At 39.4% G+C, this 144179-nt stretch overlaps 4 protein-coding genes across 6 annotated transcripts; 3 read left to right on the top strand and 1 right to left on the bottom strand.

Annotated features, from left to right (window-relative positions):
- The first annotated feature begins 3631 nt into the window (after window positions 1-3631).
- Window positions 3632-5449, top strand: LOC100490987 (gamma-crystallin-4). Its single transcript, XM_002933976.5, has 3 exons — window positions 3632-3682; window positions 4541-4783; window positions 5110-5449. The coding sequence occupies exons 1-3, from the start codon at window positions 3674-3676 to the stop codon at window positions 5383-5385; spliced, it is 528 nt and encodes a 175-aa protein (XP_002934022.1). The 5' UTR covers window positions 3632-3673; the 3' UTR covers window positions 5386-5449.
- A 3259-nt stretch (window positions 5450-8708) lies between these two features.
- Window positions 8709-11098, bottom strand: LOC101731166 (gamma-crystallin-4). Its single transcript, XM_004910831.4, has 3 exons — window positions 11042-11098; window positions 10349-10591; window positions 8709-9038 (listed from the first exon to the last, which is right to left on the bottom strand). The coding sequence occupies exons 1-3, from the start codon at window positions 11048-11050 to the stop codon at window positions 8763-8765; spliced, it is 528 nt and encodes a 175-aa protein (XP_004910888.1). The 5' UTR covers window positions 11051-11098; the 3' UTR covers window positions 8709-8762.
- A 1107-nt stretch (window positions 11099-12205) lies between these two features.
- Window positions 12206-61658, top strand: c9orf72 (chromosome 9 open reading frame 72). 2 transcript variants are annotated; one of them, NM_001016262.3, is given in 9 exon segments: window positions 12206-12394; window positions 45594-45689; window positions 48764-48828; window positions 51321-51393; window positions 54314-54430; window positions 54554-54789; window positions 56898-56955; window positions 58792-58901; window positions 60081-61658. In NM_001016262.3, coding segments are annotated over 8 exon segments (924 nt in total). In that variant the 5' UTR covers window positions 12206-12394; window positions 45594-45611; the 3' UTR covers window positions 60268-61658.
- Window positions 61659-78395: 16737 nt separating this feature from the next.
- On the top strand, window positions 78396-138278 carry mob3b (MOB kinase activator 3B). 2 transcript variants are annotated; one of them, NM_001016616.2, is given in 5 exon segments: window positions 78614-78632; window positions 99732-100263; window positions 118081-118111; window positions 118217-118283; window positions 136490-137860. In NM_001016616.2, coding segments are annotated over 4 exon segments (546 nt in total). In that variant the 5' UTR covers window positions 78614-78632; window positions 99732-99845; the 3' UTR covers window positions 136520-137860.
- Window positions 138279-144179: the final 5901 nt, after the last annotated feature.

Here is a 144179-nt window from a genome sequence, read left to right as displayed (position 1 = left end):
TGAAACGTCTTGTCTTTTCTCTTGTCACTAACTTCCTCTACACCCATAATCTGCTGGACCCTATGCAGTCTGGTTTTCGGCCAGCGCACTCCACTGAGACGGCCTTATGTAGAGTGGCAAATGATCTCCAGACTGCCAAGGCCAAAGGACGCTACTTGGTCCTCATTCTCCTAGACTTTTCCTCTGCTTTTGATACTGTCGACCATTCTATTCTTATGCAAATTCTCTATTCTCTGGGTATCTGGGATCAGGCTGCATCCTGGTTCTCTTCCTATTTCTCTAACCGCTCCTTCTCTGTTGCTCTTGCTAACAAATCCTCTACCCCGGTTCCGCTTAGTGTGGGGGTGCCTCAGGGCTCTGTGCTTGGTCCTTTGCTGTTCTCCCTGTACACTCTCTCTTTAGGTGACCTTAATTCTTCTTTTGGTCTTAAATACCACTTATATGCAGATGACATCCAGATATATTTAGACACCCCTGCACTAACTGCTGATGTTCAAACCCAGATTGGTCACTGCCTCCTGGCTGTCTCCTCCTGGATGAACCGACGCCACCTCAAACTTAACCTAGCTAAAACAGAGCTCATGGTCTTCCCACCAAAACCGGACCCTCCTGCTCCTTTCACCATTACTATTGATGGCACGACCATCAACCCTGTTAATTCTGCACGCTGCCTTGGGGTTATCTTTGACCAGTCACTCTCCTTCTCTAACCATATTAATAACACTGCCAAAACCTGCCGTTTTTTTCCTCCGCAATATTGCTAAGATATGCCCCTTTCTTTCACAGCCAACAGCTAAAACACTAATCCATGCCCTTATCCTTTCACGCTTTGATTACTGCAATCTCCTACTAACCAGCCTCCCACCTCTATCCTCCTCTTGCCTGTATAGCTTACAAAATCCTTCTGCTAACGTTCAAAGCCCTTCACTCCTTTGCTCCTCACTACATTTCTTCACTGGTCTCCCTGCACGTTCCTGGTCATCTCCTCCACTCCTCTCAGAGCCTCCATCTTTTTACACCATCCACATCCACTGCGCTCTCTCCGCTTAAACCTTTCTATCTCGCTGCTCCTTATCTCTGGAACTCTATCCCTGAATCCCTTCGTAGGGAACACTCACCCACTCTCTTTAAGAAAAAGCTCAGCTGTTACCTTCTGGAGCACTAAAACATTATTTTGCCGCTTAAGGGCCAATGCCCATACCTGGTGCACTCTTACCTTCCAATTTGTGCCTGTATGTTACCCAACCACTTAGATTGTAAGCTCTATGGGGCAGGGACCTCCTTCCTACTGTATCTCATACCTCATGGCACTGTGCATTTATATATATTTATTGTATTTATTTATTATATCACTTGTCCTCCCTGTGTGTAATTTTGTATTTTTGTAAGCTTGTACAGCGCTGTGTACCCTTGTGGCGCTTTATAAATAAAGTTATACATACATACATACATACATACATACAACAGGTGAAAGCTGCTATTTGTTTTAGGAAAATGTAATGGTGCTGGCAAATGGAGGGGATATATACAGTACAAATTATGGCATTTTTTTAGGGAAGACATGTCCAACTGATATACATTGTACAAAAGATTAGGCTTTACATGTCCTTTAATTGGTATGTAACCTAGATAATAACTGGTATATCTGAAACCAATCAATATATGTTTACAAGGGCTAACCCAAGAATGTATAATGTGCATTTTCATGTTGAGTATCAGTATTTCCTTATTGTTAATATCAAATGATTGCTCTATATGGAATCAATTGTGTCAATTTTATACTGATGGTGGCTACAAATGCCAAGATATGGGAATTTATAAACATACTGCAAACTGCCTTGGCACCTAGGACAGGTCATGTCAGACCAATTTAATTGCTTTTTATGATGTGGTAAGTAAGAAGCTGGACAGTGGGGATGCAGTAGATATCATCTATTTGGATTTTGCCAAAGCATTTGATACCGTTCCCCACAAATGACTGCTTTCTAAGCTAAGGTCTATTGGTCTTAGTGAAGTCGTTTGCACATGGATAGAAAACTGGCTACAGGATCGGGTACAGAGGGTGGTTGTTAATGGTACATTCTCTACTTGGAATAAGGTCCTCAGTGGGGTTCCTCAGGGTTCTGTACTGGGTCCACTTTTGTTTAATTTGTTCATAAATGACTTAGGGGAGGGTATTATAAGTAATGTATCAGTGTTTGCAGATGACACAAAACTCTGCAGACCAGTCAATTCTATCCAGGATGTGACATCCCTGCAGCAGGATCTTGACCAACTGGCAATCTGGGCAGCTAAGTGGCAGATGAGATTTAATGTGGATAAATGTAAGGTCATGCACCTGGGATGTAAAAATATGCAAGCCCCGTATACCCTTAATGGGACTGCACTAGGTAAATCCATAATGGAGAAGGACCTTGGAGTCCTTGTAGATAATAAACTTGGCTGTAGCAAGCAATGCCAGGCAGCAGCTGCAAGGGGAAACAAGGTTTTGAGCTGTATTAAAAGGGGTATAGATTCACGGGAGGAGGGGGTTATTCTTCCCCTTTACAGAGCGCTGGTAAGGCCCCATCTAGAATATGCTGTTCAGTTTTGGTCTCCAGTGCTCAAACGGGACATTACTGAGTTAGAGAGGGTCCAGAGAAGGGCAACTAAGCTGGTAAAGGGTATGGAAAGTCTCAGTTATGAAGAAAGACTGGCCAAGTTGGGTCTGTTTACACTGGAGAAGAGGCGCTTAAGAGGTGACATGATAACTATGTATAAATATATAAAGGGATCATATAATAACCTTTCTAATGTTTTATTTACCAGTAGGTCCTTCCAACGGACACGAGGGCACCCACTCCGTTTAGAAGAAGGGAGGTTCCATTTAAATATTAGGAAAGGATTTTTTACAGTGAGAGCTGTGAGGTTCTGGAATTCCCTCCCCGAATCAGTCGTGCTGGCTGATACATTATATAACTTTAAGAAGGGGCTGGATGGATTCTTAGCAAGTGAGGGAATACAGGGTTATGGGAGATAGCTCTTAGTACTAGTTGATCCAGGGACTGGTCCGATTGCCATCTTGGAGTCAGGAAGGAATTTTTTCCCCTCTGTGGCAAATTAGAGAGGCTTCAGATGGGGTTTTTTGCCTTCCTCTGGATCAACTAGTAGTTAGGCAGGTTATATATAGGCATTATGGTTGAACTTGATGGACGTATGTCTTTTTTCAACCCAACTTACTATGTTACTATGTTACCTAGGGTGAAGCAGTTTTGAAAAACTGTCCTTCCCAAAATTCTTCTAACAATTCCCAGCATGTGCTAGGGCAGCAGCAAATGTAGAAGTGAAAATAGATGTGGTTTCCCTTTGATTCCATTCAGATCTTTATGTTCAAAATATTTGCCTGCTTGGACTGCTAAATTACACAGTATTAGACTGTTTGGAGAGCCTATGCAAAGCAATGTTACAATAGAAAATTAACTGCTGTTCATAGAAAGTAGTGGAACGTAGGTGCAGTAAGCACAGAGAAACAACAGTCACAGAACAGCAAGAGAAAAACAATAAATGACAAAAGGGCTTTACATTTCCCTTACTGGACAAAAACTGTATGTATACAGGCAGCAGCAATCCAGGACATATATAAAGGCTTCCTCTTCTCACTCTACAACTGAGCTGAAACTTCCATCCATTCAAAATGGGAAAGGTAAGTGTATAACAAAATGTTGTTAACTAAATTTAATTCAAACCTTTGCCTTTTATTTACATCATTGAAACAATAGAAACAATAAATTGAAAACATAGAAACAATAAAGTGGGGTGAAAGATTTAATTGTTGTGTAATCTTTCAACCCCAACAAGATTAAACCATATTTTAATATCAAAAGAATATATACCTCTAACTAATCATATTTTATTATTCATTCCATTTCAAGGGGAATAACAGTGAGATCTATGAGTCATTACAGTAGTCTACAGTGCTTTGAATACTTTATTAAAAACACATTTATGTATTCATAATGATTTAATGGGGATCTATGTAACTTTGAAATTGATTAATATTTATGGTTCTTGCATAATTTTTAATCTGGTGCATCAGAAGGTATCATACTCTGTTTTGTCTTTTCCAATTTACATTACTCTTAACCAGGAAACAAGTGCAAGAGCACTCAACAGGGGCAATTCTGCCTTAGGTGGCCTACCCAATAAGGAGGAGCTGCATCTCCTTAATGTTACAAGGAGTACAACACCTAAAACATAAAAACATAATAATTCAGGACACTGAAATCCCTTTTTTTAGTTGGAATTTTATAAATGTTAAGCGCATCAGTATACAGAAACTTTGCATTGTTAAAAACATTATTTTACATAACAATGCCTTTATCAACATATTAATCAAAATTTCACTGATTAGTTTTAATTTTTTTAATTTACATTAATGAATTAAGGAAACGAAAATGTACACTGCATTTTGCTTTATGCCTATGGTGTAGAGTTAACTACGGGCATATGTTTCCCCACTTCATTTTTTTTATTATTAAGCAATATATTCCTTCTTATTCAGATCTTCTTCTACGAGGACAGGAATTTCCAAGGCCGCTGCTATGAGTGCAGCTCAGAGTGTTCTGACCTGTCCTCTTACTTCAGTCGCTGCAACTCTATCAGGGTGGACAGTGGGAACTGGATCCTGTATGAGAACCCCAGTTACAGGGGACACCAGTATTATCTCTGGAAAGGAGAATACCCAGACTTTCAGAGATGGATGGGCTTCAATGACTACATCAGGTCCTGCCGCTTTATTCCCCATGTAAGTGTTTTCAAATATTTCCTCAAACCACCCTAGGGTTGCAGTAGTTAAAATACATATTGCCTTTGTACTGCTACTGTTGCTATATTAGTATCATTAGTAATAATTAAATACTAGCTACTACAATTTAAGGTAGCAAAACCATCATGAACATGATATCTTCAAATATGTTATATTATATTTTGATTGCAAACACTGTTGGATCTAATTATTTTGACATTAATATTAAGGACAGATCATGTAAAAAGCACAGTGTAACGAAAATTTTTAGTTTACTTGTCCCACTACAAATATATCTGTAATTACACTTATGTTCATATTTAAAGTACCAGGGTCAATATAAAATGAGAATCTATGAAAGAGGAGACTTCCAAGGGCAGATGATGGAGTTCTTTGATGACTGCCCCAATACTTATGATCGATTCCGTTTCCGTGACATTCACTCCTGCAATGTGTCTGATGGCCACTGGATGTTCTACGAGGAACCCAACTACAGGGGGCGTCAGTACTACCTGAGACCTGGAGAATACAGGAGATTCAGTGACTGGGGAGCCTCAAGCGCCAGAATTGGATCTTTTAGAAGAGTTCATCATATGTTTTAACTAATTTGTGAAATATAAGAATGAAACTACATACATTTTAAATAAAAATACAGATAAAATGAAATTATTTCTGGTTTATGTGCTGTTACTGCTATTATACGTAGTTTGTTTCAAGTTTTCTTTAGGTTCAATCCTAAAACATTTTCATGTTTCCTAAACTTACAGTTTGGGCATGTACAGTTCATGCTGCACACAGGAAAGCCCCACAACTCTTTAAGTTAATTTTGAAGAGCAAACAGAGTTGCAGATATGACTTCAAGATCTTAATTATGCTGATTAATCTTTGAAGATATTAATGTCATAGGAAATGGGGCAAATACATTTTGTTTCTGTTTATTTTGGCATCTTTACCCATAATTATAAGTGAACCCTGTGGTGTTGTGTGTGCAATCTATTGGTTTAGGCATGCTATGAATAAGATGCATGCCACAGGCAGTACTGACTAACACCAACCATGTTGTAGAAATGTGAAAATGACCTACAGTAGTTTACAAAAGGTGCAGCACAATGCAAGTCTTGAATTTCTATTCTGTTTTACAAACTGGAAATTAAGATACAAAAAATAAACATATTGGTACCAACAAAACACGCAGCATAGTAACATTTTAGATCAGAAGGTCAGAAAAACTTGGACAAGTCCTTATACTAAGCTGGTACTAAAGGAGAAGGAGAAGGAAAGGCATTTTGGCATTTTACTACCAATAGATTAACCACATTAGTGCAAGCTAGAATGCTATATTAATTCTGCAGAAAGCTTTACCATACCCCAGTAAACAGCCCTAGAAGAGCTCCCCATTTGTTTAAGATAGCAGCTGCCATTTCAGCTTGGTCTCAGTAGCTTCAATGCTGCAGCTCTAGCTGCTGCTGTTTCCACAAAAGGAGACAAGAATCCTGTATTTCTTTTGAAAGAAGACACAGAGTGCTTATGGCTTTATTTACATAGACCTTTCTGATAAAGTTTACTTAGCTTTCCTTTTCCTTTAATTCCAGTAACCCTGCATTGCCTTACTGTATAAAAAGGCATACAACCCTTTCTTGACTAGTTTACTATACAATGTTTGGAGGTGTGAGGTTAGTAGGGATGCACCACATCCATTTGGTTTGGGATTTGGTCTTTTTCAGGAGGATTTGGACCAAATTCAAATCCTTAAGATCACGTGACTTTTCGTCCTTTATACACAGAACTTGAAATTCATAACCACATGTGCAGCTCTAATGCCTAAGCCTAATTTGTATAGAATTTGAATTTGGTTCGGTATTTGGTCAAATATTTTACAAAGGATTCAGGGTTTGGCCAAATCCCAAAATAGTGGATTTGGCGCATTTCTAAAGGTTTGTACTACTCACAATAACACAGGAGATAATCTTGCTGCTAGAGATCAGTATTAGTTAGTTTAGGACTCTCCAAGAAGGCTGGAGAAGCTCCAGCACCAACAAGTTTCACTTTACATGTACTGTATATAGCATTATTCTGTTGTAGTGATACCTAGGGGCCCAATCATTAAACCACAATTTTTTTGTGGTTAAAATCACGATAATTTCTGATGGTTGTATGAAAATATCGTGGTTGCGTTCCGAAAATCACAAATTTTTCAGATCCAAGCGTTCGTAAATGGGGGGGAAACCTTTCTGGCTTTGAAACCTTCAATGCAAGATGTTGGAAGCCTTCCATAGGACTCAAAGGCACTCTACAGATCCAGCCTGGCCAGAAGCTTAAATGAATTCTGAAATGGTTGTAGTCTTCGTGAAAAATACGACTTTTTCGTGGTAGTTAACAAAAACCACAAAAAAGTTGTGGAATTTTCGTGGACATTACAAAAAGTTTTCTAAAAAAAAATTGTGGTTTAATGAATGGGCCCCCTAGTATCCGCCACATAATATTACAAGGATTAAACTTTGAATATAAAGTTATTGGTTCCTCATTTCACATTTTTGACATTTTAATTGTAGTATTTATAGGTCTTGAAACCAATTTCTGTTTCCTTTAACTTGTAATTTGTTTTCCTCTTCATTCCTGTTTATTCCTCTTCATTCCTGTTTATGTTGTTACATTTAAGATAAGCCACATTGGAGAGCCATTACTTTTTTCATATTTTATAACAGTAATGTATTGTTATAAAATTTTAAATGATATTCTGTGTCTTTAGTTGAAAACCTGATATCGTAATCTACTTGTTGAAATAGTGATTTTTCAGGTACTAATATTTGTCTTCCTGGTCAAAATAAAGTAGATATATAGACAGAGTACCACACACTGGGATTTAATATACAAACATTTTTATTAGAAACATTTTTGTAATAAAACTTTTTTCTGTATATGAAGTCCCAGCTTGTGCGGTATTCTGTCTCTCTCTCTCTCAACTTTTTTGTCTTCCCAAAATTTTTGTCTCTGTTCATTTTTTAGCGCAACATTTTTGCTGCAGTTATGCGAACAAATTTGAAGATGCCTAAATGCGGAATTTCGCTGTGAATCCATGCTTGCCAAAAAAATTTGCTCATCACCAGGTATTATGATGTAGATGTTTATCATTCATTGGACTTTTACTACATAGGACCTAGGTTTGGGCCTTAAAATTAAGAACAAATAAGGGACAGTACAAAGATAAACAAAGCAAAATACTTTTTTGCATGTATTTTTTCATCCAAATAAATAATAAATAAATGTGACAGAAGATACTATTTTTAGAATTGAGGAGTTTCGTTAACTTTTTTTTCTCCTTTATTGATATGTATTTGCAATGTATTTTCTTTTTTAGGTACATAAACCTGTGGGATAAGCACCAAATTAGGTAATCTTTTAACTGGGCTGGACAAAGATATGTGAGTGGCTAACTGGTTCTATACATTGCCATATATATTCTAATAGACTCAAAATAAATACAATGATAATTATATTGAAGGCAGAACTAAATATATGAAGGTGAGGCAATGCTGACAGTACAAGTACGGGATTCAATTTTTTCAGTAAATAAATATTGACATTTACGGGAAGAAACCAATTAATGTCTATTAAAGGACACCTTGGTATGCATCCCTGGAGTACAGTGTATAATGTATCATCAAGGGCCAGGCTCAAACTAAAAGTTGCATTATATCCTGACCAGCAATTCTGACATCAGACACTTGTTAGGTGTTACTATCAGAGAGTTAGATTATTAGGAAATTTTCTGTGTGAGTCTAAATGTAGACCCTGTACAGGAGCCAGTGTTAAGCCAGGAATTCACAACTAAATGAACATTACATAATTTCCTTTAGCCTTGAAGAATCGCCAGAAAAAGTCTATTAATACACAAAATTAGTAAATACTCTGCACATCAGTATCATATGATTTGCAACTTTTATTGTAACATATTTAATTTGTTATACTCTTGAATTAGTTAAAACATATGATGAACTCTTCTAAAAGATCCAATTATGGCGCTTGAGGCTCCCCAGTCACTGAATCTCCTGTATTCTCCAGGTCTCAGGTAGTACTGATGCCCCCTGTAGTTGGGTTCCTCGTAGAACATCCAGTGGCCATCAAACACATTGCAGGAGTGAATGTCACGGAAACGGAATCGATCATAAGTATTGGGGCAGTCATCAAAGAACTCCATCATCTGCCCTTGGTAGTCTCCTCTTTCATAGATTCTCATTTTATATTGACCATTGTGCTTTAAAAATTAAAATAAGTGTAATTACTAATAATGCTATAACCGAATAGATATGCAAACTTAGCAATGTTTGCAAATACTGTATTATTAAATATTTAAGGAACATGTTTCATATAAATTACATTAGGAAAGCACCAAGCAGCTACAGTTAAGCCATCTTAAGCCATCTCTATTTATGTTAATAATTTAAGGGGCTACAAAACTGCATCCATTAAATTAGGAACATTTGATAAATAGATGGTATGTGTAACTCCAACATGCAGTAGAAAAATATTGTAATTATTTGGTTATTTAAGGCATCAAGACTTAAGGTAAAATAAAAGAACTAATCAGCTCTAGATCCCTACATTAGGGGGCCCATTTACTTACTCACGAACGGGCCGAATGCGTCCGATTGCGTTTTTTTCGTAATGATCTGTATTTTGCGATTTTTTCGGAAAATTATCGCGACTTTTTCGTTACCAATGCGATTTTTGCGGAAAAACGCGAGTTTTTCGTAGCCATTCCGAAAGTTGCGATTTTTTCGTAGTGTTAAAACTTGCGCAAAACATCGCGCCTTTTAAGTTTTAACGCTACGAAAAAAGCGCAACTTATCGCGCAAGTTTTAACGCTACGAAAAAAACGCAACTTTCGGAATGGCTACGAAAAACTCACGTTTTTTCGCGCAAAACGTATTGGTAACGAAAAAGTCGCGATAATTTCCGAAAAGTCGTAAAGGCGCCGAAAAAATCGCAAAATGTTCGTTTTCCAATCGGAATTTTTCCAATTCGGTCGGAATTCGTGTCTTAGTAAATCAGCCCCTAAGTGTATTATTAAGTTGTGAAAGTATTATTTATTAATAAATGTAATATATTAGCTTAAGTTTTTTAAATATAGCGGGCTATCGGGCACCCACAGATTCTAATTTGAGACACTTTAAATGACCATAATATATGAAAAATAAATGTAAATAATACTACTAAAGGTATGGGATCTGTTACTTGGAAACCCGTTATCCAGAAAGTTCCAAATGGCAGAAAGGCCATCTCCCATAGACTACATTATAAGCAAATAATTCTAATTTTTAAAAATTATTTCCCTTACTCTGTAATATTAAAACAATACCTTGTACTTGATCCCAATTAAGGTATTAATAATCCTTACTGGAGGCATAACAATCCTACTGGGTGTAATTAATGTTTAAATGATTTATTCGTAGACTTAATAGAGATCCAAATTATGGAACAATCCCTTAACCAGAAAACCCCAGGTCCCCATGCCTGGATAACAGATCCCATACCTGTATTGCAATTCAAGATGAAAACACTTACATGGGGAATAAAGCGACAGGATCTGACATAGTCATTGAAGCCCATCCATCTCTGAAAGTCTGGGTATTCTCCTTTCCAGAGATAATACTGGTGTCCCCTGTAACTGGGGTTCTCATACAGGATCCAGTTCCCACTATCCACCCTGATAGAGTTGCAGCGACTGAAGTAAGAGGACAAGTCAGAACACTCTGAGCTGCACTCATAGCAGCGGCCTTGGAAGTTCCTGTCCTCGTAGAAGAAGATCTAAAGAAATATAGTATAACCTTAATTTAGTCTAAATTCTTTATTGTACTAATTGTTTGTTGATATGATGGCTCTATCCATTAATTAATTTTATTCTCCATGCTTGTCATCTGGCCAGTAGTGATATGTGGGTCGAGAAATCCTCGACTCGCACCCGACCCTAACCCGCCCACTACTCAATGATGTCACAAAAGGGCAGGTTGTGTCAGGCGTGCGCCTATGAATTAGAGAGCTGGAAGAGGAAGACGGCAATTTTAGGGTGAGCGGAAGAGTTCAACCCGAAACCGCCTGTGACCCACAATTGATGTGCTGAGGAAGTCCTGAGCCTGTCCCACACATCACTACTGGCCAGGGCTTTGAAGAGACAGTAACAGAGCATATTTTGACATGCATAACCTCCAGGTTTTTATTATTGGAAAGAATACAAATAATTGAATGGTTCTGACTTACCTTTCCCATTTTTAATGAATGGAAGTTGCAGTGCAAATGAAGGGTGCAAAGAGGCAGCCTTTATATATGTCCTGTATTGCTGCTGTCTGCATACATTGAGTCAACAGCTTTTTTTTTTGCTTATTGGGGAAAATGTAAATATCTTTTGTTTTATGTATGTGGGGTTTTGTTCTGTTTGTTTTGTTGTGCTTTTTGCTTACATTTTTGTGACATTGTTTTCTTTGCGTCCCATAGCTTTACTTTTTCTAAAGAGCAACTAAAAGCAGCCGATAATAGACTTCAATGTAAATTACCTGACAAACACTAGTAGCTACAACAGTAGCCAGAAAAAGCAAAGTAATTTACATCCAAGGTTATGAGCGGGCCTGATTAGCAAAAAAGGAGATAATGGGGCACAAGTGGAAGATTCCTAATTTTTACAAATCATTTCCTTTTTCTCTGTAATTATAAAGCAGTACCTTGTACTTGATCCTAACTAGGATATAATTAATCCTTATTGGAGGTGAAACAATCCTATTGGTTTTATTCAATATTTAAATGTTTTTTAGCAGACTTAAGTTATGGAGATCCAAATTACGGAAAGATCCCTTATCTGGAAAACCCCAGGTCCCGAACATACTGTATAATAGGTCCTATACCTGTTCCTTCCAACCAGTATACAATAGTTTATTAAGGGCAATAGCACACAGGGTTACTTTGGTCTCTTTAAAGGAAAATATGTCTATGAAGATTTTTATTCATCCAGGTCATACAAAACATACAATGCCGCTTTGACATCCTTACCCCGGCGGTTTCGCAACAGTTTACACATCCAGTCATGTACTTTGAAGGATTAACACCTGCATCAATGAGAATCATGGTACCATTGTGACTGGATCATACCACCTTACACCTGTCAGTTTCAGCTAACACCTAACTGAATAAGTTCAATGGAACCATTGTGATTGGATGTGACTGTACTACCCTCAAGGGTTTAAATGCCGGGAATTCCATACCAGTCATTTGAACTGAAGAAGCCACTCAGATGAAAGATGGTGAAAGTTTCTTTAAAGGAAACTATACCCCCAGAATGAATACTTAACCAACAGATATATATATATATATCAGTAAATATTGCCCTTTTACATCCCTTGATTCACCATTTAGTGATCTGTGAGTTTCAGCCAATACCTAACTGAATACGTTCAATGGAACCATTATGATTGGATGTGACTGTACTACCCTCAAGGGTTTAAATGCCAGGGAATTCCCTACCAGTCATTTGAACTGAAAAAGCCACTCAGACGAAAGATGGTGAAAGTTTCTTTAAAGGAAACTATACCCCCAGAATGAATACTTAAAGGACAACTAAAGGTAAAAAAAAGTACTTCTCAAATTAATGGCAATTAAGAGAACATATACTTACTCATAGAGATTCTTTATACTGTTCAGTGCTTTCTTCACAGTGCTCCTTTGTTTCCCATAAAAGTTTCTTCTTGTAGTCCAAGGCATAGACAGGCTTTCTTGCTTGTCAAAGATAATTTAGGGCGCACGCCTGCACATTGCTTTCCTACTGCGCCCCATGTATGCGCAGTAGCCAGCCTTGTGTAGTCTCCTGGATTGATGACGCTCGGGGCACATGACAATCCCGAGCGTTATCATTGACCTCTCTGCCCCTCCTGTCAGCACATTGCCAATCACAGACACACTTCTGCTCAGGGCGTTACTATAGCAACGCCCTGGACAGAAGCGCCGCTGGTTTTTCCTCTGAGTTGACATGGAGTTGGGGTGGATTTTAGCAGGAGCAGCAAGCAGCGTTGTGCTCTGTCTGACTGAGGTCTGTACTTCTCCTGCCTAACTAGTTACATGAAGAATAAGTTTTCCTGGCAACATGTGCAGTACCGGGCATGAGATTAGAGAAGTGAAATGATGAACGCAATATGCCGGCCGCAAAGTGTGAATAGGAGGCGATATTCTTTACCTTGCTGCACTAATTTAGTAAGTGTATTTCGAAAAATAAAGCAGCGTTTCAGGAGGGGGCGGGGTAGGGAACATTTTACTGTAAAGTTTAACAAATGGCTTTCATTCTTCTTTAGCCAACAGATATATATATATATCAGTAAATATTGCCCTTTTACATCCCTTGATTCACCATTTAGTGATGGGCTGTGCGCTCTCTCAGAGATCACATGACCAGAAATAATGCAGATCTAACTGTAACAGGAAAAAGTGTGGAAGCAAAAGGCAGAACTCTGTCCATTAATTGGCTGATGGGGCCTAGCAAGTATGTGTGCCTTGGCTTGTTTGTGTGCACTGGGGATCCTATTATGCCAGGAGGCGGCCCTTAATTCTTAAAATGGCAATTTAATTTTACCCAATAGCACATACTACCAAAAAAGTGTATTTTTATGAAAATGTTCTATTAAGATGAAGCAGGGTTTTACGTAAGGGCTTGTTTATGCAATATATTTTTATAGAGACCTACATTGTTTGGGGATATAGTTTTCCTTTAAGCAATATAGTTTAGCCAATTAAAATGAAACAAAATACACACCTGTGATTACAAGTGGAATTATGCATACTTTGGTACCTCAGTGTCTGTCTTAACCATCAATTAAAATGGAGGCTCAAAGTCATTCCCACTCTAATTAGAAATAAAGAAAATACAATTATTTTGTTCTGTAAAATTAATCAGACCTTCACAGTATAAATGCCAGGCTCACCGGATGATATAATAGGCTCAGGTGTTTAAACCCCAAGCCTGTCACTTGTGTATCACAATCACCAACATGGTGGTTCCTAAGATCCGTATATTTTCACGAATTAAAATCTTCAAATTAAAATCTCCACTCACCACTTCCTGCAGTTCAGTTTTAGAGAGGGAGTTGCTAGAAACCAATTGGAAACACTGATGAGTGAATCTGAAACAATAATCATAGGTATCACTGAAGCCTATGTAGATAAAAAAAGAGAAATCAGATTTATCTGGTATATTTTAGAGGGAGTGCTGTTGAAGTATTTCAGGAAGCAAGAGAATTGGAGCTCACATACTAGCTCTTAAAGTAAATAGAGCATTCAATTGTGCCGATATTCTATCACCTCCCAAAGTTACATAAAGGGCAATTTCCACCGAAAGGGAGACCAATTGTTTCTGGTTTGAACTCACTTAATGAGAAATTATCAGAACTAATTGATCTATACTTACAACTTCTGGTACTTACAACTTCTGGTACATAGACTTACTTCTTACTTAAGGGACACAAAACATGTTATACAACTTTCTGAAAATTTTGAATGGAAATCTGGCTACATCTGGGCTACCGCTGATGTGACCAGCCTCTATTCATGTATACCTCACAAAAAAGGGTTGCATGCTATAGCATATCACTTAGATAAATATAGTGACTATAATAGTGACACTAAGAAATTTGTTTTGGAAGCAATTGAGTTTTTATTGAATCACAACTTTTTCTTATTTGATGGCACATACTACCTTCAGAGATGTGGCACCTCAATGGGGGCGAAGCTTGCGCCCACATACGCCAACCTATATATGGGTTGGTGGGAAGAAAACCACATCTGTGAAGATAATAGTGCTAACACTGGGGCAATAATTGTTTATAAACACTATATAGATGATTTCATATTTGTATGGAAATGTGAAGGGTTATTATTTAATAGCTTTTTAGAAAGTCTTAACTGTAATGATTATAATCTTAAATTTACTGGGCACTTTAATGCGGAACATATTTTGTTTTTAGATTTGACACTTTCACGGTTAAAATCAAAAGTTGTAACTACAGTCTACCACAGGGGTAGGGAACCTTGGCTCTCCAGCTGTGATAAAACTACAAATCCCAGCAAGCATTTTCCTTAATTAACCATGACTGTGGCTGTCAGACTCCTGCAATGCATTGTGGGACTGGTAGTTCCATAACAGCTGGAGAGCCAAGGTTCCCTACCTCTGGTCTACCATAAAGAATGAGAAGGAAATACATTGCTACATGCAACCTCCTGCCATCCAAAACATGTATTCAGAGTTATTCCTACAAGACAATGCTATAGGTTAAAAAGAAATAGTAGTATAGAGTCCAATTTTGGATAAAGCGTCTGAACTTAGGGATCATTTTGTAGAGAGAGGGTATACACACAATGATATGAGAAATGCTTTAAATAAAACATTGGATAGGAGAAGGGAAGATCTTTTACAAAACCAAACGAAGAGCCATGTGTAACCCTTAGATTAAATGTTCTGCTGACCTAAATAAATTGGTAAACTATTTGACACCTTACCAGTAGTGTCACTGTATCTTTAGTTCATCCTATCTGTAAATAGTTTGAGAGACCAACATCCCCTGTCTCTGGGGAAAGAATGGTTTCTTCCAGATTTCAAGAGGAAGAGGATTTTTACTTCCTGTTTTTTTTTTTGGTCTTGGTAGCTACAGGGACTGCTACAGACAGCCATTGGGAAATAGTCAATTGTTTACCTTCATAGAGGGTAAGACCCCCAAGGAATCATCTCTTAGTTTTTAGTAAGAATTAGCCAGCTTGTGTTATAGGAGTGGGTCAGAACCCATTTAGTGCCAGTCAGGGTAGCTGAGCAGCCCAAAGCTCCAACACAAGGTCAGTGGGTTAGTTCCCTGGTTGTGCACAGGTTGATGCATGGCAACCCAGAATAGGGCCTTAGTGATAAGCAGGGTGTTTTTTTTATAGATAGGATTCCCATTCTACAGGCAGTGTCCCTCAGCAGATCTAGATGGGTGAGACCATAGAGCATTAATCATATTTCTTTGTTAAAGTTATATTGCATTATTTCCTACTATTATATAATTTTGCCTGATTGCTTTTGTTATTACATTCACTGTCACCACTGTAAGGGCTCTGGCACACGGGGAGATTAGCCGCCCGCGGCAAAACTCCCTGTTTGAAGGCGACTAATCTCCCCGAGTTGCCTACCCCTGCCATCCCACCGGCGAACATGTAAGTCGCCGGCGGGATGGCAGACGTGGCGGGCGATTTCAGGAAATCGCCGGAAAAGACTCGTGAGTCTTTTTCGGCGATTTGCGCGAAATCGCGCCGCCGCGTCTGCCATCCCGCCGCCACATACAGTCCTTACACTGTTAACATAGGAGAAAGAAAATTATTTCTTTTGCCACAATATCTAGATTACAGTGACCCCATCTGTTTTGGAAAATGATTACAGACTGCAATAGAAAGGGAAGTTTGAGAACAAACTTCATGTTGGTTTGAAGTCAGTGAATGAAATCTGATCTGTTGTTGGCTCTGTCCACTTTTTCTAACCTTGGACCACAGTTATATAGTAAAAACCACTGTGCACAGTTTGGGGACCCTAGTTTTAATAGTGTCTGAATGGCAGCAATTTAAATTTCCCCACTGAAAGTCAATGAGTGACATATAATTGGCGGTTGGTGGCTCCACCTACTTTTTCTAAAGTGGAACTGCAGTTACCCAGTGACTAACTCTGCAAAGTTTAGGGAACCTAGAATTAATAGTTAAAGAACAGCAGCAGCTTTAATTTAAACCAATAAAAGTCAATAGGTAAATTGTGATTGGCTGTTAGTGGCCCAACCCACTTTTCCTATTTTTGAACTGCAGTCCCCCAGTGACCAACTTTACAAAGTTTGGGGACTCAGGTATAAAAATTGTGGGACTGACAGCATTTTACACTTCACCATTGAAAGTAAATAGGTGAAATGTTATTGGCTGTTGGTGGCTTTGCCCACTTTTTCTAACTTTGAATGGCAAATACCCAGTGACTAACTTTGCAAAGTTTAACAACCCTAGAATTAATACTTAAATAATGACATCAGTTAAAATAAATACCAATGAAATTTAATGGGTGAAAATTGATGGACTGTTAATGGTTCTGCCCACTTTTTCTAACCCTAATTAAGTAGCCAACCAATGACTGACTGTGCAAAGTTTGGGAAACCTGACATAAATAGTGTGAGAAAGGCAGCATTTTAAATTTAAACCCCAACAATTCAATAGGTGAAGTCTGATTGGCTGTTGGTGGCTCCACCCACTTTTTAAACCCTAAAAATGCAGTCCTCTAGTGACCCTGGTGTTAATGCTGTGAGAATGGCAGCAGGTTGAATTTCCCCATTGAAAATCAATAGGTAAAATCTGATAGGCTGTTGGTAGCTCCACCCACTTTTGGGCATCCAACAATCATCATAATTTCATTTAGGCTGATCCCATGACTATGTGATTCAAGTTTGGGGAGTGTAGCCTCAAAGCTAGCTGTAAGATTGGCAGCAGTTTCAATTTCCCCATTAAAGTCAATGGGTGAAATTTGATTTGATGTTGTTGGCCCCTCCCACTTTGGGTCATCAAACAGATGTTGCTGTTTCATTCAGGGTGACCCCATGATCATGTTATTCAATTTTGGGGGGTGTAGCTACAAAGCTGTAAGCGTGGCAGCAGTTTGAAAATCTTCCCTGTCAAAGTCAAAGGTAAATTTGGGGTGTTCAGAGCAGCGCCAAAAAAAGACAGGTAGCGGGATCGCTTAGAAAAGAACAAGCAACCTGTTCCGCTATAGGGCGAAGAAGTGTGGAAGTGTGGAGGCCCCAACACAATTACATTAAGGAGAAGATTTGTCATAAAATGTATTTATCAAATGGTGATCTGTAACTCTCACCCATTGATAAATGCACTTCTAGAAATCCCATATGAATGAATAGAAAGTGGGTGAATTTTTCTGTGATGACCCCAAATCTCACTTTTTAATAAATCTGTATAGCTAGAAATATTTTTGCTCAAAAGCAAAACTCTGCAATTATCAGCTTTAAACTCATTGCAGAACATTTCTCTGATTTACTAAAATTTTGCTACAAAGCAGCAACATCCTATATGGAACTTACAGTTTTAGTATCATGAGCAAAAATAAAGTACGTACTATGCCAACTGTCATAGCCTTGTTTGATGTTCTTAGTTATCCTGTTACAGTAAGACTTTATTTCATGTGAGTGATTTGGTGTCATGTGTTAAAGGGTTAAATTATTTTGAAATTTGGACAGTAATATTGTTATAGGCCTTAGAGGCACTGGTGCTAAACACCTATAAATGTGAGAGCTCCATCCTCTACTGTGTTTCCTGTCCATACCTTGTCTACTTCTTTACACCTACCTAACCCAGAGAAGTTATCAGGGATGAAAGAGCACCCTCTTTCTGGGGGGGGGGGGAATGTCAATAGATAAGTTTGGAGGCATTATGCAAGGGGGTTAGTGAGAGACTGAGTAGATTCTTTGGAAGAATAATTCACAAAGCCCCATGGAGATTTCAAACCCCCAAACTCTTTTGAACTTAAAACAGCACCAGCATCTTAGTTAATTACTGATTAAAATTACTTTAAAATCCTATCCCTTACCTCCAAGTTATCCTGCCTGATAATTATACTCTGTTATAGGTTATGGGTCAAGAAGGCTTGTTAAACCAACCACAAGGTTATTTTAGAACAAAGTAAAAATCAAAGACCCCTGAGGTACTGTATACTCAGATCTTCACTACTCTTTGTAATCTAACCTAGTCAGTTCCCTATCCATGTAAGCATTTTATATTCAAGGCCAATATTCCTTGATTTAATAATAGCTATTTAATAATAGCTTCTATTTGGTACTGCATCAAAAACCTAAGCAAAATCTAAAAATATTACATCCACTGCACCTCTAAGGTCTAGGTTTCTGCTTACCTCTTTTTAATAAACAATTGCATTTGACTGGCAAAATCTAATGCACACAAAACTATGCTGCTTTAAACTCATTGTGGTGTGATTTGCAATGTATTCTATTGTCTTATTCATCATCAACCCCTACAAAAGCTTTCCCACTGCAAATTTTCAAAGTAAAAGTTTTTAATAATCAACAGAAGAAGAGCAGGCTGCCTTTTTGAATAATGGCACCACAGTTTCTTTAATGTTTTGGGGGCTAAAGTTCCCACTGCCTCTCACCGTATTTAATGTATTTAGGGATAAAGATCCCACTGCCTCTCACTGAATTTAATATTTTTTTGGTATCACTACCCTCTGTCTCTCACTGTATAATGTATTTAGAATTTAAAGTCATTGTTCTTGGAAGTCACTGTACCATTATTTACAAGTGCATACTGTATACATAATGTACAAGCTAATTTGGCTTATGGGCCAGTTTTTCCACTGTGTTTTTAGCTGCCAGAGAAATGCCTAAGCAAAAATGCCTATGCAAAAGATTTTTCAGAAGATTTTTTGTCTGTGGGTAGTACAGATGTCCCATGTGCCATCATCCTAAATTAAATGGGAGGCGGTATTGGAGTTTTGCCCATTTCCACATGGAATAGTTTTTCTATCAGCAGTGCTATTAGCCCAAAACAGAGCAGTAGTAGCAGCATAGAAACATGTCAGTTCACCCAGCTGACTGCAGAGGTGTCAGAGAGCTGTTTTCTTGTGTACAGTTTTCTAAGCCTAGCCATAAAGATTTGATGGGGTGACGCTGAATTGCCATCACACTAAGGACTGTGGCACACGAGGAGATTAGTCGCCTCACAACAAAACTCAACCCTTGTCGCGGGTGACTAATCTCCCCGAAATGCCATCCTACCGGTGGGATGGCATACGTGGCGCCGCAAGGCAACTTCGGCGATTTCGGCAAATTGCCGCACCGAGTATTGCCATCCCATTGGGGATTTACAATTTAGCCGGTGGGATGGCATTTCGGGATCTCCCCATGTGCTACAGCCCTTACACGTAGTTGGTGATAAAACTGCTATCTAGATCGTTGACTGTGGGTCGCTTCCTGTATATCCCTTTAAAATTGAACAAGCATGTAATGCTGTACTGAATATGGCTTTACAAAGGGCACACAACTACACTTGTGTGTGTGTGTGTGTATATATATATATATATACTACTAAAATTGTGCACTTCAATCATTTTATTTCTGAATGCAAATGGCTGTATATAATTTCTAGCAGGTGAACCCCAGAATGTAGGCTAGGCTGATTACTGGGATATGGGTGCTTCTAGAAGCTGGTCAGCACTACAGCATAGGTTAGTACCAGTTAGTTATACTTTTCACACTTACATTAATTACCTATATTAGGGTGTAACTGAATACAGTTTTTTGCTCATTCCTTTTTATTATAATTTATTATTTATCTGTAGTACATGTATAAGATATATGCGTCCTGTAACCCATTATCCAGAAAGCTCCAAATTATGGAAAGGCCATCTCCCTTAGACTCAATTTTAATCAAATAAATGAAATTTTTTACAATGATTTCCCTTTTCTCTGTAATAATAAAACAGTACCTTGTACTTGATCCCAACTAATATATAATTAATCCTTTCTGGGGGCAAAATAATCCTATTGGGTTGATTTCGTGTTCTCATGATTTTTTAGCTTGTGCTCAGTACTGGAAAACAAGCATGGAGAACCTCACATCTCACCTTTACATAGAACACCATATCTGCATAATAAAATATGTAATTGTAACTTTCCAATTTACAATCATTACAAAGTTGTCTGTGGTTTTATAGCTATTTTAACTATATCTGCAGTTAAAGTCAGTGTTTGTTTATCCATTTCTGTTCTCTGGATCAAAACTTTTTAATAGGATGAAACTGAGGGGTCTGCCATTGGCCATGAACAAAGTCTCATTTTTTTAATTACAGTGACCTTGTCTGCTACATTGCTCCATTCCAGCTGCATCCAAAAAATGACATTTCCTCAACTAAACTTCAAACAAAAGAAGGTCATGTGTCACACAGGAAAGGAGTTGTCAAGTTATGCACCAGGAATATATACACTAGGAATAACTAATAGAACACTGTAAGCTGACAATATCATAAAATGCTTAATTACAATTAAGTCTTAATTAAAACTTATTTCACAAAATGTTTTAACCTGTTCATTTAGTTTTGTAGTCAGTGCATGGTTAATGGCATACTTTACTATATTAAAGAAATACAATCTTGATTATCTGAGCTCTGCTACAACTAAAACTCAGTTAACTTTAACACTATGGTTTCTTATAAGCTTTATGAAATCCTATCATGCAGAATTTTGGCAGTTAGTTATAATTTAAGCTTACAGAAAGTAACCACAAAGCCAAACTCTTCTCTGCACTATGATTCTTTCTGAGGGAAACACTGCCAACACAAGCTGGACAATAATGCCTGTGAATAAATCTCCATAGAAAAACTCAGAATGGGAATATTTGTTTCACCATTTTTTTGGAGAAACAAATATTTTAACAATAGATAGGGATGAGAATCAGAAATGATCTTTTGTAGATTTCTAGGTATACTAAAAACATGCGAGAATTCCTAAATTCATTTGAATACCTCGACTTCCTGCCAATTGGTGTTTTTTCCCCCCAGAAGTGTTTTTCATAAAAAAAAAGCTTGGCAGGTTTTAGGTACCAAATTTTTTATTTTTTTAAAAAGCATGCAGGGTAAAAAAAAAAACCTGATCAGCAGGAAGCCAAGGTATTCGAAAGAAGAAACAACGCAAGAGTTTAGCAACTCTTGCGTGGTTTTAGTAGCATTCTTAAAACAGCCTCTAAGTACCTTAAGCAATGAGTGATTTGAGTGGTGAATATATGAATATAATGTATGTTATAATAAGGATGGGCAATACAGGAAAAAATTTGTCAGCTATATTGGCAGCAATATGGCGCAATTACAGGTACAATTACAGGTGCAATTACAGGTTATTTCTACATAGAACAGGTCAACTTACCAACATATTGAGGCCCTAAATTAAATATGCTGTGGGGCCCAGTAACATCTAATTATGCCACTGGGTAAAATCTAACCAATTTTCACCCCCTAATGTGATAATGTGTCCACTGTAACTGGGGTGCTCCTTGCCACTCTCCACCCTGATAGAGTTGCAGTGCAACTGCATACTCATGGCCCCTTGGCTCCAATGTCCCACTCTGAAATTACAAGGTGAATACTTTAAATTTATAATGATTAATAAAGCAAAGACAGCATATAATAGGTCATCTCACTTATCTCCCCATGCACTCTGTTATTATTTCTACTCATGTGTGTGTCACTTTTTCTTATTTTCCTTTCACAAACAGCAAGAGAATTTTGTACAAGAAAAGAGGTAACTTATTTAATAAAAAAAGCATCCAGTTACATAGTTTTATTATGTATTTGCTATACCACTAACTTTATGAAGAGAATAACAAAACTGTCCCAGCCCCTTATAATAAACAAAACTTAAAGCCCAGTTCTAAAGTGTTAATGTCCCAGGGTTCCTCACCAAATCATGTCAGTCTATTAGCTTAGAGCACAAAATTACTCCTGATGCTAGCAGGATTAAAGAGGTTAATTCCACTAATTACAGTATCTGACACCACAGAAAGTGGTATACAAAGCATACACAAGCCTCATTTAGTTTGGAAAAAAAAATTTCCAACTTTTAGAAATGTTTAGAAATATCAACCCAGACATAATTGATTTATCCTTATAATTTATTAGAATAACAAATGATTACAAGATGTTCATAAACTTGTTTTCCTGCTTTGCTGACTAATTTGTATTACCCATGTGTCAGAACTGAAATGCCTATAAAAGGCTTTAACAAGCCAAAAAAATATCATGAGCAGACTGGCCCTGAATGTATTACATGGCTGGGGAGGTTGAAAAAAGATAAAAAGACATAAGGCAATCAAGCTCAACATCTGCTCGACTGGCCCTAACAAAAGCAATCAAATATGTGTTACAGTCGCTAAATTTAGGCTGGGGAGCTCATCTTAATTACTTTCATTATGTGTTTGTAAGTGCCATCCCTTATAAAAGTTAGTGTGATCTGAATAACAGCTTATTGCTTCATACATGGCATAAGTCCATATCATAAGTCCCTTTATGCATGGTACTTTGATTGTAAGGGCATAACTATGCTGATCAAATGGGATTGCCTAATTTTAAATCGGGTCTTCATTACCTGTATAATGTAGTAACTGAACCATTGAAAGAATGTGATGAACTTTATACTTTGATGTATGTATCTACTAAAACTGCAGTAATCTATAGTCATCGTCATCATCATTTATTTATATAGCACCAGCAAATTACACAGCACTTAACATTAATTTATAACAAACAGGGATACAATAATTGATGAACATGGATTAACAGAGTAAGAATAGGATCAGAGGGGCCTACTCACAAGAGCTTACAACCTAAAAGGTGTGAGAGATGCAATGGAAAACGTCATTATTTGGTGTATTCCCACCAGTGTTTAAGGTGGGATACAAATGGCACTAGATAAAATACCTGGTTTTACAGCAGGTGATGCTGTGTTGGAGTAAATCTCCCTTTAAGGTTTTGATTTGGCCAGCTGTAGGGAGCTGCCTGGTTAGGCTGCAGGTGAGCAGCCAATAAAAGGGCTGTATGATTTACAGAGAGGGTTGGAGTTGGAATTGAACCTTGACTGTGTGAAGGCCACTCTCACAGCAGGGTACAGAGCAGGAGGGCTGCCTGTGTTAGGAACTCCCAGAGGAGCTGGGGGTGCCACCTGCCACTGCAGGGAGCAGAGGAAGTTATGACACGATGGATGAGAGCTGAGAGGAGTCAGCAAGGCTTAATGTGACGCCTGAGTGTTCCAGAGTATGGAACTAACCCTGGAAGGTGATAACCCTGAAGAAGGGACAAATCCCAACCCTGAACTGTATGTTGATGAACTGTCTTATGTTTCTGTTGGGAAGAATTGGCTCTAAATAAACCTGAGTTTTGTCTGAAGATGTGGTGTCCCTGTCTCTATGCTACAGATCCTCTGCATGCCTGCCTGCCTACCATTGCTAATTCCCCCAAAATTGCGTGTACAGGCAGTCAGCATGTCACAAAGGGTTAAGGGTACATTTTAAACCAAAGGAATATAGAAACAGATTTGAGATTATGATACATTAATCAAGTTACATTGAGTATGCTTCCCTAAATAAATGGATCTTTGGGAGTTTGAAAGTTTGGAAGGAAGGGTATTGTCTGATGGCTCGAAACAGAGAGTTCCAGAGACATGCAGAAGCCAGAGGGAAGTCTTGCAATCAGGAATGTGATGAATTGATATAAGGAGAAGAGAAGCCTAATTAGATTTTTCCTGGGTTGGTATTTTCTTCTGTGATTCTTAACACATTTTCAATATGGAAAATCTTCATAAAGTAAATGGTAATCGCACACCAGACTAAAAGACCACAAATGCAGGAGTAAGGATAAAATAAATAACTTTATAAAGGTTAGGTAATATAGCCCATGAGCCATATGTTTGTTTCCATGTAAGTTTTTTTCATTTTATTTTTGCATTTTACAATTCATTTTCATGCAAGCTGATATAAAATCACAGAAAAGAAACTTTGTATTATTATTAACTTGCTTAAATTCTGGCAAAAACACAAAAAAAAAATACAAAAAGGAATGGGGAACACCATGGATACTCAATTTCAAAAAAAGACACAGAGCTCCATTTGTGAATTGCACACAATCCTGGGGCATTAGCCAGCATAACAGTTCATCCAAAATGCTGTATAGTAGTAGGCCATGGTAAAACTGTACAGGGAGACACGCCACATAACTATTTCTTAAAGCTACAAAATACTGCATAAAGTCATGAATGATATGTCTGCGTATGTTCTTATTATTTTTTTTTTTTTTTAACAATTCTTTTTATTGAACATTTCAGGGCATTACATACAGTTGTATTACATGCATTGCAAAGTAGTAATATTATACATGCCTTGTTTAATATTGAAAATAAAGGATAATATACAATAGAGAGTAAAATAAAAATTAAAAATAAAGTTTAAACCAAATTTAAACCTTGATGGTGTTTTTATTCCTTACTGTTACTCTTTGATGTCTATACCTGGAGGGAGGTACCATTCAGTGTATGTTTGTTTCCTTCTGTTTGGTTATATCATGTAGGGGTTTAATCTGCCGCTGGATCTGTATCTAGCCAGGGTTCCCATACTTTATAAAATTTGTCTGGGCAACCTCTTCTCATATAGGTGAGTTTGTAGAGTGGAATGGCCTTTTCTATTAGCTGTTTCCAGGAGTGGATAGGTGGGGTTCCACTGGACTTCCAGTGGGTTGCTATAACTTTTTTTGCGTACATACATAATATTGACAATAAGGTTCTTTGTGCCCTTTTCGGTGTTATTTCTTCTACTAGGTTAAGTAGTGTAACTTTGGGATCCATTGGAAGTGTTATGTCTGTTTTTTCTTTTATACACTGTATTACCTTTCCCCAGAAACGTTTGATTTTAGGACATTCCCATGTCATATGGATAAAGCTTGCTGGGGCATGTTGGCATCTAGGGCAGTTCTGGGATAGTGTAGGGTTCATGTTGTGTAACCTCTGTGGGGTGAGATAGGTTCTGTGTAGGTAGTTTAGTTGAGCCATTTTGTCTTTACTACTAATGACCCCTTCGAAGGCAGAGTCTAAGGTGTCTTCCCATTGCTCTGTTGTGAACTGAGGAATATCATTTTGCCATTTCGTATACAGGCTATTTAGAGATGTGCTACCAACTTCCATTAAATGTGCATAGAAACTCGATAACGGTTTCTTAAGGATTTCCGCATGTGTTCTTATTTCTGTTTGTTTTGGAGTTATGTCAATTGGCGTGTGGACGAATTGGGCCTCCGCAGCATGCCTGAGTTGTAGGTATCTAAAGAGCATTTTGTTAGGGAGTGAGAATTTCTGTTTAAGTTGTTGATAAGTAAGTATCTTGCCATTCTCCACGATATCTACCATATACTTTATGTTATATTGTGCCCATAGCTGCGGGTCTGGGATTGATCTGAAGTGTTTTAGGTGAGGGTTGTGCCATATCGGCATATATAGGGAGTAATGTTGTTGGGGCTTGGGGTAAAAGCTATTTGCGGTTTGCCATGCTCTCACAGTTGCTTTCATTAGCGGAGAAGCTCTTTTTGTATATTTAGTGCCTCTGTATAAGAGGTTTTTTAATTCTTCCAGTGAGCCTATTACTTGGGCTTCCAGGATAGTTGCAGCATTGGTTAGGGTGGGTACTGTCCAGTTTCTCGCTGTTGTGAGCTGCGCTGCAAGATAATATAAAAATAGGTTTGGTGCTGCTAAGCCTCCTTTATTTATAGGGAGTTGCAGGGTTGTGAGGGCTATTCTTGGGGGTGAGTGGTTCCAGTATAGTGTGGTCGTTAAGCTTTTTAGTTTGGCAAAAATGGATTTGTGGAGGACAGTTGGGGCTTGTCTAAAGATATAGGTCAATTTAGGGAGAATTACCATCTTGAACAGGTTTATTCGACCTATTAATGATAGGGGTAGTTTTGCCCATTGTTCCGTTTTTTTTTCTATTAGCTTAAGAACTGGGTTTATGTTGAGTTCTTCAAATTTATTCAGGTTAGCGTGTATCCAAATTCCCAGGTATTTAAAGGACTCTACCCATTGCAGACCTTTAATCTGAGTGGGGGCATCTGGTGGTCGAGGGTCTATTGAGAATAGCACTGATTTTTCCCAGTTGATTTTAAGGCCAGAGTAGGTAGTGTGGGAGTTAATTACCTGCAGTACCGTTTCTAGTGCTTGTTCTGAATTGGGTAAGTAAATGAGGGTGTCGTCTGCATACATCAAAATAATTTCTTTATTGGACCCCAATTTTAGACCTTCAATGTTGTTTTGAGCTTTTATGCGACAGGCCATGGGTTCCATTGCAAGTGCGAATAAAAGCGGTGAGAGGGGGCATCCCTGTCTGGTGCCCCTGCTTATATTGAGGGGTGTGGATATTTTAGTGTTAGTTCTAACCTTGGCTACTGGTAGGTTGTATAGTGCTTTTACCCAGTTGATGTATATAGGATGTATTCGGACCCGATTCATCGTAGCCCATAAATATTCCCATTCCACTGAGTCGAAAGCCTTCATATTGTCTAAGGAGGCAACCAGTCTGCTACCTGGGTTGTCATGGTTTGCCGAAATGTTTGTGAATAGCCTTCTAATGTTGATATCTGTTGTGCGCCCGGGCATAAAGCCTGTTTGGTCTGGGGAAATTACCTTGGAGAGATTTTGAGCTATTCTGGTGGCTAGAATCTTTGCTAGGATTTTTGCATCTGCGTTGATAAGCGATATTGGCCTGTAGGAGGAACAGTCTAGGGGATCTTTGCCTGGTTTTAGAATTAAGATAATAAGAGTCTCCTTCATTGATTTAGGTAGGGCTTTCCCTTCATTTACTCCATTATATAGCTTTACTAGTAGTGGTGCCAGGAGTTTGGAGTGTTGTTTGTACCACTCCATTGGTATACCGTCTGTACCTGGTGTTTTACCGATCGGGGAGGCTCTTATGGCTTCCTCTACTTCGGCTGTCGTTATTTCTGTAGCTAGGTATTGGGAAGTTTGTATGTCTAGTTTAGGGATATCAATATCTCTTAGAAAGCTTTGTATCTCTGCAGGTGAGACTTGCAATTTAGATGTGTATAGTTCTGAGTAAAATTCCGTAAACCTTTTATTTATTTCCTCTGGGGAGGAGGTTATTTCCCCGTTAGGCAACCTAATCGCCGGGATAAGCATAGTAGTGGAGTTGTCTTTGGAGAGGAGGGCTAATAGTTTACCATTTTTGTCTCCATGTTCAAATACTCCTGCTTTTTGGTATAGCATGTGTTTCTTTGTGAGTTCTAGTTGGGCTAGGTTAAGGTCTCTTTGGCTTTCTGTCCATACTTGCTGGGTTTGTGCGTCTGGGTGTGCTATATAGGCTGCTTCTGTTTCATACACCTTTTGGGTTTTCATTGTTATTTCAGTTCTTAGGTTGTTTTCCAATACTTTAATATTGGAGATAAAGACCCCTCTAATATATGCTTTGAAAGCATCCCAGGTGACCTCTGGAGGTACTTCTTCTGTATTTGTTTCAAGAAATGTTTCTATGTTATTGTGGATAGTTTCATTCATTTGGGTATGGTATGGGCTGAGTCTCCATATCCGGTCTGCTGGGATTGGGGAGATAAGTATAGTGGTTACTATGGGAGAGTGGTCTGATATCCCTCTGGGGAGTATCTCAACCTTTTGTATTTTTTTGTTCATGTCATCGCAGCCCAAGGCTAAGTCAATTCTGGACATATTGTTGGACCCAGGTGAGTAGCAAGTATATTGCTTGACACCTGGGTTACGTACCCTCCAGAGGTCTGTTAATTGGAAACTAGACAACCATTTATTGAATACTGGTGTATTGACCCTGGGGGGGTTAAGTTTATCAATTTTTGCGTCTATCACGGCATTAAAGTCTCCCATTAGCAATATAGGTGCCATTGGGAGAGTGAAAATTTTGTTCATCACTTCCCTTAAGGTCCCTTCTGCAAATGGGGGTGGAATATATACATTTACTATAGTAACCTTTTTTCCTTGTATTGTGCCATGTAGTATAATATATTTTCCGTTTCTATCAGAGATAATTGTCTCTGTCACAAATTGACAGGTTTTGCATATTAATATGGAGTAACCTCTAGAGTAGCTTGAGTACAAAGAATGGTAGGTCGAACCTATCCATGGTCTTTTTAGTGCTAAAATTTTGCTTCTCATTAAGTGCGTTTCTTGTAGCATTACAATTTGTGGATTGGTTCTACGAATAAAGTCTAGGCCCAGTCTCCTTTTTATTGCATTACCCAGGCCTCTTACGTTCCATGATAGGACTTTAAGTGTGGCCATGACTTTTGTAGCTATGTAGTTTGTAGGGTAGAGTACTAATGACCAGTGGGAGTATGTGGTTCTCCCGTTTTACCGTAAGTATATTATCTTTAGTAGTTGCACCATCTAAACTTAAAACAAACAAGAATAACATTGTAAACCCTTCCCTTTCCCACCCCACCCACTCTATGAACTGCCGTAGAGTGGGTTTGCACCCGTAACTTGTATACTTAGCAAACTTGTTGGGGGTTGGTGTCTTCATTGAGTCCGAGTATGGATTGTCCAGTTCGTTCTCTTCTTGAGTCTCCTTGCTTCTAGAGGGGAGTTGGTTTCTTTGCCGTCCTCTGCTGCGGTTCGTCTGTCAGTTTGGTTGTTTTTGTTTCTCTTTTTGCTGTCATCTTTGGATGTGGAAGTGCTAGGACAGTTTGTAAAGTCGGGTATCTTGGTCTGTCATTTGTCCGTTGTGCTTCTGTTGTTGTTGCGGAGTAAGAATGTGGTGAGGTTGGTCATTCCTGTCGGGGTGAGTTGAGAGGTCTTTCCTCCATCCATCGTATTACCTCTTCTGGTGAGGTGAAGAAATGTGCTCTGCCGTTAACTGTAATTCTTAGTCTTGCAGGGAAAAGCATTGCGTATGGGATTTGTTTCATTTTCAGTTGTCTTTTTGCTTCTGTGTACTTAGCTCTTTGCTTTCGTACTTCTGTTGAAAAGTCTGGATATATTGATATTCTTTGATTTTCATATATGAGTTCGCCCGCTTTCCTCGCTTCCGACAGTGCTGTGTCTCTGTCTCTGTAATTTAGCAGACGTGCAATGAGGGGTCTTGGAGGGGCGCCCGGGGGAGGTGGTCTGCCCGGGACCCTGTGTGCTCTCTCTACTGTAAAGGCAGGTGAGAAAACTGCTTGCCCAAAGGATGCTGTGAGCCAGTGTTCTATGAATTTTTCTGCTGTATTGCCTTCAGCTCTTTCTGGTAATCCTAGTATACGGATATTGTTTCTCCGTAGTCTATTCTCCAGATCATCAGCTTTGGCTTCTAGTATGGCAATTTGTTTCTCTGTTGCTGTGAGTCTGCCTGGTAGAGGTGCTGTATTGTCTTCCAGGTCACTAATTCTCCTTTCAGTTTCTCCAGTTCTTTCTCTAAGGTTTTGCACATCATGCTTTAGTATAGCAAAGTCAGTTTTTAGCTCATCAATTTTTCCCACCAAAGCTGTGTGGTTTGTTGTTATGGCACTCAACACTTCTGTTAGTGTTGGTTCAGTTGGTGATTCTGTGCTTGTTGTCATTATGGAGGGACTGCAGCTTGCAGTGTCTTGTCTCTTTTTAGTGGCTGTGTGGGGTGTAGGAGACATACCTCTTGTGGAGTGCTGAGGTAGGGGGTCCCTCACATATTGTGCTAACTTTTTAGCAGCTTTCCCCCTCATATCCGTGGGGTCTGGGGAGTCCGCGCCGTCAGCGCTGGATTCGGCGCCATTTTGTGACGACATGGTGCGCCGGGAAGTTTGTCCTGTAGCGTGGCCGCGGCGGCTCTTTCTTACCATTTAGGGTTGCGGTTCAGTTCGGACGCTGCTTGGGGTCCCGGGTGTGCAGGCAGAGGCCGGTACGTGGTATGTGTCTGCTATTTTATTCTCCCCCCTTACGGAGCTCTACTAACGTGCGCCCTACTCCGATCCCATGCAGGCCACGCCCCCTTTATTATTTTGTTTAGTCTTTCACTAAATATGGTTGCTTTTCATTATGCACAGGATTGGAAACATCAAAACAGTGTACTGCCCTTGATTTTTTTCAGCGCATCAATTACCAAAGAAACAGTCGTGGCTACATGTGCTATCAACTGTAATGCTAATTTCGTATCAATTGCAAATTTAGAAATCTTAGCATATTTGAAGTCCTTGAGGACATGTGCATCACAGAGCAGTCATTTCATGAAAGAAATTGGATAAAGCATTTGGTTACCATAGAGACATTAAAAGTATAAAAAATCTTTAAAACTACTTAAGCTTGTCTGATTCGATTAGCAATTTAGTCAGTCACCTGTATTTAACCTATTAAGCATTCTTGTTCTTTTAGCACACTTTGATCTTAGGAGAGATGCTCCATTTAAATCCAAATGCATCTCAAACTGATGTTTGAGCTGACACTTTATATTAAATGTGCAACCCTGCCTCCCTAGAGTGGAATGGTATCTGCCTGATTTTCATGGTTCAGCATTGTTTTAATGATCCAGCAATAGCTTTCTGCTCTTAATCGCTGTTCTTTTAGCAACTTTGGTTTAACAGTCTGATTTGGGCATGTCAGTATTATTGCATTTACACAGAAAAAAAGAAAGCCATGGGTCACTAATTCTTGAAAAGAAAAAGAAGAAATTAAGAGAGAAAGAAAAAGAAAGAAAGAATGATTTTCTGTACTATGGCTACCACCAGAGGTCACTGTAATTTATAGGAAGATGGAGTTGCTGATATCTTTTACGGCCGACCTCCCAGAAAAAAACAGATATCCCACTGTACTACAGTGCCCAAAACTACAGGGCAGTGCTGTCCAACTTCTGTGGTACCGAAAGACAGGTAGCATAGGGCAGGCAGAGTATGGCACACACAGGCAGTATAGGGCAGGCAGTACATACAGTGACACAATGTTGGCACTGCTCCTACAGTCTGAGGTGTGGACAGATGAATAGGAATTAGACCCCACCCTAGCTGCAGCCTATGTCTCAAGCAGAATAACATTGTGCACAAACTTACAGAATATTAGAGGGTACACGCAATCTTGGAAATTCCATCTGATTCCATACAATGGACAATGTGAGTCAGTGTCCAATGTGGAATGTTGTTTAAGCCAGTCAACTATAATCCAAAAGCTTCAGTCGGAACCCATACATGAATCAGTGATCATAACGTATGGTTAGAAACAACAGAAAATATGAAGCTGGCTTTGTGATGACTTTAACACAGCTTTTCCGACTCATAACTATGTGTCCTGGGAAAACTTTTTCCACACAGGCTAGGCAAACACAGTAAACAGGCTTTAGCAAGGTCCATGAAAGAGCCAAGTTTGGGCAAACAGCAAGGCCTGGAGGAGGGTATTAGTAGAACAAATGCCAAATAGCAGATGCCTCCAACAATGCAACATAAGCTTGCAGATGTGCATACCCATTTTAAATAATAGGATACATAAATTTTAAATATAAAATACAGGATGCACAACAGAGTTCCTTACAAAGAAAAATATTCTGTTAAAATCCTTGGCAATGGCAATGCTGCAAAGGGTTCAGACAATAATGAAAGCAATCATGTCAACATTCTTACAGCTCCCTTCTAGATAACCAACAATACCTTCAAGCAGATTTCATCTGTTTTTAAGCTTATAACATTTGTTTTCTCCACAGCAGCATGTTTATTCATGAACATTCAGCCTGTCACAATGGACTTCAGCCTGACGCAAAATCCACTATTAAAGTAAATCAATAGACAACTACAGTCAGGAGCTTTTGCAATGACTGGAAAACAATGGCATAGAATAGAGAATGGTCCTTGTGCCATAGGCCTAAAGGTGGCCACACACGTGGCGATCTGACGATGTTTCGTGCGACCATCGGTCGAACGAAACATCGTCAGATCCGCCACACACCGTTCAGGGCTGAAACAGCAGATAAGGAGGTAGAAACAATAGGATTTCTACCTCCTTCTGCCGATTCAGCCCTGACAACAGATTTTGGTCAGGCGCCTTCTATGGCGCCCGATCAAAATTTTCTAACCTGGCCGATCGGCGAGTCGACATGCCATACACGCACCGAATATTGTACAAAACGAGGTTTCATACGATATTATCAGTGCGTGTATGGCCAGCTTAAATGTTGCAGCATGATCTGAAGGACTCTAGGACAGATGTGAGAGACCTATCTGCTGTGCTTAGAGAGAGCTGGGCTACAGCTTAATCAAGTCCACCGTCTTTCAAGAATTAAAATTACAATAAGGCTGAAGGCACACAGTCATATTTTTTTTAATTACTTTATTTTTATTTGGTTTTGAACCAAAAGATTAGAAAAAAAGTTTCTACAACAAGAGAGAAGAAAAACAGGAGAATTGTGCACAGTTAAGTTTCTTCAGAGTTCCAGCTGTACTCAGTAGTGTTGACGAAATATATAAAGTCAGAGGCAGTGTCAAAGTAGAAATCCTAGATTGTCCCAAGTACCAGGTTTGGAATTTTAGTTTTGTTTTGTACTGATATTGATTCTGATTTGTATATAAAAAACTGTATAGAACAAAAGCTGACCTTGTCATTTCAGACTTTAAAAATATATATTGAAAATTTCACTGTGAATTTGTCCTTCAGGATGTCATTCTATAAATTGAAATTGTTTGCCACTTGACGATTTTAAATCCCTTTATAGTTCTCCACTTGGTGCTGTCCTTTTAATCTAAAGGTAAAATGCATCCCCTATGTGAAAAGCTCAGGTACTAAATATCTGATATTATCCCCCTAAATATAACTGAGAGCACACACTGACTGAAATGAGAAACATACAGTCTTTATATTAGTGGAAAGATAGCTGTACAGTATGATTCAGCATATACAAACAGTAGTCATATATTTGTTTAAGAGTACATAATTCATTTTATTTGCTGATTTAACACAAATCCAAATAACTAAATGAAGTGGTGTATTAATATTATAGGTTGTTTCATTTCAATCACAGGACTTGGAGTGTGAATTATAGGATTTATTGGTGAATTACAGGATTTAGGAGCTGTATTATGGGATTTGAAAGGAGAATAACTGGGTTTCTGTATCACAGACCCCTAATCAATTACACCAGGGACTCTAATGTTGCTTAAAACTAAGGCTAGGTAGGTGTATACTACAGAATGTTAAAAAAAAAATATTCTAAGGTTTAGGACAAAGTCACTCTGACCTTAAGGACTGATTATTCTCGCCATTCAATTATCCAGGCTTTTTCTGCAATTTACACATTCTAAATGTCAGTTTCTGAATATAAAATAAATATGATCCGATTATAATGCATTTATTGTTGCAGCTTTTTAGCAAAGCAAAAAAAATACAGTAAAAATTAAATCAATTCTATTGTCATTACAAATAAATGACAATATCAATGAAGTGTTGAAATTGCATGATTTTACAGAATATGTGATTCACCTGCATGAATACATTTTGACCACTTTCAATCAACGAATTTGCATTTGCAGATATAAATTAAAATTGTGTTATTAATATACATATTTAGAAACACACTAGAATAAATCAAAACAAATGAGTAGTATTTATGTATCATTATTGCTCAGCTGGCAAGTGTGCAGCAGTGGGGAAAAACAAGATAGTGCCAGGAAATCAAAAGTATCAATGATATGGAGAGAAACACATGCTAGCATTATTGCTTACAGTGCCCTATTGCAAAGATATTTCAAAACATAAACATTACCTATGTTTGGGTATCCTATTCTAGAATGCTGGGTAAAGAACAAGGGTATGGATATTGCAAGCCTTAAAGTAACAGTAACACCAATATTTCACATTATATATAACCCTTCTAACAAATTTTATTAAGATATGAATCATACACAAAATTAAATATTATATTCATTCAGGTATAACATAAAGCAGTGATCCCCAACCAGTGTCTGGTGAGCAGTATGTTTCTCCCCATCCCCTTGGATATTGCTCTCAGTGCCCCCAAACCAGGTAGTTATTTTTAAATTCCTGACTTGGTGGCAAGTTTTGGTTGAATAAAAACAAGATTTACCAAGTAAAGCCTCCTGTAAGCTGATAGTGTGCATAGAGGCTGCCTAATAGCCAATCGTAGCCCTTATTTGGCACCTCCATGAACTTTTATGATGCTTGAGTTGCTCTCCAAGTCTTTTTACATTTGACTGTGGCTCACGAGTAAGAAAGGTTGGGGACCCCTGGCAGAAAGGTGATGTGGCAATTGCTTGACTTTCGGTTTAATGTAGAAGTTTCCTGCATTTCTCTTCACTTGTGAGTGATTAATATTTTTTTTTTTTTTTGTGCAAGATCAGGAAGAGGGATGAGGGATTTGTGTCTGCAAGCCTGTGTGATCGAGCAAGCTGGCTAAGCTTGCATAACGAGGAGGGTAACAGGGGGAGCTGCCCAGAAAGATGTCATATTTGTTAGGCGAGCTCTCCAGCCTAAACTCTATAAATCTAGTAGTATTGTTAAATTTTAAAAAATGTTGCTCTCCTTTCAGCTGGATCTTTTAAAACGCCTTTTTCACTATTGTTTCAAAATCATCATTTTAAGAAATGATGGGGTGCTAACAGATAAAAAGGACAAACCTCCAGACAAAAGGAAAATTGGTTTTTAAAGGAGAAGGAAAGGCTAATAAAGAGTTAATCCCAAGCTGCAGGCATACCTTCAGTTGTCTCAATAGTGCCCTTAAGTCTCCCCATATTTCACCTGTTCAGATGATCAGAAGCCAAACAGGAAGAAAAAACGCTGAGCTGTGCAAAGAAAGTTCCCATAATGCCTCTCTCCTGCACAGACACCCAGACCAAGTGAACATACTCAGTTAGACTATGAGTCAGCTTCCTGCTGATTGGCTCAGATCCACATTCCTAAGGGGGAAAGTGAGTTCTTAGCATTTTTGAGGGAGGGGGGCGCAGGAGAGAGGAGAAAGCAGAGAGTTGTGTGTCTCTGGCACGTGAATTACAGACACAAGAATCTTTCGTCAGAGAAGTCAGTGCAGCATTTCTGTGAGTGCTTATGGCTGTATTTACATTTCTTTTCTGATAAAGCTTACTTAGGTTTTACCTCTCTTTCTACTTTAAGGATTCTTTAGATGGCTTAAATTGTTAATGCTTTACCTTTCTTTCTAAGAGTTTAGAAAAATTTGGATAACACACAATCCAAGTGAGTTATAAACTGGCCAATCATTTATGTAAGGTGGGACTGAACTGTTTGGTCATAAGTCAGTGGAGCAATTGAACAAGTGTTAATTACCCCCAAAAAATATGCTGGAGAATGACGGTTGGTGTGAGCATGGAGTTATTGACAAACTTGTCATTTGATGGGCCCACTCAAGCACCGTGATCTGGCCAATCAATTTTTATGTCCATAACATTTTTACCACAGTATTAAATTTCTAGGGATAACCCGATTCCAGGATTCTGTTCAGGATTTGTCCGAACTCCTGCACTTTTGCAGGATTTAGTTAAATTACAGTAATGCATAGCCAAACTGAATCATAACCCTTACTGTCATGTGAATTTAAATGGGAACTACATGTTCTGAACATGTAGATATAAAAAATCCATCTAAAAACACAAGTCACTGTTAAATCAAGCAGTGTAATGGAATTCCCACTGCTGTGTTTTGTGCTAAAAAACAGCAGGTGAATAACTTAAATCAGCGCTGTCCAACTTCTGTGGTACCGAGGGCCGGAATTTTTCTGGCCAACGCGGTAGAGGGCCGATAAAGGAAGCCAGTTTGACCACTCCCCCTTTTTAAACCACACCCATTTAAAACCACACCCATGTTATCACAAGAGCTTTTAAGACTATACCCACATTAATGGTGGTAGCGCAGCAAAACCCAAAATGGTTGGTGCTTACTGTAGGGATAGCAACCTTCATTCATATGTGAAAGAATTATATTATGTCATATTAAGACACAACCTTAAATCCATATGCCTCCTCCTCCACTGTGGATAGCACAGCAACACCCAGCACATAATTACACACCTTAGGGGCCATATAATGACCATTTTCAAATGCTAACAAACTCCCAGAACAAACCCCTGGCAGGTTCTACTCCCACAGGCAGCAAAATGCAGACAGGGCATGGCACACACAGGCAGCATAGGGCAGGCAGAGTATGGCACACACAGGCAGCATAGGGCAGGCAGAGTATGGCACACACAGGCAGCATAGGGCAGGCAGAGTATGGCACACACAGGCAGCATAGGGCAAGTAGATTATGGAACACACAGGCAGGGTAGGGCAGGCAGAGTATGGCACACACAAGCAGCATAGGGCAGGCAGAGTATGGCACACACAGGCAGCATAGAGCAGGCAGAGTATGGCACTGAATATGAGGTGAGAACCATGCAGGGGACAGCTAATCTCAGTACTGATACCATTTACAGCTTCCACAAAGGTAAGCCATCAAAGCAGCCAGACAGGTGGGGGGCCACACAGAGGGGGGTTGCGGGCCACCAGTTGGACAGCCCTGCCTTAAATCATTGTTAGCCCTATTGCCTTAATAGTAAGAGAATAGTTACGGTCCCCATACACGGGCCAATTCTAGCTGCCAATATCGGTCGAGATTTTTAGAAGCATATTTATCAAATGGTGAACGCTACCTTTTACCAACTGATAAAAACACTTCTAAAAATTCTACAGGAATTAGAAAGTGGGTGAATTTGAGGTGAGCTCCAATTTCACAAAATCTGCCCCTATGTGTCAGTACACAACAAAATGCTGGATGTATAGCAAGTAAATAAGAAAACATACAATGTGTCTGACTGCCTGCTATGTGTTTTGCAATCTGACATGTATTACTGGCACGATTAGAGTATATGCAGCACCTGTGTCATCTAGTGAATTTTCTCTCTCTCCTAATCTGGGATGAAATTTCCAGCAGTCCTGCAGTCCTTGCATAAGGAGAGAAAGTGGACAGTATAGTTTATCATGGCCATTTTATTGTGGCTCCCATTACATCTTGCCCCACTTAACATCTCTCTTCTGCCTGCCAAACTTTCTGTTCACCCAATGACAAATATACACATAAAAACCATACACAAGTAAACAGAAAGCTTGAGTGTCCCCTGGTCAAATGTGGCTAGCTGTAATATCACCCTTTGGTAAATATGTCCCAATAAATCAAAATTATTCACAACATTCTGTTTATTCTTTATTAGATATTATCTTAAGCATCCATTGTGCTCTTTAACCCATACAAACTCTATATAAATCAAACAAAGTCAGCACTTTTGGTCACATTTTGTGGAATAACCTTGTAATCATTTTGACACCCCCCAGTGACTTAGCTTTTTCTACCCTTTTAAGTTACCAGTAGAGGCTTTTTGACACCCCTGGTTACTTGCTGGCCGCCGCCACCTAAGGTGAGTTTCTCAACTCGACCCATGGCAGCAGCAACCCTGCTAAGAATCAATGTATTTTTTAAAAATAACATGACTTAACATCCTCTTTAAAATTGATTTTATGGGGGATCGCCATCCTGTAATTTAGCATGTTCTGGATGGGTTTTAACAGTGTTCACAATTTTTTCAGTTTTCAATTAAACTGACTGGCAAGTGTTTATGAATGAAATGAGATTTGAGTTTCCACTTCCATGTGATGACAGGATATGGTGACATTATTATTTACTTAATAACTTTTTTATTTTTATTATTTACTTATATAACAGCAATTTAATCAACTGATAAAAGTAATACATCCAGGACGCAGCAACACAGTATTTGAAGGTGACACAGTATCATAGTCAATTAAAAGTAAGAGGTATAATCATTACACCCCTAACCCCACCATCCTTTTATAGTTAATTTCCCTGCCGAGACGCAATGCGATGACGCCATTCGCGGCGCGTCATACAACAGCGACGGGGCCGGAGGTCTCACGGAAGTAACCCAGCGGGTTATATATATATATATATATATTTATTCTGCTTCTATTGATATCGTTCTGTACCTGTTTTGTGTTTTTTGAAATGCAGACATGGCCAACCTCTGCCCTCCCCCATCTCCCGCAGTCGCCAAAACGTTAATCAGTATCGATGGCTACTCTCCTCTATTAGCTGCCACTTTTGCGTACTGGGACAACATTCTGGGACCGAGAGTAAGGCACATATGGTCCCCAAAGTCTGATCATGTATTACTTAGTGACGGGGAGATCACCTTCCTTGCTAACCATACGCTGAACGGCGAGATCTTACGCAATGCTGAAAGCGGTGCCATTGATGTCAAGTTCTTTGTGCTGTCTGAGAAAGGCGTTATCATTGTATCGCTTATCTTTGATGGGAACTGGAATGGTGACAGGAGCACATATGGACTGTCCATAATCCTTCCACAGTCTGAACTGGCATTTTACCTTCCTCTGCACAAGGTCTGCGTGGCTCGTCTCACACACATCATCAGGAAAGGGCGCATATGGATGCACAAAGTATGACAGTGCCTCCGTTTTTTTTTAGTAATGGGCTACAATTATATTTATTTCTATAGCATCTGAACTGAGTATTGGAAGATCCTCTTTATTTTTTAATTATATGCTTTGCATGCTATAAATTAATTTAGACCAGTTATGCAGTGTTTCTGCTCACAGTGGTAAGCAGTGGTAATCTTGGCATCTGTGATAACCTTGCTTTGATCAAAACATTTCTTATGGCCAAACATCACACAGAGATACTCTGTTTCTGCTGGTGCTACACATTAGATTAGGGGTCCTCAAACTTTTTAAACAGGGGGCCAGTGCATGGTCCCTCACAGACTGTTGGGGTCCAGACTATAGTTCCCCACCCCCCGCTGCAGGGTCAAACTATGGTCTGCTCCCTGCTTTGTCCTCTCTCTCCTAGCTCCCCTGCTCTGTCCTCTCTCTCTTTCTCTCCTAGCTCCCCTGCTCCATCCTCTCTCTTTCTCTCCTAGCTCCCCTGCTCCATCCTCTCTCTCTCTCCTAGCTCCCCTGCTCTGTCCTCTCTCTCTCTTTCTCTCCTAGCTCCCCTGCTCCATCCTATCTCTCTCTCCTAGCTCCCCTGCTCTGTCCTCTCTCTCTCTCTCTTTCTCTCCTAGCTCCCCTGCTCCATCCTCTCTCTCTCTCCTAGCTCCCCTGCTCTGTCCTCTCTCTCTCTCTCTCTCTCTCTCTCTCTTTCTCTCCTAGCTCCCCTGCTCCATCCTCTCTCTCTCCTAGCTCCCCTGCTCTGTCCTCTCTCTCTCTCTCTTTCTCTCCTAGCTCCCCTGCTCCATCCTCTCTCTCTCTCTCTCTCCTAGCTCCCCTGCTCCATCCTCTCTCTCTCTCTCTCTCTCTCTCTCCTAGCTCCCCTGCTCCATCCTCTCTCTCTCTCCTAGCTCCCCTGCTCTGTCCTCTCTCTCTCTCTCTCTCTTTCTCTCCTAGCTCCCCTGCTCCATTCTCTCTCTCTTTCTCTCCTAGCTCCCCTGCTCCATTCTCTCTCTCTTTCTCTCCTAGCTCCCCTGCTCCATTCTCTCTCTCTTGCTCTCCTAGCTCCCCTGCTCCATTCTCTCTCTCTCTCTCTCCTAGCTCCCCTGCTCCATCCTCTCTCTCTCTCCTAGCTCCCCTGCTCCATCCTCTCTCTCTCTCCTAGCTCCCCTGCTCCATCCTCTCTCTCTCTCCTAGCTCCCCTGCTCCATCCTCTCTCTCTCTCCTAGCTCCCCTGCTCTGTCCTCTCTCTCTCTCTCTTTCTCTCCTAGCTCCCCTGCTCCATCCTCTCTCTCTCTCCTAGCTCCCCTGCTCCATCCTCTCTCTCTCTCCTAGCTCCCCTGCTCCATCCTCTCTCTCTCTCCTAGCTCCCCTGCTCCATCCTCTCTCTCTCTCCTAGCTCCCCTGCTCCGTCCTCTCTCTCTCTCCTAGCTCCCCTGCTCTGTCCTCTCTCTCTCTCTCTTTCTCTCCTAGCTCCCCTGCTCCATTCTCTCTCTCTTTCTCTCCTAGCTCCCCTGCTCCGTCCTCCCAACTCCTCGCTCCTGCCAGGGGTAAGGACGCAGCGGGGGCCTGATAAATTACCTAGGGGGCCAGATCTGGCTCACAGGCTGTAGTTTGAGGATCCCTGCATTAGATCCTAAAGTTGCAGAGTATACCCTGTTGTTTAACATAAGTTCAATGTACAGGACTTTTGTGATTAAGCAAAAGTATGCCAAGACCTATTCATTAAAGGGTACCTGTCACCCACACACAAAAAGCTGTGTAATAAAAGTCCTTTAAAATAGAAACATGAAACCCAAATTCTTTTTTTAATTAAATCACCCATACCAGTTAGAAATTTATTTAAAAAATCTGAGCTGTCAATCATATATTGCCTGCCCTGCCTCTATGCCTCAGGCGTTGAGGCGGGGCAGGCAATATATGATTGACAGCTCAGATTTTTAACTACAATTACTTTAATTTTCCATTCAGCAATTCCTAGATATCAAATAGAAGACAAGTGTATAAGATTTAGGGGTGAAAGAAAGCTTGCCTTAATAACAATGTTCATAAAATGGCACTGACCTGCTTTCTGTAAATTCCAAGACTGAAGAAAAAAAAATCAATAATTTATATAGCGTAAGTAAAGTTTATTTTGCTCAACTAACATGATACAAAAGGATTTGGAATTATTTCTTAGGGTGACAGATCCCCTTTAAACTCATGTTAAAAAAGGGGTATACTTCTCCTTTATATTCACATAAAAAACAGGTCATTGTAGGTCTGTAAACAAAAGTATCATAACCAAAGCAAATGATAAAAAAAAACTTAAAAGTTAAGGAAGTTAGTGTAAAGGCGAACTTCCAATATAACAGTATTGATATATAGTTTTGAAGAAAAAATGTTAAGAATTGCTTTCCATTTCAGTGGTATAACTTCTAATTAACCTTGATTTTCATTGATTTTAAAATGACAGTAGTAGCAGATTGTGCCTATATGTTCTTTAAACCATTTTCCTCAATTCAACCTCTTTCTCTTTAAATTGGACAAAGACTCTGACGTGCTCTCATGGCACCTTGGGGCTTGTCAATCAGAGCTTGCAAGGCATAACGTAATGTTTGACAGTAGGAATCTCACATGACCGTGCATAGTCAGATTAGACAGATTTCTTATCATGTTACTGGCTCCATCTTTCATATTTAGGTATGTGTCTATACCAGTGATCCCCAACCAGTGGTTCGTGAGCAACATGTTGCTCCCCAACCTATTGGATGTTGCTCCCAGGGGCCTCAAAGTAGGTTCCCATTTTTGAATTTCTGACTTGGGGGCAAGTTTTGGTTGCATAAAACCCAGTGTAAAGCCAAACAGAGCCTTCAATAGGCTGCCAGTCCACATACCAAATAGCCAATTATAGCTCTTATTTGCACCCCCAGGAACTTTTTCCATGCTTGTGTTGCTCCCCAACACTTTTTCCATTTGAGTGTGGCTCTGCAGTATAAAAGGTTGGGGATTCCTGGTCTATACAATAACCATCCTCCACCATGCTACAAAACTTTTCTCCTGCACTCCTCTGTGTCCTCGTTTTGTTTTTAATGATGTTTCATTCCCCCTTACTGGATTATTTGTGTGTGTCCCTTGCATCCCTTGCAAATAATTTGTGTTAGAACTGCTTTTAAGATTAACCTTTCAACCCCCCGTTGGAGTAGATATTTTGTGCAGGAAGGCAAGCAGGCAGGCAAGGGACACACACACACATAAATAAATAAATAAAGAGGGATAAAAATGACGTACAGCCCGCACATCCCACATGCCCAGTGAGCATGACTGATCAGAGAGCCTTTGCATTTCCTAGCGAAGGATTCAGGATAAACCAATGGGGATAAACTCATAACACTGCAGCCAATGTTGGAAAAGTAACATAGTAACATAGTAACATAGTAAGTTGGGTTGAAAAAAGACATACGTCCATCAAGTTCAACCATAATGCCTATACCTAACCTGCCTAACTACAAGTTGATCCAGAGGAAGGCAAAAAACCCCATCTGAAGCCTCTCTAATTTGCCTCAGAGGGGAAAAAATTCCTTCCTGACTCCAAGATGGCAATCGGACCAGTCCCTGTATCAACTTGTACTAAGAGCTATCTCCCATAACCCTGTATTCCCTCACTTGCTAAGAATCCATCCAGCCCCTTCTTAAAGCTATATAATGTATCAGCCAGTACGACTGATTCGGGGAGGGAATTCCACAACTTCACAGCTCTCACTGTAAAAAATCCTTTCCGAATATTTAAATGGAACCTCCCTTCTTCTAAACGGAGTGGGTGCCCTCGTGTCCGTTGGAAGGACCTACTGGTAAATAAAACATTAGAGAGGTTATTATATGATCCCCTTATATATTTATACATAGTTATCATGTCACCTCTTAAGCGCCTCTTCTCCAGTGTAAACAGACCCAACTTGGCCAGTCTTTCTTCATAACCGAGACTTTCCATACCCTTTACCAGCTTAGTTGCCCTTCTCTGGACCCTCTCTAGCTCAATAATGTCCCGTTTGAGCACTGGAGACCAAAACTGAACAGCATATTCTAGATGGGGCCTTACCAGTGCTCTGTAAAGGGGAAGAATAACCCCCTCCTCCCGTGAATCTATACCCCTTTTAATACAGCTCAGAACCTTGTTTGCCCTTGCAGCTGCTGCCTGGCATTGCTTGCTACAGCCAAGTTTATTATCTACAAGGACTCCAAGATCCTTCTCCATTATGGATTTACCTAGTGCAGTCCCATTAAGGTTATACGGGGCTTGCATATTTTTACATCCCAGGTGCATGACCTTACATTTATCCACATTAAATCTCATCTGCCACTTAGCTGCCCAGATTGCCAGTTGGTCAAGATCCTGCTGCAGGGATGTCACATCCTGGATAGAATTGACTGGTCTGCAGAGTTTTGTGTCATCTGCAAACACTGATACATTACTCATAATACCCTCCCCTAAGTCATTTATGAACAAATTAAACAAAAGTGGACCCAGTACAGAACCCTGAGGGACCCCACTGAGAACCTTACTCCAAGTAGAGAATGTGCCATTAACAACCACCCTCTGTACCCGATCCTGTAGCCAGTTTTCTATCCATGTGCAAACGACTTCACTAAGACCAATAGACCTTAGCTTAGAAAGCAGTCGTTTGTGGGGAACGGTATCAAATGCTTTGGCAAAATCCAAATAGATTATATCTACTGCATCCCCACTGTCCAGCTTCTTACTTACCTCATCATAAAAAGCAATTAAATTGGTCTGACATGACCTGTCCTTCATAAAGCCATGCTGATTACTGCTCATAATGCCATTCTCCACTACATAATTTTGAATGTGATCCCTTAACAAGCCTTCAAATAACTTGCCCACCACGGATGTCAAACTTACAGGCCTATAATTGCCAGGCTGAGATCTTATTCCCTTTTTAAATATGGGAGTGACATTCGCCTTCTTCCAATCACTAGGTACCATACCTGATGAAAGAGAGTCTGAGAATATCAGAAACAAGGGCCACTGCAATTCTGCCCCTAGCTCTCTCAGTACCCGAGGGTGTATTCCATCTGGCCCAGGTGCCTTGTTTACATTTATCGTGTGTAACCCTTTAAGCACCATATCCTGTACCAACCACTGTGTAGTTGGAGCTGAGGCAACAGTGAAGCTATTGGGTGAGACTTGGCCCACTGGCTCCTCTACTGTATACACAGAAGAAAAGAACTGGTTAAGCACATCTGCCTTTTCTGTATCCGCTGTAACCATATTGTTATTATAACTCAATGGGGCCACACCCTCAACCTGCATCTTTTTACTATTAATATACTTAAAAAACTTTTTGGGGTTAGTCTTGGCCTCGGCCGCGATGCGCTCCTCATTTTCTATCTTTGCCTTCCGGATTGCTGTTTTACAACACTTGTTATAGTGTTTATATTCATTAAACGCAGCTACTGTCCCCTCTGACTTATATTTCTTAAAAGCTTTCCTTTTTTTCCCTATTAACTTCTTTACCTCAGAGTTAAGCCACATGGGGTGATTCTTAACACTTCTACTTTTTCTTATTAATGGAATGAATTGAGAACAGTAATGATTTAATATCATTTTAAATGACAACCATTTCTGCTCTGTATTTTTATCAGAAAACATAATGCCCCAATCTATGCCCTGAAGCGCTGCCCTTAAGGAGCTAAAATTTGCCTTCCTAAAATTCAGTGTCTTTGTTGCCCCCGTGTAAATTTGTTTCCTGCACCAAACATCAAATGAAATAACATTATGGTCACTATTACCCAGGGGTTCAACCACTTGCACATTTGCTATACGTTCTGGGTCATTAGAGATCACTAGATCTAGTATAGCATGGTTCCTGGTTGGCTCCTCAACAACCTGTGACATAAAGTTGTCGTGCAGCAAGTTTATAAACTTGTTCCCATTTACTGTCCTGGCAGTACTATTGCCCCAGTCAATATCAGGGTAATTAAAATCCCCCATTATTATCACTTGCCCCAAACTAGCAGCCTTTTCTATTTGCAACAGGAGCTGGGCCTCCTCCTCTTCGCTTACATTAGGGGGTCTATAGCATACCCCTACAATTAGCTTGGTAGATTCTTTACTATCTGTGAGAAGCTCAACCCATAAGGATTCAGCTCCCTCTGTTACCCCCATCACTTCCTCCTTAATATTTGCTTTTAAGTCGTGCTTAATGAAGGAGGAAGGCTATAAACCTGTAACTAAGTAACAGGATGGGTTGTAGGGAGTTATCACTATTTTGAAGGAATGTGTGCAGTTGTGCTTGGGTCAAAGTTTTTCATTGTGGATTTCACCTGTTACAAATCAACTCTCATTGGTATGCATTAATTCTCTTTAGAGAATATTGATCTGCAACAGCATCAGAGAACACTAAAGATATATTATAATCATCAGTGTGTTCCGATGATGTTGCAGATCAGAACCCTTCATTGAGGGTTACTGTACATGTGTGCCACGATTATGTTCATGCATGTTTTAATAAGTGTAAGGATAAGGAGGGATATGTTTCATTACAGAATTTGCATTTTATTTAAATAAAAAACTGTCACACAATGGGCCTTTCTTTGCTGTAACTAAAATAGGATTGAAAAGCTGTTAGTACACTTAGTTTACTGGTAGGAAAACTGTTATAAACAGTTTGCACTACTATACAGCTTCCTTTTGTTTTGTATTTGCTTGCCTGAGATTCTGGAAGGCTTTTACAAAAAATATGATTGACATTTGCCATTTTCAGAGTCAGTAACTACTTTATGCTTTCCTCTAAACAGGGCCAGAGTATTACTCATATGTTGACTGGAGAAGTTATCCCCATAATGGAACTTCTTTCTTCTATAAAGTCGCATGGTGTCCCAGAAGAGATCGATGTAAGCTTTAAAACATACATATTTGAAGTAGCAGTCTAAAATTCTGTTTGCCTGTAACCTGCCAGCAGTAAGCCTCAAGTAGTCAGGTGTCTTCTATGACTTCTTTTATCTGCTTTAGGCCTGTCATTTTTATAAAGTACTGTAAGTGCTTTCTTTTTCTCCCACCTTCTGTTCTGCTTATGTCTGCTCTTGTGAGCTTATTGCATGTGAAAGGCATTACAAAGTCAAATTGCTGCATATGATTCTATTCACTGTGTATTTAATCTCAAAATATGTTTTTAAAGATGCAGAACACCATTTTTAATTTAATTCTAGTTTTTTGACTAAACATTTGATGGTTTTTATAGTAAGGATGCAGCTCCTTAAAAAAGAAAAAAAACAAAACTGTTCAGGAACAGTTTGCACCTTGACATGATCCCAGTAAAATAATTCCCATATTACAAGGAACCAGTAATGCTTATGGGGGCACAAATCAGACTGTTAACCTCTGCAGTGTCAAACTGTTAGGGAATGGTCACACGGTAGACAGAACTGGCAAAATGAAAAATCAAAAAAGCACACAGTAGGATACCAAGAATACATAAAAATGTTTTTGTTTAAAGAGTTCATGAGTTAAGACAAACATGGCCTGCAGTTATTATACAGCCCTGAAGTGTTTGTAGAATTCCTAGTAGTTTGATATACTTAGGTTATTAGAAATGCTTAGGTTATTAAAACTTTTTGACTGTCAGGAAAATGGGAGCAGTCAAAGTCCATTATGGGCTGAGGGATGGCTGAGTGCCCAATAACAGCACTGACCTCTAATTAAGTTGCAAAAATGAATGAATCATAGTTGATTTAATACTGCCAGTCAGCGGTAGCTTAACAATTTGGAAAAGTTCTTTGTTCGCTGTAACAAATTGTTCTATCATTAAAAAAAATTGCAAATTTTTACCTTTTATTGTACATTTTGTCTATCCACAGCAATATAAATACACCTCCTATTGCAACTAAAACAATGACATTTAGCGTAAATAGGCTTACTCAGTCTGTTAAATGGCATTCCAAATCTCTATGCAAATGTTTCAGTTGACTGCTATTTTGCTACTGGTTTTATGTAACAAAACCTCCTGGGTTGAACAATTGCTAAGTGCACCTGTTACCTGAGCTGTTCTTTGGATATCATCATATGAAGATAAAAAAAAATTTGCTAGGTGAGCTCAGGATGTAACATATTGTTTTTATCGTTGATTACACAACTTAGTGTTTAAAAATCAAAACCTGTCTTCTGACTAAGTAGCCCCTTGTAACTAAAATAACCTACTCCCTGCTAGAATAGCCATCATATTTTATGCTATTCTGTAATATGTGCCTTCATATTAACCTGTACATTTGTGCTTTGCACAGGATAATTATGCTGGCATCTCTCAGTGGGAAAAATATAAATGGGAAAAAAATTTAATCTCTTAATATTTTAATTGGGCAGGTAAACTGTACACATCTTTCCATAAAATCTCTAAACTAGATGCTCCTACTCAGATCCAACAATAGCTCTGATGCATTTTACATAGTTAGTTGCCGGCTTACAAGCTTATAGTATTATTTATATTGCATCATACACAGGCAGATTAAAGGAGCCATTTTATATAACATTCGTATTCAGTTATGTTATCCATCTTTAAAATATGTAATGATGCAGAAAAAAAAAACATTTTGAATGTATTTTACCTCCTAAAACTGTCATTATATCAGAGCTGCAGAGACAACCTCTCTGGTCAAAAGCTAGGCTGAAAGGAGGGGTGGGAGTGTGACCCCTCCCACAGGAAGTGTTCACAGCACTGACTGATAGACTGAACTCTGAAGTAACAGGGAATCCACTCCCACCTTCCTGCCTGTGTTTTTCTCTGATGGCTGATTAATGAACTATAACAATATATTTTAAATGCTCAGCATATGCCGATAGATGTAAATTTTAATAAAAACTGTAAGAAATATAATAGTAATATTTTCCTTTATTTATATGTTCCATAGAAAATATGTATCATTCACAAATGTACGTGCCCAAATGGACATATTCTATAGTATGTACAGTTATCTAATTACAGGTTGACAACTGTGGCTTTGGTTTCTCTGAAACCCCCTGCACTGGATTATATACTGTTTCTGCACATTGATATATAATCAGGTGCAGGGAGTTACATGAAAAACACAGCTGCAGCTGTTCTGGAACAGATTATGATCAGGTGCAGGGAGTTGCAAGGGAGTAAATGCAGCTGTTCTGCTTCAGTATATGATTAGATGCAGGGAGTTGCAAGAGAAAAATGCAACTGTTCTCGAACAGTTTATAATCAGACGCAGGGAGTTGCAAAAAAACACCACACCTGTTATTCTGGAGTTGGATAAAATGTAATAATAGATGCAGGGCCTTACATAAGAAAACCTAAAAAAAATGATTTGTATACACTGAAGACTCCTAGATCGGAAAGGGACCGGTCCAGCACTGTTATCAAGCTGATACAGATGTATTTGACCCGAAAGGTATTGAAATAAACAAGCTTCTTTCTATATCACATTATTTTACATGGTTTACTACATTGTGAAAATGTATGTCCCCTTTAAAGCTGCCAACTCAGTCCTTCCAGACCAGGCTTGCAGTTTATTCACCTGTGTATGGAACCCTTGCAAGGGCCTGTCAAACTGATATCTGGCTGGCTTGAGAATCCTTCAGGGTGAGAACGGCAAGGCCTACACTTCAATCCAGTTGTTGGCCACCTAGCCAAAGGTGAAATCAGCCTGAGTTTGCTTCTCTGCTCTCTTTCCATAAATGAGCAAATCTTTAGATTTGGGATCAGCTTGAAGATACAAACATGAGATGCAACAATTAACGACTACAAACATTGATATCTTACTAAAGCAGATACACATTGTAGTATTGTAGGAGGTGAGTCCTAATATATTGTAGTGTTCTCCCTAAATGTATCTATTAATAGACAGAGACATTTTTGTCACACATTAAACATAGATGTATATAGCTTATTTAAACAAATATTGTTTTAAATATGATAACTTTATGTGCTTTCCATTGAACTCTTCAGATTACTTCAACTGTACTTAATGATGATGACATTGGTGACAGCTGTCATGGTGATTTCCTCATCAAGTAAGTAAATTATGTAGTGCTACAAAAAAATGTTTTTAAAGGTCTATAAGAGATAATACACTCCACACCCTCCACTGCTCTATATTTACCAATACAAATATCATTCATGTGTTGGTATAGTTTATCCTGTTTCCCTGATTTATACAGTACAATCTGCAATCTGTTAAAAAATGTTGTTTGCAGGATGGTGGGTTGGCGCAACATTGAATTATGTATCATAATTTGCTGTGTGCAGAAGTGGCATCATTTTTGCTGCACACATAAGCATACACCTTAAAGCGGTCATTAGGTAGGTGGTGAAGCTCTGTGTCCTCTTCGTTGTATAGTTGTGCTGCTGGTGGTGCCCACTGGAGATTTGCTTGTTTTACTTAAGATCTTTAGGTAAATTCACAACAGCAGAATAGCCAGTAACATTACATGTTACTGATATGATGTATGCCAGTCTCAATCATGACTCCACAGTAGTTATGCCCTTCCATGAGCAGCACCAAATTTCCAGGTCTCTTTCCTCTGAAAATCATAGAAGGCTTTTTGTTGCTTTTTGACATTCTGTTATGTATAAATCTGTATGCTGCCTGCTGTGTCTATTTCCCAGTATCAAATCAAGCACTGCAGTTTTTTTATATATTACCTAAATAAATTTTAAAATAATTGTTTTATCAGCAGATTAATGCAATCATAACATGTAGTAAACAGCTGAAATAAGCATAAAAATATTGTTTTAAAAAGCATATGATGACATTATTTTGCTGTCATGATTACACTTATATTCTCACTTAAGACTGTTTTGGGCTCCTGCAGTTTCCTTGATGGCCCTCAGTATTGTAAGGAAGCAGCCTCAGCTTGAGAGCTTCTCTTCACAGCATGGTCCCTTGTCTCAGTCTGCAATCCTTGATATCTAAATCACATTGAATATATTTATTGTTCATGGTTGCCAACAACAGTTTGCTAAGCAAATTCTCATTTATCAGATATCCTTCCTGTTTGTTTTACTTAAACTTAGTAAAAAGTCCACTGCAGTAAGGAAGATGTCAACTGTTAGGGCTCCAGCAGTTCATAAACCACATTAACCATTATTTGGGATTGGATTGTCTTTCCTTATGGTTTAATGGCTATACTTAAAACAACTTTCTATTTTTTCTGACAATACTAAATTGTGCAAAACTATAAGTGTCATGCAGGATGCTGCCACCGGGCAGCAAAATAGTCAGCCGACTAAAAGACTTGAATCAGCATCTTTAATCTGCTCATATATGGTTAGCTTTAGAAAATTAAATAAAAGATCTGTTTGGTTGCTATAAGTTAAGGTCCCCATACACCTTAAGATCGCCAAGCGAGCGTACTACAAAAAGAACATATACTGAGGTGGTACTGCAATTAAAAAGTTTTTTAATATATAGTTATTGTGCAGACTGTAGGAGCAGTGCCAGCATTGTGTCACTGTAGGCTGCCTGTGTGTGCCATACACACAGGCAGCATAGGGCAAGCAGAGTATGGCACACACAGGCAGAGTAGGGCAGGCAGAGTATGGCACACACAGGCCAAGTTTGGCACAAACCAGCCAAGAATGGCACACACAGTGAAAGTATGGCACACGCAGGCAGGGTAGGGAAGGCAGAGTATGGCACACACAGGCAGAGTAGGACAAGCAGAGTATGGCACACACAGGCCAAGTTTGGCACAAACCAGCCAAGAATGGCACACACAGTGAAAGTATGGCACACGCAGGCAAGGTAGGGAAGGCAGAGTATGGCACACACAGGCAGGGTAGGGCAGGCAGAGTATGGCACACACAGGCCAAGTATGGCACAAACCAGCCAAGAATGGCACACACAGTGAAAGTATGGCACGCAGGCAGGGTAGGGCAGGCAGAGTATGGCACACACAGGCAGGGTAGGGAAGGCAGAGTATGGAACACACAAAGGCAGGGTAGGGCAGGCAGAGTATGGCACACAGGCAGGGTAGGGCAGGCAGAGTATGGCAGGTTTTTGCTGTACTACAACCATTAATATGGGTATGGTCATGTGATAACATGGGTGTGGTTTCAAGTGGGTGCGGTTTCAAAAGGGGGAGTGGTCAAACCTGGCTTCCATTATTGGCCCTCCACCACGTAGGTCGGAAAAATTCCGTCCCTCAGTACAACAGAAGTTGGACAGCACTGCTCTAAGGGACCAATATCGGCAGCTAGAATTGGCCCATGTATGAGGAGCTTAAGTACTCTAGTGGTATTGTTTAGCACCCCTTTTAAAAAAAAAAAAAAAAAAAAAATCTGTACTCAGGATGTGTGGGACTGTCCTGCCACAAGTATAAAGACTTCATACCTCTCACCCCTACTGGACTAAGCAGATCGGTACTAATTCCAGAAAAAAATGTGTTGGCATGGCTTTAGGCTTTATCATGTCCTTTTACAAACATTTGAATAAGAATGCTGTGTAATTATGGAAATACTATTCAATAGAAATTTAATTTTTGTCCTTTTATTCCTTTCATAGCGCTATCAGTTCACACATGCAGACCTGTGGCTGCTCTGTGGTGGTAGGCAGCAGTGCAGAGAAAGTAAACAAGGTAATTAGAATTATTTCTGGCTAAACTACATGTGCAGGTATGGGACCTAAAAACCTGTTATCCAGAAACCCAGAATTACAACATCATAGAGCCATATTTAAGCAAATAATTATTTTTTAATCATTTTTGCCTGTAAATAGTACCTTTGGTAACCATACTTTAAAAATGTCATATTGGGGGTCAAGCAATCTTATTGGATTTATTAAATGTTTGTTTAAATGGTGTTAGTACAGAACATTTTTTTTATTATTTGGTGATCCAAACTACAGAAAAAAAGCCCCGTGTATTATTATTAGTCCCATACCTGTAAAATATCTATGCACTTAAATATTTATGGGAAAGGAAATAATTGCCATGGGGACACCACACTTCACAGTATGATTAAATCCTCAATTGTGCCCAATTTTGGATTGTATCTTTCCCTCATCTGGATCATTTTTTTTAAGGTTTTACTCTCCAGGCCCACTTTTGGATCAAATTAGAGAGTCATGGCATCAGTATTAGAGTGAAAGAGTTACTTACTCTCATGGTTACCAAAAGCTGAGGTGAGAAGGAAACAAGAAAAAAATGTAACCTTACTGAAAAGATGCTCTTTTACTTGCTTTTTATATTAGCTAACACGCAATATCAAATGCCAGGTTTGGCTCTGCTCTGGTACACAGAATTCAGACTGGAAAATATCAGAACCCTCAGGCTTTCCTTTCTGTCTATGACCAGCTATGTACTTTGACAACACTTTGCCCTGAGCAATGGCAGACAGTCAGAGCCATAGGGGAACTGCGTTCAGACTGCCTTGGTTCATGTGGTGCACAGATCAGTCAAGGCGAATAAAGATTGCAAAATCTGCTGCCTTTCCCTTTGATCCAGAAGTGTTGTCTTCCTTATCTTTCTTATTTATATTGCTTTTTCACTTTGTTCTTTTGTTGGATGGGAAAAAACTCTACAATGCACCTAAATCCATCTTTCATCAATCAGTAATTTAGTGTTACATTTTGATATGAGCACAGTATGAGGATTTTATTTTTTGTTTGGAGCTTTAGTCATTTGTTGCTTGATTGGATGGGTATTTCTTTCCTAGCACCACACTTTGGTTTATCATAAAGCCTTTGTTTTAAATAATAATAAGCTCTGTTTTTTTATACCAAACACAGAATTACCAGTCTTCCTTTACTTGTTGTTATGCCCAGTTCTGCTGTATATACCTTTGCAAAGGTTCCTTAGTATTTATAACTACACGTTGCATAAATCCTCCACAGAGGGATGGATAACCATTTAGTTTATTTACTAGTGTGGGGTTCACCAAGTGCTATATAATGGGCTCATATTCCCACTAGATGGTTCATTTATCATGTTTGGCAAGAGACATGGTAAGTTTAAGGCAGAGTTTGGGAAAGATAACTTATTAGTCCATATTACTATTTTTCCATTGCTTAGTCATGCAGGATTTGTACAACTTTAGGTGGACAACAGTTCCTCCATAAATTCTAGCTTTGATGTACAGTTTTTGTTGAGACTGGATCACAGAGCTGCTACTCCACCTCCTTGTAATAGTGTTTGTCAGTTGTCCTGTTCACTGTCTGTTGTTCCAGACACATTAAATAATTTTGCTAAGTTTGTGCACTGACTTTTCAACCTCTTTAAAGATTTCAACAGATTCCAACATTAGAAAGTTATCTTTTACATTGTTATATTATGTATGAATATACATAATATAAATGCACCATAGATGGAAAACTGTAGGCCTGATTTTAAACTGTGTAACACTTGAGGAGTCCTTTGGGGTAATTTTTGATCATTCACAATTTATATAAGCAATTGTATTATAGCATACAGCATTTACAAAGTGTTCATTGATATTTTTTAATCTGGGTCTTGTGATGCATTTTTAAATGGCTTGCTTCATAATAATTTGATTTAATATTGTATAAATATACTTACAATGGCACGGAAAGTAAAAACATAAACACTGCTGTAGAGTGTATACTCCAAGGTAGGGCTGTCTAACTGGAGGTCTGTGTGCTGGATGTGACTCTCCAAAGTATTTTTATAGCCTTTAGTCTTCTCAAAAGATCCATAAACTTTACTGTATGACATTATCATTTAAATTGAATCTGGCCCTCCAACATGCTGTATGAAAAACCAATTGGCCCACTACATGTAATAAGTTGGACAGTCCTGCTGCCAGGCATAAAGATACTACACAAATACTGGCCAATGCAAGATCGTTGTTGGATATTATACTGTAGTTGAGAGGGCTATTCCTTAACATAGAGCTGATGATCTAGAAGAAGATAGTTTACCATTTTAGAATTCACTAAGCAAGAGAGAGATTTAAAAGACAAGGAAAGGCTAAGTCACTTGGGGGTGCCAAAATGTTAGGCACCCCCAAGTGACTTTAATCGCTTACCTTGTACCCGGGCTGGTGCCCCTGTTAGGAGAAAATTGCACCAGCCCGGGGTACCTGTAGCGAGCGAATCCTCCCTCCGTATTCACGCTTTATAGTTTAAGTTTGGCTTTTTCACTCTACTGCGCATGCGCGTGCGCGCGCGAGCGAAGCTGGAAGGAGGAAGCGCTCACAGCTACCCCGGGCTGGTGCTGTTCTCTCAGAACAGGGCCACCAGCCCGGGGTAAAAGGCAGCTGATTTAAGTCACTTGGGGGTGCCTAACATTTTGGCACCCCCAAGTGACTTAGCCTTTCCTTCTCCTTTAAAACAGTGTTGGAAATAAAGAACACTAGATTTTGGGGGGGGGGGGGGTTTGGTAGCTGTGACGTTAAGATTGCGTTTCTTAAATTGTAGTTTCTGAGGACTGCAGCCAATTCTCAAATGTTTATAATTCACACAGTCACTTATTCACTTATGATTAAGGAAAATCTGTACTGGTAATGCATGCTGATAATTTTCCTTCTCTAATCTTTTAGATGGTGAGGACACTGTGTCTCTTTCTGTCTCCAACAGAAAGGAAATGTTCCAGATTATGTCGCTCTGAATCTTCTTTCCAGTATGAATCTGGCCTCTTTGTGCAAGGACTATTGAAGGTAACTATTAAGGACAATCTGTTTGGAGCATATTTGTTGTATGAAGATACTCTTCTATTCTCTTGTTTGTATTTACCCTTCCAACAGTAGTTGACTACAAAATAGCACAATTCCTCTTTACAGGATGCAACAGGAAGTTTTGTGCTGCCATTTCGCCAGGTTATGTATGCACCTTACCCAACCACTCACATTGATGTGGATATATTCACCGTGAAGCAGATGCCTCCATGTCATGAGCACACTTATAATCAGAGGCGCTACATGAGGGCAGAGCTGGGTGCTCTTTGGAAAGCCACTTCAGATGAGGAGATTGGGATGGATTCAGTCATTCACAGTGATGAGACCTTCACTCCTAATCTGTAAGAAGATCAAGCTCTTTTCAAGCCAAATTAAAAAAATACACGTGTTGGTTTATCTACATTTTCTATATTCTATGAATTTTGCATGACTAAAAGGGGAGGAAAAGCCATTTTAAAGACAATAAACAGTGGATATAAAATGTCAGGTTCCTGTGCTGTACAAAAATGAGACAAAGATAAATCATTTCAGAACTTTTTCCACCTTCAATGTGACCTATAAACTGTACCACTCAATTGTAAAACAGACTGAAATCTTTTAGAAAACCAAAAAAACTTAAATAATGTGGTTGTATAAGTGTGCACACCCTTAAACTAATACTTTGTTGAAGCACCTTTTGATTTTATTACAGCACTCAGTCTTTTTGGGTATGAGTCTATCAGCATGGCACATTTTGACTTTGCAGAATTTGCCCACTCTTCTTCGCAGGAACACTCAAAATCTCAAAGTCAGATTGCGAGGGCATCTCCTGTGCACAGCCCTCTTCAGATCACCCCACAGATTTTCAATTGGATTCAGGTCTGGGCTCTGGCTGAGCCATTCCAAGACTTTAATCTTCTTACGGTGAAGTCATTCCTTTGTTGATTTGGATGTATGCTTTGGGTCGTTGTCATGCTGAAAGATGAAGTTCCTCCTCATGTTCAGCTTTCTAGCAAAAGCCTGAAGGTTTTGTGGCAATATTGACTGGTATTTGGAACTGTTCATAATTCCCTCTATCTTAACTAAGGCCCCAGTTCCAGCTGAAGAAAAACAGCCCCAAAGCATGATGCTGCCACCACCATGCTTCACTGTGGGTATGGTGTTCTTTTGGTGATGTGCAGTATTGTTTTTGCACCAAACATATTTTTTGGATTTATGGCCAAAAAGTTCAACCTTGGTTTCATCAGACCATAACACCTTTTCCTACATCCTTTTGGGAGATGTATTTTTGCAAAATGTAGCCTGGCTTGGATGTTTTTCTTCGGAAGAAAAGGTTTTTGTCTTGCCACTGTACCCCATACCCCAGACATATGAAGAATACGGGAGATTGTTGTCACATGTACCACACATCCAGTACTTGCCAGATATTCCTGCAGCTCCTTTAATGTTGCTGTAGGCCTCTTGGTAGCCTCCCTGACCAGTTTTCTTCTCGTCTTTTCATCAATTTTGGAGGGACATCCAGTTCTTGGTAATGTCACTGTTGTGCCATAATTCTTCACTGTGTTCCATGGTATATCTAATGCCTTGGAAATTCTTTTGTACCCTTCTCCTGACTGATATCTTTGGAAGCTCTCTGTGGACCATGACTTTTGCTGTGGGATGCGACTAAAAAAATGTCAGGAAAGACCAACTAGAGCAGCTGAACTTTATTTGGGGTTACTCAGAGGCACTTTAGATGATGGCAGGTGTATGCTGAATTCTATTGAACATGATTTTGAATGTGATTGCTTAATTCTGAACACAGCTACATCCCCAGTTAGAAGAGGGTGTGCACACTTTTTTTTTTTTTAGTCTTTTTGGTTTTCTTTCCTCCACCTAAAAGATTTTAGTTTGTTTTTCAATTGAGTGGTACAGTTTATAGGTCACATTAAAGGTGGAAAAAGTTCTGAAATGATTTATCTTTGTCTCATTTTTGTACAGCACAGGAACCTGACATTTTATCAGGGGTGTTTAGACTTTTTATATCCACGGTAGTCTTCATACTGAACATCAAGTGATAAGCTCCCTTTATAATGAACTGATCTTTATTCCCATGCGTAACAAAGACTGCACCTTAAAAAAAAAAGGGTGTGGTTTGTTTTTACAGAGCTCAAAATCACCATTTCAGTTCATTACCCTGTTTACAGTGGGAAGAGAGGTAAGAGTGGGAACTTCAAGGAAAAACAGTACAATGTTTTATTAGTTCTCAATAATGAAAAAAAACTAAATTTTTCTATATATATTCAAAACAAGTAATTTAGGTAAATACCCCTTTAAATTTCAGTTCAGAATAGTGACCCCCTGATCTTGAATGAATTTATATGTATGTGTCTCAGTAAAGACAGGATCATTTGTGATTCACCATTATGACTGTCTAACACCTAAAGTTGTATTCCGTTTAAAGCACAATGTTTTCTTGTGTCCTTTTTAGCAACATATTTCAAGATATCCTGCACAGAGATACATTTGTGAAAAACTTTTTAGACCAGGTTTGTATCATTCTTTTTATTGCTTCTGCAGCTGTAGCAATTTCATGTTATATTGTATAACTTTAACACGAACATGTCACTCACTCACTCACCCTCATTCAAATGGGAAAAGCAAGACTTAAAATTTAGTATGTTTAAAAGGTTTATTCTTTATATTGCTGCCTCACTTAGTGTGCATAAGAGAGACAATAGTTCATTAAAAGAGCAGTTTTTTATGGCATAGCTTGTAGGATTGCAGGGAATCCTGAGTAGCAATGTATTCAAAAAAATATTTTCTTAATTGTTGCCACTGGCAATTTATTTATGATGACATTGCTTGTCATACACTAAGTGGCAGAAAAGCTAGTGCTCAAGGGAAAAAAATGCAATTGTGTATCAAAAATTAGTAAATGGGTCCTGGCTTATGGTACACAGGATGTTTCAACAGCTGCTGTCATAAGGTAAAAAACAGAAGCTGTCCAAATTCCCTTGAAACCTGTCGTCACTCAAAATGTTATTTAATGGGAAGCACACTGGCTGATGTACAGAGAGCAGTAAGAGTCATACTTCCGTGCAGAAATATCACTTTGTGTGGTGACAGACTGCAGGATCCTTTGTCCCATTAGATTTCAGGACATGGTATTAAACCTTTATGCACCAAGTCTCATTGCTTATCTTGCAATTAGCAAACAAAATAATGATAGACACTGCTATTTGTCTCCATTTGGTAAATACTAGCCCTTTCAATTTTAGCATAATATTGTACTAAAAAGTATTTGCCCAAATTAACCTATAATAGTCTGTCCGGTTGCATTTATTTGTCTTCCTTCACCTGACTGAACAAATATAATTGGTTGCTTTGCAATACTATTATATTACTACATCTGGCCATCACACAGTTAAATGAATATTATGTAAAGCTACACAGTGCCATATTTACAATATAAATGCACTATTCTTGTCAGCTGTGTATTGGTAATAGTAAATGTGGGGTATGTTTTGTCAGACATAAAACAGTTAATGGAGTACAGACAATCACATTTCCCCTTGTCACTGCAGACAAATATTTCAAGGCTCTGAGTAACCAATGGCACTTATGCCATTACACCCAGGTATGAAAGGGCAATAATACCACAATAGCAAACCATCCCCATTCACATTAAAATCCTGTCCATAACTCAAACAATATAACACAATGAAGGAGTATATTTAATCTTGTAGATTGTAAGCTCTTTTGGGCAGGGCTCTCTTCACCTCTTGTATCGGTTATTTATTGCTTTATGTTACTCTGTATGTCCAGTGTATGAAACCCACTTATTGTACAGCGCTGCGGAATATGTTGGCGCTTTATAAATAAATGTTGATAATAATAATACATTAGTATCATGGCTAAGTGCTTTTACAGGAGAGAGCATAAGAGAAATCAAGCATTCACACCAAAAGCATTCTCATAGACAGCCCCTCTCCCACCTAATCTTCAAAAGTAGAACTGCACAGTGGCAATTCTGGCTTGCCGAACAGAACATGTGCAGCATAAGCCTGGTTTCTAGGAACCTTTTCAAGAAGTGTGAAAAGTCTTCCACCAGCCTTGTTGCATTGCTCTGCTTTTCAGGGGCAGTGGTCTAGTAAAAGTGGTGGGAATTTAGTTTTTTGGAAAAGGCTTTAGTTCTCTTTTAATAATTGACTTCTGTTACCACTTGAAATCTTGAGCACCATTAAAGTAACTTATTTTTAAGTCCATAAAAATGTAAACAAACAACCTTGCATTTTACAGGTCTATTTCCTAAAAAGCCGTTAGTTACTGGAGAAATGTGTATAAAAGGCAACTTTCATGTTTTTTTTTTTTTTACTTTTCAGGTTTTCCAGTTGAAACCAAACTTATCCTTGCGAAGCACATTTCTGGCACAGTTTCTGCTCGTGCTTCATAGAAAGGCTCTAACCTTGATCAAATACATTGAGGATGACACGTAGGTTCAAAGCTTTTAATAGATTGTTTCTGGCAAGTGCAGCAATGTGCCTGGAATTCTGAATGTTATTCAAAACAACCTTTCTTTGGCTTCTGCTTTTATTTAAGTTTTGGGAAGTTATATAAGCTAGCAGTATTATTTCATCTGAAATTATCATAAGGGGAGATTTGTCAAAGGATAAAAAGTCAGTATTTCTGCTCAGACATTTATCATTGGAGAAAATGCCTGGGTGCAAAAAATAATATAGAATGTCGTATACTCCAAGGCACACAAAGGGCTTTAAATTATGGTGAAAAAAATGTTATTAAAAGTTATATAAGTTTCAAAGTTTTGGTATTCCTTAAGACCTAGGTAAACAGTTAGGACCACCATATGGGGTTTACCATGACATGGTATATAGCAGCTTGCCAATTTAAAACTAAATCCCTATTTTTGAAAATACATGCAATTGCACAAATACTAAATTAGTAGTGGACCAGAGAATTGCATTGATCAAGTCTTTTTGTGTTTTGTTTTTTTTTTTTTTTTGCTTGTAGCTTTTATATTTACTCAGTTCAGACATATTAATGGATAAAATGCAAGAAATGATCTTGTGTGTGATTGCCTTTAGCTTCATTTCTCCATAATATATGTTCTGAAAGTCGCTGGTACTCTCAAGGTTTAGACATAATGCATGTGCTTCAGTGTCTGTCTGCATTTCTTACAATGTGTACAATTAGAAAGCTGCAAGCAAGGACCTTCAAACACCTCCATAGTTATGTAGCAATAAGGGAATGCTTAATTTAGGGGAGAGATGTGTTGGCAGGGAAAATTAGACTTAACAAACTGCATGTAGAGGAATTAAATATACTTGCTTTCAGTTCAACTCCCACATAGGCAAATTGTACTCTCATTGCCTCAGGCACCTATCCTTAGTGGCTTCTGTGACCTCAGGATATGCATGAAGGGCATCTAAGTGTTCATGCGAACAGTAGGACAGAAGAGGCAAGCATAAACAATGCAAGTACAATCTGACTAAATCTTCAGAGCTGGCCTGAGTACTAGATTAGGCTGCTAAAAAAATTGTCAGTGTGTAAGCACAAGATAAAATGAAAGATAAGGAGATTACACTTTTCTTTATCAGATTTCAATGGTTTTGCATACTTCAACTTACTTATTTATTTAATATTTTTTTTTCAGACAAAAAGGCAAGAAACCTTTCAAATCTCTGCGTAGTCTGAAAACAGACCTGGACCTAGCAGCAGAGGGCGATCTCTACATAATCATGGCCTTGGCTGAAAAGATCAAGCCAGGGCTTCATTCATTTATATTTGGCAGTTCGTTTCACACAAGCATGCAAGAGAGGGATGTACTGATGACATTTTAATCCCTAAATGACAACATTTTTATGTTCAGCCTCACCATTACCACTCTGTTCATTTAGATTCAGAATCTCTTTTGTCTCTTACGTGTTTCTATGTGAAGCATTCCCTCTATAACAATATGTTACATGGGAATACATGGGGGCTGTAATTCTGCTTTTCTGTGTATTAATGCTGAATACGTGGGCAGATTTTGGTAATATCAAATCAGAATGACAGATCAGGTCTCTGCCCGAAGGCCCTCCAAGTGATCATTCTGTATGTATCTGTTATAATGGACAAAGGGAGCTTTTTACAGTATCTACACTGGATCAGATGTGATCCCCCAAAACTGAACATGTAAATACCAAGCAACCAATCTGTGTGTGAAGTCATCTTCATTTTACAAGTCGATCTGTACAAATGATGCAGCTTAAAGTAATGACTGGCCAAGCCAGCAAGCAGCAGTATAAAAATAAAAACATGCTTGGTCAGCCAGCCAAATGCACATATGCTGTATAATTATGATATGCTATTTATAAATTGTAAAGTAATTTCATAAAAATAAGTAACATACTGTTATGGTGTGCTGTAAACTTTGTATCATTATATTTGTTATGAAACAAATGTGTGATTGTGTATTCATTTTAATTAATAATACTGTTAAAAAAAAAAAAAAAAGAATAGGAAACTAATGGCTAGAACACACAAGGCTATTTCCGGTGCTTTGCTATCAGTGGGGTAACATGTATAAAGCAGACCCCGTGGTCGCAGGGGGGCCTGGACAGTGGGGTCTGCTGTACCATAGTTGTCCTCCCCTGCCCTTCTCCTACCTTTAAAAAAAGTTGCACAAGAGGACTGGGAGGAAGGGGGGGACTGGTAATGCTGGGCCCCCTTAGAGGATTTTTCTGCAGGGGGCCCGGAGCAGCCAAGTTACGCCACTGCTTGCTATTAAGTGCCCCATTCATGCTACTTAGGTACCCAAAACTCTGACTTCTATAAGAGATGCCTGCAAACCCTGTGCCAGTGCCTGTGTTCTGAGGAAACTATTTCCGACTAGTGCCTGCACAAGCACCTTCAGAGGATGTGCTTAGAAATCAATGCAAGCACTTTAGTGCTGTGTGCACTTGATACTTAAAAGAAGTCATTCAGATTGCAGAAAATTGCCACATGAGCAGTTGCTCTTGGTGTTATAAAGCTATCAGAAATGAGCAAACAGTCTGTAGTTGTCAGAGATGCTGGGAGATGTTGTACAGTTATTGCTTAATACCACAAGACATCATGATACATAAAGCACCTTTGAATCATGTTACTTAACAACAGGCACTTGCTCGTATTGCTAATGTATCCTGTGCTTAGCTTGACCAAATATACCGTTAATGTATTATGAGCAATAAAAAGTATTCTCGAAGCTTCATTCCGTTATCTTTATAATATGAGCTATATATATGTGGAGTGTGCATTGTCCCTTGTAAAACTCCATAGTACAGTTCCATGGCAGAAATTCCCATTTACAATGTCTACATGTGTTAAGTAAAGCTTTTTTATAAGCCCATTTCAGTGAACTGTATCTGAACAGCTTGTATAGAGGATAGTATATTTTCTTTTTTGGGTAATGACAGGTGGGGTGTTTGGCATCCCCTTTAAATCACATCTTTCAAAATGCTGTGTAATTTTCCCACTATTGAAATTGTCCTGGGTAAATCACTCATATCTTGCAAAATTGCCCAAGGAAGTATTTTTACATTATTTTATTAATTTACCCACAGTAATTTCCATTGGAGGCAATATTGGGTCCAGTGGGGTGGGCCTGGACTGCCAGGAGATCTCAAATTGGGCCCTGTTCCTTATTGGTTCTAGCATTGATAATTACATAGGGCTTTGTAAAACCTATAATATTTTTGACTGTCTAATATCTAATTGTAATGGGATTGGGCCCTGAATGTCAAATTTTCTGGTTGACCCACAGATCACTTAGGTGCGTAATTGATCATGACTGCTAAAGCTTTCTGGTCAACTATACCACAGTGTATGTCAGTTGTCTGTCAAGTAGTGATCATTGGAAGAATACTCCAGATATCATCATTTATGCACAAATAGCCTTATGTAAATGGCCATATATTACCAGGCAGGTGGTTTCACAAATTTTTTGAGGAAACAGATTTACTCATCGATATTGTTATGCATCTCACGTTCACGTTTAGAAGCAGTTATGTGATCCACACTATTCCACAATAATGCTGCTTTGGGCAACAGTTGTTTACTAAAAACACAAAAAAAAGGACAGGGACCTACATAAGCTAACACACACACACACACACAGTAATGTGTGACCTAATTGTTACTCAAAATCTGACTTCAGCATATAAAGAGAAGGATTGCAGAGTACTATTGCCGACTAGTGCCTGCACAAGCACCTTGAAGATTAGATGGTGAAGATTAACCTGACAATTATTATTAACAGGTATTTATAAGACGCCAACCAATTCCACAGTGCTGTATAAGAGATTATTTTAGAAATGGTACACAATTTTTATCTATTTTTTCCATGTAATGACCATCATTTTCATTTTCATGAGTTTAGAATTAGAAATTGTGCATGGTTTACAACCCCCCTACATAATAATAATATCCATTATTTATCTAGCACCTGCATATTCCACAGCACATTACAAAGATTAGATATCAGTCCTTGCCCTGTTTTTGCCCTGTCCCATACACAGTGGTCAGTTTTATTACAAGTCATTTAACCTTTTTGAATGCTCTTTTTTTTTTTCGTATTATGGCCATATGTTAATTCATTATACGGAATACTCACTAATAAAAATGTAACTTAATGACATAATACCACTAAATAAGTATCCTGTAGAAGCTTGGCTTGGTGCAGATTTCCACTTGTCCCCTGTAATGTTTACCTGTTTAATAATCTTTAAATTTACAGCATTCTGCTATTTTTCCATAAAAGATTATTTATGTTTGCGAAGCACTCCCTTGCCTGTCTGACCTGCATGAGCAATCTGTGCTAGGACTGAATATGCAGCAAGGAGATTAACCTTTGATCCTCTTGTCTTTGTCCAGCCTTAGTACAGATCATTCATGCAGATCAGACAGGCCTTGGGAGCTCTCTGCAAACATAAATATTCTGGCAAGGAGAAGCAGCAGAAAGAGCTTTAAGACTAACAAAACAATAAAAGCACAACCAGACTCAGCAGACAGCATGTAGTGAACTAAAGAGTGCCAGTTTTATAACTGGAGCTTTCCTAGGCACGCCCACTTGTGCACCTCCTCTCCTACATGTGCCAATGAGGTAGGAGAAGGGTAACCACCCTTAGCTAGTTTACTGGAATTTCCACTGTGTCCAGGAGCAAGCTGGGTATTTTTAAAAAATGGGGAACATTATTTTTTCTGTATAGACACTTGTGGCCCACCTACTGCAAAGATAGGGCCTCTTAATGCTTAAATAGAAATTATGGCTATGAACTGGAGGGAAGGCAGCATTAGGGTAATAGTTCCTTGGGCCCACCTGGATCTTGAACAGCTAGAGCCCAAAGTGAATGAAAAGACATACAATCCAACTTATAGGTGGGTCATACTCAGTTTGAGCCTATTCTGGAGACACTGTTGGCAACAGTTCTTGTGAAAACTTTATGCTTTTCTCTTTATGCCTACCACTTGCCTAGAGAAAGCAACTCTGAGTATCCTTGACTAGGCAGTAAGTGCAGGGCTGTGGCTGAGCTTTGAATCTCTTGATCTTCCTTGGATCAGGTTAATGCAAAGTAGGGATGTGTTATGGGATATCTATGCGCTGCCCCTAGCGGGTACAACTTGCTAATGTGGCATTCACAGTCAGATGCAACTTTTTGCAATTCATACCAAAGAGTTTTACCTAACAGCGATGGGTGTAAATGGGGAACAGGGTACATTGCTCTTTGGCCGCCATTTGTAAATGACTTCTTGTAGGTTTCTGAGATTTTAAAACTTGTTTTGGTACATTCTAAATTTAAAAGGACAACTAACCACCCTCTCCAATGCATTAGTATTCACTATGTAGGCCCTGCTCAGCAATCAGCAACAGGGAGTCAGAGATCCCAAAGTGACAACAGTGGCTGGGTCCTGAGTTCAGCTCTAGTCTGGGCTCTGTCTGCAAGGAGTTTGTATCCTGTGCACATCTCTGCATGGGTTTTGTCTAGGTAGTATTGATTCTTCTCTCACTTAGGAAAACTTACAGGCACGTTAAATGGCTCGTGATCAAATTCAGACTAGCGCAGGTTGGGTGAAACTTTGATTGTGGCAGGGATCAATCTAAATAATGAGCAGTCTTCATAGTCCTGTGGTTGGTCACTTGGTCTGGAGTGGCAAAATAGTCATGTGTATGACATGATTTAAGTTCTGCTGTATTTTACAGAACCAGAATAAAAAAAAAAAAAAATTTGCCTTCAGCATTCAGTGAGCCAAATTTGGGTAATCCTTGGTGCGGTGCTTGCAACTGCAAGCCATCATAATAACATTACACATCTCAAATAAAAACTTTCTCTGTGTTGTCATGTGATGTAATATCTTCTTAAATCATCTTAAACAGTCACTGGTACATAGAATATAAACACTCAGGGACCTTAAATAATATGTTATACATACTGTACAAATTGCACTGGCCTGTAAGGACCATATTAATGGTTAGGCTCGGAATTCTTGGAGTTTAACGGGAGAATGAGCAAAAGCCAGCCAGTATAAATGCACCATTGCTGTGCAAGCCATAATTAACCCTGAAAACAGCAGTGAGTAGAAAGCTGCCTTTCCAAATTACTGAAGCAGATAATAGGTTTTGGTTAGGATCAACATCATGTAAAAGCCGAGACAACAAAGCCACTTTATCCCCTGAGCAGTCAGAGCAGCTGGGTGCCTGCATTATTTAGGAAACATGTTCAAAATGTATTTTTACTCTGATTTGTAGTTTGTCTTCTTAAGAGACAGGCTGTCAGCAAACACATTCACTGTAATGAAGCAGACTATGTCAAGTAATAGAATGAAAGTAGTGCTCTGTGTCATTAGCTATGGCCGTGTATCCTCACTGAAGCAGAAGCAAGCAATGCAGTTTATGCTCAACCAATAATCATTGCATATACAATGAGCCCCACCATCTCTTCCTTTACCCTAAATATATAATCAAATATTTTATTTTATTTTATTTTGGACCCACCAGTCAATCCTTGGTTCCTTAGTGGAATTTTATACTCATTTCAATTGGCTGCTGACTCGGTTCTGCCAGACAACTGTATGTTCTTGTTTAATATATTTCTGCTAAAGCTTATTTCGTAGTTGTCCTGGATGTGCAAGAAAAATGCTCCCCCTTTGACTTTACTTTTATGTCGACTTTATTCATGTAATTATTTTAAAGATGAAATGGTCAAACAGGTAAAAGGTTTCCTCACCATAATATATGTGTACATGTATGTGAGAAAGCAATAACCCTGAGGCCCTGCATGCTACCTTGGCAATTGATAGTGTGCTTCTCCAAATCTACATGGATACAAAACACATCTTCTTCTTCTCTCACAACATCCCACTTTACCTAAAAATAGAAGAAATGCATCCAACCTGTGAGCATTTGCCTACCATCAGCTATTTCTATGCTTCTTTCCAAGGAAGTAGCAAAAGAACTGGGTTACATGTTGTGTGGAAACCTAAGAATGGGCACAATGGCCACACCTCATAGGTTTTAGGCCATTGCCAGTGGCTTAACTAATGTTACTGGGCCCCTGTGGTGTATTTACCATATAGGCACTGAAGGGCTTGTGCCTAGGGCAGCAGCTTAGGGGCAGCCCTCCGATGCCTCTATGGTAGATAAAAACCTCTGCACTGCCGCCAGATATATTCCTTTTAAATCCAGTGGCAGAGATGTGAGGTAGGGGATGCCTATGCAACGCTGCAGATGAAAAACATGCATTGTGTCATGACGTAACCTCAGCACACAGATGTCCGGTGCCTAATGCACAGCCCTACTGGGCCCCATAGTAAATTCAGTTTAGGGCCCCAAACTATTGGCAAGTTGACATTTTCTACTATAATGTATTGAAATTGCTTGTTAATTAGGGCCCTCTACACTGCTGGGTCCCCCTGCAACCACGGGGTCTGCTTTCTCTTTAGTTACGTACCTGACCATTGCCATATTAAATATATGTCAGTATTTCTAGCAAACATAAATAGACTGCTAAAAAGTCTCCCAGTAAACTCTTTCTCAATATTTTTTTCTGACTAGTTACAAAAATAAACCACATGCAAAGGTTTCTTGTAAAGACAGTGTATTTGCCTTTTAAATGAACGAGAAATAGGTTGCAAGTTCAATTCAGTACCTAATGTACAACTTTTGTGTTTATTTTGCTAAAAGTGTATAAGAAAAGATAAATTGTGCTTTCTCCCCATTATTTACTTGAGCCTGCACTCTAATTTAATATACTAGTAGTGTTTCTATGGAGATAAAAATATTTCATCTCACTCCTATAAAATGATAGGCTATAGCAAGGGAAGAAATCCTGTTGATTTGGCAGTTCTGCAAAGTGCATATAAATGTCAGAAATCCATTCTTGTAACACTCTGTAGGTGTTTCCAGTATCTCTGCTGACAATTATGGGCTACAATCTTATCTGCTTTGGACAGAGTGATTAGTGATTATTAGCACTTTTACACATAAAAATTTATTTGTGCCAAAATTGGAGAGTATATTCCCCCGTCTTGCAACTGGCCTGGGAGATTAAGGTATATGGGAAAGGCCAGCCTAATATAAATAAATTGTCATTGTTGCTAGTTCTGGTTTATTGCTAAAGTTCCCATAAGCCTTTGCTTTTTCTAGCCTAGATAAGCCACAAGCTTCATAGTGACAAGACATTAAACATATTGTACAATATGCAATGCAGATGCTTTGATAGATCTCTAACTCACGTGAGAGTGGAATAGCAAAGAGATTTTGATGAGTGCTGTAGATAATGGTTTTTTTTCAAGTTTGCTTCTTATATTTATTGTTAATCATTCCCAATGTAAATTTTCATAAATTCTATAGATACATGAGATATTTTTTGCATAAAATCATTATTTCTGGGTTGTGTGAAATACACACAGCACAACAGATGGGCAATATGCAGTACTCTGATCTAGCAAAATGATTTCCCCATCCAAGGTGCAGCTAACAGATCAATATTATACAGTACTAGAAACAATTCTATTTTGCCCAGAAGATGCTCCTAGGGAGCTCTATGACGCCTGCACTGGAAGGGAGCTCCTGCTGAGAGTGGCCATTGGGACACTACATATGTGTATAATGTGTGTAATGAGAAGAACTGTGTCGGATCAGTCGACTCCAGCCAGAGGACACTCATTGTACACATGGTGACCAAATATGGCTGCTTACATCAGGAGCTCCCTTTTAGTGCAGCAGCATTTTCTGGCCAAAATAGTATTGTATCCTTCAAACATAGTGCAGGCAATATTAGCCCATACCTCTGGTGGGGAACAAATTTTGCTATGATATACTGGCATATCTCCTATTAACTCACCAACACCAGAGACCTTATTGCTAATTACTGAACTAACTTTGCCCAGCATCAGTCTCTGGGCAACCAATTGACTGACTGCCTAACGCTCAGTCATTAAGCCAAATACCCAACCTCCAAAATAATACAAGGGTGGATAACATAGCAGGTAGGGGTAACCCAGGGCGCCATTGCTTGGATTTTGTGCTGTATATCAAGGCCCATTGTCCCTCCCCCTTATCCAAGTGACATTAAAATTGGTGTGCCTACCACCATTTGTTACCTTAGTATGGCAACAATTAAGCAGTCTTTAGGACAATAAATAATTAAAACCTTATGCCAATCCTGGGGGAAGGTAAAATGTGTTATGTCTTTCTCTGTATTATCTAAAGATTTTTAGGTGCCACCAGTTGAAAATACCATAAAAAACATTTAATGCTAACTTAATTGTCACCATGTCTAGAAAGCATTGTATTTCCATCTAAAAACGCCTGTCGTTTTTCTGTAGGATTTTCTGGGGCAGCTTGCAAAGATGTATATTATATTCCTAAGAATACAGTAAACCAAGAGAGACTTAAGATGGTTCAACAGATAATTTAGGACTACTGCTTTCAGAATCGATATTTATAAATGTTACAGTTTTTCAATTCAGTTTCATTATTTTCATTCTTGTTTTTAATGAGCCTTTAATATTTCCAGGTACCAGAATATATTAAAGAAATGAATGATGTTTCTTGTAAAATAAATGTGTATTCTCAACAGGGCCGCTGCTGGCCAAATGGGTGCCCTAAGCAGAAATTTACTTTTGTGCCCCCTCCCCCAAATATTACGGAAGTAAAAATAAAATAATAAAAAAAAACACCTACTATAGGGGCCTCACACACAGTGCCCCCATAGACAATGCCCCCATAGTAAGTGCCCCCAATAGCCCCCATAGATTGATTGAACTATCCGGGACAGCAGGATGCGCTATAAAAACCGGCGGGACAGTGTTGGGGGGTATGTTATAATATATAAAAATGTTTTTTTTTTGGAGCAGCTGGGATGGTGCCCCCCTGGGAGTTGGTGCCCTATGCAGACTGAGTACTCTGCTTATAGGGAGCGGCGGCCCTGATTCTCAAAGTCCTTTCCCTTTAAGTGATAAAAGAATAGTGGGAAGCAATGCTAGACAGTGACAGAGGATGGCAGTTTAGACATAAAGACAAAAGGCACATAAGACAGCTTTTTTTAGTTGAGCAAACACCTCATTTACTCAGTTTTATGTATGTCACAAAGTCATATGAATTATAGCTTCCTGCACTAGTTATAAATAAACATAGAAGCATTAAGCGAGTCTGATTTGCACCAACCTGCTATCAGTGCCATTATGGTCTGTCAGCAATTCCTTTATGTCCTCATCACACCTAAGTATCTAGCCAGCATGTATTAATATGAAAAGGAAGGGGGTTATGTCTGCTGGAAGACATGAATTGAGTTGTCAGTAATTATAAAACATTGCATCAGTGCAGGGTTGGACTTGAAGGTGCAGGGCCCACCGTGGCTTCTGCTTCAGGGGCTCCTGCACCCCCCAATGGCCCCTGCCGCACCCTTCACACACTTCCCCACAGGGCCCCCCCACCCAACCAGAGGATTGGTGGAGCGCCCTGTGGGGATCAAGTGACTGGTTTCCCAACACAGATTATTTATTATTATAATATACAGGGAATGATATGCTCTGTGTTTTTATAGAGATATTCTGTAACTGACACAATACCATTTTTATGTGATCTTTAAAGGAGAAGGAAAGGTTAATAAAGAGTTAATCTCAAGCTGCAGGCATATTTGCAGTTCTCTCAATAGTGCCCTTAAGTCTCCCCATATTTTTCCTGTTCGGATGATCAGAAGCCTCATAGGAAAAAAAAAGTTGAGCTCTGTAAAGAAAGTTCCCATAATGCCTCGCTCCTGCACCAAGACCAAGACCCCTGTACATGCTCAGTTAGTAAGACTATGAGGAAGCTTCCTGCTGATTGGCTCAGATCAAACATTCCTAAGGGGGGGGGGAGCTCTTAGCATTCTTGAGGGAAGGGGGAGCAGGAGAGGGGAGAGAGGAGAGAGCTGTGTGTCTCTGGCACAGGAAAACAAAGAGACAACAAATCCTGTTTATTTTGACAGAGGACTCAGGCAGCGTTTCTGTGAGTGCTTAAGGCTGTATTTACATTTACCTTTCTGATAAAGCTTACTTAGTTTTTACCTTTCCTTCTCCTGTAATATGATTTTTATATATTATTTTCCTTAAGATATTTCTCCTTCTACCCAATAAGTGTATCAGTCGGACTGATTGTATTGTCCCTACAAGAAAACCTGTAATACCCATCTCTATGGCTTTCTCAGGTTATGTTGGCTACATTTGCCATTCAGAAGCATCACGTGGCCATGAAGGTCATAAAGAAGAGACCTGAATGCAATTACAACAGCATCTGGATAGAGGCCAGTGTGCTCATGATGGCTGATCAAACCTCATTCCTATGCCAAGGTTATGCAGCTTTTGAATCTCAGGTACTAATTTAGGTCAATATTGGCATTTATTCAGTTTTGTGCCATTCCGTTGTTTTAACCTCTTTTTATTTGCCTGTATAACCAGCATCATGTTTGTGATAGAGTACCTCAGTGGGGGCAGCCTTGCACATCACTTGGATTTATACAGGAGCCTGGAGATGGACAAAGTGTTGTAAATCATATGGGGATTTCAGGAAATATATATATTTTTGGCAACATAAAAGAAGAGATAAATGCAAGTGAATATGTTAGGAATTTGCATTATGCTTTTTTTAAAATTCTATGTTTGTTTGTTTGTAAGCTTTCATTCAGCAGAAATTGTGTGTGGCCTGGAGTTGCTGCACAACTGTGACATTGTTCATTGGTCAGTATAGCTCTGCTTCTCCCTGATCTTTTCTCTCTAATGTTTATATTGGGTTATCTATAGTTTGATCACTTTCACATTACTTTCAACCTTCAATTTGATGCTGTTAAAATGTTTCTTTATTTGTTTGACCTATCTTGTCTACCTCCAGAAATTATTTCATTTATATTACAGAGATCTCAAACCTGACAATATTTTGCTAGACCAAGAGGGCCATGTCAAAATATCTGTCAAATGGCCACTGGCGACTCCCCTTTTTATGAAGGCAACAATAGGGAGAAGCTCATCAGCTCTGCCATCAATGATGAGCCCAGGATTCCTTGTTGGCTGAATGACAATCTGAAGGATCTTCTGAGAAGGGTGAGCGTGAGCACAGGGATGGAAATGTGTGTGTGTGTGTGTGTGAACATTAAACCCCACAGTACTTCAATTCAATTCCCAATCTTCATTGCTTTAAAATGCTCTCTGGTTTTATACATCATTGCATTAGAATCAAATGAAGTCAAACACATACTACTATATTAATATAGTTACTATAAATAATATGTGTTTTTGTTTCTTATTTCTTTAGCTCCTGGAGAAAGATCCAAGTCAGCGTCTTGGTGATATGAATATAAAACACCACCCATTCTTTAATTCTATCAATTGGGTGGAGCTGGAAATTAAAAAAGAACCACCTCCTTTCCAGCTAAAAGTAGTAAGTATATGATTGCTGAATGCCAATTAAATAGAAATATAGCCTTGGATTATTATCGTTAAATAGCCATATATTCCATATCATCCTGGCTAAGAGCCTCTTTTTTTATTTTTATGCAGCCTTCAGTGGAGCCTTCCATGCCAAAAGAAGGAAATCCTCTCTCAATCCTGTTGTAGGACCTTACATTAAAATGATATATATGTATATATACATATAATAACACATTTTCCTTCCTACAGCTACAGGTAGGTATAGTTAATTGTTTGTAGTGAATGGTGCATGAATGTGTGAGTGAATGTGAGTTATGAAAGGCCAAGGGTGAAACAGGAAGGCAAGGGGGTTTTAAATTTAACCTGCTTTGCCTCCATACACTTTTCTATTGAACTCATACCCTGGTATTAATGCCTATCACCCATGCCAGGAAGTGTTTTTTCCCATTAGATGGGTTTTTTTGCCTTCCTACATGGTTAAAAAATATAAGTTTATAATAAATGTTTTAAGCAAAGGATAAACTTCATAGACATGAGTAAGCCTCTTTTTCTTATGTTATTTTGTTGCTACAAATATGAGATCATTTTTAAGAATTTAAAATATTTGATTAAATGGAGTCTACATTACATTACATTAACATTTATTTATAAAGCGCCAACATATTCCGCAGCGCTGTACAATATGTGGGTTACATACATTGGACATACAGAGTAACATATAAAGCAATCAGTAACCGATACAAGAGGTGAAGAGGGCCCTGCCCAAAAGAGCTTACAATCTACAAGCCACCCCATAATTCTGAGCCTTCTGGATAACAGTGTATATTATTAGGCCCCCTGAGGAATGTTCCACCCGGAGTGAATGGTGTGTGAATGGCCAGGAACAGGGTTGAAGCCTTGATGTGGCGTTACTGCTCGCATGTGTAAGCATGTGCTAATTCAACCAATTATGAGACACTGGGTATGGTTTTGTTGCATGAATGTTAAATGAATGATATGGCATGGAACATATTTCAGCCAACCCAGGTTACTACGGCTGAAAACTCTGAAGTCGTTTAAGGGGTTGTAAACCAAAATGTAACATTTTACAGTATAAATAATAATAATAATAATAACTGATAATGAAAGAATTTTCTGTTAGTTACTGCTGTTGCACTTCTGGTTCTGACTACATACACCAGTACAAAAATGCTACAGTAGTGAGCTACCCACAGTACATTGCATGCTTTACAATTACCAGGTGTATTTATGCAGGAGAATAAAATACAAATCTGAAAATACTCTGAATTTTTTTTTTTTTTTTTTTTTGAAACAAGACAGATCTACTATCTAATAAAAATAACAGTGTACTCAGGGGTATATTTATCATAGTGTGTAAAAAGTGTAGGGAAGCATTACTGATTTATTACACTTGCATTTTACTGGCTTAGACATTTTCACTCACCTAAACAAACCTGTAATATTAATCTACCACCAGGGTTAAGCAGCACGGAGCTTCCAATCATTGGTAAAGGGGTTGTTCACCTTTGAGTAAACAGACAGTAATATTCTGAGACAGTTTGCAATTGAAATTCATTTTTTATTATTTGCAGTTTTTTAATCATTTTAATTTTTGTTCAGCAGCTCTTCAGTTTGGAGTTTCAGCAGCTATCTGGTTTCTAGAAGCCAAATTACCTTAGCAACAAGGGAGTGGTTTGAATAAGAGACTGGGATATGAATAGGGAGGGGCTAAATAGAAAGATAAGTTACAAAAAGTAACAATAACAATAAAACTGTAGCCTCCCAGAGCAGTAGTTTTTTAGCTGATGGAGGTCTGTGACCTCAATTTTAATGCTGCAAGGGAGTTAGAAGAAGAAGGCAAATTATAAAACTATAAAAAAAATAATGAAGACCAATCGAAAAGTGGCTTAGAATTGGTAATTATAAAAAAAAATAAAAGTTAATTTTTAGGGAACCACCCCTTTAATTATGAAACCTCTCTTCTCTATATTCATAATTAGTTTTAAAAACAAACATTCTAAATGTTGCTATGTGGGTCTCATTTACAATATTATAGTATTATAACACTTTCAGTTTTCTTATCCCTTTTTCTCAGATTCCATTTTTAAGGACAATTCTTCCAAACTAGCTTATTTCTATACAGGTATTAGAACTGTTATCCAAAATGCATGGGACCTGGTGTTTTCTGCATAAGGGATTTTTCTGTTATTTGGCTGGATTTCTGTTTTTGTTGCATCAAATGAAATCTGATGGAAAGATACAAAAGTATTGTTTATTTCCCAGCCATTACTGTAAACTGGTGGCTAGAAATCAGTGGAACCAAGATCCAGAAAAAAGTGATCGAGAAAAACACTAGTGTAAACTAGAAAGGGAAGTTTGAAAACAAACTTCATGTTGTTTTGAAAAATGTGAAATCACTGAATGAGATCTGTTATTGGCTCCTCCCACTTTTTCTAACCTTGGACCACAGTTATATAGTAAAAACCACTGTGCACCCACTGTGGGGGCCTTGGTTTTAATAGTGTCTGAATGGCAGCAATTTAAATTTCCCCACTAAAAGTCAACAAGGGACATCTGATTGGCAGTTGGTGGGCCCCGCCCACTTTTTCTAACCTGGAACTGCAGATACCCAGTCACTAACTGTGCAAAGTTTAGGGACCCTAGTTAAAGAATGGCAGCAGTTCAAATTTAAACCAATAAAAGTCAATAGGTGAATTGTGATTGGTTAGTCCCCTAGTGACCAACTGTGAAAAGTTTGGGGGCCCTGGTGTTAATACTGTGAGAATGGCAGCAGGTTGAATTTCTCCATTGAAAGTCAATAGGTAAAATCTGATTGGCTGTTCACAGCTCCACCCACTTTTTCTAACCTTGAACCTTGAACCACAGTTGCCAGGTGCCTAGTTCTGCAAAGTTTGGGGACCCTGGTGTTATTATTGTGAGAATGGCAGCAGGTTGAATTTCCATCAAGTTAATAGGCAAAATCTCATTGGCTGTTCACAGCTCCCCCCACATTTGTGCGTCCAACAATCATCATATTTTTATTCAGGCTGACCACATCACTATGTGATTCAAGCTTGGGGAGTGTAGCCTCAAAGCTGTAAGATTCGCAGCAGTTTCAATTTCCCAATTAGTCAATGGGTAAAATTTGATTGGCTGTTGTTGGCCCCTCCCACTTTGGATCATCCAACTCTGCCTGCCCTATAATGCCTGTGTGTGCCATACTCTGCCTGCCTTATGCTGCCTGTGTGCCATACTCTGCTTGCCCTTTGCTGCCTATATGTTCCATACTCTGCCTGCTCTATGCTGCCTATGTGTGCTATACTCTGCCTGCCTTATCATGCCTGTATGTTCCATATGCTTCCTGCCCTATGCTGCCTGTTGGAGGTGATCCTGGTGGGGGTTTGTTCTGGGAGCTCGTTATCATTTTAAATAGTTGTTAGGGGGGCCTAAGGGGTTTAATTATGTGCTGGGGCTTGCTGTGCTTTCCACAGCGGAGTAGTAGGCATAAGGATTTAAGGGTGTGGTTTTATATGACACTGAACCTTTTTTACATGAGTGATGGCTGATATTCCTGCAGTGAGTACAACCATTTGTGTTTTTGGTGTAATTAATGTGGATATGGTCTTAGAAATGTTTGTGTTAACATGGGTGTGGTTTAAAAAGGGGAGTGGTCAACACTGATTTCCATTATTGGCCCTCCAACATGTAGGCAGCATGTTAGACAGCACTACCCTAGCAGATATGTTGCAGTATTTCAGTTCATTGTGTGTATTTGTGTTGGTTCTATGTGGAGAAAAAAAGTTGTGCACACTAGAAATGCAGAAACACATCACATTCTCTTGGTACCTAAAATGAAAAGAAGATTCCTTCTGTGACCTAAAGGAGACCTGCTGATATGATCTTGGTTGTCTTTTATATGGGAAAGCCCTGAGGTGTCACTTAACTAATAGCAGGGCTACCACTGTTTGTGGATTTTATCCTGCTTTAAGGTTTATAACCCCCAAGCAGGATTTAAAGGAGAAGGTAAGGCTAAGTCACTTGGGGGTGCCAAAATGTTAGGCACCCCCTTTTACCCCAGGCTGGTGCCCCTGTTAGGAGAAAACAGCACCAGCCTGGGGTACCTGCGAGTGAGCGCTTCCTCCTTCCGGCCTTGTTTTGCCTGGACACCACGACCAGCGCATGTGCAGTAGAGTGAAAAGTAGATTTCTCTGTTATAGTTCGGCTATTTCACTCTACTGCGCATGCGCGCACACGCAAACAGGAAGAGGGGAACGCTGCAGGTACCCCGGGCTGATGCTGTTCTCTCCTAACAGGGGCACCAGCCCGGTGTAAAAGGTAAGCGATTTAAGTCACTTGGGGGTGCCTAACATTTTGGCACCCCCAAGTGACTTTGCCTTTCCTTCTCCTTTAAGCATATTCAGCGCTGGAATTGGGGAGGGATGCAAAGGAATGCCATTCCTCCACTTCTTTATTATTGTAAAATAGCATCCACTCAGGGGGCATGCAAGAGTTTTGAATCCCAGATATGGAGATGAAGAAGGTGGAGGCATCAGAGAGGGTTATAGTCAACAGGAGAGGGAAACAGAAAGATAAAATAAAGGTAGACAACAGTAGCAGACTGAGGAATAGTGACAGGATGATATATTTTAATAATGTTTCGTAAACTAAAATATGCTAGGATTGTGCTGTGTTATGACACACAATACACAAACGGGGCTGTGTTTGCAAAAGCTGAATTGCCAGCCAATACAATGTACATGCTCTATTTTCATTTTTCGGATCTCTACACTCTACATACTTAGGTAAATCTATGCACACTGGATATTAAACTGTTCAGTAGATGGAAATAGCAAAGTGGCTTTGCTTTAAAGTTGGTGAAACCAAGAAGTGTTGGTGAGCTAGGCTTATAACTGTGGATGTGGCTTTTAATTGTGGGAGAGGCTTGTGTATCGCACCTTGCTTCTCACAGCAACATAGCATCCCTCCACTTTTTTTCACTCCAATATAAGCACTGAGGATATTCCATTCAATCTCAAGACTTCAGAATCAGAGTTTACAACATCTTTATTTGTGTTATGGTCTGCCCTAGAAGCCACACCCCTTTAGTTCATATTACTTATGACTTATTAGACTAATTTGTGTAAGTAAGCTATGCACTACAGAAATTAATATTGAAATGGATAATGACAACTGGACCCATGTAAGCATGCTATACATGTGTATTAGGAGAAGTGCACAGTAGCAATAACAGAATAGTGGCAACAAGCACAACTAAACCAAATACTACTTTTTGGATGAGACCATAGTTAGTATTTACATGTCTGTTACACAATCACATACATTTGATTATAACTCATGAACTATGCGTTCAACAGGTCCCTGGCAGATTGCACAATAATTCTCTACCCCTCAACTGAAACAACTTCTTTCAAGCTCTGTCCAATATTGATTGTTAAATAACAAATGCACTGATTAACAACATGCACAGACAAGCATTTCAGGGTTTGCTGTGGTGGAAAGTACATACAATGTGTAGCTGGCACACTGCCTATATACACTGAGTTACACACACAGCTAACCGCATCATATAAGCTGGTGTGAATATCAGACACGGGTACATGCATCTGATTCCATTTTTGTATCTCTAACACATGTGCTGCTTGGTCTTATAGTTTCTGCAGTTGCAGTGACTGCACATTTAAATGTTCTGCAGCACAAATGCATATACACATACCCTGAGAAATGCAGCTCTAACTGTAACAGGTGTGGTAGTAAAAAACAGAACCATGGCCATTTGTTGGCTAATGTGCAGGCCTGGATTTGTGGCAAGGCCACAAGGCCTGGGCCCAGGGCGGCATGCCGCCTTACCGCACAGAAATTTTGCTCCCATATGGAGCAATGGGGACCTCTCCCCACTGCTCCATATGGAAGTTTAAGAGATCGCTGTCGCGCTTGAGCATGTAACCTAACATGTATGCGTGTCCTTGGTTTGCTTGTGTGCGCCGTGATTCTTATGACCCCAGGGAGCAGCCCTTAGTACTTAAGGCTGATGCCATGCGTGGCGTTTTTTACGCGGCGTATTTTCTCAGCCTAAAAACGCTGCACAAGCCACACAGCCCCTGACTATGGTGTTTTTCAGCCTAGTACTGGTGACGTAGCAAATCCTGTTTCCCATGGTGCTAATAGTGCGAAATAGTAAAAAACGCTGCGTATTTCCGCTAGGTCTGGCAGCTGCCTTTGTGTATACATAGGAATAGGTTGCTGTGCAAATAACGGTGTATTTCGGCAAACGCTTGAAAAATCCGTGGTAAGGCGTTTTCTAGCGTATTTACGCATTGTGTGGTTTCCTTCGAGTCTTTTCAAGTTATTTCTATGGATGATGATATCGTGCGTTTTTCAGCCGCCGAGAGAATTAGAAAATACGCAGCGTAAAAACGCCACGTGTGGCATCAGCCTAAAATGGCAAAATTCGATTTAGGATCAGCCAATGGCATTACTAAAAAAGTAGATTTTTATAAAAATGGTTTGTTTAAATGAAGCAGAGTTTTGTGCTTGTGTGTTTGTGTTTGAGCTGTTTTATACGATTTATTTTTATAGCGATGTACATTGTTTTGGGGTACAGTTTTCCTTTTAGGCCTCTGGACTGTTTGTATATAATATTGGATGTGAAGCCTGGAAGGTGCACTGGTGTTCACGGATTTGCATGGAAATTAAAATATTTCAGTAGCATTACTGTCTATGGTACAGTTTACACTTGCAACAGGTATTATTGGAGTCTTGCAATACACAGAAAAAATGACTAGTGAATTAAAAGTCTAAGTTGTGTTACTAGAAATAACTAACATTGCCGATATGGAAAGTGGTTTTCCAAAAAGCTTAAAGAAACGTATTTATATAATATTCTAGCCCCTGGTGATCCCAACTCAGCATAAAGCTTGGGGAAGGACAGTTCTGAAGTGGATTTGAAGCTCTCCGGGAGTGTAGGGGTTAGTCACACAGTCTGTCTGGCATCTGTTCCTTTATTACCAGAGGGTTTGCAAAAGTGAGAGTTACCAGCAGGGGGAGCCCGGCCTATCCCAAGCAAGGCTGCCTGCTCTGTGTGATGTGTGTAGGAAATTCCCAGTGGCTGCTCATGCTGGAGCTGCTCACACAGGATCCTGTGCCGGACTTGTCTCCTGCCCCCAGTCGTAACACTGAGCTGCGCTACTTCTGGCTGTCGGTTTGTGAGGCAGAAAGAATCGCTGGCGTCGCACTGTGGGAGAGCGGGATTCCCGGACGGCAGGTAATGACGGAGGGCAGACAGTTTGGCACAGGACTGGGAAAGTTTCACAAAGTGCAGATGCGGTTTGGGCCACTGGGACGTGTGTATTCGCATACTGACAGGGACTGTGCGGGTCTGTGCAGCAATTGGAGTTGTGTGTAGGCAGCAGCAAGCTGGCACCAGGGAGGGGAGTAGCACTGTGCCTCTCCTGCACATCGTGCCAACACACACACGTGGGATGGGAATCCTTGCCTGAAAGTTACAGGCTAAACCTTTTTTATATAAAGCTCAGTTTATGGCAATGCTTGTGGGCTACCAGAGAGGCAGGGGCTACCATTGGAAAGCCATTGTTACCATGGGGCCCTATCTGCAATATTTTGGGCCCCTTGTGCGATACTTAACAATACTAAATACCAAGTTTCAGGCCCCCCACACCAGTAAATGGTTGCACCCCTGTGGTCCTTGCTCTGAGAGAACAGGCAGCTCAGCACTACTGCCAGGACTAGGGAGCTGTGTCATTGCTCAGCTGGGCTTGGGAGTGGAGGGGTCACAGCTTGTCCATGAGACATCTGGAGTGAGGAGATGGGCTTGGTTTTTATCTCATCTGTACTGGGAGAATGGAGAGTGGCTGCAGTACTGCTTAATCAGCACATTTGCTTTCTGCGTTGGAAGTTGCTCTTCAGGTTGCACTACATATTGTTACTTTATCCATTTATTGTTTTGTGTCAGGATATTACAAGTTGCATCTAGATCTTTGTCGCTATATCAAATGCATAAACAGAGTTAGCCACAAATTAATATGAGGTTTCTTATTAAAGGGGATGTAACCTCAAAAATAAAACGTTACCTTATGAAAGATATGTAATGCAAAAATCAACAAAACTTAAACCTTTTAAGTGGGTTTTAAGTTATTTATAAATGTAATTTGTATTGAAAGCTGAATTTTACTTTCCCTTTCTGCACTGCTGATTGTGCACAATGTAGCAGAAACCAGCTCTCATCTAGCCAAGACTCCATTTCCCACCATGCCTTGCATATTTCTTGACAGGCCTGTTAATTACCTGCCATCTGCTACATTGTTTCTGAAGTCAGAAGCACAGGCAGAGAATAGAAAAGGACAGATACTGGCATTAATAGCAGTTACACATAACTTCAAATACTTTTTTAATTTGTAATCAATTTATGTTAGAAGGTTTTGAGTTTACATCCTCTTTAATATAAAGTCATGTATTTTTTTACTTTAGGATTTGCAGCAAAGCAATAGACCTGTTCTTATCACATTTCAAGGGAGCACCCTTGCAAAGGACATGAGACTGAAATCTGGCTTTTCCAGCTTTCCAAGGCCAACAGCTAGTGGGAGGGATTGACAGAGAGAATGTGTAAACTGTGTAAATTACAACCAAATGTTACTGGCACCCACCAGTAATCACTTACCTGATACCCAGGTCCGGTGCTCCTCTTAGCAGAAAACCGCACTGGCCTGGGGTCAGTGACCCCTATTCAAGAGCTATAAAGAGTCATAAAAGGAAGGCAAATAAAAAACCAAGATCAATTGACATGCTAAACGTTAACTGCATCATTTGTACTGCATATAGCCCCTCCTCTTGCCAGCACCATCATATTTTCCTAAAGTAAATAGCAGCTTTCACCTGGTGGCCATTTTTCCTCTGATACATAATCAGATACATTTAAATATGCAAACAACTTACATGCATAAACCCTTATTCAGTGTACATTTTATCAAGTATGCAGCCTCACACAGACACAACTGTCTTTGATAAAAGTTCTGCTTTGTTTGAGCTAAACTCAGGAGAGGAGGTTAGGAGAAAAAAATTGAAGCTGACAGCTAGAGCTGAGTTTCTATGGGAACCAGCAATGCCATCACTTCATTGGCTGCTTGACTGGAGGACGTGTTAAGTAATCTGAGCTTAGAACAGCTGAGCATGCCCAAAAGCCAGAAGTCAAAGCAAATTCCTGAGGGAGGGGGCTGAGTGGGTTGCAGGAGGAGAAGGAGGAGAGAAGGAAGTGATTATAGATGTTGCAGGCTTACTGTTAACCTCTGGACAACCCGTGTGGCAGGTATTGAAAGATGCCAAAGAGGCTGTTCTCTGATTAAATTTTTGTGTATGTGGATTACATGTCCTTTAAAGGTGAACCACTGCTTAAAAGCTACATATATTTTTACACCTGTAGGAATTTTTCTATGTCAACACTGGATGTCATAAAAACTTTCATACAGCAGATAAACTTATAAGAAATGGTGGCAGTGGCATAAGTTTATGTATCCATTAATAAGTTCCATTTAATTACTAGTGTGTGAAACTCACTGCCGGATATATAAAATGAACTTTCCCACTGTTAGCTTAATTTTAACAGTGCTTAAGTTTCCCCTGATATGAATCCCATAAACCCCAAAATAAGTTTGGTTTTTCATGAAACAAACATTACAGGGAAACCTCATTCTTCATGCTTGTAAAAGGAGATTGCCCCATAATGTTTGCAAATTGCTCACAAATTAGAGACCTTCTTCGATCTGTTTTTGCAGACCTGCACCCAACCAGTACCCAATAAACCCTGACTGGCAAATGCTTAACCACATCCTTTTGCCTCTCTGGATACACCAAACATGCCCCCCCCCCCCCCCCCCCAGGAAAAGCTTCACATGGTAAATTGTTTTTGACAGGATAAAGTAAACTACTAAGTAAATTACAGGTAAGAGGATTTTCAAGCATTGGAGTGTATCCTCGGCAAGCTTTTTCGGCTTGCTGAGAATACGTTCCGTGTGGCATTAGCCGTAGTCTCCACTCAGATCTCTGCCTTTATTATCTAACTTAAGGCTAATGCCACACGGGCGTATTCTTGGCAAGCCAAAAAACGCTTGCCAAGGATACGCCCCGCTACTGTAAATTCAGCCTACCTTGTCCCTGCACCCGAATGAATGGAATACACTCGGGTACAGGAACATGTAGCCGATATCTGCCAAACTTCATATTTTCGGTGGATATCGGCTCCATGTGCCTGCACCCAAGCGTATTTCATTCATTCAGGTGCAGGCACAGGTGGAGCGTATTCTCGGCAAGCGTTTTTCAGCTTGCCGAAAATACGCTCCATACATTACGTGTGGTATTAGCCTAAAGTAAACTCTTCATTGTTAATTGATGATTGGTTGCTACCAGCAACTACACTTGTACAGTTGATCAGCTATGCGAATAAATGAGCCTTCTTCATTTATATCCTCCTAATAAAGTCAGTACATGGAACTGTAAAACGAAAGTGAATTCTGTATTTCAGCCTGTGCTGGAATATATCTCTGCCTTAGCCTCGAGCATTTGTAAAAACACAATCCATAACATTCAGTTTCCAACACATGCAGTTTTTATTTTTTAGCACATTCATCCAGCAACTATGCGAAACCTGAACCATTATTAAATGGCTACTGAAAATGTAGCTTTGTAGGAACATGTTGAGTGGGAACCTGGAATTCGCAGGTTTTTTTTTTTTTTTATAAATATATGTCTTAGACTGCTGCTGCCTGTTTAAACTCCAGACATGCTGGTAATTAGTGAACATGGCCACTGTTCATGTTGGCTACTAGCACTGTGCAGATAAGAGTTAAGTGGGCAAGGCCAAAAGTACAAAGACTCTTTAAAATACGTAAAATCTTGGTAACCCTTGCAAATATTTGTCAGGAATAAACATACACTCATGTTCTTACTATTGTAAGTGGTGCTCCTGCTGTACCTATGTGAGAATAAGGAAAACAGATCAACCCTCTCTGTCTGTCACCAAATCCCATAGATATTATTGTTATTATTTATATAGTGCCATAGATTCCCACAGTGCTTTTCAGAGTAAAGGGACACACATACAAGACATAACAATTTATATTTACAAACATTAAACAAGATGTAGAATATATACCGGTATAAAGGAAACACGCTTTCCAAAAAACTCTTGGCCAGACCACTACTTAGAAATGCCAGCATCTTTAGATGGTTTACTAGTAATGCCATGATTAACTGGGAGCTCATTTGAATAATAACTGTTAGTATAATGCAGATGGCTAAATATTAAAACATTCAATTTTTAAGTTATGATAATTTACAAAACTTTTGCCCAAAAAGAGTACAATAAATAGAACTTTGAAAATGCATTCTGACTAATTTAATGAAAAATAGATATATTTTCATATTTTTTGCCATTACAAAGCACTTATTGAAATTGTTTTTTTTTTTAATTGAACATCCTCCCCCTCTTCCATTATAAAAAAGGCAATTTATTTAGAACATCTTATCTGCCTTTGAACAAACAAACCCCTCCCTAAGATCCAACCTTTGAGCATTTCATTATCAGAGGAAGGGCCAGAACTAGGGGTTAGTGATGTGCAGGCCGACACTTGCACAGTATTTGTAGGTCGCCAAGGGGTTCGGGCTGAGCTCGCGATTCCACCCTCCCCGCCTGCGACCTTACACTATTTATAGACCCGCACCTGCCCTGCCTCCTTCATGACATCACAGGTGGGTGGGCCAGGTGGAGATCTATAAATAAAGGTGCGTTTCCGGGCTGGCTTAGGATCAGGCGTGGGTCCAAAAACTGTCAACCCACACATCACTACTAGGGGTAGGCAGAAGAGGTATGTGTCTAGGATAAACATGTAAGGGAATTGTCGGCACATACCATTTCCTTCTGCATTACCCTAGTTTCGGCCCTAGGGGATGATGCACCCACTGCAGGAGGGTTCAGTGCATGAGAAAAGGCAAGCAGTCTCCCAGCTCATCCCTTGTGGAACTGGTTCCAGACACACTGGTTAGGGCGCACTGAACTTTTAATCGGGCACTTAGAAATAACAACTTGTGTATTCTGCTACTATGGGAAATTGGATGCAATTTAAAAATCAAATTACAATATTCTGAGATGAAAGGTATATCCACCATAGTTAAAACGCTCCAAAATTTATATTGTGAAGAAAACTCCCCTGGCAAGAGCTACATCACCCACATTAAGAGGAAACTCCCAGTGCAAGCAGCCATATTGAGGTACGAGTAATGTGCATAATGAATCTTCTAATTATGTGCATGCATGGGAAGTAGGATCAGAGGATGCACTGGCTGATCTTATGTCTTATGTGTGTGCTCTCTCCTAGTGTGGGTGATGTAGTTGTTGGGGTTTCTTTACAGAATACTATTCCACTACCTTCAACCAGAGTGTGGGCTCTACTAGACTGCACCACCGGGGGGAAACAACTTTAGTATAATAGGTGCCATTTAAAGTTTGCGCTACTTTTTTTTTAGGACTTTAGTCCTCAGGAAAATGTTCCCTCCACAGACTCTCTCATAAAAAGTCTGTATAGTATGTCTACTGTTTTTAAATTAGATTTTTCATAATTTTTCAGGTACAATATAGGAAATTGGGAAAAATACACCTTCTTTGAATTCCTAAAAAACCTATTTTACATTGATTTGTTAATATGCAAATAGTTAAGGGCTTATTTATCTATTTTTACATTTGTGAATTCGAGTTTGTTTATCTAAATCGAATAAACTCGCATAACAAATGCTCGCTTATTTATTTATTATTTGCTTAAACTCGTATGATTGAAAAAAATTCAATCTCGAATAAACTCGAAAACTTGACTTTCCCTAGGACAACTCCCATTGACGTCTATAGAAACTCACAAGCTTTTACATTTGAGTTTTGAGTTGCACTTAATAGATATCAGACATTCGAGTTTTTGAACCATAACTCGAATTCAAGGTTTTTTAGCACAACAAAACTCGAATTGTAAAAAAAAAAAATCAATCTCAACCTTTGATAAATCTCCTTATAGTTGCTTTAATACGCTGCCCAATAAGACACTGCCTTCTTGTAAGTTCTAAGTACAAATATTGCACAGGCTGAAAAACTAAGCTGTAGGTGACTGCGATATATACATCAAGGCTTTCTTGTCAGATTTCATCTAATGACCACAACTATGAACAGAATGTTAGTGAGGAGATCTTCATCTTCATTCTAGGAAACAAAAGGATCACTGGAATGTCTGGAATATACTAAAACAGCCATAAAGCATAAACTATTCTTTAACACGCAAATAAAATGATCACACAAAGCCCATGCTTTGAGCTTTCAAGCTCAATCAGGGAGCTTCACTACACTGTGGACAGAACAATAAAGGCAATGCCAGAGAGAGCAAAGTGGTGATCCATCTGGCACAGGTTCTTCTGCATCTGAGTTCCACACTGCTGCCATCCCAGCACTAAGTCCTTGCCAGGAAGCATAGAAAACATAGATACAATTTGGGAAAAAAGGGTTTAGGGAAAAAAAACTATTTCCTTATCATGTAAGAATGCAGAAGTTATTAAATTAATCCCTTACATCTGATATTTTTGGTGCCAAAAATCCTTAAAGAATGGTTATAATATTGAGAAATAATGTTTCTTTCCTGCCAGCAGAATTTGGCTAACCTTCCTATTTAAAGGGACAGTATACACCCTTTTCAGCATAAGTGAAATGAAAATGGATTATGCTAAAAATATTTTTTGTCTATTTCTTTTGTTATTTCTGACACCAAAGAAGAGAATGAATAAAGGGCGAGTAGGTACCAGAATAGGGGGTGCCTGCATACCCTCCCCCAGTCCGCCCCTCATAAGCACAGTACGGCCAAATGTTTGCACTTGATTTTTGCACTTTTTACCCTGCCTTGCATTAACTTAAAGACTTCTGCAATGTTTGAATATAAAAATATAGATATAAAAAAATTATTCAGGGCAGAGACCCAATCTCAATTCCATAAGTGTATTTTTGCATTGTAGCAGGATTTCTTAGAGGACACAGATTTGTTCTTTACAACCCAAAAATGTGTTATTTTAATTATTGTTGTCTAATGTAGTAAAAAAGCTCTGTTCTAAAGGACATCAACAACACCCTCTATAATCCGCAAGAGGATCCAGTTTGACGTTTGACCAGCCCATGGGTTAAAAATCCCTGCACTTCAGTCTCCTTTGTCTTTATTTAGTAGTCATATAGAACAAAGAAGAGTGATCAGCATGTCCACTCCAAGGTAACAACTGCATACCATGAAGATGGGACTGTGAGAATGCTATAGTGTGCATGCATCTCAGTACATCTGCATAGACCAGTGAGAGAGATCTAAGCTGTTTACTAGAATGAAACAACAGTCATAAACAAGAAAAAGCAATATAAGTGAACACAAAAGGCAGAGTCTTAATAGTGGAAATCTGTATTAGTGCAAGCCAGAAGGCATAAACCTCTTCATTGGTACCAATTTTAGGGTGTAGTTCTCTGGGGTCCCATATATTCTCAATACACCTCTGTAGTTCCCATTATTATGGCTCATATACACAGGCTTAACTTAGATGCTTCTTTACTTGAACTAATTATAAACACACAAAAATTGTGTGTAAGTAAACTGAAGCATTATATAAAACATAAAAAGACATTGTACAAGTGCATTATTTTGCACTTGTACAATGCATACAATTGTACATTCTGCATTATTTACAATAAATGTAAATACTCTGTATGTATGTAATATTGGATTTTTGACAAATGCAGGGGTTCAGAGAACAATGGGTTTCTGGCAATTAAATAGGCACTCAACTCTGACACAGGGAACAGATTGTATAATAACAATATTTATTGCATATATTGCTGTGTATTTTAAATATATTTTATGTAAGAGTCTTGGTTATAAATAGTGTTTTATCACATAGGTGTAAGTATGTACGTCACCTTTTTAGGATTCACTGCAGTGTATATATTCTAACACCCTAACTGAAATGGCTGAATGCTTAGCAGTTCCTTTAGAATTAGTGCTTGATGGCCTGTCTTCCCAAGACCTAAGCTGTGTTAACACAAGGCTATAGAGGGATAATATGACAGCTGTCAAGAGATTGGTGGTTACCAGCAGTGGGTGGAGTGGGCTTGACAACAATCATCTGATTCTTACTTTTGCATAGGGGCACAGTCAGCAGCTGTTGGGAGAATATGGCCTGACATTGTCTGGAGAACCATGCTAGTGTCTTGTCCTGATGGCAGATCAGGGACAGGCTATTGTACTGAGAAAAACAGAGGCAGATTATGCTAGGAATTCAAGCCCACGTCCCAGCCCAGCTGTTCTGTGTGACTTGAAGTTAGCCAAGACTATAAAGAAAAAAATGTGATAATCTTTTATTCATATATTCTACATACAATATCCATTAATCCATTAAATAAAGCAAAACAGTACTTTTCATACTATTCATGTCTCTCCCTCCTACAACTCAAACCTCAATGACAATGGAGCGAGAATGCACATGAACGTATATTAGCTTCTATGTAAATATGGAGCCCATATTAAGTTGGGGAGATAGCTTTGTTACCCAAGGTTTAACATGCCGTTAGTAACCATCTTTTAATTAATGTTTGTAGGATGAAATTTTACTGTTAAAAGTAATACTAACATGTTCCAGGTTCTAACAGAAAAATGCCAATATGCCTTAGTTAGGGGACACTAATTTAATCTTGTAAAACTAACACCCTGCCACTCCCACCATAACACTTGGGGCAACTTTGGAAGTAAAGGTGTTACTGTCCAACACAAGTATTTGACAGGAGTGGCTTTGGGAGCCAGGGTGTAAAACATTGAATTAGTGTACAGGTAGCATCTTAAAGACATTCTGGTCTTAACTAAAATTAACCAATCAAGGCACAGATTCAGGCAGGGCTGGGGAGATATTACAAACTGAAGGCACTGCAGAAATGAAGACTGATAAGAAGGATCTACAGGCTGTAAACTTTATCTAAGATCCACACCAACTCTGAACCTTTGCTGCAGATTTCATCCCACTCCCACAGGTAATATACTGTATATGTTCTAAAGTCAGTAGCTGAAATTAGTTTTTTGTCACCTGGCATCTATAATATCTATATAATATTTATATAATCACCCTTGCTCCAGTCCTAAATTAACTCTTTCGCTCCAAAAAAAAGCTAATTGTGCTTTTATATATATTTTATACAGAAAATAATAATAATCTGTGGCCAGCACACCCTTCAATGCTTTATCAAAAATTTATTGAAAATATATTGTTAAAACCGACGTTTCGTCCTCGTTGGGACCTTTCTCAAGGTCCCAATGAGGACCGAAACGTCGGTTTTAACAATATATTTTCAATAAATTTTTGATAAAGCATTGAAGGGTGTGCTGGCCACAGATGATTATTATTTTCTGTATATACATAATTTTGGCTATGCACCCCTCAGAATATTGAGCCTTGGAGTGCGGACACCATTTGGATTGATTTATATATATATATATATATTTATTTTTTCTTTTGCACTTAATTTTTTTCTCACTTTTGTCATTGTTTTGTTCATTTCTAGCTAGTTACATTGGATCCCTTATAAGACTGCATGGCTGAGAAACAAACCACTGTTGCGTATCAGTGCCAGTGCTATAGTGCAAGGGTATGCCTGAATATCTGCCATGAGAACCTGCTGCATCTCACTGCATATAATGTGCTGGTTTTGTAACTATAGACTGCATTTTACTGTATATAATGTGCCTGGGATATCAGTACCCACTGCCTTTCTCTATAAAACTAACTCAAACACACTTTTAAAGAAAAACTATACCCCCAAACAGTGTAGTTCTCTATAAACATATTGCATAAACAAGCTCAAATGTAAAACCCTGCTTCATCTAAATAAACTATTTTAATAAAAATATTCTTTTTTAGTAGTATGTGCTATTGGGTACACCATAACTAGAAAATTTCTGCCTCCTGGAAACATAGTATTCACAGAATACACAACCTGTACAGTACTACTATACATCCCAACATTTATATTATCAAAGGATGAACACATTTGACCATGCTCTATTCTACTCCAACCACACCCAGTTACAACCTGATCCACCCATACATCTATACTTACCTGTGGAGTCTCACCCCTTTTCAGGTTCACAATTTTGGACTGTCCTGCAAAAACAGGACCATACATCTCTTGGTAATCCTGATTTAGAAAGTCTAGAATCATAGACCTCAAAAGGGCAGGGCTTTGCAGAAAGTGGGTTAAGGTGTGCAGAGAAGCGAAGCCGCATACCTTACCGACTGAAGACTCTTCGGGTCTCTCCGCTGATACGAACTTGCTTGCATGTGCAGTTGAAGGTAGCAGGAAATCAGCTTCAGCTGCGCATGCACAAGTAGGTTAGGTGTCGGCAGTGAGACCCGAAGAGTCTTCAGTCGGTAAGAAGATGTCGACGAGATACGTGGCTGCGCTTCCCTGCATTTTTAGCTAGGGGTTAGCGATAGGGACAAAGTTTAAACTTAAAAACAATGCGATAAGGGAGAGGTGATGGGGGTCTAGGCAGTGATAGTTAAGGGTGCTTTTTGTGCCTGGGGTATAGTTCTCCTTTAAGCTGCATGTCTCAATTTCCCCAAGAGACCTGTTTATCTTATTAGTTACAGTTGTATCTAAGTGCAGGTGTTGAGTATTCTGGGCTCGTTGCCAAAAGCATACTTATCTAATTAAGTCTGAGAAACCTCCTTGAAAAGGAAAAAAGAGCGTTGGAAACATCATTAACACAACACATATTCATCCCTAAAACTTTGCAGGCAGTGAATTTGTGCAGTAGTGGAATAATAGCCTCTGGGAATGGATAGTGGCTATGCAGTAGTAGGTATAATGTGAGTGAAAAATGTTTCCCAGACCTGTGACCCTTTGTTATTTCACCCACCTGCAGCCGAAGGTCACTGGTTGAACAGTTCAACACTGTATAAATAATTAGACCATGCTAAGGTGCTCCTGTTCCACCCCATTTGCCTGCATAGATAGCCCTGGGGCCTTACTTTTGGTATGCAACCTGGATGGCTGAAAAGGGCAAACAGATGAAAGGAGCATAACATTTCATTTTACATTCCAAGATTTACTGTGCTGATATATTTTTTTAAAGGACACAGGAAGTCCTTTGTGGTTCTGTTGAACTTCCTTACCTATGAGCCTTGTTTATCAGCGGATGTAAAATGCAATTCACAGGTTTCTTAGGAAAAACATAACACCCATCTAACTGATGTATATATTAGTTAAATATATAACTGTATAAGTCCAAACATGAATACCCAGGCAAGCCCAGCCAGAGGTGAGGCATTAGGGCTCTGAATGCAATTGCAAAATTTCAGCAAAATTGTGCACATTTCAATGCCATTCACAAAGGTATACACACTCCTTGCCCAATTTTAAAGCTACTACCTCACGTAGTTTTTACACAGGCCAGGAATCAGCCCCTTATGGCACAGACAACAAAATTTCAGTTATGTTGGGTCTATATATTAAATTGCTTTTGGAAATTGAGAAATGCCTTTCAATATGTTCTGAATTCTTACCAATCGTGAGAGAAGGTTATAGGTGTTTGTATAAAGTTCCAATGTTTGCACAGAAAGCTGTGTAGCCTAAGGCAGCTCTGACATTCCAGGGCAGCAGTACAGATAGATGGTTTTCATGATCCAGGTGTAAGAGAAATAAATCAAGCCAAAAGACAGTTTAAGACATCTATGTGCGAATGCGATATACTTTATTTTAAGCATCACTTAGCTCAAAGATTCTCTACCCTACAGTTTAAAACTGACATGCATTTCCATTAATTGTGGTACCTCTTCACCAAGTCTTGACCCTGTTAAATCTAAGGTTTATAACTATTTTCCTGGAGCTACTCGAATTCAAGAGACATACAAAATGATTGTTACTGTAATGGTGGAGGAAAAATGACTATCATTACTTGTTCTCCAGACAATATTCTACTTTTTGTGTATTGACATAAGTAGAAGTTACTTCCAAAACTTGTGGATAACAGCCTGTTTAACTCATCTATTATTCTTGCAGAACATTTTTTGCCCTCATGTTATCAGTTCATTTGCAAACATTTCTAATAGACCAAGTAGGTCTGAAAGGTTGTGTCTATTATCAAGCTAGTAAAGCAGTAGCTTGATGAAAGACCAAATAAATCTGAAAGTTGCTGCTATCTAAATCATAGCCCATGTCCGATTAAAGGATTTTTAAGAGCTGTGACACACGGGGAGATTAGTCGTTGCACGACAAATCTTCCTTGTCGTGGGTGACTAATCTCCCCGTGTGTCACAGCCCTAAGGGCTCTGGCACACGGGGAGATTAGTCGCCCGCGACAAATCTCCCTTGTCACGGGCGACTAATCTCCCCGAACTACCATCCCACCGGCGAAAATGTAAGTTGCCCTAAGTAAGAGCCCTAAGAAGATTGATCTGGTTTGCTGTCTGTTAGAAATGTTTCTGAATGAACTGGTGGATGTGGCCACTGTGTGACGTGCACTGATTCTTAAGACTACACTTTGGGTGAGTGCTGACAACTTACAGCATGACATGACATGCTTGAGTTACTTGGTACTTTATGACCTATAATCAGTGCAGTTTGTTCTAAAGGGAAAATACAGTCCCATGAGCTTATTCAATTGGGCTTATGCAGAAAAGGTGCATAAACATTGTCTGCACTCCCTAAGCACTCCCTAATTGTCTGCACTCTCTAAGTAAATATTTTGTTTTTTTTACACAGACATACCTGAATTTACAAATGCAAAACATGATAGTCTATCTCTGTGCTATCAGGGACAAGTTCCCCACCCCATTTGATTCACAGTGTAATGAAACCTTCTCTCACTTTGTTTCATTGTAAAGTTGTTGATTCTAAGGTGGAATGGCATATGCATTGCTTCAGTTTTCTGAAGTCACCTGAAATTTCCTTGCGAGGCAACGTGGGGCGATGTGTATACCATCCCACTAGAGATTTACATTCTTGCCGGTGGGATGGCATGTCGGGGAGATTAGTTGCCCGCAATAGTGAAGAGTTATCGCGGGCGACTAATCTCCCTGTGTGCCACTGCCCTAAGGGTGAAGACACATTGAGCTACTAGTAGCAGCTACTTGTAGTGGCTTCTGAACTAGACAATGCAGATCATTTACTGATAGTTGTCTCTACGTGTGTTTTAGCAGATGCAATTCTCAGTATTGTCTATGGCAGGGTATTTTCTGGAGTTTAGTAGCCTTGAAAAAGTAGCTGCTACTTGTAGCCCAGTGTGTCTTCACCCTTAGGGCTCTGGTACACGGGGAGATTAGTCGCCCGCGGCCAATCTCCCCGAGTTGCCTTCCCCCTGCCATCCCACCGGCAAACATGTAAGTCGCCGGCGGGATGGCAGACGCGGCGGGGCAATATCGGGAAATCGCCGAAAAAGCCTCGCGAGTCTTTTTCGGCGATTTGCGCGAAATTGCGCCGCTGCGTCTGCCACCCCGCCGGCAACTTACATGTTCACCGGTGGGATGGCAGGGGGAAGGCAACTCGGGGAGATTAGTCGCCCGCGAGCAGGGAGTTTTGCCGCGGGCGACTAATCTCCTCGTGTACCAGAGCCCTTAGGGTGAAGACACATGGAGCTACTAGTAGCAGCTACTTGTTGTGGCTACTAAAACAGACAATGCTGATCATTTACTGATAATTGTTTCTATGTGCATTTTAGCAAAGACAATTCTCAGTATTGTCTATGGCAGGATATTTTCTGGCGTTTAGAAGCCATGAAAAAGTAGCTGCTACTAGTAGCTCAGTGTCTTCACACTGTAAGTCTCTTTGCAGTTCAGAAATTCTGTGCACTGCCAACTGTGGAAAACTCTGAGTACCAAAATGCATTTTTTGGGAGTGTTTTGTACCTTTTTACATAAGCCCACCTAAATGAGCTTATGTCATAAAGGGGTTATATGTTTCCCTTGAAGGTATGCTTGTAATAACAATTGTCTCTCCACCTGTTCAATATTATAATAATGAAAGGTATTAATGAAAAGTGCAAGGCATCACAGGCTTGCCCTTGCCCTGGCTGGTTTGAAAGGATTCAAAAGGTGCCAACCTTACTGCTTGCCCAAAGGTAAATGGTAATGACAGGGCCAGCTCCACCTCCTGATGATGTGCTCTGCAAGCAGCAGAGAGCAACTACCGGGAGCAGGGGGGGGGGTCAAGTGCTTGTTAAACGAGTACTAAGGGGAGGGCATTTTTGGCATTTGGTGCTTTAGCACTTGTACCCGAGAGTACATCAAGTGGCCCCTTATGTCTCTTTTCAGTACATGGGACTGTTTGTTCAAAAACAGGGACTGTTTGAGGGCATGTTGCCTTATAGCACAGTGATGCACAACCTTTGGGCTATATTGCCATTTGAGGTGACGCCCATGCCCATGGGGGGCCACTGCATTAGCACACTTCCTTGTGTTTGTGTGCCTTCTCCAGAGTACACGCCACAATTTTGAGAGATTAGACTGTAACTTCATGTAAACAAGAGGCCTAGTGATTTCTAAGGTTAAAGTGTGTGTATAGTTTGGGTCTGGGAGCTGTAAATGTGTTTGTCATGAAATACTTGGCGGCCACAGTATATTATGAAACCTTTGGGAGCCCAGTGTGCCGTAAACTGTTTGGGGCCACAGTGTTATGGAATGCATGGGGGCCATAGTGACATGTTATACATGGGGGCACAGACTGTACTTCTAAGCCAGAATTCTTTTGCTGTTTGTGAAAGAATATATGTTTCCAATATGTTTTCCCACTATGTTTTTATTCCTAATAATGGACTAGCTTAGAATTTCAGTAAACCACAAGCCTTTAGTCTGCTTTTTGATTATAATTATAGGGACGGGTCAAGAGCCCAGCTGAGTTTCTTGAAAGGATGAAAGCCTGTACTTTTGGAATATGTTTTATTGCAGCAAAAGGCCTATATTTCTTATGGAGTACCAGATGTGCACATGAGCATAACACTGTTCAAATGTAGGTCATATATCTTTAAAAGATCTACTTACTGAACTGCTTTAAGTTAAATTGTAAGAATATATTGAATGGAGCTGTCTGGGCTGCTGGCTTTGATCAGTTATCTATTTAAACACAAAAAGTAAAAAATCATTTCATAAAAGGACTGTGAAAAAAGTGGCTGTTAAAGAATTAATTCCAATTGTACTTTATACTTTTTACAGGGTAGTACCTATGCTGGAATAGTTTTGTAGTATCCCTCATAGGTTACAAGAAGAGCTAGGGAGGTGTACATTTATGATTAGCATTTGAATGATTGGAATTTTTCTTTTGACACATGCACTAATAAATGGGTTCTTCTGCATGTATCAAGGTATCGTGGTGCAAGTTCCCATCTTCATATTTTTTGCATAAAGGATTAAAACTGCACTCTGTGACTATAGTATAACCCATTTTTACAGGAATCTGGCAATCCCCAGAACATTGATTATTCAGTTTTGAAAGCTGCCGTAATAATTTGGAGAAATTCCAATATAAAATATAATTTTGTAATAGATGTAAATTCACCTCTTTGTAGGAACAATCATATTTCCCTTTTTAAAAGAATGCTTCATATCATGTAGATCAAAGAAAACCTTTTATATTGCCACGGTACAATCCTCTACTGCTTTTATATACCACAAACAGAGCTACTCCATGGATGAACTGTCATGTAAGGGCTCTGGCACACGGGGAGATTAGTCGCCCGCGACAAATCTCCCGTGTCTCAGGCGACTAATCTTCCCTAGTTGCCATCACCTGCAAAAGTGTAAGTCGCCGGTGGGATGGCACACGCGGCGGCACGATTTTAGTGAGATTGTGCAAGTTGCCTCGTGTGCCAGAGCCCTAATAGGTTGGATGTCTTCACACCTCTCCCCATTTTTGTCTCTTTTCATCTGGTTTGAAATTTGATATGGAAAGATGGTATCACATTAATGAAACATATAATTAAGGCTGGAGTAGATGCTGTTGCATCTGAAGGCTTTTGCATAACTACGCACCAAAAAAAATCATGTCAAATGTTACCGTCATGTTTAAAGAAGTAACAATAACAATAAAATTGTAGACTTACAGAAAAATTTCTTGACTTCTGTAGTCAGTGACCCCCATTTAAAAGATGGAGAGAGGTAGAAAAGACAGTTGCAAAAACTGTTCAATACTGAAGAGCAATAAAAAAAGTTGGTAAGAAGACTAAGACATCAAAACAAGTGACACAGCTAATACTGGACTTGTGCACATACTTGACTCCCTGCATACAAGGCTGACACGTATCAAAGAATTAGAGAATGAGAATTTGTGGAGGTAACTGATCAAACCCTGGCACTACGCACAGCATGAATGCAAGATACTTTCCTCTGACAGCTGAAATGAGCCAGAAAGCAGCCTCTTTTATCTTTTGGGCTTGATTCAGGTACATTTGAAGAGATCTATAAAAATGGATAGCTGCTTCCTTTTACACAGGAAAACTGAGACAAGCTAACCACAAAGTTTTGATTTGTTATTTCTGACAATAAGAGGCAGATGTGAGTTTAGAGCTTAATGCATAAAAACTCACCCATGTTCTATTCATTCCTAGAGGATTTTTAGAAACGTACGTATCAACAGGTGAAAGTTAGAGCTCATCATTTTTCAAAAATCCTATAAGAATGAATAGAACATGCGTGAGTTTTTATGTATTAAGCTCTAAACTCACATTTTGATAAATCTGTGAGAGGACAGAAATATAACATCACTTTCTTATAATATTTGGATAAACATATAATGAGCTGCTGATATTTGCATTCTTCATGTGTATCTTTGGGACATATATCACAGTGATTGTTTATATTTCTTAGCACAGAGCAGGACAAAGGACCTGATAAGAAAAAGATTTTTAAGTGCAAACATGTCAAAGCGCCTAATGAATATAAATATTCCTCTATGGTTCCATGGAAAATCTATATTTCTAGAGACTGTAAAGGGGATAAATTATTGCTCACCTGTGACTCGTGAACTTGAAGCAGTGCATGAAACATAAGAACTGCAGTCAGGAAGTACAAATATTGGCAGTGTGTTTTAAACTTATATACGCTGCCCTTGGGAGCTACTCCTCGGCTCTTCTTTATGATATGATGGAAAGGTACATATCATTTTCTTTGTATAATTATTTTTGTTCCAAGGCTCAAAGGGAAGGTGTTAGACCATAATGCTGTTTGCTCTTATCTCTCAACAGAACAGAAATACTCTATATCATAGCAGCAGAATGTTGTCAGGTCTAGACCCTCTTAGCAAAATGGTCAATGCCCTAGTGTATGGAAGAATAGGAGCAGCACTTATATTTCAAGCAGCAGTTTGAATTAAGAGTTTTAGAACTGGATTATTTAATAATTATTACAGGTATGGGATTCCTTATCCGGAAACCCGATATCCAGAAAGCTCCGAATTACGGAAAGCCTGTCTCCCATAGACCCCATTTTAATGAAATAATTCAGATTTTGAAAATTGATTTCCTTTTCCTCTGTATAAATAAAACAGTGCTTTGTATTTGATCCCAACTAAGATATAATTAATCCTTACTGGATGTAAAATAATCCTACTGGGTTTAATTAATGTTTTATTGATTTCTTAGTAGACTTAAGGTATGAAGATCCAAATTACAGAAAGACCCCTTATCCGGAATACCCTTGGTCCCGAGCATTCTGGATAACAGGTCCTATACCTGTACTTGGTTTGTGTATGTTTGAGAGAAAAGGTTTTGCCACAGTTGTTTTTATCCTCTGAATTCAGTTTTATTAGTGTAGCTGAGAAGAAATGAACCTAATCTTATTAAATTTTATTAAATGTAGATAATCACCCTCAGTTTGGCCAGTGAAAACCCCCACACATTATAGGGGTCATAGGCTTACAAATTTTAAGCCACAAGCATCTGACTGATACAGCCAGACATACAAGAATAATCAGCCAAAGAGACATCTGTACTATGCCCACTTGCCCTGGCCTATTTGGTCAAAATGACTAAAGAGCCTTTCCAGCTAACCTAGTATGTGACTAAGCCCACCTTTCATTGTAACACTCATCAGCAATATCAACTTAACCTAAGTAGCAGCATCAAGAAGCAAGTAAAAACCAGAAATTAGAAGATTCAGCTTTGTTGGTGTACCTTCTAGATAGTCATGGAATATTTTTATATTCTCATTTTTCATAATCATACACATTCTCAGCATTCTTTCTGACACTATTCACTGATCACCTTGTACCCAGAGAAAATAATAATATTAAACAGGCATTAATGATTTGTATTGTGCATCTTCATAGGGAGCTGACGTGACGTGGTAGAGCAGGCTACTTAATGACCGTATTACAGTATCCCACATGCTCCATAGGATTACTCTGCACTTGCCTACTGCATGCCTAGTGCCTGTTTTTTAATGTGGTACTAACTAGTACAGGTATGGGATCCCTTATCCAGAAACCCCTTATCCAGAAAGTTCCAAATTACGGAAAGGCCATCTCCCATAGACTCAATAAGCAAATAATTCTAATTTTTAAAAATTATTTTCCTTTTTCTCTGTAATTATAAAACAGTACCTTGTACTTGATCCCAACTAAGATACAATGAATCCTTATTGGGGGCAAAACAAGCCTACTGGATTTATTCAATATTTAAATGATTTTTAGCAGAGTTAAGTTATGGAGATCCAAATTACGGAAAGATCCTTTATCCGGAAAACCCAAGGTCCCGAGCATTCTGGATAACAGGTCCCATACCTGTAGTTTGACATGAAAGCCAAGGAAAACATGTAATATAAAGCTAATTGGTGTCCATGGTAGTACTGGTATGGGATCAGTTATCCGGAAACCCATTATCCAGAAAGTTCCGAATTACGGGAAGGTTATCCCCCATAGACTCCATTATAACCAAATAATTCTAATTTTTAAAAATGATTTCCCTTTTCTCTGTAATGATAAAACAGTACTTGTAATTGATCCCAGCTAAGATATTATTAATCCTTATTGGAAGAAAAACACTCCTATTGGGGTTATTTAATGTTTAAATAATCTTTTAGTAGACATAAGGTGTGGAGATCCAAATTACTGAAAGATCCCTGGGAAAACCCCAGGTCCCAAATATTCTGGATAAGGGGTCCATACCTATACTACATCTGAAAATGAAATTGTCTCTATAAATCTCAGTACAAAAATGAAAAGAACTTAAATAATATAGAATATAGAGCTCATACCATTATATGTTAGCACTGTGTATAAAAACTTGTGCACAGATGCTTATGTTAGTAATTTCTTTAAGGAAATGGTAGCTGATTTATAAACGTAGGGCTGAAGTACACAAGTGCTGCAGTCAATACCAATTAATCAGCAACTGGGTTTAAACAGTCTATTACAAATTTGAAAATAAAAACGCCAAGACCTGATTGGTTGCTTTGGCAGCCACCTTGTTCACTTTAGCACCTATGTTCATTAATTAGCCCCAGAATATTTTCAGTGCTGTTTAGATGCATTGGTTTTGCAGTCCTTGCTTCAAGGATGGAAGTTTCTGCATATAATCCATGCATGTAGCAATTATATCATTTTTAGTATGTGTATGGTGGCCCACCAGTCCCAACTGGAGTATGGATAGTGGTCAGTTAGAACATTTCTTTTAGAGATGCACCATGTTGGCCAGAACATGGTGGTGCTTTAGCAGATGAGAAAGTGCTTTCTGCAGTTCTGTTTTCATTGGATAACCAAACATTGGGAACAGTAGAAAGGTAGCCATACTGTGTATCACCCCTCATACATTCTCTGTTAATTCAGCCCCTGGACTGATTTATTGGAGCGCATACTCGATTGACCCTTGTATGGTAGTCTTAAGAGAAACTGTACCTACTGTATTTATAAAAAGGTTCTTTTTTCCAAATTTTCTCTCAGACAAAAGATTAGCTAATGCTAGCATACTGGCAGTGCCTACAGTTATGAATAAAGTCAAGCATACAGCGAAAGAATGTTGTTTGCACACAGACAGTTATTGAATTCACCCCACTTTACTGTGGGTATGAGCCTGTTACCAGTGGCATAAATAGAAGCTTCTGGGCCTAACAGCAATATTTACAGGCCTAATAAACTTTATCAATAAGATTTTTTTTTATAACCAATATTAAAATTTCTTAACAGTTGGTGCACATATGGGTCCTGTAAACCTCATTAGCCTACCAGCCATCACAGGGTGTTTCTTTCACTATAACTACACCAACTAAATTGGCAGACCTTACACCCCTTGGCTAAACCTACTCTAATAAGCCTCTAAAAGCTGCTAAGGGATCAACATTTTTCACAGATTATAATGATTTTTTTTGTTATTACACATACAGACACTGCTACTTTGTCTTGATTTCTTGTCTGAAATACTTAAGGCCCGTTACTGTTTTTCTGCAGATTCTTCGCATTTACCAGCAAGGCATATGTGTAGAATATATTTGTGTACACTAAACATCCTGCTTTTCAGAGTGCCCCAGTTGGAGACTCCTGACTGTGCACATTCCTAACAATCTCATGGGTTTCATTAACACCTCCTGAACAAATACATCTCAGTTCTTGTTTAAATCAATGATAACCTTGATTTTCCTAGTTTGCCTTAATAAGTTATCTTGGCAATGGAAAAACATTGTTATCTATCCTGTGACCATGAGTCATGTAATCTGGAAGTTTCTTATTTTCTAGTAACATTTATATTCGGCACCTGACCAAAAGTGATAGAATGCCATCAGGTAGCAATGAAATTCTGTTGTAGTATTGTTCTACATTAGAGTAACTATTTAAGCCCATCTTACTTATCTGCATATTAGATTTATTGGTTGTGTATTCAAATATGACCTAAACACAAACATGTGTCTGCTGGTTCCAGCAATGTCTGGTAGGTGCTTTGGAATTCAGCTTCCTTTGATTGCCATCTGTTGCCAGGAATGTAGCTGTTGAATGGGGCCCTTAGGCAAAACCTCAGCTGAATTGTGGATCTCATCCAAACAACCAGTTTACTCCACTGGAGGGACAATGATTCTGAAAGTTCTGAAATGATTCTGAAAGTTAACAACTAATAAGCCTAAATTCCAGGCCTAGCTTATTTATGACCTCCAAAACTAATCTAAAAAGTTGTTGTCTGCCTGCTAGTTGCTAGTGGTAGTACTAGTCAGATGGTTTAAAAATGGTACATTAAAATATTATTTGTGAGAAAATTCTCACAAATGTTTTATTATACTTACTGTAGAAGGATGAAGTCATGTTTCCTTGTTACTTTCTCTCTTTTAGACCATGAAGCCATTCATGCTTTCAATGGACAGTTGACTTGCCTAATCCAAGACCAGATCTTCAGATTGCAGCTTGCCCCCTGTTGTGTTTGCTTTCTGAAAGCATAACACAGAGATGTCAATAGGACTAAAGCAGGTTTTTAACAAGGACAAGACTTTTAGGCCTAAACGAAAGTTTGATCCTGGTACCCAAAGATTTGAACTCCATAAGCGGGCACAAGCTTCTTTGACCTCAGGTGTCGACCTAAAAGCTACAGTACAGCTGCCCACTGGAGAAGACCTTAATGACTGGGTAGCTGTACACGTGGTAGACTTTTTCAACAGGATTAACCTCATTTATGGAACTGTTTGTGACTTTTGTACAGAAAGGACCTGTCCTATTATGTCTGGAGGCCCAAAATATGAGTACCGGTGGCAAGATGATAACAGATACAAGAAGCCCACTGCCTTACCAGCACCACAGTATATGAATCTGCTCATGGACTGGATTGAGGTACAAATCAACAATGAAGATATATTTCCTACTAGTGTGGGTGAGTTTAAATTGCTCTGGTTTGCTTTACCGATAAGAATGTATGTACACACTTAACAAATAATGTACGAATTATTAATTCCCATAAACCGTTTATGGTCGCAGTGATTTATAAGAATGTATGAGGCAAATAACCTTTAGACTTTTAATTCTCAGAAAAGAAAGACCAAGTGGGCCATTTACTAAATGTTTTAAAATGACAATTATATAGCAATTGTAAAAGCTGACTCTTTATAGGCATCTTTGTTTCATGCTCTTACCTCTGTACTAAACATATATGACAGCTAGCATTTCAGTTTACCCAACAATGCAGAGCAAGTTGTTGTGGAAATAGACTATATTCTGTTTTACGTAGCACGTTGCATTTTTGGGTACACTGGATTCTGCTATCTGCTGTCAAACCTCTTGCAGAGCTTCTTCATCCTGAGTAAGTTATTTCACCATTTTGTACTGTGCCTGCTAAATGCAATATTTTGTTTTTATCTAATGTAATTCAAAATTCAAAAATAAGTTTAGTATTACATGAGCAACTCATGAGCAAGTCTCTGACATAAATGACCACCAATTAGCAACAAAAATAGCAAAAAATAAAAAAGCCTCACAATGGAATGTGTATAAGGAGTCTGCTTGTATACATGAATGTAGGCAGTAAACTTAATGGGCTTTTTCAACTAGCATTATTTTATTGGCCTATGCCCTAAAATTCCCTTATCAAGGTAAACAAAGCAATTACTTTCTTTTCCTGATCCCTGTAAATAATTGCCCTAAGCTAAACAGGAAAGCCCCTTACTCCTACAGAAAGGAACCTTGCTGCATTTCCAAGTCACTTTTGCTCCCTATGAGAAAATTAGATTATGGGACAAGTTCAGCTTGATGGCCTCCACATGTTACACCAGAGCCATAAGGGGGCAAGTGTTGTCTGTGTTGAAATGCATTATAAGTATTAAAATGCATTTTATGTGCTTTTTTTTTTTTTTTTAAAGCAAACATTAAAAATATATTTTTTTGCATGCACAGTGGCACATTGGTTACCATTGTTGGTGATTCCAGCCAGTACACTATGTATGAAATTGCATAGAGTTTGCTTGTGTGGGCATCCTCCCATATTCCTAGTTTGTCAAAACATGCATGTAGCTTTGTTTTTCTGAAGTTGCCCGAATTTTCCATGCAAGGCAACTTTGGGTGACTTCAGAACAACAAAGCAGCACATATGTGTTCCCACCAGTGTTTTACATTATTACCTGTGCGAAAGCATACTAATCTCCCAGTGCCAGTGCCCTAAGGAGATTTGTCGCCCACAGATTTATTTTGGGTAACTTATCTCCCTTGTTGGGGGCGACTAATCTCCCTGATATGCCATCCCACTGGCTTGAATATAAATAGCTGGCGGGATGGCATATGCGGCGCTGCGATTTCCCGAAATTGCGGAAGTTGCCTTGAGAGGAAACTTCTGGGATTTTGGGAAATCGCAACGTCGCATATGCCATCCTACCAGCGATTTACATTCAAGTCGGTGCAGGTACATGTAGCTGACATCTGGCAAAACATGTCGGCTACATGTGCCTGCACTGGAGCATATTCAATGCTTCACGGTTCAGGCACAAGTAAGAGGATTTTACAGTAGTGAGGAGTATTCTCAGCAAGCGTTTTTCAGCTTGCTGAGAATACACTACATATGGCGTTAGCCATAATCATTGTTTAGGCTAATGCCACACATAGCGTATTCTCGTCAAGCTGAAAAACGCTGTATACCTGCACCAACCCATGCTGATGAAGGGAGGGTTGTGTCCCCCGAAATGTTGATGGTGCACAGGTGGTCACAAGGGATGGGGTAAGATCCCCCACTGCATATTAATCAAGTGTGTGCACTCCCACATATTCGCTGCCCATCCAGCTCTCAAGGATAGGTGTCTCTGTCAGGAACCAACTATGTGAGGTATATATATCTGCATGCATGCAACTTATAAACAAGTGCTTTAATGAAAGGAAATTGTGCACCTTGCCTATATTATTCCACATGTGGGGAAACTGTGACTGAGGCATATTACCACCCATACAATTTATGTTGTTTAGTGCCTCCCCCCACAGTGTCCCACCTGACAGGCTGCCTATCAAGCTCTGCAACAAGAAGTACAGCTGTCTTGTTGTACACAAAGCATTTGTCAGGCGGAATATCTTCCACATTCTGTTTTTTTACATTCCCCATCAGGCACAGGGCTCTTGGTTCTAGCCTGTATGTATACCCTGGCAGCTGCATCTGTACAACCAGAGAGATCTAGTGAGCAGGCCACTTATCTTTATGGAAGCGCTCTCTCTGCTGGCAGACAACGGTATAGCAGGTCAGAAAATCAGTTGTGTTATAGTACAAGAACAGATCTGAACACTGGGCCCTTACATAGCTGCAGCATAGCTTTGCCGTTTGGGGTCCAGGTGTAGTGCACTATTAGCTTTGTGATTAGTCCTCATCACTGGGCTCTGTTTATGGTGGAGTATATCTTCAAGGTGCATTGGTGGGGGGGAAATATACAGCTTGAGATTCACAGGAAGAGTATAACAACTCACTAGGCTTAAAATAAACCACATTAGAACAAGATTTAGTACGTTTCTGATGTTGAATGGAACAGCATGTGTTTTCCATTTAAAATAGGAGATTACAGTGGTACAAGATATATTTAAGGTATGGTGAACATATGACTTAATGAATTCTAAAACTAAGTTTCAAAGTAAAACTTAAAAATTTATTTGCCATCTGCTTCTATTGACTCATTAAATAAAAGCAGATTATTATGAGCTTCACATGTTCAGAATTACTTAGCATGCAATAAAATTTATTTATACTCAATTCCTGTTTAGAAGGGTAAGTATTTTATTGCCTTCTTTAGCTTTCACTAGGTACATCTAAACGGATGTTTTTCATTTGCGTTCGTGAACACTGTTAACCCTTAACATTCTCTCTAATGCTGCACTTTGCATTTTACCAAGAGCTCTAGGAATGATTCATAACAGTGTGTTACGGATATTATTGCAGCCTCGGTGCTTTTTGTACAAAGCCTGTAATTAATCATGGCGCACATATTTATGGGTTGTATGTCTTGTTTTGTACATACTTTCTAAGTCATTTCTTTATTAAGTGTGTACATTCATTTATGAACCTGTCTGTGTTCTGGAGATTAATGGGCATCTAAAGCCCCTGTTAAACATAAAACCTAGTTTATCAAAAAGATTCAAAGTGCAAAAATTACATTTGGGATAGGAGGTAAGTGGCACACAAATGTCTGCTGGGATGTCTGTTTCAGTCATTTAGCAGGCTAGCCAAGAGCGCTAGGGGCCACAAGCACTAACAAATACATTAACATTGGTAGTGTGCCAGCAAAATGTTTTCGCTGTCTACCATTACGTCACAGGAAGTGACATCGTTGCACATGCCCACCACTGCAAGTGACATCACTGTGCAGAGACAAATCTACCTTACATTCTGTCTCACAGCTCTACCTATTCAAAAAGTTCACTTCAGCCACTTGGCTGGTAGGAAGCAGAAAGGTGATAGCCCTAACAGTCTGTGATCCTTATCCAAGCTTTTGCCAGGCTATGGCAAGCAGTGGATGGATGCAGTGCACCACCCACCAATTTAATGTATTGTTCTTTTAGCTGGTTCTTTATTGATGGTGATAGATATACAGTAGTTAGTCTAGTGACAATAAATAGACTAGCATTTATTTTCAGATTTGTAGTTCCCATTCATAAATAAATGTAAATAGGCAGAAAAGCAACATTTTATGCACTCAGTTTGCTGTATGTTTAGGGGAAGCTAAAATGGAAGCTAAATCCTAGTTAAATCCTAGTTACACTATAAATAGGATACATTTTCTGTTTACTTAGCAGCTGTCTGTTTAGTTGAAAACGATGTGATTTAGTTCTCGCAGCAAGTCATATAACATGTCCCTGGATGCCTTTGAATGCCTTTTCAACCCCTTGAAATGGTTTCCTAGATATCCAGCTGGTCTTCTAAACGATGCCATAAAACGGCAGACCCTGCAAAATAGGGGCATGTGTTGCTTCCAGTCCATAAAGCAGATGCCATTTTGCTTATTCTTTTGGTTCCTCAATTGACTTCTGTGTCCTGTTGTTACACAGATGCAATTGTGGGCATAACAAGACATTTTTCTTTTAAATCAGCCAAGAACCACTTTAAAGGAAATTATCACCCCCCTATACCAGAACGTCTGTGCAATTACCACAGTGCAATCTTAGATAAATAGGTCTTATACCTAGTCAGCACCTTAAAACCCTGTAGTGTACAATACTTCTTTTTATGTTAGGGTTATAGAGCAGTAAAGAATATTTATAATATTTATTTAGAATGTACCATTTATTAAAAGAAAGCCCCTAATTCAAGTACACATTATAGTTAGATAGCTGAAATTGAAGAATATGGCAGTCTTGTTGTACAGAGGTGGAATACTTGATTCTGGTTTTTTTTTGGCTTAACAGAAAGTCTTCTTGGAGACATTCACCAAGAATTCAGCATTGGAGTTATATATTATAAATTCAGCATTGGAGTTATATACAGTGGCTTGCAAAAGTATTCGGCCCCCTTGAACTTTTCCACATTTTGTCACGTTACAGCCACAAACATGAATCAATTTTATTGGAATTCCACGTGAAAGACCAATACAAAGTGGTGTACATGTGAGAAATGGAACGAAAATCATACATGATTCCAAACATTTTTTACAAATAAATAACTGCAAAGTGGGGTGTGCGTAATTATTCAGCCTCCTTGGGTCTGAGTGCAGTCAGTTGCCCATAGACATTGCCTGATGAGTGCTAATGACTAAATAGAGTGCACCTGTGTGTAATCTAATGTCAGTACAAATACAGCTGCTCTGTGTCGGCCTCAGAGGTTGTCTAAGAGAATATTGGGAGCAACAACACCATGAAGTCCAAAGAACACACCAGACAGGTCAGGGATAAAGTTATTGAGAAATTTAAAGCAGGCTTAGGCTACAAAAAGATTTCCAAAGTCTTGAACATCCCACGGAGCACTGTTCCAGCGATCATTCAGAAATGGAAGGAGTATGGCACAACTGTAAACCTACCAAGACAAGGCCGGCCACCTAAACTCACAGGCCGAACAAGGAGAGCGCTGATCAGAAATGCAGCCAAGAGGCCCATGGTGACTCTGGACGAGCTGCAGAGATCTACAGCTCAGGTGGGGAAATCTGTCCATAGGACAACTATTAGTCGTGCACTGCACAAAGTTGGCCTTTATGGAAGAGTGGCAAGAAGAAAGCCATTGTTAACAGAAAACCATAAGAAGTCCCGTTTGCAGTTTGCCACAAGCCATGTGGGGGACACAGCAAACATGTGGAAGAAGGTGCTCTGGTCAGATGAGACCAAAATAGAACTTTTTGACCAAAATGCAAAACGCTATGTGTGGCGGAAAACTAACACTGCACATCACTCTGAACACACCATCCCCACTGTCAAATATGGTGGTGGCAGCATCATGCTCTGGGGGTGCTTCTCTTCAGCAGGGACAGGGAAGCTGGTCAGAGTTGATGGGAAGATGGATGGAGCCAAATACAGGGCAATCTTGGAAGAAAACCTCTGGAGTCTGCAAAAGACTTGAGACTGGGGCGGAGGTTCACCTTCCAGCAGGACAACGACCCTAAACATAAAGCCAGGGCAACAATGGAATGGTTTAAAACAAAACATATCCATGTGTTAGAATGGCCCAGTCAAAGTCCAGATCTAAATCCAATCGAGAATCTGTGGCAAGATCTGAAAACTGCTGTTCATCTAATCTGACTGAGCTGGAGCTGTTTTGCAAAGAAGAATGGGCAAGGATTTCAGTCTCTAGATGTGCAAAGCTGGTAGAGACATACCCTAAAAGCCTGGCAGCTGTAATTGCAGCGAAAGGTGGTTCTTCAAAGTATTGACTCAGGGGGCTGAATAATTACGCACACCCCACTTTGCAGTTATTTATTTGTAAAAAATGTTTGGAATCATGTATGATTTTCGTTCCACTTCTCACGTGTACACCACTTTGTATTGGTCTTTCACGTGGAATTCCAATAAACTTCATTCATTTTTGTGGCTGTAATGTGACAAAATGTGGAAAAGTTCAAGGGGGCCAAATACTTTTGCAAGCCACTGTATTATAAATACAGCATTGGAGTTACCGTATATACTCGAGTATAAGCCGAGTTTTTCAGCACCAATAATGTGCTTAAAAAGGCTTCCTCGGCTTATACACGGGTATATACGGTAGTTTACGGGCTTGTATATTTTAGAGGGCGGGGTGAAATTAGGAAAACATTTGATCAGTGAGGAGAAGTATCGTCTTGTTTAAGGGGGAAGGTGCAACGTGCATGACACAGTGTTGGAAGTCACTTTCATATCACGTTCTGAAATCTGACAGGTGATACCGCAGCAACAAGATAAGGACTGAGCAGGGAGCAGCCGCGGCGCAGGGTTGTCGAAAGAGGCCTGGCTACTGCTAAGGGACGGGGCGGGGTTGCGTGGTGACGTCAGGGGGTAGCAGACGTCTGTTTTGAGCCTGTGGTGGGACATGGTGAGAAGCGCTCAGGGGCAGTGTTGCGGGAACGTACCTTGTACCGTGAGTCGCATCTCTCAGAGAGACACACACATTGCTCACAAGTGCGGAGTTCAAACGTAACCATGTTTTGTTAGCGGGAGGTGCGACTGTGACACATTCTCACACATTATCAGTCACTCGCCCTGTACTGACAGGCTCTGAGCGGAACGGCAAGTGTTGGGGTGGGAAGCAGCAGCAGCAGCTTTATAGGGGGAATGTTCCACTTGCCACAGTTGGGACTGCAACTCCCAGCGTCCCTTAGGGTTCAAAACATTTAAGAATATACGGAAATTAGAGAACTTTAACATGAGCATTTTTACCCATAGTATAAACTGTGATCACATACTATGAAATAATTTTGGATGTGGCTGTTGTAACATTCCCTATAGACTTATGTGTCCAGCCTGTGGCAGCAGTTCGTTTGCCCAGCAGCATTCCTCACAACTACAGAGGAGCAGAAGTAGGGGACTTTTTGGCAGCTTAGTGTTTTTTTCAAGGAAACAAGAAGGGAAGAAAAGGGGAGCTGTATTCTGTGGCTCATAAAATGAAATATTTCCCTTGTCACAGCATGAAAAAACAGGAATTGTCTTTAAGACTGAAGAAACTGCCATTGAATTGAGGGCTCCCGGCAGGTCAGGCTCCCCAGGGTGAGGAGGGGTGCGAGCGATGGCACGCTAGGGGGCAGAACATACGTCCATGTGGGGGGAGTGCGAGAGATGCCACACTCGGGGGCAGAACATTCTACATTTCCTAGGAGAGGGCATCCAAACCAGCCAGTAGATAGGGAGGACAGCAATGCACAGCTGCTGAACCCCAGATTATCTTACAAGCAGGAGGTGGGGGCAGATTGCATCCTGCCCTGCACATATTAAGGGAATGCTCTTATGTTTTATTTATTTACTGTTATTTATATCACATCAGTCCCTGCCCTGGAGAAGCTTGCAATCTAAGGTCCATATCTGGTTGCTAGGGCCTTGTTTACCTTAGCAACCAGAGAGTGGTTTGCAGAAGAGACTGGATCAGATAAGAGTCAGAAATATTTACTGTTTCCTAGTACACATGATCTTATCTTTCTTAAACTTGTGATTCTACATCACTCACCCCAAAAAGTATACAGAACTATATAAGAATTAAATAACAAATTTACACATCACAATTTCAATATGTATGTAAAATTAAATGAGATATTAACCTGTACAACCTTGCATGTGGTTATCTTATGTTGGATGCGCCTCATTTTCCTGCCCATACCTTGTGTTTATTAATATGGTAGTCATGTAAGCACTTGTGAGTGTCCTTTTATTAAATAATTTGATTATTGAAACTTAGCAGTAGCGGCTACATTTCCCACCCTAGGCTTATACTCGAGTCAATAAGTTTTTCCAGTTTTCTTAGGTAAAATTAGGTACCTCGGCTTATACTCGGATCGGCTTATACTCGAGTATATACGGTATATATCCGGCGCTACCCCAGGCATGGCCCTACTCCTGCCCCCTCACCTCCATGATTGCTCCTTGAGCAAGAAAAAGGGGTACCCTCTCTGCAGTTCCATTACATAATGTGCCATTAACCTAATATTGGAAAGACAAGGGTTTAAGGGTTGAACTTGATGGACTCTGGTCTTTTTTAAACCCTATGTAACTATGTATGTATGTAACTATGTATATGTAAGCATGCCAGGAAGACAACGATAACTGCAAATTTACAGTTATTATTATTGCGATTTTTTGGCATTTGGTGTTTATGTGGGTTGAACATATCTTAGTAAGGGTATGCTTACATCCTGAACAAGTCCCGTTCACATGCTTCGCTTAATGTCACAGTGCATTTTTGAAGTTTAAAAATATTGTTGTTTCCTTGGAGATTAACAGAACTAAAACATAAACAAGCAGTATGCAAGCATCTTTCCCAAGGCAAAAAAAAAAAATCTGATTTTTTTAAACATATTTCCCTATATTTTAATTGAGGTCAGTGTTTCAGAATTTCTGTTATCTTAACAGTTACATAGTTACATAGGGTTGAAAAAAGACCATTGTCCATCAAGTTCAACCCATCCGAGTAAACCCAGCACACAACCTATACTAACCGCACTAACCTATACTAAGTGCATCTAGTTCTTTTTCTGCTCACAGAATTGAAGCAAGAACAGTGAAGTAAAGAGCAGTGATTGCAGTTCAGCCACAGATATGACCAGGACATAATCTACTTGTTTGCTATGTATCATGTAACTTACTTCTATGTGAAGAGATGCATATATATATATGCTATATGAATAATTGATAATATTTCCGATGTAGTAGCAACACTTTCTGTGCTTTTTATGTGTTTGTATTTGCAGGTATTTCTTATATACTTTTTAATCCTTGGTGTATTGCCCTGCAAAATAAGTTAGTGCAGTAAGAAAAGTACTGGCAAGGGTATTATTATAGATCTTCAAACAGAAGAAGAGTGTCCATTGCAATGCTCCATTAACCATTCTTTATCATTCAAAAGCAAATCAATTACAAAATGTGAAAAATAGAAATATTCCTAAAATGATTATTCATTTACCATATAATTTGTGCCATATAATAATAATATAAACCAATAAGCTTATATTAACCAAACCCTCATTCTATTATGTTGCACTTGGCTAATTCTGGTCTGTTTCTTGACTTCTGTTAACATGGCTTATAGGCCCTATTAATACAGCATAATAAATATTGTAGCAATAATGATAACAAAATAAGGATGAGTAAATGGTTCATAGTGTCAGTGGTGTATAGTGTGTTCTCCCCCAATGGGAAATATATACTAAGCAGCTCCACTGGAGTTATAATTCTGTGAAGCCTATATACTAATTATTATATTTGTCAGCACGTAAACATGGCCGCCGTGCAGATTAACAGAGTGCAGAATCTGCAGATATTCCCCCTAAAGAGAAAACTTTGCTCATTCTTTTAACCCTCATTAGGATACCACGTGGACATTATTGGTGAAGGTGGGAAAATGTACTCTATGTTAACTACAGAGAAATGAAAATCCATTATACTGACACTGTCTGCATTTCCAGCTATAATGCTAATGCTATAAAGCCTGACTGACGGATGGCATAATAGCCAGTGTGGCTGCCTTTGGCCGCTCAAGTGCCTTGCAACTGGGCTCCCTTTTACTGGTTAAAAGCATTTCCTAAAATCTTCCTTTCGTGTCCTCTTGAGGCTCATTTGTCTTGATTTGTCAGAAGGCAGAAACTCGCAGCTATGCTTTTGTAGTTGTGGGTGCCCTGTAACCACTGGTTTGTTTTTTTTTATATAACCACAACTGGTTTTCCAGGACAGAATATTCTGACAATATGTATCTTTCCCTTGGCTTCTGCAAAAAAAAAAAAAAAAAGTCACTGATGTGTATGCTGTTCCCTGTCATACTGCATAATCTAAGACAAGCCTGCACTTTGTAAAGATTCATTCTTGCAAAGGAAAATAGTCTGATTAAAGGGACATTAACACCAAAAAATTCAAGTCTATCAGGGTAATTAAAATATTGTGTACTGTTGCCCTGCACTATTGTTTATGTAAAGCGTTTATGTAAAGCTAAGCTGCTGTGTAGCCATTGGGGTAGCTAAAATACTCCTAAAATACACCATTGTATTCCACAGAGCTTATCTGTTATTTGCTATGTAACCTGTGCCTTTTCTTCTTTTTCCCAGCTTAAATGGCGTGCCACTATGGGAGCAATCAGCTTTTTTATATTAACTATAGCAGTGTTCCTATCACAACCTTTTTCAGTGTAGGGCATTAGAAAATTGTCAACTGCCATGTTTATGTGACAAAAAGTCACATGATTTTAAGGATTCTAATTCAGCCGATACCTGTTAAAGGGCAAAATCTGGCTGAATCCTGGGTTTGGTACATCCCTAATTTTAATTACTTTAATTCACTTTCTTTTTTTGTTGTTACTGTTGCTTTAAAACACTATGTAATAATACTGCAAAGTGAGAAGTTTCTGTTTCATGGCAAATATCTATCTGCTGTATCCAGCAAATTCCTTATAAGCTTCTATTCTGACAAGCTAGCATATGAACCAGAGGGCTTGTTTGAAAACAACATTGTGCTATTCAGGAAGATACTTCCACTCACACTTGCTTCTTGCAACTTATGATGATTGGTGGATGACACATAAGTTGTGGTTGACACAGGTTAGTGTGCTCTCACAATTCCTTTGGGGGGAATGATGCATTGTGGGTAAAAAAAACATGGCAGAAGTTGGCACTTCACACACTGCACTGTGCTCATAAATGAACCATTGAAAGCATTGCTTTTTTTCTAACTACTAGATGGCAGGCAGGGATCAGAGCTTGCAATCTAACCCAAATATTGCGAGCATTGATGTGTCTGATATGTTTATGATTTAGTGCTGGAAATTTCTGCTTGATTCTTCTAAAAAAAAGTCAGCTGTCATAAGAAAATGTACTTTTCCAATACTTGTTTAACTTGTTTTACTTGATTAACTTCCTTTTATCACTGCCCTGATTAGGGATTGTCACCAGCTAAAGCCAAGGCTGGTATTACAAATTTACAGTCAATGTAATTTAGGTTTATTTGTAATTCCCCAAACTTTTCTCATTTTACATTGCCTATTTAAGTCCTAGATCCTCTTAATTTTACATTCTCACAACAGCTTCCCCCTAGATACACCCCTACTGTATGCCCAGTGATGTCACTACCCCTTTGTCACCTGTAGCCTGTCTATCTATTTATCTGTCTGTCCTTCCATCCGTCTGTCCATCCTGCACGTCTAGATCCACCCCTATTCTAGGCCAAGTTATGTCACTACCCCTGTGTCATCTGTAGTCTGTCTATTTATCCGTCTGTTCACCTGTCTGTCTGCCTGCCTATCCTGTATTAAATACATATTCTTATTTTCCACATTGGCATGTAGCTACATTATCAAAAATACCATGCAGTGTTTTGCTCTCTCTATGAAGAAAGGATCTCATGTTTATACAGAGTCATTTCACCAGTGCACTATAAAGCATTTGTTATGCTGTCTTCTCTTGCACAGACTTAGATATATTTTGGTGGGTTTTTATGGGTTATGTTGTGGTATTTCTGAAGCTGTGTATTTTGATTTATTCCAGAAATGTGCGTTATGTCACACTCCCTTTGGGCATGTACAGCCCAATAAGGGCAATATGGCCAAGAAAAAATTGTAAAACTGGTGTAAAAAGTGGTAGTAATTTCCAAGGGGTATAATTATTCAGGTAATTGTATTTTGATTTGCTCCTCACATTAAAGTCAGTAAGACAAGTTCAGGCAAGTTCAGCTTGAGTAAAAGCTACACATTCATTGCACAGTTTGATGATTTAATATAGTGTAGCATGGTGTTAAAGTGGTCATTGTTCTAATACTTTCGAATTTTATGCCTGTGCACCCCTCTGTAAATAGTCTTCTGTAAATAGACTTTTGTGTGTTTTGTGGCGGGCGACTAATCTCCCCGTGAGCCAGAGCCCTAAACAACCAAACAGCTCCTGTATCAATCAGTAATTCTACCTAACCATATGACTGATGTATACACCCTTTTTCATACAGCAGCTGCAGAATATGGTGCTGTATTAATACATATTATTAATAAAAATGATAAAAAGGGAAATTAACCTTGCCTATTTCCATGTCGGACACATCTTGAGTAAACAAAACTCAAGTTTAGGGCATTATGTAACATATAAGCACCGGTGGGCCCTTACCAAGGGCGCAGGCTTAGTTGTAGAGTTGTAAATATGTGATGAATAATAATATCTTGAAAAAAAAATCCCCCAGCATGCTACTTCTGACAGCAAAGCTGCAGGGTGGCGAGGTGGGATGCTTCTTTCCCAGCAATCAGCAAATGCACAGGACAAAGAGGCTGTGTATGCGCCAACCATGGGAGAAGGGTGCTGGATGAGGTCTGGTGCTTATGGTAGCACAGGGCGCCCTGCTCCAGTTCACAAAATGGGGACTCATGGGACCTGGGTTATATACACATTTCAGATACACTCTGTCCAGTGGCGTAACTATAAAGGAAGCAGACACAGCAGTCATTGGGGGCCCTGGACTGTGTGGTCTGTTTCCTCTATAGCTGTAGTGCAATCCCCCTTCCACGGGCACTCTCCTACCTGAGACTGAGTGGGTGGGGAGTGGGGGATGTGAGTGAGCAGACCGGTGGGTAGCTGGGGGGGGATGGGGACGGTATGGAGGATAGGGTTGCAATACACAATGGTTTTTTTGGGGGGTCCTGGGGCAGTGTGGATACACCACTGAATCTGTCCCTGCACCTGATACCCTAGCACAGTAGAAGATACCCTTCAAAACATTTTTTTGAATTTTTTTTTTTTTTTTAAAAAACCCACACTGCAAAACAAGGTTGGACTGGGGTGTGCTGCCCCAGGGGCCCCCACCACATCCCCCCAGTCCCAAGGAGGAGAGAGATAAGTGACCTGGGGAGCATCTGCAGGGTCCTGGTGCCCCGCCAGGCCAGTACGACGCTGCCACAAAATGTAATGGAGTGCTCTTCACAAATGAGCAAGATATTGTTTAGAAATAGATCTGTTTATCCTGTCTTGGTGAACTCTTCAAATTATAACCACACAGCTCTTCCAGCCATAGGGGCCTCAAACATATAAAGTTTTATATTCTGGGCCTCAGGGAACCTCTTAAAACAAACTATGCAGGGTCTCATAAATCCTTAGACGGGCTCAGATCTCTACAATGCACATGTTGTAAGGGGGGCTCTGTATTTAATGAAAGTATCACCAAAGAAGGAAGTTTGTCTTAATTAACCCCAATGTCTTGTCACCGGCTTCATTTAATATGCAATATATATAGTTTGTTTCCTGAGTTTTATATGCAGGCTGTACCTTTAAAACGTGTGCGGTATGTGAAAAGGAAAGTCTATTTTAATTATACTGAACTGGTTACTGCTGTGCTTAATCTGATTGATAACATTAACCCTCACAGGAAAGGAAATCTTGTTTAACTTAAATTTATGAAATCCCATCCAGATATTATAGAATATTAAACTGCTACCTGTATTAGCAACAGGGAATATAACAGAACTTAATACAATTCTGGCTGAATTTTATAATGCCTGCATTACCTCGAAATTCCTTTTAAGGCTTTTACATTACAAATACGGATTTGTGACACAGGTTTGAGTGCACCTAAACTCAATGTGTTTTATTGCATTTGTGTTTGATTGCAACACGCTGCATTTCCTCTGCGCTTGGTGCACATTTAAAAGACAATAAAATAGAGGGAACCTATACATTCTTATATGCGAGCATTCTTTTTGATGTTAAAGGATCATTGAAGCAAAACGTGAAAATATTCCTGTTAATCATTTGCCTAAAAAGAGTGCAATGTGGGTGTTTTTAGGTGAAACAGCTAAAAGTTGACTTTTGTACCCACAGCATTTTCATTACTACTTTCTGGGTTAACTGTTCCCTATAGCTGTTTGTGAAGTCCAATCACAACATGTGACATAGCCTGAACTCTAGTGTCAGTAAGTAAATTAGGGTTCTCAGAGTCTACTTACAGGTTAAGCTGGCTGTACTATCTCCCAGCTTGCTGTGGTCTGGAGTAGACATAAGGTTGCTGCCTCACTGGCCACATATTGAATCCACATCCTTCATGGCTAGTTAGCAATTAATTGAGATGATATGCTGCATGGCTTCTTAATTAATTTCTAATTACGCAGGATGTGGATTCAATATGTGGCCAGTATTAAAGGGGTGAGGTAACAACCTTTAGGGGCCTATTTATTATGCTGTGTAAAATGAAGTTCGCCAAAAAAAAAACGATGTAAAAAGCTGTGTAAAATAAATGGAGAAGTTTGTCGTCCAAATGACAGATTTTACGCTGTTATTTTTATATAAGTTCCAGCGGAAGAAAAAACACATAAAAATATTATGCCGATTTTACGCAGTGAAGCCTGGCGATGTGTGGCAAATTTTGTTGCCGTTTTTTACACAGCATATTAAATTTACCCCTAAATGTACAGTGGGGGCCAGTGTGTGCAAAACTCGTATGTATTTACTCCAATAGATTTAATGCTACTAATTGCTGCAGAATGTTTCATGAAAATATTTATTATTGTAAATGTAGGGAATGAATACTTATACAAAATAGCTAATTTCAGTTATATTATGTAAAATATGTAATATAACTACAATTCTGCTTATTCTAGCCATTAGAGAGTTGGGCATTATTCACGGGCCGTTTAATCAGATTAGTGAAGGAAAAATACACGTGAATGATTTTATTTATTAAAGAGCTATACTGGCCCATGAGCTTAAGTGAATGTGTTTTATATTAGAAAGTAGACTCGTTTCATGCTTGGATTTTTCTCTTCTCCTGATATAAAACCTTCTGGCAAAGCAGCAAGCTGGCCCTGTTATGCATGACTGAAGAAGCTATAGAAGCATAATCGAGGATGGATGAAGCAGAATATGATAGAAAAAAAACATTGTTTGGCTCAGTGAAGGATGAAAAATAGTAACACGCTGTGCAACAAGCATACGCAGAAAGACAAACAGTTTGTTCAATTTTGGCTTCCTACAATTCCTGCTTTATTATACCCACTGTTTTAGGGCTTGTACTCACGAGCAGTTGCTTCTGCGCTTCCTTGTGTTGCGTTCCACCGCAGGGAAGCGTAGAAAGGCTCGTGAGTATGAGCCCTTAAAGACATTTCTGCCAGCAGGAACTAGGTTGCAAAGAAGTATTGCGGGAACAGAGAGCAGCAGCAGTAAGTTTGTTTAATATTGTAATATGTATATTCTAAAAAATAGGCTTTAGATCAGTATGCAACAAATGCGTAAAAACATTTGACATCTTCCAATGGGCCCAATTTGGATGGAATGGGCCAGTTTCACAGATGGAAAGGCACAGTTCAGGTTTTGGTGCTGATCAGGGGTGTCTGTGCACAGGTGGGGTAGATCAGGTATGTAGGCAAATGTTGGGAGTTGTCTCTAACTCATAGTCTGTCTCTCTTTCATATCTAGTAGAATTAAGTCTAAAACAACTGGACTTTTCTGAGTTTTCTTGAAAACGGTTCACCACTCTTCTAAGTGGCTTCTTCAGTCGAGATGAGTGGTGAAATTTTTTCAAGAAAAATTCAAAAAGCCCAACTGTTTTAGACTTAATTCTGCTAGATACTGTATATCATGACTGGGTGAAGGATAAACTTTATAGAAATCTTTATTTTCATGTTTCTTTCGTTTGTCCTTCTGACTAATGGTTGTATCGGATGGTTAAGCACATAAATGCTGCTAGTGGCTAAAGCGATTTCACACAGAGTATATCTAGGTTCCTTTAAAAATGTATATAAATGCAATATATACAACTACTTAATGTTATAAATAGTGCTGTGATTAGCAGTTGGCCTGTGCTACTCCCACCTGCAGGCTGTTTACAGTGAATGGGAAGTGACATTTTATTGCTAATATTGCTAAGTGGTGGCAATCATAACCCGAAATACAGTGTTTCCTGCAGGGGGAAGAACATGGGTGTCATTTAGACCTGCACCAGTGGAGGAGGGTGCATAGGTGGCCTGTCCTTACTGCTTGTCTTATACAAGGCTGCCTTGCATATGCCAGCAATGCATTCTGCACTTCTGGTATTAGGTACAGGGTATAGATATATCCAGGGATTCAAGCAGGGACAGAACTAGGGGTAGGCAGAAGAGGCGCATACCTAGGGTGCAAGGCAAGTATTTTTCAGCCAAGTTCAGGCCCTCTAGTCCTGCTCCCCAATCCATGGCACCTGCTCCACAATTGTCACTCCAGATCCTCTCCCCCACATCACTGCATATGCACATGTTCGTGTGCAGTAGGTTTGGGTGGGGCAAGGTGGCCCACCATGTTGCCTAGGGTGCCCAACTGGCCTGACCCGGCACTGGATTCAAGTGTGGTTTCCTCTGAAGCCCTTTGGGAGCGAGTATCTTGAGAGTATCTTCAAATGTGCCACAAGGAAGTGTGATCCCTATGGACTGCAGAGAATTTTCCCATTTATTTGTACACAAAACTATGTAAAACCTGTTTGATGTATACTTAATGCTTTCACTTAAATCAGTACTCTAAAGTGGTACACAAGCAGTAGGTACTTGCAAGAATGTGCTATGAAATTGCTAAATGCCAGCTCTGTTATCTGCCGGGTACATTATTTTAGATGACAGAGCTGTCAGTTCATTGAGGGCTTACAATGAAAATCCTCTGTAAGAGATTAGCCTCACATTCTCAATATGTTTAACAAACCATCATTTTATATTCCAAGTCTAAGAAAAGGCAGCAGAGTATTAAGCTACAAGTTACTGATTGGCAGGGCCACATTTGCACAAGCTATGCATTAATCAAGTATGTAACAGCAAAATGAGAAATTGATATAATGATTGGATTATTTTAGGACCATTTATTGAGAGGCTATTTAATTATTCACTGCCACTGGTAACCTTGGAAGATTGTCTGTTCTTAATCTGCATTCCCCTGCATAGTAAGACTCTGCACATACGCTATAATCACAGATTAACCTGCTTCTTTATTTTTCCAGGCACAAGTGTATTAAGTGCAGAGTACTTTCATCAGACCTATTGCTGCTTCTTGTTATGTGCTGGCAAGTGACTCTAATGCCCCTAAATCCTTTTACGCCTTGAAACCTCTCATAGCATCTGCTTTGTTACTACTGTATTTAATTACTTTATAAAAGGGAGATTTGTAAAGTCATACTGATAATGGTATTACACTTGCACTGATTTCAGCAGGTGTCTATAGAGCACCATGGCATAAACCTCAGCACTTGCATCTAATTTAAACGACAGCCAGTCTAAATGTAGTCTTGTGTGGGAATGGGCCTTTTTATCCAGAAATTTCATTTGAAAATGTACAGGCTCATTTGCAATAGTGGGGTACGATGCAAAGTGCCAAAAGGGCAAAAAAATGTCATGCACAGAGTAGCACCAATGAACACCTTGCAGTGGATTTAAGAACATGTAGAAAAAGCAACTACAAATATTTTAATAAAAAATTTAAATTATCCTTAGGTATAAATTACAGTCATTTCCATTAAACACGATGGCTCCCCCCACCACAGAGGAGGCTGGACCCATGGTTTAGAAATGTGTGGAATGTCTAGAAATAATAAAATACAAAAACAATAATTGTTTTGGTGTCATTAAAGAAATCTTTAATTCATTTTCTCTCTGTAATCATAGGAGTGCCTTTCCCTAAGAACTTTCTTCAGATCTGCAAGAAGATCCTGTGCAGGCTGTTCCGGGTCTTTGTGCATGTCTACATTCATCACTTTGACCGCATCATCATGATGGGAGCAGAAGCCCATGTCAATACCTGCTACAAGCACTTTTACTACTTTGTAACAGAACTGAACCTTGTTGACCGCAAGGAGCTGGAGCCTCTGGTAAGTTAAAGAATGGATTAAAGGAAACTTAAAGGCCAGATAAAACATTCAGCTTTGTATGTAAGCTCCCTGTGGAACACTTAGAGGCAGATTTATCAGTACAATTCCACCATTCTCTCTTCCTTTCTATAGGATATTTGGAGACATATTTATAAATGGCTGAAAGCTAGAGTTCTCCGTTTGAAAAATATGCCTTTAAAAATCCCATAGAAATCAATATATAGCCTCATGAATGTTCTTGAAAAAAAAAAACTTCTGTAATGAATCATACTTTTCTAGGACATGGATTCCTGCAATTGACTGGTATGGTCACAATTCTAAATAGAAAGCTAACAATCAGATGTAAAAGCAGAAGGTAAATGTAGAAGAAAATTCTATGTGTAAGCTTTTCTATGTGTTTCCCATGGAGACCAACAGAAGCGGAAAAAGTCAGGTAAAAGCTCATCTGTCTCAAAATACATTCAGTTCTGGTGTTGGTATTTATTCCCAACTGCTAAGCTTTCACAGCTTCTTAGCATGGTGCTATTATTATGATAACGGAGGACAGGCAAAATTCATGTAACATAAATCACTGAAGTGTGTGTATGTACTTAAACCTAATGTTTATTGGAGGGGCCTGGTGCACAACACAACCCCTCTGCCTGGTCGTGTCCCCCTTCCACTTGCTCTCAGGTAGGAAAGCAGCCAGGTGGGCAGATGTCTTTACAGCTGTAGAGGAAGCAGACCCTGTGGTCCGGGCCCCTTACAACCACAGGGTCTACACCCTTTATAGTAATGTCAGTGATTGACATAGTAGTCTTAACTACACTGCAGGCCCATTTCTGTTGACATTCATACTTACAACCTTAATAGTTCTTGTCGAATTAATGGAACTCGACCTGTATGATTTGCTGTGGCAGGATAGTCCCAAAGGCTGGCAGAGATACGAATATAGTGGAAAACAGCTGGAGCTAATGGCTGGCAAGGAAGACATTTGCTTAATTCACTAAGTGTATAACTGCATAATTATGGGCTTTTCAATTACCTTAATTTTCTGCTACTTTATTTTACAGTTGACAAAATGCTTCCATAAAAGTTGTTCATCTATTGCTAGCAATGATTATTTGCAAACTTCCTTGCAACAGTTGAATACATTGGGAAGATTACCATAAAATGCAAAACACAAATTTCTTTCTGTAGCATAAGATCTACAAGTAGAGGCCAATGAGACTGTACAATGCAATTAACTAATACGTAGCTTTGTACCATCTTATTTTATGTAACATAAAAGGAGCAATACAAGAATGTGAAAATTGTATAGGCAATGCAGATAGAGCACAGCAAAAAAGAGATAAAAAAGTAAAGCAGGGTAAACAAAATACAGCAAACACAAAACCAAGGTCTTGGAGAAAGTGCTAAGAAATCATTTTAGAGCAGGGTAAATATACCGTTCCAGCCTTTGCTTAGAAAATAGATTATCTGATAGCTAAGTTCCTACATGGGCAACAGATGTGACAAGAGACTGTTTTGCTGTCATTCTACTTTTCATCTGTTGCATTTTACTGCTGGGTTCCCATAATGCATCATGTTGTTTTGAAGGTCATTTTTTAAACAGTCATTTCTTCACCAAGTAGGCATATGAATGATTGATAATAGATATAATATGAGGCGACCAGGTTTGCACTCTTAATATAAATCATATTGATGTGTTTCGTTATGCACAGACACATGTTTTCATTTGTAGTTAAAGAATATTAAATCATCAAAAGAGCAGTGCAGGTTGATGTTGGGATCTAGTCCCATTCACTCAGATTTAGGCTGAGGTTAGGAAGTGAACAAAAAAAAGGGGATACATATGCTCATAAGAAAGGGGGTATAAATCAAATCTCACCCATAGTGTAGTTGGGCCCAGGTGCTCATGCCCCAGACCTTCAGCCAGAGGGAGCCATCATGGATACACCGAAAACATCAATAGGCAGGATTATAGGTATTATATTAGTAATATACCGTATATACTCGAGTATAAGCCGATCCGAGTATAAGCCGAGGTACCTAATTTTACCTAAGAAAACTGGAAAAACTTATTGACTCGAGTATAAGCCTAGGGTGGGAAATGTAGCCGCTACTGCTAAGTTTCAATAATCAAATTATTTAATAAAAGGACACTCACAAGTGCTTACATGACTACCATATTAATAAACACAAGGTATGGGCAGGAAAATGAGGCGCATCCAACATAAGATAACCACATGCAAGGTTGTACAGGTTAATATCTCATTTAATTTTACATACATATTGAAATTGTGATGTGTAAATTTGTTATTTAATTCTTATATAGTTCTGTATACTTTTTGGGGTGAGTGATGTAGAATCACAAGTTTAAGAAAGATAAGATCATGTGTACTAGGAAACAGTAAATATTTCTGACTCTTATCTGATCCAGTCTCTTCTGCAAACCACTCTCTGGTTGCTAAGGTAAACAAGGCCCTAGCAACCAGATATGGACCTTAGATTGCAAGCTTCTCCAGGGCAGGGACTGATGTGATATAAATAACAGTAAATAAATAAAACATAAGAGCATTCCCTTAATATGTGCAGGGCAGGATGCAATCTGCCCCCACCTCCTGCTTGTAAGATAATCTGGGGTTCAGCAGCTGTGCATTGCTGTCCTCCCTATCTACTGGCTGGTTTGGATGCCCTCTCCTAGGAAATGTAGAATGTTCTGCCCCCGAGTGTGGCATCTCTCGCACTCCCCCCACATGGACGTATGTTCTGCCCCCTAGCGTGCCATCGCTCGCACCCCTCCTCACCCTGGGGAGCCTGACCTGCCGGGAGCCCTCAATTCAATGGCAGTTTCTTCAGTCTTAAAGACAATTCCTGTTTTTTCATGCTGTGACAAGGGAAATATTTCATTTTATGAGCCACAGAATACAGCTCCCCTTTTCTTCCCTTCTTGTTTCCTTGAAAAAAACACTAAGCTGCCAAAAAGTCCCCTACTTCTGCTCCTCTGTAGTTGTGAGGAATGCTGCTGGGCAAACGAACTGCTGCCACAGGCTGGACACATAAGTCTATAGGGAATGTTACAACAGCCACATCCAAAATTATTTCATAGTATGTGATCACAGTTTATACTATGGGTAAAAATGCTCATGTTAAAGTTCTCTAATTTCCGTATATTCTTAAATGTTTTGAACCCTAAGGGACGCTGGGAGTTGCAGTCCCAACTGTGGCAAGTGGAACATTCCCCCTATAAAGCTGCTGCTGCTGCTTCCCACCCCAACACTTGCCGTTCCGCTCAGAGCCTGTCAGTACAGGGCGAGTGACTGATAATGTGTGAGAATGTGTCACAGTCGCACCTCCCGCTAACAAAACATGGTTACGTTTGAACTCCGCACTTGTGAGCAATGTGTGTGTCTCTCTGAGAGATGCGACTCACGGTACAAGGTACGTTCCCGCAACACTGCCCCTGAGCGCTTCTCACCATGTCCCACCACAGGCTCAAAACAGACGTCTGCTACCCCCTGACGTCACCACGCAACCCCGCCCCGTCCCTTAGCAGTAGCCAGGCCTCTTTCGACAACCCTGCGCCGCGGCTGCTCCCTGCTCAGTCCTTATCTTGTTGCTGCGGTATCACCTGTCAGATTTCAGAACGTGATATGAAAGTGACTTCCAACACTGTGTCATGCACGTTGCACCTTCCCCCTTAAACAAGACGATACTTCTCCTCACTGATCAAATGTTTTCCTAATTTCACCCCGCCCTCTAAAATATACAAGCCCGTAAACTACCGTATATACCCGTGTATAAGCCGAGGAAGCCTTTTTAAGCACATTATTGGTGCTGAAAAACTCGGCTTATACTCGAGTATATACGGTATTAATATATTATATTATTATAGGATTATAGGTATAAAAAATAGGAAGTGAACACCCAAAAATATAAAACAAAACATTGAGCTAAGGGGGCTGACCCAATACAAAATACCCCACACAAAAGTCATAAAAATACCATGACAAATTTCAACCCCAGTAGGGGTTCTCCACTAGGGTAAGAGTTGCAAAAAATACCTGATTATTGTAAGTTTCTCTTGATAAAGACCCCTAATGGGACTGAAATGTCTTTGGCTGTTTTTATAACTCTTTTGTTATTATATTTATAATATACATACAATGTGTGTGTGTGTGTGTGTGTGTATATAGATATATAATATACACATTTTCTTGATTGTTCAATTTTGTGCATTATTTTATTATTTTCCATTCATCCAAACTGGATAGACCTCTGCCGATGGCTAAAGTGAGCCTTCCTTTCCAAAATAAAATGATTGACTTTTGCTTGTTTCCCAGAGGACTTGTTCATAATTTCACTGTAAGTGATTGTATTGGTTTGATGAAAGTTGAAGGGGCTCCATGGCTCCATCAAGTGGCACAAAATTGGATCAAACCCTGTGTTATCCAGATGATTAAATTTTCTATACGTTTGGCCAAAATGAAAGTAAACCTCTTCTATATACTGCAATCTAGCTTTTGGCATATTTTTGTTCTAAATCCAGACTGTGAAATATGAGGAGCTGGCAGTTAGGGCTATGACGTTGCCATACTCATTGAAAGTCCTGCTCTGAAACATATGTTTTAGTCATGTTAAAGATGTCTGAAATTTAAGGGCATCCCAGTTAAGAGTTTTATCCAGGCTTAGTGTATATCCTCACTACAGATTTGCCTGCTTTATAAATCTGAAGTGACAGGGGGGGATTACACTAGACATGCTAATGATTACCAGTGAAAAGTACAGTTTTGGCCATCCATTTTAGCTACCAAGTTTCTTCCTATTTTGATCAAGAGAGGAACAACTTAGTCAAGAATAAACTTGGATAATACTGAGGCAAATATGACTTACTATCTTATGATGTCCAGAAAAGTGCGCCCAGGTTGATGTGCCTTTCTGGACCCACAGACACACCAACAATAGTTTGTTCATTTTAATCACTAGCCACAACTATGCCAAGAGTAATTCTAGAAATGATATGCTGTTTAAAAAAATATGAGAATTTAACCTTCCAGCATTGTCCACCAAGCAACTGAGAACATTGTTGCCAACACTATTAATACATTTACAGTGACACAATGGGGTACATTAATAAATGTCACAAAGCTTGCCCAAGGTTTGGTACCCCATAGCAACCAATGAGATGTAAACTTTCTTCCCGCTGGTTGTTTGTGATGTAATACTAGGCCTGGTAAGATATTCTTATAATATTAACCCTTTTTTCACATGGCATTTGTGCCATACAAGATTAATTTTAAAAGTAGGCATATAATAGATTATTTTTAGGTCTGATCACTCTAGAACAGTGCTGTCCAACTGGCGGCCCGGCACCCCCCTCTGTGTGGCCCCCCACCTGTCTGTTTTGATATCTTACCTTTGTGTAAAAAAATGTATTGTTAATTCCTACTTTTTTCACCCTCTGCATTGTTCACACCTTAGGCTCAGACTGTAATCACCCACATTATTCACCTGTTCACACCTCAGACAGCAGTAGAAACTCACAAATAAACCCTGCACACTATAGAAAGAACATATACTGAGGTGGTACTGCAATTAAAAGGTTTTTTAATATATAGTTATTGTTAGTATATGGCACACACAGTCCGCATAGAGCAGGCAGAGTATGGCACACACAGGCAGGATAGGGCATGCATAGTATGGCACACAGGCAGCATCGGGCAGGCAGAGTATGGCACACACAGGCAGGGTAGGGAAGGCAGACTATGACAGGTTTTTTGCTGCCTACCACCATTAATATGGTTATGGCCATGCGATAACATGGGTGTGGTTTCAAGGGGAGTGGTCAAAACTGGCTTCCATTATCGGCCCTCCACCATGTAGGCCGGAAAAATTCCGGCACTCGGTCCCACAGAAGTTGGACAGCACTGCTCTAGAATATTTTTGTTGTCGGTATGCTGTTATTTCTGCTGTATCAAAATGACATTTGTGTCTGACTCCTTGGGCACAAGTTGGATTTAAGTAGGTACACCCAGGCCCCCAGTACAGCTATGCTGAAGTGCAAGTAACAGCTTAGCTGCACATATCTTTAATAAAAAGGTTGTTCAGCGACTGCAGGAAACTTGGTGCACAGCAACTACATCATAAATAAGTCCCTTTATTTTGACATTTCTTAGACTGCACTTTTGGCCTAAAACATGAGCAAAGACCTGAAACCCATATTTATCTGGCAGTATTCACTAGCCAGTGGGACCGTTCAGTTCATGTATAACATCTGGAGAACCCAGCTGTGTGACTGGTGCAGGCGTGGCAGCCTATTTATTCTCTCCCCAGCTGCTTTCCTTTTAGAGTGACTGAATTTGCAGCAATGGACACAACACATGATTGGACTATGGAGTAACTGTGCTGTGAACTGTTCAGCAAATTAATAGACCAGTAATTTGCTGCGTTGAAACAAGCCCAAGAAAACAAATGACGTGTGCACTGCCCAGGAGAGAACCCTCCAGGATAGTAGTTTCATTGCTGAACAGATGTCAGGGTGCATGGGGGTTTGTAGATATATGTCAATGGAGTTATTATTTTGCTTATGTTTAAGGAGCAGTTATTAACACTGTGTAATGTTATTAAGACTGTGTAATGTGTTCCAAATCAGAAAGCACAATGTTACCACGACAAAAGGAAATACATTTGCAGCAAAGTGATATACCTGTCTGTCCTAGAGGGCTATCTCTGCTGCCAGTAACAGGTGAGAGATAAGTTAAGGGGGTTTCTCACCCAAAAACATAATTAAAGAATGAATAAATGAGCTTAATAAAAAAAAATATATATATATTTTATCAAGCAACTTTTCTTTATACATTCTTTACAAATGTTCAGTGGCTTTAATGTTATCTGGTTCTGACAGTTAGAGTGTAACAGAATCCAGTTTTACTCTAGGACTGTATATTTGCTGGCTTCTGGTACATTCTTTTAAAAGTCAGAACCAGCAGTGGAGAGAATAGCAAGTGGCAGGCAATTGTACATGCCTCATGTCAGAGAAGAGGCCATTCATAGGAGTTTCCAGCACATAGCACTGTGTGACATTTAGCATGTGCAATCTATTTAACATTCCAAAGTCCAAATTAGCTTTATCATGTTTAGGCAAAGTTTGTTCCTTTCCCAAAGCAAACAACCAACAGTTAGTTTTTACTAGTCTAATGCAGTTTGAACAACAAGAAATAACATTTGATTGGTTGGATTACTGTGCCAGAGCAAACAATCCTTCGATAGCTATTATTTCCAAATGAGAGAATTATTTAGAGACAGGGAAAGTAGATTCTCTGCATTTTCCTACTGAGTGTTTCTCACTGTTTTTATAACTGTCCAGCTAAATTCTCATCTAAAACCAGTTCGCTTGACTTTGGATTCTGGCCGCACAGAAGCACTTCATTAGCGCAATCTCATGTGGCTCTCTGTGTGATGCAGAGGATAGGCTTGTGATGAAGTGAAGGCTAACTGCAGATTTTCCCAGCGCTTCCTTCTGATAGGTACAAGGAGAGTAAACAAGTTCGGGAACAGAATACGAGAGGCTTAGGTTCATAAGGCAACATTAAAGGGTACTGCAGTATTCACAAAGATGTAATACACTCTGTATAGCCTCTGTGTATATATATGTATATATATGTATTAGCTGCAAGGCATTTATATATATATATATAATATATATATATATATATATATATAGAAAATAATCATCTGTGGCCAGCACACCCTTCAATGTTTCATCAAAAAAAATTTTTATTGCAGATATATTGTTAAAACCAACGTTTCGGTCCTTGTTAGGACCTTTCTCAAGGATAAAATCCTTGAGAAAGGTCCTAACAAGGACCGAAACGTTGGTTTTAACAATATATCTGCAATAAAAACATTTTTTGATGAAACATTGAAGGGTGTGCTGGCCACAGATGATTATTTTCTATGCATACATAATTTTGGCTAAGCACCCCGCAGAATATTGAGCCTTGGAGTGCGGACACCATTTGGATTGATATATATATATATATATATATATATATACATACATACATACAGCAACAAAAGGTCCTGCACTCACCCATTACCAATATATATAGGACATTAAGACATTCTGTGCATTAAGCAGCCAAAATATGCCCTCCCCTTTAAGCAAAACAGGGATTGTTTGTCCATATATTGCAATATACTTCAATATGGCCAACTACATCAAAGTCATCCCCGGTCTGGCCACCTCCTACACTAACTTTTGTCTGATTCATTAAGAATTCTACTTCTTCAGTATATATTTAAAGGGACTAAGGTTTACCTGCAACTTACTTGCTTTCAAGGTTAAAACACCCAAATGGTTGCCCTTTTATTGGCTCCACTGAGATCACCTGACTGTAGCTGGGAAAGAGGGGGAGCTATAACATGGAGCTGGCCACTGCTCCTGTATTAACTATAGCAAAAAAACCAACAGGTCTACTGAAATCCCAACGTTTCGGTCACCACTTGTGACCTTTCTCAAGGAAACCAAAACACCAGTGTGTTACCATGGAAACCTGTAAACAACTGTGCTGTAGGGTAGAGAAAAAGCAAGCAAGTGTGCTGTAAATGTTGCAGTTCAGATATAAACAATGAAACTGTTGCTATTCACATAGCTATTTGTGTCCAGTCAGTAAAAATATTACACACCTCCTACGCTTATCGCGGATATATAGAAGGGAGCCAGCTGAGAGGCTATCTTGTGCTCAGTGTATAAAAGTGCAGTATGACAACCCGAACCATCATGAAGTTTGTTAGCTCTGCATCTCTTGACAAATATATGGGGTATATTTATCATGCTGTGTAAAAAGTGTAGTTAAACATTAACGGTGATGTTGCTCATAGCAGCCAATCAGACCTCTACTTTGGTTTTCTGACTGTTGAAATCTAATTGCTGATTGGCTGCCCTGGGCAACATCACCGGTAATGCTTCACTTCACTTTTTACACAGCATGATAAATATACCCCATAGGTTCGGCACGGACCTCTGAGTGTTCCCATATTACAGACCAGGGGAAGCAAAGATTGTACAGAGTTTGTACATGATGGAGGCTCTGCATGGCTTTTGCTAATGAAGCTTTGTGCCTTGCCTGGTACATTGTGCAGAAATCATTCATAGAAGCTAGACAATAAAAGTATATGCTACTGGTGCAGAGGTGCAATTAGGCTTGTCACCTCACCCCTTTAATACTGGCCACATATTGAAGCAACATCCTGCATGGCTAATTAGCAATTCATTTAGATGCAGGCTGCATGGCTGCACATATATCTGTTTAGTCTGCAACATATATCTACATTAATTGCTAACCAGCCATGCAGGATGTATATTTAATATGTGTCTGGTGTTAAAAGGGTGAGGTATCAACACTAAATGCAAACCCTAGTGCAGAAGTATAGACGGAGCACAGGGACCACTTCTCCATTAAAAAGTCACTTTTATTACTAGCATTAAAAGCATGGCAGTTCTATGTAACAAGCTTAATGCGTTTCATGGCTTCATGCCACTTCATCAGAAGCTGCTTTCCTAGTGCAAAGATACAACTATATGTTAATAAACACATGAATAATTATAGGTGCAGATTCCTTTTTCTTAATGTAATGTAAAAGGTGCCACTAGTTGTTGATATGGGTCTACATAATTTATAAATTATATTCTAAATATATATTATGTATAACATATTATATTATAAAATCACAGATCTTACCATCTATACAGGAAGTGCCACAGTTCTATAATATGTATAATGTAGTAAATAAAAACACATGTACCTTAAAATATACAAACATACAGTATATACTTGCATTGGTCAGCATAGACACACAGATAAGCTCTCATTGTATATATACTGTAGTTATACCAGCTGTCTCTGTTTAGGGAGTTCTGTGCTTAAAACATGTTGTGTTCCCTATTAAAAAATTATTTGTTTCTGTTTGAAGTAGAGCTAGTTAATAGCTTAGGTAGGGTGCCATGAACAGCTGCTTTCAGAGGCACTAATGTACCCAGCAGTAGTCAGACTAAAGACATTTTTGCTAAATGGGTTATGGGATCCATTATCCAGAAACCCATTATTCAGAAAGTTCTAAATTAAGGGAAGGCCATCTCCCATAGACCCATTTATAAAGAAATAATTCAATTTTTTTAAAATAATTTCCTTTTTCTCTATAATAATAAAACAGTACCTTGTACTTGATCCCAAACTAAGTTGTAATTATTCTTTATAGGCGGCAAAACAATCCTGTTTAAATGTTGTTTTTGTAGATATGAAGTATGGAAAACAAAATTACAGAATGACCACTTTTGGAAAATTCCAGGTCCCTTGTGTTCACTCAGCACTGTAATGTGGCTTTATATGCATGGAGTTTCTTTGGGTACAGTACAGTTGCTGTGCTGAGGTTCCCTGAGGCTGTTCTGGCAAGAAGTTTTCCCATGTAAATATAGTTCCATTAATACCTCCATGTATTCCTGTAAGCCCATATGAGAGTAAGAAATCCAGGCAGTTTGAATCAGTATCTACCCATTACCAAAACATTATCCTGAAGGCAGTTCAAAAAGTATTTGCAAGTTCATGGGAGTTAGCTGATCTGCTGATAATACCTCTGTGTATTGGTTCATGCTGTAACAGAGCTTTGGAACAGGATCATAGGAAATGCAAAATGTCTTTTGGTGAGCTTTCATGTGGAAGTAAGTGTAAAGAATCACTCAGACGTGCCTTCTGGGCCAGGCATCAGTACACCATGTGCAACAGAGGCACTGATTACAAGTACTACTGAGGTGGGAAACCAGCCAGAAACAATAAGGTCTGTGTCATGTGCACACTATGCCCATTGTTGTGCAATATTGTACAGTAAATACAGTCATAAATACAGTAGGTATTCATGTATTCAGAAAAACTCTAATACAGAGACAAGTTGCATAAATGAGAGCGCTGGCTGTGCCAAACAGTAAGTGCCAACACCAGCTCATTATACTGCAGTAACTGTGCTGCATTTATTCTTTACAACAATAGATATCTGGGGAATAAAAAATGAAATACATGCTAATAAATTTGACTTGTTCAGGCCCACAGTTGCCTTGCTTCATATAATTACATTGTAGCAATTCCATTTAACAAAACTTTTCTGTTGTTAACCGGCCATGCCCTGGCTAATGATTGCCAGTCTACATGCCACTTCCCTGTTGCACACAGTTCACTCACTGCAATATATAAAGGCTCATTCAAGTGAAGTGTCCAAAGTGCAATTTAAGGACCAAGTCTCCATTTTTTCTACCCACAATGCAGCACTTTTCAACACAATTTCAGCATAATTGCAGCCATAAGTTGGTTGTGCGGTGGCACAGTTGTGGACATTATTCCATACTCAAACTCCTGGATCTCTGCGGAAAAACGACATAAATACTAAGATGGGAAGTGGGAATTCTAGCTCCTGAGAAGTATGGGTGTGCGAAATGCTGTTTCCAGAGTTATTGGTGGATAGGAATAAATAGAGAGGAAAGATGTATTTTATGTCTAAAAGGGAGGTGCGTACCTTATTGCTGAATGCACATATTTGCTTGTGCATCCTGGGAATCATATTGTGTCACTCAACCCATTCATTTTACTGTAACAAATCAGACTGTAGGCTGCAGATTTCTTTTAATGATATGCATTGAGTGTGCTGGTGCAAGCGTTGCCTCTTTATAGTGATTGTAAGTTTTCCTATTCTCCTCAAATGATCAGCTTGTTTGCATATGGTAGATATGACACATAGCGCCATCTCTGCTAATGTTAGTAAAGAAGTGACTGGTGGAAAAGAACATTCTTTCTAATTATTGACACCATTATGCCAGAGAAAATATCTTTTCCAGATCCTGTTTTCTCTCCCTCCCTACTTTTATGTTCTGCGCAGATTTGGGCAGTGTGGGGCCCGTCCCATTCAGCTTCACTGCTTTCCAGCTTTTCTCAAGGGATGGTCTGCAGATTTTTTTGTCTTCCTTCTGTTCAAGACTGCAAATGGTCAGCACTGATTTAGAATGTTTTGCCTGTTCTTCATTCCTCGGATTTCTAAGATCAAAGGATAGTCCCTGCCACATCATTTATGAAGATGGAATTGATTTGTGAATGAAACATCTGCCTGTGATTTGTCCTCAGCAATTTGTTTTCAAGCAATAAACATAACTTTTCGTTAAAGAAGCCCTTGAACAAGAATTAGAGCAATCAGGTCAGGAGCCTACATACCGCTTAAATGGGTTATAAATCACCCATAAAACTGTCCCACTGCACCTCCTACTTGTCTGATGGAGATGACCATAAACTTGATTACAGATGCAAGGAAGTTTACCAATGAGAATGCTGCTGAGCGGCTCATTACAGGTGCAAGATAATTCTCCAAATAAAACAATGCTTACCAGCTCTATGTCAGTCATCTTGCTGTTATCTTACATATGGAGATTACTGTGTTATTCTGTCTTTATGATGTCCAGTTCAGTAGCAAGAATGAAAAACGGAGGATTTTTCTGTATTTTAATAAAGCCACGGGACCTGGTGAGGTGGGCAAGTTCAATAAGCAATATTGCTTTAAACATACAATCTTGGTTTTTGGTAATGTAGAAGGAAAGCTGCGCATCCAAAAATGAAAACAGCAGAGAAGGGAAAAAAAAGGTCAGGTTTAACATCACCTGATGTGTTTCAGAAGAGACATAGCAAGCAGTAAATTGAGTCTTACCAATTTTATGGACACCATATTGTGATCAAGCCCCACTAAATATCACTAATCCCCCCTTAAAATATGGTAACAGCCGTAGTGCATGCTGGCGTTTGATCCTTGCATAAGCACACTTAGTACCTATCAGTCCAGGGAGCATAACAATTGTAAGTAACCACTTACAATCTGCACAACACAGGGAATTGACTTCAGAGCATGGAGTTATTGAGGGACACTTTGAGGTAGGGAATGTTTAATGTTTTAGGACTGCTGTGTGGATTAAAGCAATGGGCACGGTTTTGCTCAAGGCTGTTGTTGCTCTTTCTAAATTCGCAAAGGTGTCATTCCTGTGAGATATATGATTACTTTAGCTTGTAACATGCCAGGATAATACAAAACTGTCTCTATTCTGAATGTTGTTTGACCCTTGCATTCTGCCATTAGACAATGCCTGTGACACATTGTATACAGCTCACAATCACTCCTTAATCTGATTTTTAATCTTGGCTCCTCTGACTAGAACACACTACATCTCTTATCAAACATATCCTAAACTCGGAACTGGAACACACTGCATCTCTTATCAAACATATCCTAAACTTGGAACTGGAACACACTGCATCTCTTATCAAACATATCCTAAACTCGGAACTGGAACACACTGCATCTCTTATCAAACATATCCTAAACTTGGAACTGGAACACACTGCATCTCTTATCAAACATATCCTAAACTCGGAACTGGAACACACTACATCTCTTATCAAACATATCCTAAACTTGGAACTGGAACACACTACATCTCTAATCAAACATATCCTAAACTTGGAACTGGAACACACTACATCTCTAATCAAACATATCCTAAACTCGGAACTGGAACACACTACATCTCTTATCAAACATATCCTAAACTCGGAACTGGAACACACTACATCTCTTATCAAACATATCCTAAACTTGGAACTGGAACACACTACATCTCTTATCAAACATATCCTAAACTTGGAACTGGAACACACTACATCCCCTTTCTAACATCCTAAATTTGCCCCTGCAATAGTTGGAGAAACCCCTAAAACTGCTAAATGGGGAGCGCTGTGAGAGTCCAGCATCCAGTCCTGGCATGTTTTTCTACATTATCAGAAATGATCTGAATTCAGGGGAAGAGAGACCCCCATGCCAGATGGCTTCCCAGGCAGCACTGTATGAGAGAAGTTACTGAAAAAAATGAGGCCAGTGATTAAAATAAATAGAGGCCTCGCTTGCTTACATTTGCAGAACAACAGCTTTAAACCATGGGGTGCCACAAAGATCTCACTAGGCTGCAGAGGAGGAGTGTGCAGCTTAACAATAGCACCACCTGCCATAACAACTCCCCCCATGCCTGACTTTGTTTGTATCGGCTTAAAGGACCATCATCAAAAAGTACATTTTTTACATTTGAAGTTTGTATCTATAATAAATGTCCTGCTTGAGCCATGAATGGCAATTGACACTAGTTTATATTCTTGTTTAAGAACTAAACCCATTGTATTTCACAGAGCTTATCTGTAATCTACTAAGTAACCTGTGCCTTTTCCCCCATGGCTACACAGCAGGGTATTTATATAAACAATTGTAGTGTTTTTAAAGCAAACACACCAGGTTTGCCAGTGCAGGGCAACATTATTTTGTACTTCGCTATAAGTTTGGGTGTTATTTCCCTTTAATCAGACTAAAACTGTAGATTTGTGCATATAAAATACATGATTCACAGCTAATACATAAGCCACAAATAACCTGGAAACAATATCCATATTATAAGTACTTGCTTATGTCACCAGTTATAATTGGTTGCTTTTTTATGTTTATTTTTATTGGTTTTCAAGTACTAAGGAGGAGGGGGAGGGTTTCCCTGCCTGGGAGCTCTATATGGGTCAATGCTTGTTAAACCACAATTAAATCACTTTGCATTGTACATATTTCACATTTTATGTAGCCATCAGATTGTATCCATCTGATATAATCAGTCCAAGGTTTCCATATTTTGTCAAATTTGCTGTGGTATCCCTTAAGTGAGTGATTTTAATTACTCTTTTAGCCACATCCTCTTTGTGGGTATTTTAGAGCCCATCCACCACACAATGATACATCTTTTTGCATAATAAAATAAATATCTGGCAAGTGGACTCTGGAATTGGTCCATAATGGCTTTATAAAAAAACACCAAGTAGACAGCAATGTGGGGACAAAGGGAGGGAGGGTATGGTGTTTGGAGAAGTATGATGTGATAGATGTCCAAAAGTGCTGAATTGGGGGACATAGTCAAGTCATGTGGAGAAAATCTGCCTGACTTGTATAGCAGTTGCTGTTCTCTTTCCTGCCAAATACAAGCAATTTTTTGGCATTTAATATATCTGGTGCAGGAATTTGTACTGTATTAGTGTATTATGGGAGGAATAATTGGTTCTTAGTAATGCTGCTTGTGTGATGCACTGTATAACTTACTGGGTCTTGTGTTCAGGGCCACCATTAGTAATACTGCCTAGTTAGAGGAGGACAGTGCCTCTCACGGGACCCAGGCTATTAGTCCACTGATCACCGGTGGCCAATATGTAGATAGGGGCCCAATTTTAAAAACAAAATTTCAGACTTATAGAGGCCCTCTGCACTCACCCATTCTCAAAATATATGGGGCGTTAAAGCATGCCTCCCAACTGTCCCAATTTTCGCAGGACAGTCCTTCTTTTAACAGCTCAGCCCGCAGTCCCGGATTCTTACTGAAAAGTCCCTCATTGCTCTTTAATCTCCTACACTGAAGCTAAAAAAGATACAAACTCAATTAAAAAGTAGCTTTTGGCAGAGAGCCCAGAAATCTTAACAAGTTACTGTATACCTGTATACCACTTATATACAATGTTTCTCAGACTTAATTAAATAAGTGGTTTTTTGGCAGAGAGCCTAGAAAGTTAACAAGCCACACCTGCACTTAGATACAGTTGTAACTAATAAGCTAAACAGGTCTCTTGGGGGAACTGAGACTTGCAGCTTAAAGGGCAATTTCACCTGCATTAGCAAAATTGTAATAACACATAAAACAAGACCCCAGAAATGTGTTCAAACTTTAAATAACCTGCCAATGCTCTCAGCGTTAGAAAAAAAAATAAAAAAGTAAAAGGGCCACTGTAAAAGCTACTTTATACGTGTTAAATCAGTCCTTCTTCTGTCTGCCTGGCCTGTTTTCTGAAGGAATGGGAGTGGCCTATTTTGAACCTGACGCACTGAGAACTTCCTATATGCTTACATCATCATGTCCAGGCTTTGCCCTTACCTTTTTCCTATTGGACCAGTTCATTGGTTGCTTGTGCATTCGAGTTGTATAACTTGAAACAGTTGTGGTTTAATTTCTTCCTTACAATGGGATAGGCAAACAGACTCAGCATATAACAAATCATACTGTTACGTTAGATTTGCAGGAGACACAGCCAATAAGAGTTAAGTTTACAGCCAGTACTATGTGTGACATCATATAAAAAGTAAAAAGCAACTGTAGTGTTTACAGGGGTCACTGGGCCCCTCCCACCTGTCCCTTGAAAAAAGTAAGGTGCAGGTAAAACTTGCTTGTGGCAACCATTACAGCTCCTGATAGGACGTGCCCATGTGTTTCGCATCACTTCCGCCCGCGCGTGCGCACACATGATTTTACAGGCTGCTAGAGGACTTTCAGTAGAGGGTTACTTTGCATGCGCACCCACTCATTTTTAAGATATATATATATGTACCCCCTGCTATAAGTAGGGTTGCCACCCAGCTGGTATTACCGGCCTAGCCAGTAAAATACCAGCCTGGGTTGGTGCCTGTATTTCAAATTTACTAGCAATGTACTTGTAATAACTAGTTCTCTGACCCTGACCCACCTCTGATCCGCCTCCGATCCACCCCGCCTGCCAATGGTTCCCTCTCGCAGCTCACCCCTCTACCCCATGCTACTCACTATATTTACTTGATGTGCTGCTGATGTCATGACCCTACCCCCAAAGTCATTGACTCGCCTTCTTACAGAACATGTCCCCAGGGTCAGACAGAGGTGTGTGAGGCCCACTAGGGCTGCTACCCCAGGGCCCCCCACACCCCCTCAGAGACCCCAACCACCACTCACCCAATGCCAGCCCCTCCCCCCCACCACAGTAGTGCATACCGTATACTTTGGGGAGTGGCAGGCAAGGATTGGGTCTGGGTCGATGGGGCCTACTGGATTTTTTCCCGGTGCCCCTTTGGCCCGGTGCATGTCCCTGCCCTGCATTCAATGAGACAAAAGTGCCCGCCCTAGCCACAGTTAAAAAAATATATATATTATACATATACTTTTTTTGTATACATTATAGTTTGAGCCTATGTAGGATATAAGTCATTATTTCAGACTAGAATATAGATACACTATTGATGCATGATTAGAATTCCCAAACACTGTATAACAAATTGCACAATTTTGTTCTTATTTGTGCATCTTTTCCTTTTTTGTGTTACATTTCCCTAGGTATATCATACAGTTACAAAAATATGTTTACATTACTAGTCAATGATTTGTATTTTAAAGGCTTTTGCTGCCACCATGTGGATACAAGTTAGAATGCAATACTAAAGAGTAGACAAATATTTGGGCACATTTACCAAGTGCAGGAATGGGTGCAAAATGCAAAACACCAGTGTAAACTGCCAGATTTTTTACACTTGCTCCCTGCCCTTTAAAGGAGAAGGAAAGGCATTTTGGCATTTTATTGCCAATAGATTAGCCACATTAGTGCAAGCTTCAACGCTATATTTATTCTGCAGAAAGCTTTACCATACCTGAGTAAACAGCCATAGAATCTCCCTCTGTTTGGTCTGATTTCACTTTCAGGGCGACTATTCTCCCTTGTCGTGGGTGACTAATCTCCCCGAAATGCCATCCCACCGGCGCGAATGTAAATCAGCAGTGGGATGGCATACGCGGCGTTCTGTAAGTGCTTATGGCTGTATTTACATAGACCTTTCTGATAAAGCTTACTTAGTTTTTACATTTCCTTCTCCTTTATTGAATGGGGCAGGTCTCTGCATCTTGTCCTGCGAATTTACCTATGCCTAAAGGTCCCCATACACGTTAAGATTCGCTCGCTTAGCGAGATCGCCAAGTGAGCGGATCTTCACCCGATATCCCCACTTATGGGTGGCCGATATTGGGGAACGTGTAGGATAAATTCGATCGTTTGGCCCTGGGCTACAATCGGCCCGTGCATGGGGGACCTTTAGTCCGGAAGCCCTGTGCTTATTACAATTACCCATGACAAGTAACTGTTACTAAGTTGGGTCTTTGCCCTAAGGAGCCGCAGTGGGAGAGGGGCCCTCACTGCATTCTGAGGTGTAGAGCATAGATATCCCCCTGCTGCAAGTGATTTGAGTATGCGCACTGGTGGATAAGCTCTTTAGATATAGGTTGTATTGAAATATTTAACATGAAAATATTTTGCCCTTGACTTTTTCAGAAAGAGATGACTGCACATATGTGTCAGTAAAGATGGACCACATGGAATATGGAACGCAGCTCTAGATTCCAACATTATGTGCTTAGTTCCACCGTGTCAGTGGGAAAGTGCCCAGGATTCCAAAGGAGCATCAGGATTCAGTAAAGGCTGTTGCACAGAGGCCCTGCAGTCTGCACACGCTCTGCCTTCTGCTGCTGGCGCATTCCCGTGGAACGTTTGCTTGAGAGCCGCCTAATTAATAGACTGTTCATGGACATTTTATTAACCATGTTAACCAGAGGAAATAACATGCCTGACGCATCACTGGATTTCACATGAAATGGTGAAACACTTGTAATAATATTTTTCTAATGAATTTTTAGGATTGTTACAATTTTTTGCTAACCCTGGTAATATAGACAGATCCTAATTTTTTTCAGGATTTTATTTTTTCAGTTTCTAGGTTTCAGCATAAAAGCGGTAACGATTACACCTCCTTAATAACAAATTCAGCACACAAAACTGCCGGCCTGATGGATGTAAATATAAAGATGGTCAAGTATATGTGTCATAGGGCTGCTGTATATACCTGTGGGTACTGCAACCGTACGTGTATGCAGGTTCAGGTTCAGACTGAAAATGATTCATGTTACCACACATACTGTATCTGTACATGTATTATCCTCTTCATACATGACATAGAAATTGTTACAATTAGAGTTATACTAAAATATTGCAAATATTACTTATCCAGAAACAGGCTAAACCAAATTTTATAGGATAATAAAATAATGGAAATGGCTAAAATGCTGTTTTTATATGCTGAACTTTCTGTCCCAGTCTGTAAGTCCCACAGCCCTACAATAGTAATAATCCAGGCCTTGTACGGCCTACTTAGCAGGTAGGTGTACCCCCACTCGCCCCCTAACTTACAAGTTGTTTGGATGCACAAGTTAGGGAATGTCAGGATGCTTTTTGATTAGGGGCTGAGAGCAGCATACCTGGGGGTGCAAGTGATTCCTCTGAGCACTAAGGGGTACAAAAGCTCTAGAACTTGTGCCCCTGGGTTAAGTAAATGAGCCCTCTAATGTGTAGCATTTCTAGTCTCTGTTGTTTAAACAAACAAGAATGATATATTAGCATTAATAAAAAAAAGCAATATAATAATTTAGGTATGAAATGATTGGTAAGATTATTTAACCCTGGTAAGCGTGCTAAATCTACTGGTAAAAATCAATTTAATCCTATTGATGATCTAATATTAAGAACTATCACACTCTCCTGGGGTTGGCTATATAAGATAAGATTGGTGCAGCCATTCTTGTGTTGTGGCATTGGAATAAAGTAAATGGTTTCAATGTACTAATTCTTCAATAAAATTACTTTAAAAAAGAAAAGGGGGTGTTTTTAAATTATACTAAAACTTGACTTTCAATGTAGTAACATAACAGCAGAGCAAGTGTTGATCCCCACTCCATGAAACTAAATAGAGAGCTCAGTACCGCCTTCTGTCTGTTTGTTCTTCTCATCCCCAAAGCAGTAAAGTTATTTTTATTTATTTACCTTGAACAAGATTGTAAATAATTCTGATTTTGGTACCAATTTTAATGACAAGCAAATTTGGGCTTGTGATTTTTATAGAGCACCATGTCTCTAACGAGTGGCTACATTGTGTTTAATCTATAGAATGTAACTTTAGGGAGATGCCGTGTTATTAGCAAAAACTAACACTGCTCACAAGGGGGATAAAAGGCTGATGAAAAGTATTACTGCGCAGTGTGATATCAATAAAATCCAACTGAGAACATCATGTGCCTGTGTGAAATTGCTTTTATCACTTCTATCACCATTGTGATATGAATGGAATGATATATCATTTACTTTAATGGCAACAGTCATGTCCAAGTCCATCTGATTTTTGTTTTTTTTACAGGGGATAGTTAGAAAAGGCTATCAATTATGAACTATGCTAATTCTTTCAACTTTCTTTCTATGAAATTCGAGCTGAGATCTGCCATGATTGGGTGGAGATGTAACTTTCTTTACATGGATTGGTATTGTGGGTTGGGCCATATTTCTATGTATGTGCCTGAGGTCCTGTGCCTAGGGCAGCAGCTTTAGAGGGTTGGCCCTTAAGTGCCTATAGGATAAATTAAACATTTATAAGGAAAAAAAAAATCTCCCCAGCCATAAATGGAGACTGGTAAATCCAGAGGCGCGCAGTTAGTGGGGTACCTGGCCCAAAGTAATGTGGTGCTAGGGGAGAGACATCATGTGCAGGTCTCAGGCTTGGGGTTGGGGGGCAGTATTTAGCTCTGGTGGCACTGGGCCTAAATACAGCCCTGACTGAGGGAGTTATAGTCACCAAATTACTTTATATTTTGTAGGCATGATCTCTAACAGAAGGCTACCCAGCAATTACTATTTACATAAGCTAGTGGGCTAGTATATCCTAGAGATCCATTAATCAAAGTGCCTTTCATAGATTAAATTATCTGTGTGTAGATGATCATCCAGCAAAATGAGCACATAGTTAACTCCTCAAATGTTCCTGTCAATATCATTGCAACTAATTTAATTGACTTATGGCAATACACATATGTGGTGGGTTTAACTGTGCTTTTTAAGCCACCAAGGAGTTTCATGAGCTTATAAAGACATGAGGCTGCGGGCCGAGTGCGGTTATACAGGTCATGAGGTGACTTTGTATATCCTTATATATTACAACAGGGGGTACCTTATTTATTATAATACAGAAGTTTCAGTGAATCAAGTAATAGAAATGGCATCACTATGCACCGATTAATCACTATAAGGGCACTTATAAGAATCTAATTTACTGAATATTCATTGCTCATGTGCATTATAGGAGGATATACACGTGCACCACAAATCCCTGAGCTTACAGGCACCCAGTGAAGCAGGTATGTTTACCTTACTAAAGTTTCAGCTAAAAGCCCAACTCCCCAGGGGTATTTAGATGCCTTTGCACTTCCAAGTTGTAATAGTGCTAGAGTGACCTTGAACCACTTTCTGGTAAGTACTACAGCACCAGGCTCCTAATCCAGTGGCATTTTCACTCCTAAATGACAGGGAATTAATTCGGAAATGCAGGACACTCAAACATTCAAAATCAAACATTTATTAGCATAATACCCAATGCGTTTAAAAAGTGGAGGTATTAGTCAGTGGCACAGAAAAATGCTAAATGACAGGCATATTACATGTTTAGGACAGATATTTCCTACCTTGCTTTGTATATGCTGAAATTCAGCTGTAAAACAGTTCTTCTCTTTCTGCATCATTTGAAATCCTGGCAGGGGAGGAGGGACTTAAACACAAATGATACAAATTGTAACAATTTCACCACAGCTTACAGACAGCTTGCAGGAACTACATAAACCAACAATGCATTGTACTGCAACATTCCTTTTTCTTAGTGACATCATGAGTTCAGGGAATTGTGGGATATGGAGTATGCAGGTTGAAGGCAGGCTAATAGTCAACTACTGTTCCTTTTTTTTTATGTCTCAAAGTCAGCTAGATCAGCAGGAGAACGGGACCAGGCTTAGGTAATTGTTCCAAACAATATTATTACATTTAATATGTAAATCCTGTATATTTTTTAATTGACGTATATTACAAAGTTGCTGAAAATTATGTTTACTTTTCAGTTGAGTTCCTCTTTAATGGAGAAAATGACTTCCTCTCTTGCCAACTATTTATAATGGCATGGCAACCATGGGCAACCTATCTACATATGCATAACAGATTATAAGAAATGTATACCTAAACTGTGTTGAACTCTACCTTTCTTGTGCTTTTTTTCTTTTCTTTTTCTTCGGACTGGGGGGTGCAGGGCCCACCGGGGTTCCCGCCCCAGGGGCCCTGCAGGTGCCCCTGCTGGCCGCGTCCCCTAAACCCCCTCGCAGGGGCCCCCCTAACCCCCCGCAGGGTCCCCCACCCGGCGGTTGGGCAGAGGGAGTGCAGCAGGTGTCAGGTCTGGGCCGCCGGGGCCCACCGGGATTTTTCCCGGTGTCCTGGCGGCCCAGCCTGACCCTGTATACAGAAGTAAAATATGGGGAACTCTTGGGACAAACCACCATGTATTAAAGGACAAGGAAAGGCAAAATCACTTGGGGGTGCCAAAATGTTAGGCACCCCCAAGTGACTTTAATCGCTTACCTTGTACCCCGGGCCAGTGCCTAGCATCACTGGATATAAATCCAGTGTTGGTGAGTTGATAATCCCAATATAACTGAGGTTAACTTTACATTTATGCAGATAGCTGAATAGAACACTCCATACTTCACATCCAAGTAAACTGATCAAAGCTTGTTTTATGGGTGACAATACACATACACCCGAGAGGGACATTCGAGTCTCATTAATAAATGTATTAAAGGAGAAGGAAAGGCAAAGTCTATTGGGGGTGCCAAAATGTTAGGTTTAATCGCTTACCTTGTACCCCGGGCTGGTGCCCCTGTTAGGAGAAAACAGCACCAGCCCAGGGTACCTGTAGCGATCGCTTCCGGCTTCGTTTTCTAAGGACTAAACGACAGGCGCATGCGCCGACTTCTCTATTAATTTCGTCTTTTTCACTCTATTGTGCATGCGCGCGCACCCGAACCAGGAAGGAGGAAGCGCTGGCAGTTACCCTGGGCTGGTGCTGTTCTCTCCGAGCAGGGGCACCAGCCCAAATGCATTTGTTAAATTGCTCCAAATGCATTTGGTTTTAAGTTTGGCAAAAAGATCTTTTGATTTCCTCTGATCACAAACCCTTAGCTATTCTTGATGACTCACGCATTGCCCATCCATATATTTTTTGGGGGGGATCACTGATCTACATCATATTAAAGGTTAACTCAAAGGTGAACAACCCCTTTAAGATCAGCTCATTTGGTAAGGTTTTCAAATGATTACATCTTTGCCTGATTTGGCTTTCTTTGCCTTTCTCCTGTGAGGGGGGGGGGGGGGGTCCTGTGCAAAGGCCTTAATTAAGCTGGCCCGCTGGAAAGTACAATGGTGGTAGTAACATAATGCTAAGCCAGATATCTATTTAGGCAGATTTGGTAATCCTAATGCACTTGCATAGGCACCTATCATGATCTCATTGTTGGTCAAACAACAAGATCAGCCAATTTGGCCAAGCATGTAGGTTGCCAAATCAGGCAAATATCCAATCATTTGGCAACCTTACCAAATAAGCTGATCTTAAAGGGGTTGTTCACCTTTGAGTTAACCTTTAAAATAACGTAGATCAGTAAACCACAAACAGTGGCTCAGGAGAACCTTGTGTAGGCTGCCAATCAATATAGGGTCTACCAAATAGCCAATCATAGATCTTATTTGGTACCCCCAGGACCTTTTTTTATATTTGTGTTGCTCCCTAACTCTTCTGACCTTTTAATTTAGCTCACAGATAAAAAGGCTGGGGACCACTAGTGTAGAAAGTAATATTCTAAGACAATTTAAAATTGGTTTTCATATTTTATTATTCATTATGTTTTTTTAACAGCAGCTCTTTTGGAATATCAACGGTTATATGAATGCTAGGGTTTAAATTAACTTAGATCCAAGGAGTTGAACAAGAGACAGGAATAGGAACATAGGGCCTAAATAGCAGAATAAGTAATACAAAAGTAACAAGAGCAAAAAACTGTATCCTCACAGAGCAAGTTTTTTTGGCTGCTGTGGTCAGTGACCCTCATTGGAAAGTTGTAGAGAGTCAGAAAAAGAAGGCAAAGAATTACAAATATTGGAACCAATTGAAAATCTGCTTAGATCTGGCCATTCTGTAATATATTAAAATTTAGTTAACAGGAGAAACCCCCTTTAATATGTATAGCCAGCTTTAATCTCTACAAGAGCTTGAAGAATTTGTGTTGGTAAATTTCTGTGTATAATGTGCCCTCCAGCATTCACTAACAATTCATCAAGTAAATGTCTTGTATTTTGGATCCACTTGGTATTAAAAAAATAGCCTTATCACCAGCTAATTAGCGTGAAAGGTTTTTAGAAGGTAATATTATAAGAGGCAGTGTTTGTCTTTCAGCAAAACTGATAAAGATTAAGTACGTTGTTAGGGGCCGAGCATTACCTTGGGATAGAATCCCTAGCTGCTGTAGCTTTCTATATATAGATGGAGGCTGCATACTCTTCTGGTTCTTCCTTTCATAGCTGCCCCCTGTAAATATTTGTTAGAAATCCCAAACACATTTTATTGTAAGCACGGTTTCTGCTAAAATTACTTGGAACTTCAATCAAGATTGGGATCGCTACAACCTACCATGCATAATACAAGCAGAGGACCGCCAGTCTGCGTGCAGATCATTTCTCTCACAGTTCTGGTATCTTTCGGACTGTATAGTATTACCAAAGGGATATCATTCGGCCTGTTCAACTGGTGGTATGTACTTGGTGGGGCATGCATGGTGGCTTCAGCTTTTGCATTCTTCCGTATCTATGAAGTTTGTATCATTGTTGCACACAAAGAGTCAGCTTCGGAGCTTAGTGCAAGTCCATAAATGTGACTTTTAGTACGTCACTCATGGAAGAAAAGCATATTTGGAACTGTGTTTTTTTTTTTTTTTTTTTTCCAAAGTGGATTGTTGATGAAGGAAAGGCATATTGGCAACAATGTGAGACTTCCTGAAGGAACAACATACTGCGAACAAAGTGACAAAAAGTACATATTCATTTCATTCCTCATTAAAACCAGCCTGATTTGCACAATAGTGGATTCTGTGCACATCTAATTCATTCTTGAGAATCTTTTCACGGTTCCCTGTGGAACTGACTTTCTGCTCTGCCATGCATTCAAACGGAAACCCTGCATTACAAATGTTGGACCCTTATTATGTACCATACCTTTCCTGCTTACGCTTGCATGATTAACATTTTCCTGCTCACCATTACTCTATGTTATTGTACAATCTTTTTAATGTTTGTTATTGATTAATGATATATAAATGAAAAACATTCTGTATATGTATGGGATCATTTATCCAGAAACCTGTTATTTAGCAAGCTCCAATTTACGGGAAGGCCATCTCCCATAGACTCCACTTTAATGAAATAATTTAATGTTTTAAAAACGATTTCCTTTTTCTCTGTAATAAAACAGTACCTTGTACTTAATAGCAACTAAGATATAATTAATACTTATTGGAGGCAAAGCAATCCCAAGCATTCTGGATAACAGGTCCCATACCTTCACATATTAAACACTATTTATCTTACAAGTGTGTATTTGTTAGTTAGGCACAGTAATTAGTAGCTACATTTTTCACTGTACAGCAATGAAAATGTGGAATGATTCAAAACTAAAATTGTGTTTTTACTTCTTTCTGACCCATATTGTATTTATAGGTGCTGCTTGAGAGATCCATGCTGGGGCAGGGTTCAGGTCTAGCACATGTACATGTAGAAATAAGTGGTAATATAGTGCATAATTCATTGTGCAGAGTATGTATCTTGTGAGACAGCCCATCAATCCATTGCACCATGCACATATTACATGTAACTGTTCGGAGCAAGTAGGTCTGTTATTTATGTAGCACATGATTAATAGGAAGATTATCTCTTGCTACATCTATTTTGCATTTATGAACTATACATGCAAGTTTATGAGTTACCCTTTTCACATACTGACCTGTATGAATATGGACTGTCAAAATTGAAGCTGAGCACTGAACTGCTGATCCACATG

Source organism: Xenopus tropicalis, chromosome 1, assembly GCF_000004195.4.
Source record: "Xenopus tropicalis strain Nigerian chromosome 1, UCB_Xtro_10.0, whole genome shotgun sequence".
Taxonomy (NCBI): Eukaryota; Metazoa; Chordata; class Amphibia; order Anura; family Pipidae; genus Xenopus; species Xenopus tropicalis.
This window is presented reverse-complemented; position numbering and strand designations above follow the sequence as displayed.

Excerpts from the sequence above, each read along its gene's own strand:
- c9orf72 (XM_012962136.2), top strand. The coding sequence starts at position 38,364 with ATGGCCAACCTCTGCCCTCCCCCATCTCCCGCAGTCGCCAAAACGTTA. Across the intron at positions 48,829-51,320 it reads CATGGTGATTTCCTCATCAA|CGCTATCAGTTCACACATGC; the intron begins GTAAGTAAATTA and ends TTCCTTTCATAG. Across the intron at positions 54,790-56,897 it reads GAGACCTTCACTCCTAATCT|CAACATATTTCAAGATATCC; the intron begins GTAAGAAGATCA and ends TGTCCTTTTTAG.
- LOC101731166 (XM_004910831.4), bottom strand. Across the intron at positions 9,039-10,348 it reads CCTGTCGCTTTATTCCCCAT|CACAATGGTCAATATAAAAT; the intron begins GTAAGTGTTTTC and ends TAATTTTTAAAG.
- mob3b (XM_012962535.3), top strand. The coding sequence starts at position 99,846 with ATGTCAATAGGACTAAAGCAGGTTTTTAACAAGGACAAGACTTTTAGG. Across the intron at positions 100,264-118,080 it reads TATATTTCCTACTAGTGTGG|GAGTGCCTTTCCCTAAGAAC; the intron begins GTGAGTTTAAAT and ends CTGTAATCATAG. Across the intron at positions 118,284-136,489 it reads GCAAGGAGCTGGAGCCTCTG|AAAGAGATGACTGCACATAT; the intron begins GTAAGTTAAAGA and ends TGACTTTTTCAG.
- LOC100490987 (XM_002933976.5), top strand. Across the intron at positions 4,784-5,109 it reads CCTGCCGCTTTATTCCCCAT|TACCAGGGTCAATATAAAAT; the intron begins GTAAGTGTTTTC and ends TCATATTTAAAG.